The 144179-nt window shown below is 42.8% G+C and overlaps 1 protein-coding gene across 11 annotated transcripts; it reads left to right on the top strand.

Moving 5' to 3' along the window:
* The first annotated feature begins 26393 nt into the window (after positions 1–26393).
* PIGG (phosphatidylinositol glycan anchor biosynthesis class G (EMM blood group)) lies at positions 26394–130018 on the top strand. Of its 11 annotated transcripts, XR_012635492.1 has the most exons (15): positions 26394–26615; positions 30093–30298; positions 31449–31658; positions 34022–34210; positions 37348–37486; positions 39899–40111; positions 49870–50087; positions 52764–53045; positions 61999–62462; positions 71572–71763; positions 76338–76647; positions 78214–78298; positions 87120–87283; positions 122642–122777; positions 127900–127992. XR_012635492.1 is itself a non-coding variant. In XM_074931486.1 (14 exons), exons 1-14 carry the CDS (start codon positions 26456–26458, stop codon positions 128129–128131), a joined length of 2949 nt encoding a protein of 982 aa, XP_074787587.1. In that variant the 5' UTR covers positions 26394–26455; the 3' UTR covers positions 128132–130018. The 11 variants fall into 11 exon arrangements, 9 of the variants coding, with proteins under 9 accessions (XP_074787587.1, XP_074787586.1, XP_074787585.1 ...); XR_012635493.1 differs by lacking the exon at positions 78214–78298; XM_074931486.1 differs by lacking the exons at positions 78214–78298; positions 122642–122777 and adding an exon at positions 87828–87829 and having other exon boundaries at positions 49870–50063; positions 87120–87275; positions 127900–130018.
* Positions 130019–144179: the final 14161 nt, after the last annotated feature.

Raw genomic sequence — 144179 nt, 5'->3', positions numbered from 1 at the left:
AGAGCCATAGCAGAAACAAGAGCATCCGCTCTGGCATTACCTTCCATATAAAACCCTGGTAAAGTAGTATGACTACATATGTGCATGATAAAATAAGGTTCTGTTCATAGTTGAATACTTTTCCAGAGTTCCAAGAGCACAGTGATTGTCTGACATGGTCAAAACCACTTTGTCTAGTCGAGAAACTAAGTTAGCTACATATGCTGAATCAGTTACAATATTTACAGGAGTAGAAAAAATAGAAAACCAATAACTATTGCACATAACTCTACTACTTGTGGAGAACCATTTTAATATACTACTTTGTTGTTCCAGTTGTTGTTTTCATACCATACTACTGCTGCTTTACCTGTTTTCCCTGAACCATCTGTAAAGACAGTGGGGCCTTTCACAGGTTCTGGCTGGCTTAAATTTTTCTGACCAAATGGTATTTCTCGAGTGAATTTCAGTAGCGAGTGCAATGGTAGATGGTACAATACCTGCCCTTGAAAACCCGCCATGGCCACTTGCAGCTCATAATTATTTGCCAGACACAATTCAAAGTACCGGTTTTGAACAGGTAAAACAGTTGTAGCTGGATCACACCCTGTTAGTTCTAAACATAGTTTTCTGTCTTTTATGATTACATCAGCAATAAGTTCAAACAATCCAGGAGCAGTTTTTCATGGCTGAAAAGATAAAAACATCCATTCTAGAATATGCAATGGGTCATCCCACTCAGGATTCCACTGCACCAAAGCACCAAATGGCACAGTTTTGTCAACTAGTACAAAGAATTGTATCAATAGAGACAGATCTATTTGAGAAACAAATTTATTGTGTATAGATTGTTCCATCATGTGAATTACATTTAATGCTTCCTTATTTAATATTCTGGGTTCTGTTGGATCATTGGAATTTTTTAATAATTCCAATAATGGTTGCAACTGCGAATTGGTCTGTCCAAGATAGGTCCTGATCCAATTCAAGGATATGCCCTGGTTCAGCTAGGATAGGGTTAAGTTTCCCCAGCAGAGAGGGGGAGGGATCTCCAGCCAGGTTATTCATACCATGCTGACAACAGGTTCCGGGGCAGGAGCACAGGAACTTTCCTTTGTGGCTTTGGTTGCAGGGAGCATGGGGCTGTCTGTAATCATTGCGGTATTTCTCTGTATATATTTTGTCTTTTTCACTCTTATTACTGTTTAATGTTTTTATCATTGCTACTGTTGTTGTTCAGATTGCTTATTACACCGTTGTATTAAATTTCTTCTTATTTCAACCTGGGGTTTGTGGGTCACTTCCAGCCTGACCGGCTGAGGGTGGGGGAGGGACAACGTCAACGTGGTCTCCGGTCCCAGCAGGGCTTAAACCAACACAGCCTTTTTGGTGCCCAACGTGGGGCCATGAGAGGGCTGAAATAAGAATCAGAAAGGGACAGACCCTGACCAGAGTGTGTTACAGCCATCTGTTAGGTGTAATTTTTCTGTTTGTATTTGTACTGTTTGATAAGAAATGTTTGCAATGCTGGCGTGTGATGGGGCTGGATTATTCCTTATATCCAGTGTATGATCCCAGTGCTGGTGTTTGTTATTGGTGGGAAATGTGTAAAGGGTCTTATTGTGCTCTACTGGCTATTGACTGCTCATAATGTGTTTGCATCGCTGGGGGGGGGGGGGCGGGCCGGTACCTGTTACTATAGGCGGGCCTATACTGGGCTTTTGTTAGGGGTCTCACCCCCTCTATGGATGAGCCAGGGGAAGAGATCCTCACAGTTTTTGGGAGTTTCAATTATCCTTGGAGCCTGCAGGCCGGTGTGATTGCGGCACAATGCTTTCTGAATGTCTGCCTGATTTCGGTTTTGGGCCATGCGGCATTTCTCTAACAATAGCAGTGCCCGGAAACCTGCCCTGAGGTCAGATAATAGTGAGTGGCAAGGGGTGTGGGAAAAGATGGGCAAAGGCCTGAGTCGGTGGGCACCCCCAATGCTTTGGAATTTCACTCCAGAACAAATGCAGAGCCCTGAGTGCTTAGAAAGGGTGTGTTACCAAGCTGGCAAAACCCAGGAGACACAACTTGCTGCAATGTGTTGGGGACTTGCCCATGCCTACCGTGTCCTCTTTAATACCATTCACTGCCCTCAAGGGGGAGAAAGGAGCTGAGGATCTGAGAATGAATTTACTTGAACTTACTGGTGCAGCAGCTTGGCCGGGGGGACAGGCAGAGCCAGTTTCAGTCACCTCCACCAGCACAGCAGCTGAGCCAGAGCCAGCCAGTGCCAGTGTCAGTCGCCCCGATACAGAAAACAAAATATACCAGAAAGTCAGTTTGCAAAGTGGGGGATGGGGATGAGCCAGGCCCAGCACGGGAACAGGAGGAAGGGCCAGAGGTGATCGTCCGATCTCTATCCCCGACTGAGTTGCGAGATATGCGGAGAGATTTTGGCCGCCTGGGAGGCGAGCAGATTTGCACGTGGCTGCTCCGATGCTGGGACAATGGAGCCAGTGTTACTGAAAACCGGGATAAAAACTTATTGACACCAGTGTGATGTAGATAAGCAGACACTTCTTTATGAACGGCCGGGTGCACACGGGAGTGCTCTCACCAACAACACACACCAGGCACCAGAATCATACACCTCATATAGAACTTTACTCATACATATTCATTAAGTATTCATACATAAACATACCATCTCCAAGAAATCATTAACATATTCTCCTCCTAGTTCCAATTCTGAGCAGTAGAGGTTAGAAATGTCTAGAAATGGGTCTGGGGTGTAATGTGAGTAGGTGGTCCATGAGCCGGTGGTCGCGATCTGCCCCTGCCAGAATTACCTTTTGCTTAAGGACACAGTTTTCTTGGCAGGTACTTGCAAGCTGTTACGCTCACTTCCCTCAGTTCCCATTAATCCTGGACCTTGACAACTACTTGCATTCTTCTAGTCCTATGTATGTATTACAAATCAGTTTACAAACCATCTTGTGTTTTGTTACCTAGGTTCTAACTGTTCCTACTAAACAATAATGACCAATCCCTTCGGCCTTGGTATGGGACTGTACAGGGGATTTTAAAGCAGCAGTCAGTTGCTGGTGCAAAATGCAATAAATGTGAACAAATTATTTTACTACACTATTTCTTATGCTTTTATATTTCTATTAAATGACGCACAATTATTTCTACTTATTGGTAAATCAGTAAAACTAGTGCTTTTGAGATGGAGGGGAGAGAGGCCAAGCAACTGGGATCTTTGGCCAAGGATGCTGGCATTGATAGGGAAATAGGGAAACAGACTCAAACCCTCAGCCTTTGGAAGCGACTCCTGATCAGTGTAAGGGAGAGGCACCCCTACAAGGATGATATCCTATGTCAGCTAGGCAAATGGACCAGCATTGAGAAAGGCATCCAGAACCTCAGGGAACTGGCTGCGTTTGATATGATCTGTGGTGATCTGAATGATGAGCAGTCACCCGTGGACCCAGATCAGGCCCCTTGCACACACCTGATGTGGCGAAAATCCCGAAGAGTGCACCAGAAGCACACTCGAAAGCATTGGCAATAGTGTCCTGGTGGACAGACACACAGACCCTAACAGTGGATGGAGTGGTTGGCAAGCTCCGGCAATATGAGGGAAATCTCCCTTCATCTCAACATTCTCTGGTTTCAGCTGTGGAGGAACTGACTCAGAGGGTCCAGAAAATGGAAGAGGACATGTCCTACATTCCACCTGCACGGGCTGATGTCTCAGCCATTAGAAGTAAATGTTTCCCCACCCAAGAGAAAGGCAGCAGAAGGCACACACCACGAGGCACCCTGTGGTTTTTCCTCCGCGAGCACGGAGAAAACATGAGGAGGTGGGATGGACAGCCCACTGCCGCCCTAGCTGCACGAGTAGAGCAGCTGAAAGGGAAGACCATCACAAAAGGGGAGTCTTCCTAGAAAAGCGCAGCTCCAGTGTCCAGTCAGAAATCCCCCAGGCAGAATAGAATGGCCAACGTTATGTCTGACCCTCTTGAGGGGACCAGTAATTCATTCTTACAAGAAGTGAGTGATGATGAGCAGGATTAGAGGGGCCCTGCCTCCAGCCAGGTGGAGGAAAGGGATAATCGGATTTACTGGACAGTGTGGATCCGATGGCCTGGCACATCAGACCCACAAGAATATAAGGCTTTGGTGGGCACTGGCGCACAGTGCACCCTGGTGTCATCTCAGGAGAGGGTACTTCAAAGACCCAAAAGGGTACCGGTGGGCTTTTGGTGTAGCTGCCCTGGAGGAGGTTGAACAGTTGTCCACCTTACCCGGCCTCTCAGAGGATCCCTCAGTGGTGGGGCGGCTTAAGGTTGAGGAGCAGCGAGTGCCGATTGCTACCAGGACGGTGCACCTGCGGCAGTACCGCACCAACCGAGATTCCCTGGTCCCCATCCGTCAGCTGATCCATCAACTAGAAAGCCAGAAGGTGATCAGCAAAACTCACTCACCCTTCAACAGTCCTCTATGGCCAGTGAGAAAGCCTAATGGAGAATGGAGGCTAACTGTGGACTACCGTGGCCTGAATGAAGTTACGCCAGCAATGAGTGCTGCAGTGCCGGACATGCTGGAGCTTCAGTATGTACTGGAGTCGAAGGCAGCCAAGTGGTACGCCACGATTGACATTGCTAACGTGTTCTTCTCCATTCCGATAGCGCCGGAGTGCAGGCCACAGTTTGCGTTCACTTGGAGAGGCATCCAGTACACCTGGAATCGATTGCCCCAGGGGTGGAACCACAGCTCCACCACTTGCCATGGACTGGTCCCTACTGCACTGGAGAAAGGTGGGGCTCCAGAACACCTGCAGTACATTGGTGACATCATTGTATGGGGGAACACAGCCGAGGAAGTCTTTGAGAAAGGGAAGAAGATAATTGAAATCCTCCTGAAGGCCGGCTTTGCCATTAAGCAAAAGAAAGTTAAGGGGCCTGCAAGGGAAATTCAATTCCTAGGAATAAAATGGCAAGATGGGCTTCGCCACGTCCCAAAGGAGGTGATAAACAAGATCACAGCCATGGCCCCACCAACCTCTAAAAAGAGACTCAGTCTTTCCTGGGCGCTGTGGGGTTCTGGAGGATGCACATCCCGAACTACAGCCTGATTGTGAGCCCTCTCTACCACGTAACCCGTAAGAAGAACGATCTTGAATGGTGCCCTGAGCAACAACAATCCTTTGGACAAATTAATCAGAGATTGCCCAAGCAGTAGCTCTCGGGCCAGTCCGGGAAGGGCAGGAGGTTAAGAACATGCTCTACACCGCAGCCGGGGAGAATGGCCCTACCTGGAGCCTCTGGCAGAGAGCACCTGTGGAAACCGAGGCCGACCTCTAGGCCTTTGGAGTCGGGGATACAAAGGCTTTGAAGCTAATTATACACCGACTGAGAAGGAGATACTGGCAGTGTATGAAGGAGTTTGGGCTGCCTCAGAAGTGGTCGGCACTGAAACGCAGCTCCTCCTGGCACCCCAACTGCTGGTGCTGGGGTGGATGTTCAAAGGAAAGGCCTCCTCCACACATCATGCAACAGATGCCACGTGGAGTAAATGGGTTGTGCTGATAACACAATGGGCTTGAATAGGGAACCCCAGCCGCCCAGGGATACTAGAGGTGATTATGAACTGGCCAGAGAGCAAAGATTCCGGGATGTCACCAGAACAGGAGGTGACACGTGCTAAGGAGGCCCCACCATATAACGAGCTGCCGGATGAGGAGAAGCGATATGCCCTGTTCACTGATGGGTCTTGTCGCATTGTGGGAAAACATCGACGATGGAAGGCTGCTGTGTGGAGTCCCACATGACACTGAAGATGCTGAGGGACAGGGTGAGTCAAGCCAGTTCGCAGATGTGAAAGCCATCCAGCTTGTTTTGGATATCGCTGAGCGGGAAAAGTGGTCGAGGCTCTACCTCTACACCGACTCATGGGCAGTGGCGAATACCCTGTGGAAATGGTTGCAGCAATGGAAGCAGAACAACTGGCAACGTAAGGGTAAAACCATCTGGGCTACTGAAGTATGGCAGGACATTGGAGCCCATGTGGAAAACCTCATTGTGAAGGTGCGCCATGTGGATGCCCATGTACCCAAGAGTCGGGCCACTGATGAACATCGACACAACCAGCAGGCAGACCAAGCTGCTAAGATTAGAGTGGCTCAGGTGGACTTGGACTGGCAGCGCAAAGGTGAACTGTTCATAGCCCGGTGGGCCCATGAGACCTCGGGCCACCAAGGTAGAGATGCAACATACAGGTGGGCTCGAGATCGAGGGGTGGACCTCATATTGACACCATTGCAGAGATCATCCACAGATGTGAGACATGTTCTGCAATCAAACATGCCAAGCAGGTGAAGCCCCAGCGAAATGGAGAGCGATGGCTGAAATACAGATATGGAGAGGCCTGGCAGATCGACTACATCACACTGCCACAGACCCGCCACAGGAAGCGCCACATGCTCACAATGGTGGAAGTAACCACTGGATGGCTGGAAGCTTACCCAGCACCCCACGCCACCACCCGGAACTACATCCTGGGCCTTGAAACCCAAGTCCTGTGCCAACATGGCACCCCAGAGAGAATTGAGTCAGACAACGGGACCCACTTCCGTAACAACCTCATAAATGCCTGGGCAGAAGAACACGGCATCGAGTGGGTCTACCATATCCCCTACCACGCACCAGCCTCTGGGAAGATCGAGCGCTGCAATGGACTGTTAAAAACCACATTGAAAGCACTGGGAGGTGGGACCTTCAAAGACTGGGACATGCATCTAGCAAAGGTCACCTGGCTAGTCAACACAAGAGGATCTGCCTGTCGAGCTGGCACGGCTCAGTCAAAACCTCCACGTGCTGTAGATGGGGATAAAGTCCCTGTGGTGTGCATGAGGAATATATTGGGAAAAATGGTCTGGTTTAGTCCTGCGCCAGGCAAAGGTAAAGGCAAGCCCATCCACGGGATTGCTTTTGCCCAAGGACCTGGGTGTACCTGGTGGGTGATGCAGGACAATGGAGAGGTCCGATGTGTACCACAGGGGGACTTGATTCTGGGTGAGAACATGCCGTGAATTATGCTGTGCCTTTGTAAATTGTTATTTTGTTATTGTTAACTGCTAAATGGCAGCTGGACATGACACAGATGGTATAGAATAAAGGGGTGGGTTATGTCCTGGTTCAGCTAGGATAGGGTTAAGTTTCCCCAGCAGAGAGGGGGAAGGGATCTCCAGCCGGGTTATTCATACCATGCTGATGTCAGGTCCGGCGCGGCAGCTCGGGAACTTTCCTTTGTGGCTTTGGTCATGGGGAGCACAGGGCTGGCTGTAACCATTGTGGTATTTTTCTGTATATCTTTTGTCTTGTTCACTGTTATTACTGTTTACTGTTGTTATCATTGCTACTGTTGCTGTTCAGATTGTTTATTACACTGTTGTATTAAATTTCTTCTTATTTCAACCCGAGGTTTGTGCCCTACATGTGTCCGAGGGTGGGGGAGGGACAACGGCAACATGGTCTCCAGTCCTGGCAGGGCTTAAACCAACACAGGATCCCATCAGTTTCTGTACATTGTTGAGTGTTTTAACCTCAGGGTTGAGTTTCACAGGTTGGGGCACAACCTGCTTGCTTGTGACTGTCATTCCCAAGTATTTCCAGGGTTCTGTCTTTTGTACCTTTTCAGGGGCAATAATTAATCCATATTGTTGTAATGAGTCTCTGGCCAAATTCTCCATGTCATTCAATTGCTCCTTGCAGTTTGATGCTAACAGGTTATTATCCATGTAATGGTAACAATAACTAGTAGGAATTTTTTCCCTTACAGGTGACAAAGGTTGTACTACAAACCACTGACAAATTGCTGGCAAATTTTTCATGCCTTGTGGTAAAATCTTCCATTGATACCTGTTTGAAGGTTCTGCATGATTTAAAGAAGGCACAGAAAACGCAAATTTTTCTTTATCTTGAGAGGCCAGTGGGATAGTAAAAAACCAGTCTTTTAAATCCATCACAATGATTTCCCAATCTACAGGGCTCATGGCAGGTGAGGGTAGGCCCGGTTGTAGGGCTCCCATCGTAGCCATGACAGCATTAATTTGCCATGGGTCATGTAAAAATCGCCATTTTCCTGATTTCTTTTTGATTACAAACACGGGGGTATTCCATGGGCTATGAGAAGGTTCAATATGTCCAGCAGCCAGCTGTTCTGCCACCAATTCCTGTAGGGCCTTTAATTTTTCAATTGGCAGGGGCCACTGATCCATCCACACAGGGTCATTTGTTAACCAGGCCAATGCAAGTGTGGTTGTTTAACACCCTGCAGCACAGTGGCCCTCATCAAAAATCAGTAGTGATTTTCATTCCCCACTGTGGTAAACAGTCCCTCCCCCACAGATTCAGGGGGGCCGTCATCACATAGGGTTTGACGGTCGCCTGTTGACCCTCAGGGTTGGTGATCAGAATTGGCACAGCTGCTACTCCTGCTTGCGCTGACCCTCCCAGTCCTATCACTCCCATTTCCATATTTTCTCTTGGCCAGGTGGATGGCCAGGAATAATGAGCTATAACAGTTACATCAGCTCCTGTGTCCAGAAGTCCGGTAAGTGTTACTGTTGCTGGCGATTGTCCTCTGTTGGATAGTGTACAGGTCATCTGCGGTCGTGATGATGAAACAGTCTGTGACCAGAACACTTGTGGAGGTCCTGTAGAGCTGAATTCTCCATTATGCCACAACCTTTATTCTGTCTTAGAAACACAACTCAAAAAAGGTACAAGCTGAGCAATGCAAGTGCCTTTTGGAATGGTTACTGGTGGGTAAGGAGTAAAAATCATAGCACAAATTTGTCCAGTAAAATCAGCATCAATAATTCTCACATGCACAATTAATCCATTCAAAGTGCTGCTAGATCTTCTGATTAGTAGCGTGCTCAATCCTCATCCTGTAGGTCCTTTTGCATCAAGTGGGACCTTAACAATGTCTTTTTATTTATACTTGTGCTTGGAGGTCCCCTTATCTTCTTCCAGTGTGCTAAAATACAGCCTAGGGGACTCTTTTTGACTATTCTCCCACTCTGGCTGCTTCCTATTTCATCTACTTTACCTTAAAACACTACTTAAGTAAGTTGACAATATTCAGATAGTACAAAGGTGCACTCTCCCCACAGAGTATGCACCGAAATTCAAGACAACAATTAACACAGAATTACTGCCTCCTGCTTAGAGGAGATACTTCACTTGTGACACTTAAAACACTGAGCCTGAACAAACAGGCAGCACCAGTGACCCAGCAGGCAGACACTAGGGCTCTGCACTAAGGAATGTTCACTCGAACTCCGCAGCTGGTCTGCGTCTCACACACACAAAACAATCACACACCCACACGAAGAGGCCTCTTACACTTGTTACTCACACAACATAAAATGACTACTACAAACAGCAAAACCCCATTCAGAATATATAAAGCCATTGCCAGTTGACGATGTGGTGCTGACAGACAAGGGACAGTGCATCACAGTGTCAGCACCTGCTGTACAAACTGCCACTTTACGTGTTCAGGGGGGCAGGCATGGGCCGAGAGCGTGGTGCCAGAGGCCGCAGACGGCCGCCCTGCGGTGGAGGGGGCTGGGGAGGCCCTGGGCTGCTGCTGCCAACTCCGTGCCTGCAGGTGGGAGGTCGCGAACGCTAAGCACAGCCGTGAGCTATCACCTCCAGTATACCTGTTTTAAATCAGTTTTTAAGTCCATCCTCATTAATGCTTTTCTGTAGTTCTTTAATAACAGAAAAATGCAGTCCTTATCAGCAGGTAGTGGACATGTGGAAGGGGCTGGCGGCTTTTCTAGAGGTGTTTCAGCCACAACTGTAGGATCCGTCAGAGAATCAGATCCACTAGGTGACTTGGCATTGGCTGCAGCTGCCGTGGCAGTCCCATCATTTTTTAACTCTTTCATGGGTTGATGTACCAGTTGCCATGCAGTTGAAGATGATGCAGCGATGGCATTCTTCCTTATGACCGCCTCAGATAAGGCGCTCCCTGCTTCTTTCCATGTTTCGAGATCAAAATCAGACAGTGCATCAGCAGGGACCCCATTCCTTTTACACCAAATAAGCAAAGTGCGCAGGGCTTTTTCCTCATCAGAGGGAGGTGGTGGAGCAGAGGGCTCCACAACGGGAGGTGAAGGGGAGGCTGCCTGAGGGAGTTTCTGCTCATTTGGTCTTTGTGGAGGAAACAACTCATCTTGTGCTTCTTCATCAGAGTCCTCATACAATCCCCTCACCCTCAACCGCAGTCTGTGTTTAGGATGGGCTCCCTCGGCTAGGTCTATACATTGACTTGTCGCTGCTGAGACCCGGACCGTGGACTCCCAAGGGGTTTCCCCTGAGCTTTCTTTCTTTGCCTTAAAGTCCTTTAAAGTCTCTTTTAACAACCTCCAGGTTGTAAGGAGGTCGGTTGCCTTCTTATTACCCTGAGAGGCACACTTAAGCAATTTCTTTCCTAATTCTTCCCATTTGTTCACACTAAATGCAGTAACAGTGCTAGCTTCATATCCTTGCATCTTACTCCATATAAGCATTCTCTTTAAACCTTAGTTGGTGTTTTTTAAACCTTTTCTTTTTAATAGGGCCTTCCAAGTAGACAATATTGTTTCTTCCTCTTTCATTATTTGTTGGCCCATAACTAAAATTTTGCTCCCGGTGGCTCACCTTATTAGGTGTCGAAGTTCAGGTCCAGACCAGGCAGATTCCCACTGCTCTCAGCTTCACCAGGCTCCATCTCTGCTGCAGTCATCATGAAGCCCACAAAGAATTTCTCGAATTCTGTGTCAAAATTACATTGGATTCTTATTACAGCCCCTTTGTTGCAATTATGTTGCCTTCAAATTATCACATCGGGGTCACCATTTGTCACGGTAGAGACGGACACGACAAACGAATGTTGCAGTCAGAATATCTAATAATCTTTATTTTTCAAACTCTTCTTTTATATCTGCTTTACAAAACCGTGTGCTCATTTGATTAGTTACATAGTTGTCTTTTAACAATAGCATTGCTATTGGTTAATCTGTACTCTTCTAATCTGCTCCTCAATAGGTGTGAGACTGCAGCTCTTACATTCTGCTTTCTTTTTCATTGTACCTCTTATGTTGTTTATTCAGCAGACATTCCTCCTTTTCAAGGGTACAGGGAATCTTACCAAGGCGAAACTCTTCTTCAATCAGGCTGGTGGCAGACTGCTGCCTCCCCCAACACCTGGTGAAGACAAGGCTTGGTTGGCTTTCTGTCTGATGATTTCTCAGGTGGTTTGGGGCAATGTTTCTAGTGAGGGCTGGGCAAAAAGCCTTAAGTTTGTCATTCTTCCTCAAGACATAGAGGTAAGTTTGCTTGACATTTCCTGTCACTCTGATATGTATGTAAAAGCTATTTAAGTTAGTCTGTGCTCCTTGGCATAAATTGGAGTGCACAGCACTGGCTGTGTGCTTACAAACTGGGGAGCACACAAACTTTTCCTCTGAATTCTTATTAAATGACCAGCACTCACAAGGCACAAGTCTGTAATGCACAACAGAAAAGGCTACGCTCACGAACTTGTAAAATGGCCACAGAAATGCACAGTGGTGACTGCGTATTATAATATACTTTTAAACTCATAGACAGTTAATGTCGGGAAATAATGGAAGATTGGTGAGGAGGATTGTAAATGCTCAAGTGACTTGCAGCTGGGGTTTTGAAAAACACATGTATCACATGTATCACACTAAATGTTGTTTGGCCTTGTGTGTTGGACAAGTAGAACATCTGTGTTTAGGTAACACAGGCCTGTGATAGACTTAAGAGACACTATATTGAACATGCTTGAGATTCTTGCCCTGCTTTGGGAAAGGTAGTGGTAAATTACACCTGTGCAAATCCCTGAAATACAGGCAAAAACAGAAGTTTCAGAGATCCTCTAGCCAGGACCAAGCTCCATGTGCCTGTGTTCCTGCTTGTGTGCCTCTGCCTGGGTGCTGCTTCAGGGATCCTCCACTTCGCACGGTAATGAAAATAAATCTACTCTTTGCATTTTGTCTGTGGTTTTGTGGTTGTTCTTGCATCCTGCCTGTGTCAGCTCAAACAGTCAGATCTAAAGACTTGTGCAGCACTCAGATTTTTTCCTAGATATTTGATGCCTACAGCTAAATGAAATAATAAACTTGAAAGCATGTGGCTGCAAGAACTTGTCAAACGGTGACGGGGGTGGAATGATGATGCTACTCAGTGATGCCCAGAGATAGATCCTGGAGAGCATGAAACCCATGCCAGCTAGTGTATTTATGTCTGTTGAGAAATCCTTTTGCCCAAATACAGAAATTATGATCTTATGAGCCTATTTGAAGGTGTGAGCCATGGGGAAAGATGCAATGCTTGGGGAATTTCCAACTTTTTCCTGAAAGGAAAAATGCTGTAATATTTGCCCAGGAAACAGAAAGAAGACACATTTCTTAGTTGCTGTTTTGCGGTTTATAAGCACTGCCTGTGTTAGTTCGGTGGTGTAGAGCATGTTCTTAACCTCCTGCCCTTCCCGGACTGGCCTGAGGGCTACTGCTTGGGCAATCTCATGCTTAATCTGTTCAAAGGATTGTTGTTGCTCAGGGCCCCATTCAAAATCGTTCTTCTTACGGGTTATGTGGTAGAGAGGGCTCACAATCAGGCTGTAGTTCGGGATGTGCATCCTCCAGAACCCCACAGCGCCCAGGAAAGACTGAGTCTCCTTTTTAGAGGTTAATGGGGCCATGGCTGTTATCTTGTTTATCACCTCCACTGGGATGTGGCGACGCCCATCTTGCCACTTTATTCCTAGGAATTGAATTTCCCTTGCAGGCCCCTTAACTTTCTTTTGCTTAATGGCAAAGCCGGCCTTCAGGAGGATTTCAATTATCTTCTTCCCTTTCTCAAAGACTTCCTTGGCTGTGTCCCCCCATACAATGATGTCATCAATGTACTGCAGGTGTTCTGGAGCCCCACCTTTCTCCAGTGCAGTAGGGACCAGTCCATGGCAAGTGGTGGAGCTGTGGTTCCACCCCTGGGGCAATCGATTCCAGGTGTACTGGATGCCTCTCCAAGTGAACGCAAACTGTGGCCTGCACTCTGGCGCTATCGGAATGGAGAAGAATGCGTTAGCAATGTCAGTCATGGTGTACCACTCGGCTGCCTTCGACTCCAGTTCATACTGGAGCTCGAGCATGTCCGGCACTGCAGCACTCATTGCTGGCGTAACTTCATTCAGGCCACGGCAGTCCACAGTTAGCCTCCATTCACCATTAGGCTTTCTCACTGGCCATAGAGGACTGTTGAAGGGTGAGTGAGTTTTGCTGATCACCTTCTGGCTTTCTAGTTGACGGATCAGCTGACGGATGGGGACCAGGGAACCTCGGTTGGTGCGGTACTGCTGCCGGTGCACCGTCCCGGTAGCAATCGGCACTCGCTGCTCCTCAACCTTAAGCTGCCCCACCACTGAGGGATCCTCTGAGAGGCCGGGTGAGGTGGACAACTGTTCAACCTCCTCCAGGGCAGCTACACCAAAAGCCCACCGGTACCCTTTTGGGTCTTTGAAGTACCCTCTCCTGAGATGACACCAGGGTGCACTGTGCGCCAGTGCCCACCAAAGCCTTATATTCTTGTGGGTCTGACGTGCCAGGCCATCGGAACCACACTGTCCAGTAAATCCGATTATCCCTTTCCTCCACCTGGCTGGAGGCAGGGCCCCTCTAATCCTGCTCATCATCACTCACTTCTTGTAAGAATGAATTACTGGTCCCCTCAAGAGGGTCAGACATAACGTTGGCCATTCTATTCTGCCTGGGGGATTTCTGACTGGACACTGGAGCTGCGCTTTTCTAGGAAGACTCCCCTTTTGTGATGGTCTTCCCTTTCAGCTGCTCTACTCGTGCAGCTAGGGCGGCAGTGGGCTGTCCATCCCACCTCCTCATGTTTTCTCCGTGCTCGCGGAGGAAAAACCACAGGGTGCCTCGTGGTGTGTGCCTTCTGCTGCCTTTCTCTTGGGTGGGGAAACATTTACTTCTAATGGCTGAGACATCAGCCCGTGCAGGTGGAATGTAGGACATGTCCTCTTCCATTTTCTGGACCCTCTGAGTCAGTTCCTTCACAGCTGAAACCAGAGAATGTTGAGATGAGGGGAGATTTCCCTCATATTGCCGGAGCTTGCCAACCACTCCATCCACTGTTAGAGTGTGTGTGTCTGTCCACAAGGACACTATTGCCAATGCTTTCGAGTGTGCTTCTGGTGCACTTTTCAGGAACTTTCGCCACATCAGGTGTGTGCAAGGGGCCTGATCTGGGTGCATGAGTGACTGCTCATCATTCAGATCACCACAGATCATATCAAACGCAGCCAGTTCCCTGAGATTCTGGATGCCTTTCTCAATGCTGGTCCATTTGCTTAGCTGACATAGGATATCACCCTTGTAGGGGTGCCTCTCCCTTACACTGAGCAGGAGTCGCCTCCAAAGGCTGAGGGTTTGAGTCTGTTTCCCTATTTCCCTATCAATGCCAGCCTCCTTGGCCAAAGATCCCAGTTGCTTGGCCTCTCTCCCCTCCATCTCAAAAGCACTAGTTTTACTGATTTACCAATAAGTAGAAATAATTGTGCGTCATTTAATAGAAATATAAAAGCATAAGAAATAGTGTAGTAAAATAATTTGTTCACATTTATTGCATTTTGCACCAGCAACTGACTGCTGCTTTAAAATCCCCTGTACAGTCCCATACCAAGGCCGAAGGGATTGGTCATTATTGTTTAGTAGGAACAGTTAGAACCTAGGTAACAAAACACAAGATGGTTTGTAAACTGATTTGTAATACATACATAGGACTAGAAGAATGCAAGTAGTTGTCAAGGTCCAGGATTAATGGGAACTGAGGGAAGTGAGCGTAACAGCTTGCAAGTACCTGCCAAGAAAACTGTGTCCTTAAGCAAAAGGTAATTCTGGCAGGGGCAGATCGCGACCACCGGCTCATGGACCACCTACTCACATTACACCCCAGACCCATTTCTAGACATTTCTAACCTCTACTGCTCAGAATTGGAACTAGGAGGAGAATATGTTAATGATTTCTTGGAGATGGTATGTTTATGTATGAATACTTAATGAATATGTATGAGTAAAGTTCTATATGAGGTGTATGATTCTGGTGCCTGGTGTGTGTTGTTGGTGAGAGCACTCCCGTGTGCACCCGGCTGTTCATAAAGAAGTGTCTGCTTATCTACATCACATTGGTGTCAATAAGTTTTTATCCCGGTTTTCAGTAACACTGGCTCCATTGTCCCAGCATCGGAGCAGCCACGTGCAAATCTGCTCGCCTCCCAGGCGGCCAAAATCTCTCCGCATATCTCGCAACTCAGTCAGGGATAGAGATTGGATGATCACCTCTGGACCTTCCTCCTGTTCCCGTGCTGGGCCTGGCTCATCCCCATCCCCCACTTTGCAAACTGACTTTCTGGTATATTTTGTTTTCTGTATTGGGGCGACTGACACTGGCACTGGCTGGCTCTCTGGCTCAGCTGCTGTGCTGGTGGAGGCGACTGAAACTGGCTCTGCCTGTCCCCCCGGCCAAGCTGCTGCACCTGTAAGTTCAAGTAAATTCATTCTCAGATCCTGCAGCTCCTTTCTCCCCCTTGAGGGCAGTGAATGGTATTAAAGAGGACACGGTAGGCATGGGCAAGTCCCCAACACATTGCAGTGTTTTGCAGAGAAATCACTCTATAACTGTGGAGTTATAAAGTGGGTATGTTTATTCAGCGCTGGGCGCATGGGGGATCGCTCCACCACAAGCATGTGCATCGTTTGCAGCTCCCGTCCGGCTTATATGTTACAGAATAGTGCATATTCATAAAACGCCTATACATATACATAGTCTACCCCCGCCTCCCCTCGCTTCTCATGGTAATCAGGTCTCCTCCCTTTGCGCCTGCCTATTGAGCTCCTTTGGCCTTGTTCGGTGGTCGCAGATTTATGGGCGAGGGTCGCATAGATGAAGTATCTCCTCTTCCTCGCTGATGAACTTTTCACCTCGTCGTTCTGTGCAGTCTCAGTTGTTTCCCTGGGCCCTGGCCAAACCACCAGGTCAGTGTGTGCTAGAATCTAGGATGATTTGTTGCTGGAACATACAGCTTCAAGGACCACAAGAAACTTCTCTTGGGGCTAGGAGATAGTCACCTAGCAACATTATCAGCACCTGGTATGTCTTTTTTGAACAGTCCCATACGCCTCCCCTTGTTTTTGTGCAGGCCTTGCACCATCAATTTAAAATTGTTTAGACTCCCCGTCTCATTCCCCCCTTTTCTTCTTAGTAAATTCTTTTACTACTTATTTATCTACTTCTTAATCTATTTCCCTTGCCCTATAATATGTTAGTACTATCCTACAAATTAGTTAATTGCTTAAAGCTCGGATTGTGATATAAAGCGTCATATATGGCTTGCAAGCGTTTTGTAAGTCTCCAGATCCATACATATATACCTACAGTAAGGATCACCAAAATTGCTACAGATATTAATAAAGCAACCCCTGGGTGAAGGGCTGTGTTTAAGATGCCAGTAGTTTTCGGCGACCATCCAAAGAGTGTATCCCAGCAATTATGTTTCCCTTTCTGCTCAACCATCTTTAAGACCTTTTTATCCTTTCCCCATCATGAGAGGTTGTGAGTAAAGTTTCTTGCCCTTTTTCCTTAACTTCTTCCAGTATCCGGTGTAAGTCTGGGTGTTTTAATAGGCTTTCTATATGACTGACATTTAACCCTATGGGGACAGGAAGTACCTTTACCATGAGGCTGCTTTTCAAGAGGGAATGTGTAACCACCGGGGCAGAATAAGTGAAATCACACCCCAGGATGATGGTGAAATTACAAATACAATAATTTAGATGCTGTATCAATTTCTTCTCTCGCCCATCTATGATTATTGTGTCACACAGTGTCCTTAAACATGCACATCCCTTTCCGGTATAGACAATAATGGTCCTCAAATCTACGTTGGGGCATGCTTCAAAGTGGCAAATCTTTTGGTCAGTATCTAAGCAGGTATCCTGGGTTATTAAGGTATTACTTTCACATATAAATCCCTGTTGTTCTTTCATGATACAGGGTTCGAGATCTACTGCTTGCCATTTATTATCAGTATTCATAGCCCAGGTCTTATGTTCAAAGGGGTACAGTAGAGTCCCGTTGTAATTGACTCCAAGACTTACAATGGGGTGTATGGTGATTAATTTTGCATCATATATTGTTAACATGAAAGTTGTTACTGTATGTGTGTCAGGCCTATAGGTGAAGTTGACCATATTCCACCATGATTGTAACTTTGTCTCTGTGGCACTATCCCAAACTATTTTTCGAATTTCAGTGGGAAGTGCACCCTCCTCTTCTTTCCTTATTACAGATTCTGCTACTGTTTGCATCCATAACTGGGCCTGTATGCAACTTAGAGCTATGGCGATATTACCTTGTAACGCTCACGGGGTTTCAGCAATAAGTGTGTGGTCTTTTGTTTCTTTTTGCTCCCAATCTGGCATTACTTTTGACATTGCCCATTGATGTACCCCTAATGCTGATAGTGAAGACCTCAATGGCTGTTGTAATTTTGATATATCCCTTGTAGTAGCTGCTAATTTGTTCATGATTACTTCTGAATCTATTGAATTTAACACCAAATTCGGTTCCTAATACTCCAGTTAGGTCCCTCTGTGGTCTTTTCCGGTAGGTATTTCCCTTTTTCCTTAGCCCAGTTGTCCATCCTTCGTCTGAGGTTTGTAAGAAGGGGGAACAACGTGGGTCTATATTAGAAATATTAACTTGCATCTGTAGTTCTACCTTTTTAGAGACCATTTTGGATTGATCAGCACTTGCTGTTGGTCTATGTGTCTGATCACATACGGGCCGACCTCGTATATGTTGGGTGTAAGATTTACAGTGATTGGTGTGGTTGTCACTGGGGTAGTCACCATGTTAAACTTAAAGGATCGCCCTAGTTTATCCTTGGCCCAGAGACATGTCACAGAAACAGCAGGTTGAGTCAAAGTAAAATTATACCAGCATTCTAATCTTTTGGATCACATATATGACCAATACTTGACACGATATATTTGGGATTTAATACCTTGATCTCAGACACTGTAATCTGACTCACTGACCAATGGGTGATTTCATTCATTACTCGACACCCTACTCTAATCTTTTGCCCTACTGTTCCCCATAATTGCGGTACTCCATTGACGTCTTTCCATTCAGTTTTTATATACAGCTCTGTTCCCTGCATCACTACAGTAGCTAAAGTCAAGGTTGAGTTAATATTGGTTATACCCATGCTTCCAGTATACCTAATGTACACTTGGGACCATGGCCATTCAATGAACCTTTGATCGGGTATCTGGGGAAAGAAGATTATTAGACTTATCGTGAGAAGCGCAGTCTTCCCAGCTGAGTTTGTGTAACCTTCTATGGGGATTTGTGGGCCCTCTTTACTCGGGTGTGATGAATCCAGGCTGAGTATTCTTTAATCTTGACGGCCGTAAACGTTGTGAGTAGCACTTGAAACGGCCCTTCCCATTGTGGTTCCAACGTCTTTTCTGTAAGAGACTTAATATACACATAGTCTCCAGGCTGAATGTTATGTACAGGCCCATCTAACCCTCTACCCCGAGTTCAAAATACACGTTTCCTAATTTTATTGACTTGTTTACTTAATGCTGTTATGTATGAAGTCATAGTTTCCTCCCCAATTTGCATCGATGTTCCCTTCTGTACCACGTAAGGTCTGCTATATAACATTTCAAAAGGGCTCAACCCTTCCCTGGCCCTCGGTTTTGCTCATATGTGCAAAAGTGCCAGAGGGAGAGCCTGGAGCCAGGTCAGGTTTGACTTCTGCCCAAGCTTCACTATTTGCTGCTTAATCAAATGGTTCATCTTTTTTACTTGGCCACTAGATTGGGGACGATAAGGAGTGTGAAGTTGCCAGTCTATACCCAGACGGCAACTGATTTGCTGAACTACTTTTGAGATAAAGTGCGGTCCTCTATCTGAGGATATAGTCGCTGGGACCCCAAAGTGTGGAATTATTTTTTGTACTAATATTTTTGTCACTTCCCGGGCTTTGGCAGATCTAATGGGGAATGTTTCTGGCCAACCTGAAAAGGTATCCGTTAATACCAGTAAATATTGATACCCCCCTTTTCTTGGAAGTTCTGAAAAATCAATTTGCCATTGTTGTCCCAGTCCATTTCTTTTCCAATCTGGCCTACTTCTAGAATGGGGGTATTCTTAGGATTAGTCTGGAGGTAAAGGTCACACTGTTGAGTCACCTGTCTTACTATGGTATACAGATTTCTAGCTCTAATACTCTTGACTAAATATCAGTATAGGGCCTCCGCTCCCCAGTGCCCTTTCCTGTGTTCCTCTCGCACCAGGTGTCTAGCTAAACAAGAGGGAATTACTGCCTTCCCTTGGGGAGTGATGGCCCAACCTTCTTCATTATATGATCCTTCCAGGTCTGTAATTAACTTTTGATCCTCTTTAGTATAATTAGGCTTACCTTCTGGCATGATTTGCCCATCAGGAACTATAACTCCCTCTATTCTTACCTCTCTTTTGGCTGCTTGTTTTGCCTCTCTGTCTGCCAGTTCATTTCCTTTTTCCAAATCCGAGTTCACCTTTTGGTGGGCCTTAACATGCATGATTGCCACTTTTCTTGGAAGTTGTACAGCTTCTAGCAGCTCCAGAATTTCCTTTCCATGTTTGATGTGTTTCGCTTGTGAGTTCAACAGTCCTCTTTCCTTCCAGATTGCTCCATGAGCGTGGACTACCCCAAAGGCATACTTCGAATCTGTGTAAATATTCACTGTCTTGCCTTGGGCTAGTCCTAAAGCACGAGTCAGTGCGATTATCTCTGCCTTTTGTGCAGAGGTATTCGCAGACAGTGGTCCTGATTCCAGTATTTCTTGGGTGGTAGTAACAGCATACCCAGTCTACCTCCTGCCGTTCAAAACATAGCCTCTCCCATCTGTAAACCAGTTCTCAGCATTTTCCAGAGGGGCATCCTTCAGATCTGTGCGGCTTGAGTATGTTGCCTCGATGGTCTCCAGGCAGTCATGTTGCACTGGTTCTCCTGTATTTCCACTTACGAAAGAAGCTGGGTTAATAATGTTAGTTACTACAATCTCCACATCACCTTGTTCTACTAATTCCGTCTGATATTTTAAGAACCTTTGGGGCGAAAGCCAATGTCCCCCTTTAATTTCCAATACTGCAGACACTGTGTGAGATACAAATACAGTCATTTTCTGGCCTAAAGTGAATTTTCGTGCCTCTTGTATGTTTAAGATCACTGCTGCAACCGCTTGTAGGCATCTAGTTGCTTGGAGAAATAGGTGACTGCCCGACAATACGGGCCTAAGTCTTGTGCCAGTATTCCCAATGCAATTCACTGTTTCTCGTGTGAAAAGAGAAAGAATGGCTTACTTACATCTGGGAGTCCCAAGGCCGGAGCTGACATCAGAGCCTTTTTAACAGGTCAAAGGCTGGTATAGCCTCCTTATTCCATTGGAGATTTTTCTGTTGAGTGGCGGTTAGTGCATATAAAGGTTTAACAAGCAATCCATAATTATAAATCTGTAGTCTGCACCACCCAGTCATTCCCAGGAACGTTTGCAGTTCTTTCACTGTCTGTGGCCTCGGAGTCTGGCAGATCGCCTCCTTCCGGGCTTGTCCTAAAGTTCTTTTTCCAGCACTGATTTCATAGCCCAGATAAATCACTTCGCGTTGCATCACCTGGGCCTTTTTCTTGGATACTCGGTAGCCCTGAAGTCCCCCAAAATTTTAAAAGGCTTACTGTCTAGGTCACACAGGCCTCTTTTGTCTTGGTGGCAATTAGGATGTCGTCTACATGCTGCAGCAGCTTTCCCTCTTCAGGTGGAGTTGGGGTTTCAAGGTCTTTTGCTAGCTGGTTACCGAATATAGTGGGTCTGTTCTTAAATCCTTGTGACAGCACCGTCCAGGTTAACTGGGTCTTCCGCCCACTCCTAGGATTTTCCCATTCAAATGGAAATATTTTCTGACTGGCTTCGAGGAGACAGAGGCAAAAGAAAGCATCCTTGAGGTCTAAAACAGTAAATCAGATTAGCTCAGGAGTTAATTGTGTTTACAAAGTGCATGAGTTTGCCACCACTGGGTGGAGATCTATTTATTAATCCTATTTGTAAAAATTTTTCTATAACTGGCTGGATCCCTTCCCAATCTTCCTTTTAAAGGGTATTGGTTAATTCTTACCAGTTGTTGTCCTTCCTTAAGTTTTACCTCTACGGGTGAGGCATTCTTTGCCCTTCCAGGCGTGTCAGTGGCCCACACTCCGGGATACACTTGATTGATAATTTCCTCACTGATTTCTCCTCCTGTGGGGATACTAGTTAGGGACAAACTCATGATTTGTATAAGTTCTTGGTTATTTGCCTCCAGAGTAATCTCTCCATTGTTAAAGGTAATGGTTGCTCCTAATTGTTCTAGTAAGTGTCTTCCTAGGAGCGCTTTTGTGGAGTAAGGCATACACAGAAATTTGTGTATGCCTAACTGCTTTCCCAGTTTATATTTCAAAGGTTTGCAAAAATAAGCCTTTTCACTTTGGCTAGTAGCTCCCTTATAATCTTTTCCAGGGCAAGCACTAAAGGATCTTACGGTGGAACTAGTCCACAGTCCCTCTGCCACCCCGGGTGATTTCAGAGGGGAAAGAACCTGTCTGCGTTATAAGACACCTCATCCTACTTCCCTTCCCTCTGTAAAAATAACAATTGCAAAAGCGTGTTATAGTCTAAGGTCCCATTTAGTGGCCATTTAGCTTCTTCTTCTAGTTTGTAAAGTGGCCACCACTGATTACAATATTTAATCAGGATTTTCTTGCTTTCCGTGCTTCCTCTCCCCGCTATATCTTTCCAGTTCGTGAGTATGCAATCCAATGGGCTTTTCTTTACAATTTTTCCCTGCTTATTTCCCATTATTATCCCTTCTTCCCAAAATCCTTTCTCTCCACTTATAGCAGTTTCTACACTGTCTTTTAACCTTCTCCCACTCTTCCTCCTTCACTTCCCAAAGTTCCGGTATCTTATGACTTCTTCCACACAATAATTATTGACTCCCGTCTTTTGACCGAGAGGTCTAACGACACCGCTTCTTCCCAGCACTCTGCACACCTCGACCTCCTCTTATCAAATGCATAATACCACTTACATCGACAATCTACGCACTCTGCTAATACCCAAGCTTGATGAAATTACTAAAGGTAGGAGCATAGGAGCACAGAGAAAGCAGGGGATTCTCCCACGAACCCATTCTGGTACTACCAGTTGCCCAGAAGGAGCTGTGTACAATCCTTCTAGCAGGTATAAATCTTTTTCCTGTGCTGACCATTCATTCCTTTTACCCAAATAATTCGACCAAATCTAACTCAAGCCGACAGAGAAGGGGTTCACTTTCCCATCTCCGATTCATACAATGTTTTCACAAGACATACAAGGACAGTGTATTATTTAAACAGACATAAACTTATTTGTCTTGCAGCAGCTGCCTCTCACTCACACCCTGCCCCCGCAGGCACACAGGCACACAGCAGAGGCTGCTCTCACTCACACCACACAGGCACACAGACACTTAAAGGGCCCATCACACTTTTCACTCATACCACGAAATATACCGAGTTTAAACAATCACCAAATCCGTTTGTAACATATATCATAAACCATTAACTATTAGCAGTCAGTTCAAAGCCAGTATATCCACAATTAGTGCACTATACAATGACCTGAAGCAAGATCCTGCAGGTGACGGGAATTACCAGTACACTGCCCAAAATGCAAACTGCCTCTTATATACCAGTCATCGGTAGTTTGCACCAAAAGATCTTACTTCTTCCCCGCGGATTTCCAAAACCAAAACCAAATGGGTATACCCCCTCCTCAGGACTGAGCCGTGTGCCAGACATCTCTGCGCGTCTTACCAGCAGCCCGTTACCCTTAAACATACCTCTGTCCGCGAACCAGATGGTCCCTGTCTGCTCCCGCAGTGGACAGCTGGGAGCGGAGTTCCTCCGAGAAGAGCTCGGGGTGCACCTAGGATGTCCACCCTCCAGCAGTGTCCCGGCAGCCGAGCAGAGATAGAGTCCCATCTGGGTCGCCAAGATGTTTTGCGGAGAAATCACTCTATAACTTTTGGAGTTATAAAGTGGGTATGTTTATTCAGTGCTGGGCGCATGGGGGATCACTCCACCACAAGCATGTGCATCGTTTGCAGCTCCCGTCCGGCTTATATGTTACAGAATAGTGCATATTCATAGAACGCCTATACATATACATAGTCTACCCCCGCCTCCCCTCGCTTCTCATGGTAATCAGGTCTCCTCCCTTTGCGCCTGCCTATTGAGCTCCTTTGGCCTTGTTCGGTGGTCGCAGATTTATGGGCGAGGGTCGCATAGATGAAGTATCTCCTCTTCCTCGCTGATGAACTTTTCACCTCGTCATTCTGCGCAGTCTCAGTTGTTTCCCTGGGCCCTGGCCAAATCACCAGGCCAGTGTGTGCTAGAATCTAGGATGATTTGTTGCTGGAACATACAGCTTCAAGGACCACAAGAAACTTCTCTTGGGGCTAGGAGATAGTCACCTAGCAACATTATCAGCACCTGGTATGTCTTTTTTGAACAGTCCCATACGCCTCCCCTTGTTTTTGCGCAGGCCTTGCACCATCAATTTAAAATTGTTTAGTCTCCCCGTCTCATTAGCAAGTTGTGTCTCCTGGGTTTTGCCAGCTTGGTAACACACTCTTTCTAAGCACTCAGGGCTCTGCATTTGTTCTGGAGTGAAATTCCAAAGCATTGGAGGTGACCACTGACTCAGGCCTTTGCCCATCTTTTCCCACACCCCTTGCCACTCACTATTATCTGACCTCAGGGCAGGTTTCCAGGTACCGCTATTGTTAGAGAAATGCCGCATGGCCAAAACCAAAATCAGGCAGGCATTCAGAAAGAATTGTGCCGCAATCACACTGGCCTGCAGGCTCCAAGGATAATTGAAACTCCCAAAAACCGAGAGCATCTCTTCCCCTGGCTCATCCATAGAGGGGGTGAGACCCCTAACAAAAGCCCAGGCAGTAAATAGGTACTGGCCCGCCCCCCCCCCCCCCCAGCGATGCAAACACATTATGAGCAGTCAATAGCCAGTAGAGTACAATAAGATCCTTTACACATTTCCCACCGATAACAAACATCAGCACTGGGACCATACACTGGATATAAGGATTAATCCAGCCCCCACCACGCAAGTGGGCCAGCATTGCAAACATTTTTTATCAAACAGTACAAATACAAACAGAAAAATTACACCTAACAGATGGCTGTAACACACTCTGGTCAGGGTCTGTCCCTTTTTGATTCTTATTTCAGCCCTCTCATGGCCCCATGCTGGGCGCCAAAAAAGGCTGTGTTGGTTTAAGCCCTGCCGGGACCAGAGACCACGTTACCGTTGTCCCTCGCCCACCCTCAGCCGGTCAGGCTGGAAGTGACCCACAAACCCCAGGTTAAAATAAGAAGAAATTTAATACAGCAATGTAATAAAACAATCTGAACAACAACAGTAGCAATGATAACAACAATAAACAGTAATAAGAGTAAACAAGACAGAAGATATACAGAGAAATACCGCAATGGTTACAGACAGCCCCATGCTCCCCACGACCAAATCCACAAAGTAAAGCTTCCCGGGCTCCTGTGTGGGACCTGACATCAGCATGGTATGAATAACCCGGCTGGAGATCCCTTCCCCCTCTCTGCTGGGGAAACTTAACCCTATCCAAGCTGAACCAGGACAATTTTATACAAAGCTTCTATCCCAAAACCAATCCCACATGCTTTTCACATCAAGGCAGTCTTGCTCAGCAACAGCTGTTACAAAGCCCAGTATGAACAGCTGGCCAGTAAAAGCTCCAGTAAAAGCACAAACTTACCACAAAAGTGGGAAAACACTCTTAAAAGCGTGGTACAATGCATTTGTCCTGTCTTTACACATAACAGATCTTACTTTAAGGGAAATGGTCAGCAGGAAAACTGTATGGAGGCCAGTTATATGGTGGTGTAGAGTTGCATCAATATATACATAGCTATGGGATGATGACTGTAAACAGGAGAAGTGTCACACTGGCATCAAGCTGTGCAGTGCCACTTTGTGTAGTAACAGACCACAAGCAGCTCAGCCCAGGATGGTGACTGCCAGATAAGCAGTCTGTGGGGTGGTGTACTTGTCAGATCTGGGAAGATGTGCCGCTCACAGGTAAAGGTAAGGAGTTGTTACATGTGCTATAAAAAAATGTACCGCATCTTTCTAGTAAAGAGGTCGGACATACAGAAGCTGCTTGGGCAGACATGAGAAGCAGTTTTGTTTGGAGGAATGATACTTTTGAGTTTTGAAGATATTTTCCTGTATCAATGAGCACAGTGAGACCAGGATCAACTCTGCTTCACTTTGCAGAATGTCTTTGGTTTCCTTTTTTTTAAAAATTAAAGCCTTTTAAGAACTTACTTCTCCTATCTGCCATGACCCACCTACTACAGCCTGTGTCCTTTTTGGTGGAAAGGCTAAAAGGTTACTACTATTCAGTCTTACTAAAAACCGGAAAGAAGATTCTGCTTGTCACACACCTGCAATAGCCACTGAGTTCTGTTGCATTCCTCACCTGCCATGCACCCTTCACTACAACTTTACAGAAAATCTCCCTGCTCAGGCTTCAAACCTGTGTTGCAGAGGACGCAGCTCACAGCACTGCTGGTTTCTGGAGCAAACATCAGCTCTCAGCACGGGCCGAACAAGCAAGTGGCCACAGCACAGGTTATTCTAGGGAAACCAAGGCCCTGACAACTCAGTACTTTCTCCCTCCTTCAGCGTTGCATCTCCGAGGGACGGCCCCAACCCGCTGTCGCAGGCCTGTGACGGCCGCACGGCAGGGCAGCTCGCTAAAGCCTCGCGTCTTGAGGCCCTTTGGGCGTCGGACTCCGAACACTCGCCAGCCGCCGGCCCAGCGCGGCCTACTGACGCCCTCCACCCCTCACCGCCACGGCCCTTCCACACCGCTCCCGCGCGCCGCAGCCGGGAGAGGGCGGGGGCAGCGGGAGCCCCGCCCCTACCAGGCCGCGCCCTGCGGCAGAGGAGACTGCTGGGAAGCGCAGCCACGCCCCTTCCGCTAGCTGCGAAGGGGGGCCTACTTCCGGGTTGAGGTCACGCCTCTAGCGGAGGGGTTGGCTGGCCGTTCGCCAATAGCATGGCTCGATGGATACGTACTACGTGCGGTGGCCGCTGGTTGGTCGGCGGCGGGGGAGGGGCGGAGCGCCGCGGGTGCTGCTCCGGAGGTCCTGAGCGAGAGGTGCCCGGCGGCGGCCGGCGCTGTGCGGGAAGATGCGGTTGCGCTCGGGTGTGTTTGCTTCCGCCTGCCTCCTGGTGGAGGCCCTGGGCGTCGCGCTGTTCCTTCGCGGCTTCTTCCCGGTGCCCGTCAGATCCCTGCCTCGCAGAGAGGCCCGCGGGGATCCTCCCGCCGAACCGGCCCCGCCCGGCCCAGGTAACCAGAGCAACCTGCCCCTCCCCTAGTCGTCGAGGCAACCCTCCAGCTCCGCGGCCCATCACAGGCGGCTTCTGGTCACTAGGGCAACCGCAGCGGTCGCCGCGGTAACGCTCCGCCCCTGCCCGGCCTCGCTGGCGCCGTCTCTTCGGCCAGAGCCTGGCCGGGTGAGGGACTGGGCGTCGCAGCCCCTGCGGGGCTGAGTGTCCTGCCGCTCACCATCGCGTCTGCTGCTGTCGGCTTGTGTTGGGTGTGTTGAGTTGTGAGATGACAGAGACAGGAGCAACCGGTGCGAGCCTTCTGCCGTGAGGCGCCTCGGTGCTGCAGGACATACTTCTGTAGCGCCATCGTGTTTCCAGACCTGCTTACGAAACAGTTTAGAACTTAACTAATTTTGCACGTAGTTACTGATCTCTGCCAGCAGTTTCTGCTCACGGTCGCAAAAAGCTTTAAGCATCAGCTGTCACATTTTTGGAGGGTGTGCTTTTCTGTCGTGTTACTCCACTTTTTATTCTCTGATGCAGCCGTCATACTCATAGTCTTTAATGGTAAGTTCTTTGCATTAAGGAATGCCATTTCAGTTGTAACGCTTCACGTGCTTGCTCTTTTAGCTTACTGGTTGTGTTGTGCTTGATAATCATTTTTCTGTGATGCTCACTGTGGTGTGTGAGTGTCTTAATGCCACTTTAGTGAGACTTTAACGCTTCACTAGTGAGGAAGATAACTTTAGTAATACGAGTTTCCTTCATAGTGTAGACAGATTGCAAAATACACAATTTTGCTGTCCGTTACTATGTCTCTACAGATCCTGCTGTATTCCTTAGCTGAAATTGCAGAACCAAAGTTTTCAGGCATCTTTTTAATGAAGAGTCTGTAGAGGATGTGTTGATACGTAGCTGTCTTATATGTCCAGTCACAAGCTGTATTAAAAGAACATGAAGAAGAGGAACGTGTACTTGAGGGACTGTCCTTCACCAGTGTTTGCAGCTTGTGGGGTGAAACTTCAGGTTCAGTGGACAGCTGAATTGAGAGTAGTGTTTTACTCATACAGATCTCTTGCTTGGGATGCCTGCTTACGGTTACCTTGGTGGAACAGGACTGTAACTGCCAAACTGGGTCTTTAGCTGCTTGTTGTCATAAATTCTTCTAAAGTATATGACATTGTGCATGTTGGGACAGTCTGTCTTAAATAGTGAGAAGGTTGTATAATTTAGCTCATGCTGTGCTGCTATCAGTTAAGCAGGAACACTGAAAAAAACCTAATAACAGATCTGAGTGAATGCTGCCAAATGCTTTTTAGGTGGAGATTACCAAAACTGTCAGAGATGCTTGATAGGCTGCTGTGAGTGAAGTGTTGCTTCCCATGTGATTATTAGCAGGAGACTTAACATGGAGTGAAACTGGGTGGGAGGGAAGTGTCAGACAATTGGATTTTGAGAAGACTGATTTGATTTGAATAGTATAAATGTGTGCCACAGGGCTTTACAGAGTTTAAATTTACGCATATCACTAGTAATCCTAGGTATAGATAGGCAAAAATGGAGTGACAGTGAAATACTTCCTTTCTGTAATTCTTGGGTTACAGTTTGCTTGCAGAGTGATCTCTTTGTCTGGATGATAAGCTCTGAAGACAGAGGACTGCTTATTAAACCATCACACAGAAGGCTTTCAGCCTACTTTAGATCTGTTCAGAAAAGAATGTTTCTTCAGTGCTTCTGTATTTCCTTAATGTTTCACTTTGTGAGCCCTGACTACCATTGAATTCATCCTGTCTGTGGGATGACTGTATAGTAGTGAATCCTTACAGCACATCATTGTAGTTAGTTTTTGGTAGAACTTGTGGTTTTCTTCACTGCTTAAGTAACTTTTCTAAATAACCATAGTCAAGATAAATAAACATGCCACATTCAAGGAGTTGCACGATGTGTGGCTTTAGCTATCTTAATGAGTATTTTCAGATGGCTTTTAATCAGCTCCTATTTCATTTGCACTTCTTAATACTTTGATATACTGATGAATAACACAGTAGGAAGGAGTTGTGAGTAGCATATATGTGTTTGCGATCTGAAAATTTTCGGTGTCCAGCAGATTTTGTTTCCCTAAGCAAGTGGATAGGAGTGAATTATGAGAAAGATTTAACTAACAGTACAGTACATGCAGCTGTGCCTTCTTGTTTTTCATTGAGAGCCAAAGCATGCCTGATAAATAGATAATTAAAGTCCTGGAAAAACAACATTATCATTTTAATCAGGGTTGCTGGAAGTTAGCATTTTGTGTTTCCTTCTTCTTCCTGCTGTGCCCCTCTCCCTGGTTTCCTTATCTGGAAAAAATCACTATGAGTCTGTGACTGTCAATTTATTGATGCTTATCTGTATACCCAAAAATACAGTTTCTAAGGGGTTTTTTTAAGGTTCTCTTGTTAGACATGACATTATCTGTGACCTTTCCAAATTGTCAACCACTTATTCAGAAACACATTTTATTCTAACGGAATGTGAAAATCCTAACTTTATTTCATGCATGTACTGAGAAGCTGTTTCACCACAATGTTGTCTGAGTAGAGATTTGTGGGTATGATCCAGTCTGCTTTCATTTTGTCCTTCTGTGTCTTTTCCTGGTAGAGATATGGGATCTGTAGAGGTTGGGCCAAAACCTGCTGCTGTAAAAGCTAAATGTCACCTTATGGACCAAGCTGAATGCAAATAAATAGTTGCCGAAGCCAGCATTAAGCCCATACAAGAGAAGGAGGTGGGTTGAAGGCATGACACTGCCCACTACCTGAGTCACAGCAGCATTTTTCTGTGCTCGTCCACATAGCATGGTCAGGGGATTCTAGAACTGGATTTTGGCCCAGAAGCTGCTATCACTGAACTATTGTGGCATACACCTTGAAGGGTGCAAGTGTGCACAAATCTTTTCCCTCCAAATTTCAGTGAAACTGCCTATTTCTTTGTAATTTTCCTGTTCTTTTATGGTGAGATTTGGTTGAGAAGCATTATTTGAGATATGTTCTGATGTCGAAAACTGGGTATTAGCATAGGTGAATGCTACATCTTTTTTCTAACAAAAGTTGTCTGTGGAATATACGTAGTTCAGCTTTACTAAATTAATCAGAGAGAAGGTAGCAGCAATCCTTTCTTATTTGTTTGAACATTCTCTGTTTTGTAGCTTTTCCTTCATTCTCCCAATTTCACATCATGCGTTCCATTCACATTTTGTTTTCCTTCCTAGGCACTGTATTGGATTTTTTGTTGTTGCTCTCTGACATTGCTGTGCTCGATGGTCTGAAAACACAGCTTACTCTGGCTACTTCTCATGTATGCTATTGTTTGCAGCTTCTCATGTCTGAATGTAAAGTTAATAAAGAAGTTGGAAGCACTTATTTCTGTGGTGAAGTTGTCCTTTAACTTTTGTCTAGCCATTGTTAAAATTTGTTGATGACTTTTATATACCCTTTTTTTTGTTGTTGTTGTTTAGGAATGGTTTCTAACTGGACTAAAATTCCACCACCACTTTTCAAAAAAGTTGTCATTGTGCTGATAGATGCTTTGAGAGATGACTTTGTCTTTGGATCCAAAGGTAAACAGTTCATGCCATATACTACACAGCTTGTTGAAAAAGGGACATCCTATAGTTTCATTGCTGAAGCAAAGCCACCCACTGTGACTATGCCTCGAATTAAGGTAAGTGGTTTTTTTCAACTTACGTTGTTTCCTTTAAGAAAGCTTTGGAGGCTGAGTTGTTACATATGTTCAGAGTTGGCATAAAGGGCAGGTTTGCTGTGTTACTGCAATTTTTGGCTGAAACTTGCTTTGCTGTAGTAGTGCATGTGATCAAGACCTGATTTACCATGGCCCAGAGGTGCTGTCTGTGGGAAAGGTCAGGTCAGTGATTGAAGCAAAGTAGAGAGCTAAGAAGTGGCAGCTTCCACTTAGGTCACTTTGTCTTGTTTTGTTCCTTTATTTGGCATCTATGTGATGGGTAGGTATGTGAGAATCAGTTATGGGCAGTTAAGGCCCTAATGCAGGCTCAAATAATTGACATAATCTTTTTGTTTGTAATCATGGGAAGGCAGTATCTTCTCAGTTGTCCAAGTTTCCAGCTGTCTTCTATCCAAGACCACTCTGTGTTCTTGTGACTTCTGATAGGAAGTCCAGTTTAGTGTAAATTTCTTTTGTCATAGGGATGTTTTTGCAGAGCTTAAAAAGAAAATTGTCTCAAGTTCCTGGTAACTATAATATGGTTTGTGGTTGTGTCATCAAAATAATTGATCATCCAGTCTTCTCAGTGATGCATCTGAGTGACATTTCTTGCATTGAAGAAGTTGAGGTAGTGAGCTTTGGTAGGTCAGCTAGAAGGCCAGTAAGAGAGAATCTGGTAACTCTTGATAGGTGGACTTAATTGCATTTTTCAGCAGATTCTTAGTGACTGTTTTGAATGTTTACCATTGCTATTGTTGTGTTAAGTCAGTTTACTTAGGCCTTCTAAACTGTCTTTTTGGTGATTTAATGACCAGTAAATGAAGCAAATTTTAACTGGCATACAAAGTTGTTTTGCTGTCTACTAATTAAGAAAATATTATTTTCACCTTTCTGTAAAGCAATTATTATCTCTGACATCAGCCAGCACTGTGTTGCAGCAGGTGAGGTGACATGGCAGCTTATGTTCTTTTACTTTATTATGTTTCTTTATTGAAAATGTAATTTCTCTGCATTTATTGCTGGTTCTTACACTAATACTGTCTTCATTGCTTCCTCTTACTCTAATTTTGTCTTCTGAGAACTGGAAACTCTTTGGTTTCTGTTAGTATGTCTCTTTTCTTGTTCTATGTAGGCTTTGATGACGGGTAGCATACCTGGTTTCATTGATGTTATTGTGAACCTGAATTCTCCAGCTCTGTTGGATGACAATCTGATATGGCAGGCAAAAACAGCGGGGAAAAGAATAATCTTTTACGGTGATGATACTTGGGTTAAATTGTTTCCACAACATTTCATGGAATATGATGGAACAACATCCTTTTTTGTGTCAGACTTTACAGAGGTGAGAGGCTTTTCATAATTGCAAGTTAAATTATATTAGTACAAATACATAGCGGTAACTTCTCAGAATGAATGAGTAAAACTGTCCTTGTTCTGAAGTATGAACCTGGCAATTAAATAAAAATTCGATTTATTTGTATTTTCAGTATTGGCTGTGTGGAGCTAAGCACTTCAGTCCATCATGCATATGCTGTGGGAAGTGTTTGGATGATACAGTAACAAAAAGGGTGTTTCTGTATAACTTTCCTAAATATAAGTTAATGTCACAAAACTTGCTGTCATAGGAAGTAGACTTGCTTTGTTGAAAAATTCCAGCATTCATGTTTCCAGTTTGCTATCACATTTATATTTGTATGTGCCATCTAGAAAAGGCCTGCTAATAAATAATCTTGGTCTCTTAGAGGCATACTTTCTGTAGTATTGTATTGCTTTTGTAGTTGCAATATGAGTGGTGTTTCAGTATGTTATCAAAGAGGGAACGTAGAAAGTAAATGAAACAAATTGTGAAAAATCTTATTCTGGGCACTCTAAAAGAGTAAATGATTTGGCAATTTTAGTTCATATTTTGAACCTTTATGATTTGTACAACCTCAGGCCATTGACCTGTGTGGTGGTGCAATTCTTACCCCTCCCTGCCTTCCTTGTTGGGCTGCTTGGTGCCAGGTGTGATTCCATCCACATTCCCCCAAGCCATACACCAATCTGTGGAGATAAGGACTGATAACCTTGAGGAGCCTGGCTCCTGCCCCTCCCAGTTGCTTGGAAAAGGTTATAATGGCCCATCATCTCCTGATGGCCTGACATACCTATGCCTGGGATGTGATCAGATGGAACAATAACAGGGTTGCGTGTTATTCAAATTCTTGTGCAACTGCCCGAAGGCACCAGATAGTATTTGACAAAAGTCAATTATCTTGGATCCTATGAACTGCGACCACCAGAGAGACCCTTTGAGCTCTCCTGGATCGCAGCGGGCCTGTGACCAGCATCTCCCCTGAGCTGGGACGCCTCTCAGGTGTCGTCTGCTCCAGACGGAAGGCCAGGGCGAAGTCCATCCGCTGGAGTCTCAATTATCGCCCGTTGAGGAATGCCAAGGCATTGTGAGTATTTACTCTAAACTCGAGAGGGAAATTTTCTTTGAGCTAGCTTCTATTTCACCTGTTTATCGGGGTGTGTGTGTGGGTACGTACCCTTACCTTTGTTTCTGTGTGTTTGTCCCTTTTGTGTTCATTTTACCGGATCCAAACCCCTTTGTTTCTGTATGTATATGTCTGGTTTGTGTATGCGCATGTACATATGTGTGTAAATTAAGGTACTGTTAAATAAGTTAGAGTGAATATTGACATTTTAGAACCTGAATAAGTTGCTTTTCTTTCTGAGTTATTTTTTATTGACAAATAGTTGTTAGTTATTAATAAATCTAGATTATTTTTCTAAATCATTACCGTGTCAGTACTTTCATCCGCGACAACGTGTTGCTACTGATGTAAGAATTATCATGTTTAAGGCAGTTAGATAGGTCTAAAGTGAATTGGAAGGCACTTTTAATTGGTTACTCTAATAAGACTTACTGAATCTTCTACACGGAGTGGAAAAATGCAAACATGCTGCTGGTCCTGTGATTATATGGCTCTCAGGCTCTTTATGCAGTCATTACGCTTTCTGAATATAGTCCATTGAACAGAAAGTTTTTTACAGTTTTTTAGTTAGTTATATCCAGAGTCAACAAAGCGGTGTTGCATGTTAAATTTTTTAAAGATTTTTAATATCCAGGGAGAGATATATATGCAACTAAATAGAGGTTGTCAACCTAAGCAGGAGAACATGTGAGCTAGGCTCCAAATAGAACTTTTCAAATAATTTTTCTTTCTTGCTATGTCATCAGTTCTTTTTCTCACAGCCAGTACAGTCTTCTGTTTGCATGGTGGCAAGAATTGAGTTGAAAGAGCATGAGTGAATTTTTTCCACTGTGCTTCCAGGCGCCAGAGACTTTTCCCTGTACCTACTTGTTGTGAAGCGATACATCAGGAGAGTAAAAGATGAAAGTGACTGAAAATTTCTTGAAACAGTTTTTAAGCTTATCTATGGAAGCATGAAAATCCATTTTCTCTGTTTGTCCGTAATCTGATAATTCCCTAAAATAGTGAAATGGGGTGAAAAATCTGTTTTGTAAGACAGATTTTTTGACTGTGTGGCATTGAACTAATCCATCTGTTGTGTTTTTTTTTTTTTTTTCCTTGTTAAGACTGTGGCTGTAATTCTTATTGGCTTCTACAGAATTTTCATGGGTTGTGTGATCTAATTTTTCTATGCTTTTTATGAGAGGAAAATGATTTCTACCTTTTAACTGCTTTTATTTTTGAGGTTGATGATAATGTTACCAGGCATTTGGATAGAGTGTTAAAGAGAGAAGACTGGGATCTCCTAATACTGCATTACCTGGGGTTGGACCACATTGGACATATGACAGGGCCAAACAGCCCATTAGTGGGACCAAAACTTAATGAAATGGATAACATCCTGAAGAAGATTCATACTTCTCTTCTTTCAAAGGTAATATAGCTCATTCTTGGACCAATGTCTTGTTAGGTGTGGACTAACTTTAAAGTGTTTGCTTGTTTGTGGGTGGTAGCTTGTTTATTCCTAGACCAAAACGGGTATTCTGTTCTTTTCCTTCCCTGGCCATTCTCCAGTTAATAGTGTAGTGTAACATTTTTAAGGATTTACTGGCTGACCTGTGGGAAATAACTCACCCTTGGTGTGCAGGAAGAGGAGAGGAATGCATGCCAAAATTCTCTTACCACTCATGAATTAAAATGGTGGTTGGTGCTTTCTAGTAAAGAAATTCAGCAGAAGGAATAATGGGTAGGTATAGCTAATAGCTCTGATTTCTACAGTTGTGAAGGGTGTACCTAATTCTTAGATATTGAAAAGATTCAAATGGAAATGGTAGTTGTAAACAGCATTTGTCTTATGGTAAATGTAGCACATGAATTACCAAGTCTGAATCTGGTTTTAGATTTGGAAATATAGGAAGTCGCTTATCTGAATAGTCTGGATGGTGAAATACTAAATCCTAATTCAAAGTGACCTGAAGCTTCTTTCTGGTTGGTTTTTGGCAACTGCAGTTCAGAATAACTGTTCATAAAATTTCAATAATATTTTAGACAAATGGATGCTATTGTATGAAAACAAGATTAGTTGTACTGAGGGAATCCAGCCTCCTCAGCCAGAAGACTGAGGCTGGGAGAATGACCCTCTGCAATCCAGGAGGAGACAGTCAGTGACCTGCTACATCACACAGACACACACCAGTCTGTGGGACCAGATGGGATACACCCGAGGGTGCTGAAGGAGCCGGCTGGGGTGCTCACCAGGCCACTTTCTATCATTTACCAGCAGTCCTGGCTGACCGGGGAGGTCCTGACTGATTGGAAATTGGCCAGTGTGACGCCCATCTATAAGAAGGGTCGGAAGGATGATCTGGGAAATTACAGGCCTGTCAGCTTGACTTTGGTGCCCGGGAAGCTGATGGAGCAGCTCATCCTAAACACCATCACGCAACACATGAGGGACAACCAGATGCTCAGGCCCAGTCAGCATGGGTTTATGAAAGGCAGGTCCTGCTTGACAAACCTGATCTCCTTCTACGACAGAACGACCTGCTTATTGGATGAAGGAAAGGCTGTGGATGTTGTCTACCTTGACTTTAGCAAGGCTTTTGACACCGTTTCCCACAGCATTCTCCTGGAAAAATGACTGCTCGAGGTTTGGACAATCGCACACTTCGCTGGGTAAAAAACTGTCTGGACGACCGGGCCCAGAGAGTTGTGGTGAACGGAGTTAAATCCAGTTGGCGGCCGGTCACGAGTGGTGTCCCCCAGGGCTGGGTTTTGGGGCCACTCCTGTTTAACATCTTTATTGATGATCTAGATAAGGGGATCGAGTGCACCCTCAGTCAGTTTGCAGCTGACACCAAGTTGGGTGGGAGTGTTGATGTGCTCGAGGGTAGGGAGGCTCTGCAGAGAGACCTGGACAGGCTGGAGCCACGGGCTGAGGCCAACTGGAGGAGTTTCCATAAGGCCAAATGCCGGGGGCTGCCCTTGGGCCACAACAACCCCCAGCAGCGCTACAGGCTTGGGGAGGAGTGGCTGGAGAGCTGCCAGTCAGAGAGGGACCTGGGGGTGTTGATTGACAGCCGGCTGAACAGGAGCCAGCAGTGTGCCCAGGTGGCCAAGAAGGCCAATGGCATCCTGGCTTGTGTCAGCACTAGCGTGGCCAGCAGGGACAGGGAAGGGATCTTACCCCTGTACTCGGCACTGGTGATAATCAAGGCACCTTGATTACTGTGTTCAGTTTTGGTCCTCTCACTACAAAAAGGACATATGGTTACTCAAACACGTCCAGAGAAGGGCTACAAAGCTGTTCAAGGGCCTGGAACACATGTCCTATGAGGAGCAACTGAGGGAACTGGGGGTGTTTAGTCTGGAGAAGAGGAGGCTGAGGGGAGACCTCATCGCCCTCTACAGCTACCTGAAAGGAAGCTGCAGAGAGCTGGGTTTGAGCCTCTTTAGCCTAGTAGAAAGCAACAGGACAAGAGGGAATGGCCTCAAGCTGTGCCACGGAAAGTTCAGACTAGATATTAGGAAGCATTTCTTTACAGAACGGTTTGTTGGGCGTTGGAATGGGCTGCCCAGGGAGGTGGTGGAGTCCCCATCCCTGGAGGTGTTCAAGAGTAGAGTTGATTAGGAGCTTAAGGATATGCTATAGGTGGGAACTGTGCTAGGTGAACAGTTGGACTAGATGATCTCCAGGGTCCTTTCCAACCTAGATGATTCTGTGATTGTGTGAAAAGAGAGGTTAAATCCTGCTTGTGGAAGTTATAATCTCAGGAACGTTGCAGTGGTTTTGCTGTATTTGTTTAATATGTTTTGCTTTTGCCAACTATATGCAAGCCTTTATCTCAATCCTAGGATACAGAAGTAATAAAAGCACTTTACTTTTGGATACAACAGGTACTGGTAATAAGTAGAGATGACAAAAAGTTGCTTTGTTAGAGAATAACATTTTTATTTTCTGCCATCTTTGATTTGTTAGCTCAGAATTGTTGCAACAGGCCTCATTTATGCTTATGTTTCTCTTCAGAAAAAGAAACATAATTTGACATCAGTCATGTCAGATTTCTACCCCAAAAGCACTTGAGAGACTAGAGACTATTAGAAATAAGATTTTTTTATATTATATTTCTATTACATTAATATTTACAATATCAGTAATTTAGCACTTATATTAAAAATTCAATGAAGCTGAAGAAATAGAAGTGGGGAATACTTCTCTGTTAGTGCTCCTGGGGTCCTGATTTTCTTCCCACAGTACGATGACGTTTATTTAAATCTTTAGACATTTACTTTTGACTCTGTAAATAAGGAGTTTTTTAAAAGCTTTTTTGTGGTTTTTGTAACATACTGACAAGTATGTTAGATATGTATGCATGCTTTAACTGTTAAAAATAGATATTGCTACATAACACCTTGTTGCAGACATGTTTTGTAATCTGCCTCAGGTGTTGTGAGTAAATTTAAAAAATGGAATTTGACAAATATTATGTGTTAAAATGATAAAGATAGCAAAGCATTATACGTACGCAGCTTGTTTGTACAGTGACTTAAATTTATTTCTCTGACTTGCAGGAAGAAGCTTCTCTGCCCAATTTGCTAGTTGTTTGTGGGGATCATGGGATGTCTGAAACAGGTAGTCATGGTGGTTCTTCAGAAGGAGAAGTGTACACACCACTGCTGTTTGTCAGCTCCGCTTTTGAAAAGAGAAGTGGTAAGGATCAAAGAAGCTTGAGCTTTATTAGAACACATTGCCATCTCTAATTTATATTAGCTCTAGAATTCTTCCTGAAAAGTACTTTGGTTTGTTGTATAGGTATCTGTCAAGGCCCATTTTGTGTGACCTAAAATTCTGGTTTTAGCTGGAGTTTGCATCTGTGTCGTGGTGAAACCATGACTTAAGTTTTGTAACCACCGAGATAATGGGTATTTCTCAGATGATAACCTTGTGAAGCACTGTCCTTCTTGAGTGTTGAGAGCTAATGAAATCTGTTGTCAGGATCCTGGAATACTGGTAAATGGATAGCATTAGAAGTAACATCCTATTTGAAGTGAGTTTTGTCTTTCTTGGCCAGAATATTTCTCTGACCTCCATTCTCTCTCAGACAACCAGGATGACAATTTCTCATGCTGAGAGTAACAGGAAAGAGGAAGAATTGCTCTTGTGAAAGGTGGAGAGATGACAACTGTGAAAATGTGACTATTGATTGCTAAGCATTAAGGAAAGAAAATGGAGTATGAGTGCATTTACTGTACTGGCCAGGCAGTTAATTTTAAATCATTGGTGTGAGTTTATCTGCTTCTGAAACTCATTTTCTGTGTAGGTTAATGTAAGAGGAAAGAAGGGAAAGGTGTGGTAGAGAATCTTTAGTCTAATTTGTAGAGTCTTGCTTAAATAAACTACTTGACTGAGTGAATTGATGAAAGGTAGTGATACCAGGAGTGAATATTTTTTTCATAATAATACTTCCCTCTGCCTTTCATTCTGCCTCTTGCTCATTTCCATCTGATTTCCTTGCTTTTAAAGCCTGTTTGCAGAACCTTGCCTTGTTTACCTTGCTGAAGGTTCCTGCAGCACAGTGGAAGTACATTTATCTGTCTGTCATTTATAAAGCTATTATCCAGCTGCAATAGAAAGCATTCTTGAGGAGTCATTGAACTCTTTTCAGATATAAACCAGAACAAAGTCAAGAGCTGACCAAAGCTCTCAGGTAAGTTTTTGCTTTATAAATTTCACTGGTATGTGTTGACAGTCAGGCCATATGAATGTAGATTCTGTAAATGCAATCCCTTTTTCTTTGGGATTAGATTCTGTTAGGTTTAAACTGGATGTGCAGTTTTTACAATACACCTGTCTTTTGGGATCAAGTTTGTGATTTCTAATGATGCCCATGTAAATATCCAGCAGCTTGCTTCTCATTGCTACAGTAATCAGAATTCTAGTGACTGCTTCTTATGATCCTACTGTAGACAAAACGTACTGTGGTTAATTTGGTAGAGCTCAAAATAGAAGTCCTGTGGGCTTTTGCATTTAGTGTGCTGTCAGAATATTAACTCGTGTAGCCTTCTACAATTATGTGTCACCCATGACTGGCTAAATGCATTTGATAGTTCGGCTTTTTTTAACCAGTTAAGAACTTGCTTTTAAAGATGAAATCTGAAAACTGCTGGCATACAGGCACTCATGCAAAGAGGCTTTAGGGATTACAGATGGCATTCTGTATGGCATTAATCAGAGCTAGATGAGAAATGAGAGAAGTTCTAATGCACTTAAAGGGATCCTTGATAGTAATAAAGACTGTATATAGAATTCTTTCTGTACTGTATGTCAGTCAAAACCCACTCAATGCCTGGAGTTACAAAGAGAACAAGGTAAAAGCATAATAAAAGAACGCCGTTATGTAACTAGTAAAGCACACAAAGAAACAATTGGCAAGACAATTTTAAACAAAAGGGTACTTCTGTAGTGAAATCATTGATGCATGTAGATATCTGTAGGACTGAAGGCTAATCCTGATTAACTGCAGTAAGGTAATGGACTCCTGCACAAAACCCTTTAAAAATCACTGTGTTTGCTTTCATGGAGCCATGGATTTGTTCCTCATCATTCTTTACCTGACCTCTGTGCTGCTTGCCTAGCAACCTGTTATTAATTGAATCTTGAGCTGTTGTCATTATATCAAGAAGCTTCTAGAATGCTGTCAGCATTAGATTCTCATTCTTCATTCATGCATTAAATTAGTCTACAGTAGTGCTTTATATTCTTTCTAATGTAGAAGTTATCAAACTGTCTTAAGATGTAGGATGCAACTTGATATTAAAGTAATCTCGTAGACCATCTCTTCTCTTACTTGTTCAGTATTCATGTTGTGTTTACAGTAGTTCCTAGCATTGAAGAGTAATGCTTGCTAAGAATTGAATAAATTTTGAGCTTACAACAGCAGAGGACGCAGCTGAAAAAGATCACTCGGCTCTCTAGATCACTTGAAATAGCTGATCTAATGCCAGTGAAAAAATTTTGGAACTAACAAGATGCCAGCTGTCTCTGGACAGAATGGGCCTGTTATTGAAATACGTTTTTCCTCTCTCTTTTTTTTTTTTTTCCTCCTTTTTTTGTTTATTCTAGGTCCTCTAACGCAACCTGAACTTGTGCAACAAACTGATATAGCTAGCACACTGGCAGTAGGTCTTGGTCTACCAATTTCAAGAAACAATGTTGGGAACCTTATATTGCCAGTTCTGGGAGGCACAACAATGAGAGAACAACTACGTTTTGTGCACTTGAATGGGTTCCAGCTTAGCAGACTGCTGCAAGAGAATACAGCTGCGTATGAAAAAGGTAAATCAGCTAAAAAAGAAGGTTATGTATACAAAAAAGAGATTATTTATAACACAGTTCGGGTAGTTTTTTAGGTTCAAATGTATAGCCTGGCACTGCATATTAGCCATTCAGTTGAGAGCAGTGTTCAGAGAAATGATACTGAGATTAGTCTTTACTGTAACCTACTCTGGCACAGAGTTTTTAATGATCAGTACTACTTCTAATAGGCAAAAGAGCAGAAATAATATGGAAGAGTAAGCTTAAAGTAGAACTGCCAGTGTAGTTAAATCTGGGTGGTTTCATATCTGTTATTTGTGAGGTATCCTACATATGACACTGTTTCTGAGCTATTTGGAAGAATAGCACATTGGAGTGAATTTTCTAGTTTAAATAAAAATATGCTTCAAGTCAAGTTGGGAAATAATTTAGGGTAAATTGCTTATTAAAAATACACATATGTGTGTGTGTATTTGGAGGAAAGAATAAAAAACAAGTGGAAAAAATAAACCTAGCTTTTATTAGGAAGCATGATACAAAGTGCAGTATAAGTAAGCAAGTTAATATGATAATTATGTGAAAAAATTTGAGTCAGAAGATGAGGGAAAATATTTTATCTTGGACATTAGAAATTGTTGTCTTAAAGTGACTGTGAAGCTTGAAGTCCTTGTCACTTGATTTATAATTATTGAATCATTAACTGGATGAGGATGCACATTAAAGTGGGTAACAATATAAAGTTTAGCAAGATGATCACTGTAGGTCAAAAATTAATTAACTTTCAACATCACAGCTTCTAGCATAACTAAACCATGTCCAGGAGTCCAGCAAAATAAATGTCATTTATGGTAGCAACATGTCAATAGCGGGACCTATGGTCCATCTACTCCAAAATTTTTTTTCTGGAAAGATTTCCTTACTTAACGCATTTGTATTGAGGAAACTTGCCTTGTTGGTGGAGTTCAGGATATGGCAATGTTACTGAAAATTTCAACAGAAAGCTCCATCTGACAATATTTGTGCAAGCACTGGTGAAACAGACTGAAGTTTCTACCAGCTTCTGGTTTATATGTTCACTTTGATTATATTTTTGTCCGGTAGCAGCTTAATTTCAATTTGGATCTTTCTTCCGAGAAATTAAAACAAAATTGTTGAGGGTGGAAATGTGAGAAGTTTTTATGCTACTTGCTTGTGACTGCAAACTGCTATTAGAGATGCTACCCTACTGGAAAGGGGTTGGGGTGCAAAGCATCCGTGATGAGCTTCTCTCCTTTTGCTAATAGCGAGTCTCAGTAACATGGAACTGGATCCAAGTCATCGCAGCTTTCTTTGCAGAGTCTTAGGGTGAATTCTCCCTGTTGCTGTAAACTTCTTAGAGGGTCTTTTTTTTTCTTTGAGTGTCCTAGATGTGCAGGGCTGTAGCTTAACACTTTGGTCAGAAAAATTAAGATTGGCAAGGAAAAGAGATAGGCTGTTTGTTTAGTGTTAGTTGATTGATGTGGATACTTTTGGCCCTAGAAATACTAAAGAAAATGTCACTAATTTAGTGACTAGTGCTGCTTGTAGTTTAAAAGTGTGCATGAATGGCCCTTTAGTTTGGATGGCTTCTAAGTAAAGATTATTGCCATCCCACCTGTCCCACTACATGCACATACACATTTATGCATATCTGTTGTGATTCCTATAGGAAAGGGATTATCTTGCAAAGAAGTCTTAATGTTCAGTAGTCAGATTCATCTTCAAGAAGGATGCCCATTTTTAAAAAGGGTGAAAAGGAACGCCCTGGGAACTACTGACTAGTCAGCCTCACCTCTATGCCAGATAAGGTCATGGAACAGATCCTCGTGGAAGAAATGTCACAACATATGGAAAACAGGAAGGTGACCAGAGGTGGCCAGCATTGCTTCACCAAGAGCAAATTGTGCCTGACTAATCTGGTGGCCTTCTATGATGGAGTAACTGCATCAGTGGACAAGAGAAAAGCTACAGATGTCATCTAGCTAGACTTCTGTAAGGCCTTTGATATGGCCTCCCCCAACATTTTTGCTGCTGTGTTAGAGAGATATGGGTTTGACGAATGGGCTCTTAGATGAATAAGAAATTGGCTGGATGGCCACATCCAAAAGGTTATAGTCAATGGCTCAATGTCCAAGTGGAAAACAGTAACTGGTGGTAATCTAGTGAAAAATGTCCCTGCCCATGGTTGTGGGGCTGGACTAGATGATCTTTAAAGGTGCCTTGCCTTCCAACCCAAACCGTTCCATGATTCTATGATTGTGAGTTTGGAAGATGAGGAGGGAGAGTTGCCCTTTGTGTGAGAGAGCAGTGGCAGCACATGGAGCTCTGCCCCGGAGGTGGATAATGAAACAGTTGAGAACTTCTGGGTCAGGATTAGTCAACAGGCCAACATGGGCAATGTTGTTATGGGTGTCTGCTACAGACAGTCTGATTGACAAGAATTAATAGGTCTTCAGGCAACTTGAGGAAGCCCCATATTCACCATCCATGGTGCTTTTAGCTGCTTCAACTAACTAACCTCTTTCAGTTCAGGCTAGATAACTGGACAGGGAGGTAGACTGAAAAGTGGCTCATATGCTGGTCTCACAGGGTTGTGATCAGCAGCACAAAGTCCACCTGGAGGCCAGTCATTAGTGATCAATCCCTACTGACACAGGCCAATACTGTTTAACATCTTCATTAATGACCTGGGTGATGGGACAGTGTGCCCCCTCAGTAAGTCTGCAGACAATACAAAACTTGGAGGGAGGAGTGATTGATAGAGTAGGTGGGTGTGCTGCCATTCAGAGGCACCTTGACAGGCTGCAGAATGGGCTGACAGGAACTTCTTAAGATTCAGCAAAGGGAAATACTGAATCCTATACCTGAGAAGAAGTAATCCCATGCACCATTTGGTGGAGAAGGACAAGGGATCCTTGGGAACACCATGTTAAACAGCCAGCCATAGACCCTTGCAGAAGGAAGGCAAACAGCATCCAAGGCTGCATTAGGAGGATAGTTAGTAGCAGATCAATCCTTCCTTTTTCCTCAGCTATGGTGAGACCACATCTGGACTCCTGGGTCCAGTTCTGGGCTCCCCAGTACAAGAAAGGCATGGATATAATGTAGTCAGTACAGCGAATGGCCATGAAGGTCATGAAGGGATTTGAACATCTGTCATACAGGGAGAGTCTGAGGGTGTTAGTACTGTTTAGCTTGGATAGGAGAAGATTTGGCAGGGATCTTACCAGTGTAGGTAATATGTGATGGGAGGGAATAAAGAAGATTGAACCAAGCCTTACTTGGTGGCGCCCAGTGAATGGATGAAGCAGTGGGCGTAAATTGATATACAAGAAATTTTGTTTAAATTAAAGAAAACTTTTTTTATGTAAGGGTTGTCAGGACTGGAATGAGTTGCCCAGAGGGGTTATGGAGTCTCCATATCTGGAGACATTCAAGACCTGACTGGACACAGTTCTGAGCAATCTGCTCTAGCTCACCCTGCTCTGAGTCTTTGGTTTTTATTTGTGGACCATCTAGTCACTCATCAAAATTGTGCTGACAAGTCTTGGGCAATTCCATTTTGGAATTCCACAGACAAGGTGTGCTGACAGGTTTTTTGAGAGAAAGAAACACCAGAAGATAACCCAATTAGACATCTCTGCTAATTAGACAACATTTGCTGCTGCAGGTTCAAGCTTTCCAATGCAGATTCTTGGCTAGTAACAACTGGTGGATCGTAACATTTCAGTTGAAAACTAAGAGAAATGCCTATGACTAGAGCTTCAGTTTAAAGTGAAAGATACTTGAAGGTATACCCTAAGCTTTGCTGCTTTTTAAAATTATTACTATTTTCAACTCTTCAGCTCAATCTAAAGGGGAAATTATGAAATTTCTGCAGACTGTATTGTAATTTGCAGCAGAGAGATAGGGCACCAGCTATTAATACCTTGAATATGATGACTGAGTCATGGTAAGAAAAGATTCAGGCATTGTAAGCATAATGTATACATTCATTGTTTGGTGCAATGTTAATTTCCTTTTTTACGCAAAAAGATGGAAGCATGATGTTAATGAGATGAATCAGAGTCAGATGGGAAGGTGGAATAACCTTTATATGCTGTTTCATGAAGAAGCCATGGAGTTCCTGGGATTCAGCCACTCCAATGTTAAGAACAAACCAGAACAGTACACAAAGATATCTTTGTCTTCAAGTGTGTTTTAAGTATATCAGTTAATAAAGAACAGAATGAAGACAACTCAGTAACTTCTTTTGTTTTGTTTTGTTTTGTTTCATTCCCCAGTGTTTGCTCATACAAACATGCATTTTCAAACCAAGAGGTCGTACAGCATTTCAGGGGACTTGGCTTTTGATTTATTGGGATACAAAGGTATCTTCCCAGTTAAATGTATCTTCAGGTAAATTAAATTTTAAAATAGGAACTTGAAGCTCAAATATGGGCTTGATTATTTTCAGAAATACTAATGAATGCAAACGGTGAGGCATTAGGTTCTGGAAAAGGCCACTAAAACCAACTGGCATAACAACAACAACAACAACAGGTTCTGGAAAAGGCCACTAAAAACAACTGGCAAAAATTAAGCTGAAAGGAGAAGTATCTAGAAACACACTCTGGGACTTTGAGTTTCTGAGCAAGTTAAATACCTCAGTGTAAGGTAAGCAGCTGTAGGTATCTAGTAATGCTTCCCTCATGTTCTGAACTTCTGGAAATGCATCTGAATGATGAATTAGGTTTGTTTCTTTGAAAGGGACTTCACAGTGGAAAGAAAAGTCACACTTGAGAGCAAGTTGGATGTTGTTATTGAAATGACTCTCCACTTTTCACTTTGGAACTAATCCTGAACTTGTATTAGGTGAATGTGTTGACTGAAATAATTTGATTGTTACTGGGAGGTTTATATAATTATGAAACTGGAGAAGTCACTTTTACATTATCCATTGTTCTATTTATATATTTTTTTTCAAAATGATTGCTGCCTGTGCCTGGAACTAAGTGAAATTGTTATTAAATGCTTGGGAAGCGTAGCCATCTGCTTTTGATAACACTGAAAGGAGGCTGAAGCAGAAATTGCTAATGTAATACTATGCAAATAAACCATTGCCAGTGCTTTGGGAAACCTGTAACTGGGCAAGCTTTCTTTGGATTTTGCCTCAAGTTTGATTTGTCTTGCGAGTATCCCATACAGGAGTGACTTGCAAATGTTACCCACCAGTTACCAAAATGCTTCTCCAGCAATCCAGAGTCTGTGACCCTTCTCAGTTTATACTTACTACATACAAATATGCCACTGAACAGATATCGTTGGAGTTGTCAAAGGAAATTTGTTAACCGTGGTCCTTTATTCCTTTCTGCAGGCTCTTTACATCATTCACAATATATAACAAAGATATGAATGTGGGTTTGACTAAAAACAGTCATCTTTCATAATGTGGACAGAATGGGTTTGGTGGGCAGTAGCATGGAAAGAGGTATAATAAAGATGCTAAAAGGAATTAAGAGGGAGGCTGCACAAAAAGCATGATAAGGGAGCAGAACAGGACCAGATGATGTGGAGAGACTTTATTTAGATTTCAAAATATAACTTGAACTCATTTCAGTGTTCTGTTTAATGAAGTAGTGTCATGTCAAATCTCAGTTTGATTAAAGCTCATTTTAAATGATCCTTTCTGGATTTTTGGATTTCCTCAGAAGTATGAATATTTAACTCTTATTTCAAATATATGGAAGAGGAACTTTATAGAGAATCCACTGTTCAAGGAACTATGGTAGGGAAATTAAAGTCTTCATGAGCACTGGCAGCTGTCTTGATATGCAAGTGTTTTCTGCTGGCTGAATTGTACTTTCTAGCAGATACCTGCAAGCCTCCTGCATAGCAGAATCATCATGCTTTGGAGTCTGTTAGACCAAACTGGACTAAACATTACTTTCTAAAATTCTTACTTTGAATTCAGCTTGTAGTATATCACAAAATGTCTTGTAGTGATAAAAGACTTACAAGTAGTAAGCACAATTCTTTCATAGCTGTACAAGAACTGTGAATAGAAATACTTCATTCACTTGAAATAAAATGTGAAATGTTTCTGGATTTAATAATGTACATTTACTGAAAAGGTTTAACAAAGAACATAGTGGGTTTTTTTCCCAAGTCTAGTACACTGTACACTGTTGATCTACCAAGGAGGAAAAAATCAGCTGTAACTTTGGTCTTTGTGACACCAAATTTACTTCAGTCATTGCTTAAAACCTGGTCATCTGAAACTGTACAGCAAATGTTTCACTGTTCTTTTAGATAAGAAGATAAGGATTGCAGGATGGGAAGATAATGATAGAATCATTATATAAAAATTTCCAAATTGGCCGGTTTGCCTTTAAGTTATCATTAAGTTATAAGTTAATGCAGGGAAGTAGCTAGGATTATTAATGTGAAGTGAAACTAAAGATACTGGTTTCTGAACTTGACATTGGTGCCCTGATGGAGCAGCTCACCCTGAGTACCATCACACAACACATGAGGGACAACCAGATGCTCAGGCCCAGTCAGCATGGGTTTATGAAAGGCAGGTCCTGCTTGACAAACCTGATGTCCTTCTACAACAGGGTGACCTGCTTATTGCATGAGGGAAAGGCAGTGGATGTTGTCTACCTTGACTTTAGTAAGGCCTTTGACACTGTTTCCCACAGCATTCTCCTGGTAAAACTGGCTGCTCATGGCTTGGATGGGCACAGGCTTTGCTGGGTAAAAAACTGTCTGGATGGCCGGGCCCAGAGAGTTGTGGTGAACGGAGTTAAATCCAGTTGGCGGCCGGTCACGAGTGGTGTCCCCCAGGGCTCGGTGTTGGGGCCACTCCTGTTTAACATCTTTATTGATGATCTGGACAAGGGGATTGAGTGCACCCTCAGTCAGTTTGCAGCTGACACCAGGTCGGGTGGGAGTGTTGATGTGCTCGAGGGTAGGGAGGCTCTGCAGAGAGACCTGGACAGGCTGGAGCGATGGGCTGAGGCCAACTGGAGGAGTTTCCATAAGGCCAAATGCCGGGGGCTGCCCTTGGGCCACAACAACCCCCAGCAGCGCTACAGGCTTGGGGAGGAGTGGCTGGAGAGCTGCCAGTCAGAGAGGGACCTGAGGGTGCTGATTGACAGCTGGCTGAACAGGAGCCAGCGGTGTGCCCAGGTGGCCAAGAAGGCCAATGGCATCCTGGCTTGTGTCAGCAATAGCGTGGCCAGCAGGGACAGGGAAGGGATGTTACCCCTGTACTCGGCACTGGTGAGGCCGCACCTCGATTCCTGTGTTCAGTGTTGGGCCCCTCACTACAAAAAGGACATTGACTTGAGCGTGTCCAGAGAAGGGCAACGAAGCTGGTGCAGGGTCTGGAGCACAGGTCATACAGGGAGCGGCTGAGGGAACTGGGGGTGTTTAGTCTGGAGAAGAGGAGGCTGAGGGGAGACCTCATCGCCCTCTACAACTGCCTGGAAGGAGGGTGCAGAGAGCTGGGGATGAGTCTCTTTAACCAAGTAACAAACGACAGGACAAGAGGGAATGGCCTCAAGTTGTACCAGGGAAGGTTTAGACTGGATATTAGGAAGCATTTCTTTCCAGAAGGGGTTGTTGGGTGTTGGAATGGGCTGCCCAGGGAGGTGGTGGAGTCCCCATCCCTGGAGGTGTTTAAGAGTCGGGCTGACATAGTGCTGAGGGATCTGGTGTAGTTGGGAACGGTCAGTGTTAGGTTAATGGTTGGACTGGATGATCTTTAAGGTCTTTTCCAACCTAGACAATTCTGTGATTCTGGGATTCCGTGAAAGTTATGCTCTTGCTTTCCTTGTGTTTTCAACTGAATTTATGTTGGGCTGGTATCCTATACACATTGACCAATATTTTAAGTATCATGTGGTGTGTTGGAGTATGGGATGATGCACCTGTAAAATAAAGAGGGAAAACATGTCTTAAGTGCTTTTAGGAACAACACCTTTTCCCACGTTTACAATAAACACAGAAACTGACCTTAATGTTCCATTTTAAATAAATGCTTTTGAAATTAAACTTACATGAAGTGAATAGAATGCTCTTCAGGTGTATGTAGGATCCACAAAATGATTTTGGCAGAAATTGGTTTAATCCTTTTTTATCTTTATGTTTGTTGTGAGTGTTCACATTTTTTTCCATGTGTGAACAAAATGATGGTCTTCTGTTTTCACCTGCAGAATCTAGTTATTGTCACTGCTGAATATGTCTTTTGAGAAGTAAAAAGGCTATCCAGGCACCTTTTTGTGCTGCAGCTTTTTGTGTAAATATTTAGTGGTGGGAAAGTTGATGATGAAAATCAAGAGTAATTGGTGGGAGAGTAAAATTGTAGAGTACTTTTATGTGTCCTTTGAATCATCATGAATCATTGTCTCTCCATACCTATCCTTTGGCATGTATGAGCCAGAACTGTTGGTATAAAGATTTTGTGGATTCAGTGAGGGGAAATACATGTAAGAGAAAAGCTACTGCTGCTGTACTTGCAAAGGACTTCCAAAAATATGTGATCTGACTGTTTGCTTCTTTCCTGTGTCTCCTGTTGTCCTCATTCAAGCTTTTAAAATAAATTTAGGGAAAGTAATGCAGACACGTTTCTACAGTATAAGAGAGAAAAGAAACTGTAATGTCTCTGTACCTATATTTAAAAGCATACTTAAATTAAAACCTGAACCCACAGAATTCAGTGGTTGATTTAAGATAACTTCCTTCAGGGACATAGTCTAGTGCTAGTCTTGTCCTCGTCCCCGGTTCTGAAAGCAGACCAGTCTTTATATGTGTTTTAAGTGTTCACCCACAGTCCTGTTTTTGCATATTTTTATCAGAAAACTTAATCAAAACTACATTTCTGCAAGAATACATTACCTAGGTATAGACAACAGGTATATGTCCTGGAGGTTGGTTTTTTTTTTCCTTTTTTTCTGCGATTTTCTTAAACGTTATTTGCTTGGTTTTGTTTTGGATTTTGTTTATTTTTCTTCAGATCAGAATTTTTAAAAATGTAGATAGGCCATCATGAAATCACCTTCTGCCACAAGAATCTTGCTTCCATAGGTTGGTGGCAGCATCAATCAAGTTAGACTGCAAGCCGTCTTTACACTATAGTAGAATAATATAGTAGAATACGTTTCCCTGCAAAGGTTTGCTTTGTACCAGCTTCATAGTCCAAATGCCTGAAGCCAAACTGCACTTCAGCTACTAAGTTTTCTATTACTCCTTCAAAGTCTCATATCCTGTGTGTGTAACTTTGTATTACCAACTGACTCTCACTAGCTTTGCAGCAAAATCAAGGTGCCTAATGTGGTGTGTGTGTCCTTTGGTGTTTCCTCTAGAGATCAGCTATTTTATTGTTTCCTTCTTGGCTTGTACAATATGGCCTGGATGATGAGTGGCTCCAGTGGAAAACATTACTTTTTTCAGCCTTTAAAGCATTTGAATGTTTGTCCTGGAAACCTTTTGTAACAGTAAATGGATATTTTAATACATTTGGCACTTTCAGAAGTCATGACATTTTATCAGATTAGGGATTAATTGTTTTTATTCTGAATAAGTGGCTCATTATGGTCTTGCTGCAGGAATATAATGTAACTTTCTAGGTATGAAAAAAGTTTCAACCTCCATAGCAATTTATTTTAATACTATACAAGCAAATATAAAAATATGATCACATCTCTAATTAATCATTCTTTGTTCATGGATCCTCTTACCTCATTTTTTTTTTTTCTTTCTTTCCCCTTCCTTAGATCCTGGATATGAACATTTTAAGATAGCAGAAAAGTCCCATGGTAATTGGATCAGACTGTATTTAGAGGGAAATAATTCAGAAATACTCTTAAATCTTGGCAAAAAGGTCCTGAAGCAATATTTGGAGGCACTGAAGATTCTGAGTTCTTCACTAAGCAAACAAGTGGCACAATATGATATGTATTCGATGATGGTGGGGACTGTGATCATTATAGAGGTATAAAAATTTTTTCTGTGAAAAAGCTAAGTACACAAACATAAAAGTTTCTGTTTTTTGACTACTTAGTATATACTCTTACTGGCCTTTAGAATTACCAAGTATGAACTCTTTAGAGTTGGTTGACTTTTCACTTGAATGAGATTAATACTCCTTTTACAGTGTAACTTGACTTTGAAATTATTCAAGAGAGCTTTTGATATAAGCTACATATGTTTTTGTGTAACTAGTTACTGTAAATATGCACATGTGCTACAACTTTAATTACTCCCGTGTTAACCTTCTACTTTTTAAGTAGCCTTACTGCATTAAAAAAAAAAAAAAGTCTGGCAATCAAGTTCCTACCTGCTCCCCTTTATCTAACAGTAAGCGTAACTGCTGAGAACAGGCAATATCTTGTGTGGGCAGTTTTCACAATTCCAAGAACTGTTATTTGAACAGTTGATTGATAGGTGTAGAACTCTGAAATAAATACTTGCTGTAAGGTGCAGCGTTGCCACTCATGTCTCATGTAGCAATAAAGGTAAGATATCCCATATCTGAAATTTTAAGTAGTTCACTGCAATTGTAATTTTGGGCAAATCCCAAATGCTGGAAATAGCCTCTGTGGTAATGCTTTGAGAACCATGCTGAAGGGATATCATGCCTGGACACTAAACTTTCATGTGCAGAAGCTTGCACTGACATTTTAGATGACACAAGCATCAACTTTTGTAAAAATAAGTGTTGTTCCCGAGGATGGAAATACCTACTACAAGCTTAATTTAGTCCTTGCATGTGTGTGGTCCTGTACAAGACTTTGTAATCACTGTAGTACTGGTCCTGTTCAGGGCCTGGAGTGGATAACAGTACATGAGCAGCTATTCAGTATTTGAGTCTCCTTTGTCCTGTCAGGACAAAATGCTTTATTTTATATGCACTGTTCCCTATGTACAGAATACATCTGAAATGGCTTTATGGTAGACTGCTCAGTGGGGTTTATCACTCTGCCTATCACTTTGCAGGAATTAGTTCCACAATGCCCTTGGAAGTTGAGAGGTAGGTTCTGTTCCCGCTCTACAGATGGCAAATCTGGAGGTGGACAAAACTCAGCACAAAGCTGAGGTGCTTGAATTTCTTTTTTATTCCTTTGTTTTGTGAACCTATGTTTCAGGCTCTTGACAGTTACTTTGGACCCAAAGGATTGGATTTTTTTTTTTTTTCTGGAATGTGCTTGCATTTTACTCAGTAGGCCTTCATCAGAAGAAACATGTAGCTACTGACCATGAAAATTTTGGTTGAGAAGAGCTTGCTCAGCATCACTGTAAGACTTGGTGCAAAATTGCTGAAGTTTTTTCTTTTGTCTGGTGCAGTATTCAAGAAACTGCATTGCTTTCCAAAACCTTTTGGTCTTGATACAGATTTTCCACCCTCACTGAATAAATAAGGGTGGGGAATCTCACAGGTGACTTCAAACTACACCATGCTATAAATGCTATTTTTTGTGTATTTCAGATGAGGAGAAAACCTCTAGGACATGAATTGGTAATAATGCATTTGCTCAAAATTTAGATTTTTAGATAAATTCAATTTGAGTATTTTCCTATTGTGAGTGTTCTGTTTTAATTGTAAGTGCTCTGTTAAAAGGTAAGACCTAAGCCAGTTTGATACTATGAAACTCATATTTGCATAACCAAGTGAACTGTGTGAAGTAGAATATGAAGAAGAAGGAAGACTGCTGCAATGCACTGGATTATTTTTGGTTTACTTTACTATATCTCACTGTATTGGAAGAATTTTCATCAGAGGTCTTCACAAGAGGCAGTGAAAGATCACAGCAGCTGTCTGATACAGTTGTTTTTATCTTGATCTGTTTTAATCTTCCCCTAGCACAGGCTGATTAAGCTCAGTCTAGTAGTAGCTCCATCTGTGCCCCTTGCAAAGCACTTAAGCATGTGGCTGAATTTTCCCTTTACTTGTAAAGGTTTGTACATGGGTAGCAGAGATTATTAACGGTATTATTCATCTCCTCTGCTACAGTTACCTGAGAGGAAATGTGGGATTCTGCATCTGTGTGCAGGTTAGAGCAAAGCAAAAGTAAAAGCAAGCAATAAATCAAATTAAGATGAGGAGAGGTACAAATAATAAGTATCAGGAGAATTCATAACCTTGAAATGCATCACACCACTTGTGTGATACTGTGAGAATTTTCCCTGGTCTGGGAAGCTATTTAACTCAGCGGAATCTCTGTGTATGTGTATTTCACACATTGTGAGATGAATTGCCTTTGGCAGAGTGTGTATGTAACTTCAGGCATTTACAGGTGACAAATGATGGGTTGAATTTGTTTGCTTAGGAACTATTTTGATATTGGGGGTTAAAGCTCTTATTTTGCAGAGAATGAAGATCATGCATGTGATCATTACCACAGGTGAGGAGGCACATTAAACTCTGGTAACTTTTGTGCCCAAGCCCATAATAAATGAAAACACAATCTCTGGTTCTCCCATTTGTATAGTAATATCTTACTGAGGGCAAAAGATACAGCTTAGTTCTTCACAGGTTTTTTTTGATGAAGTATATATGCTTCAGCAGCATGACATGGATGACAAGAGTATGATTTTTTTGTGTGAATTCTCAGTGTATGTTATAGCTAACCCCAATACTTTAAGTATTAACTCTCTATTCTTTTTCTAGGTTCTGCTGCTGCTTTTGATCAGTGTTCCAAAAGCCCTGAGCAGCCAGGCAGAATTTGAAGTGCCCCTCTCCCCTCCACTGTTCTCTCTGCTGTTTTACTTGATGTGTCTAATGCTATGTGCAGTACACGTCATTGTATGCACATCAGCAGAAAGTTTATGCTATTTCTGCAGTATGTCCTGGTTAACAGCAGTTGGAGTGATGATGCTGATTTCTGCACTCATGTGCGGTATTTTATCTGCCATTGCAAAGGTCTCCGAGAATTCCACACTTTCACTGAAGGTGAGACCATGTGTTAATTACAGTTCAAAATGTTTTGTTCTTCATGGCATACTTTCAGGTAAAGTTTTATAGAAGTTTTCTCTGTGTGTACTTAGATAAATTGTTATTTGTAATATAATTTGAATAATTTAAAATTGTAAATGAAATGTGGTATGTTCACTGTGGCATGATACCAATTGCTATAATAGAGATCATAGAAATGCTTATTTACATTAAGAAGTGTTCTAATTAGTGTAAATTATTTGCAGTGGATTTTAGGAGATCAGAAACACTTGCTTTGTGTACATATTTTTTTGTTGGTACAGAGTGATGTTTCACAATTGCAATTAAAGCAAGATGTATGGTATTTTGCAGCAACGTGCACTGGTGAGGATCTGTCCTTCCCCAGATACTGCAGATGCCAGTGCTCTAAGACTGATAAGAAAACACTTTACCAGTAACCTTTCTTATATTGGTATTCTTAATGCTCTTTTAAAAATGGTTTTGAAACTGTAACAGAGGGAGCAAAATGAATCTGACTTCTAATTTTGAAATCAAACTTTTAAAATTTTTTAAGAAATGGTGTTTGTTACAATCTTTGGAGTGCTCAGAAGTGTTCTCGGTTGTGCAAGTAGTTACCTTATGACTAACATCAAGTAGTTACTTGATGAGTTTTATTGGTGTATCGAACTGAGACAATTCCAGGGAAGCAGAATTTGCAATGTTTTCTTCCACGATGAAACTTAGTATGCCAAGAACCATCAGTCACACCATAAAATCATCTTCTAGCTATTTTTTCTGATGCTTGTTAGTCACATCTTTCAAAAGTCTCTGAAATTCAGTAACTTTAATGCTCATAGCTCTCTGTTCAATGGTGCAACCTCTGTGGTACAGTCCTTTGTCTATCTCGGTTTCTTTGAATTGGGGTTTTAGTACCTTTTTTTTTTAAGTGTGTGGCAACGTGTGGCAAGTATATTGCTTTAATGATATGATGACATATTCCTTCAAGCTAAAAAGCAAACTTTCTGACTTAGAGAAACATTTAATAACTGCTATATTTCATATAATTCAGAAACTTCACTACTCCTGAGTGGAGATTAATATTGCACTCTGCAGCTGTATGCTGTAATTCACAATCTTAATTATAAATTTAAATTCTTACAAGTAAGACGGCTGATTTTTATTATTCAAACCACACCAGTTTATAATTTTGTTTCTGTAATTTCTGAATTTATGTGATGCTGTCTTGGAAATGCTGCTTTTAGGAGAGAATCCTTGGGCTAAAACTAATGCCCTTTTCTCCGAAAGACAGCTTCCCCTTGTGCACAGGGCCCCCCCCCCCAGTTTTCTTCAGTGCAATTCATTTTGGTGTACTGAAAGTGATTAAAAAGGGAGGTTTTGGTAGAACGTGGTGTTTCATTCTTATGTTTATCAGCCACAAAATATTTAGGTGTGTCTGTTGATCATTTAGGTAGACTAAAATAGAGTAACAAGTCAGCTAACAATGTCTGCTCGATGAAATCAGGGAGAGAAGTTTCATCTTGGGTCTAGCAGCTATCAGAACAATCTTTGTAAGCATAAATCACAGTTTGCTAACTATTGTGTTGAAGTAGTGTTGTTTTGCTGCTAAAGCTAGTGATGCTTGTGTGGGGGTTTTTTTAAAGGCAGATAAGAAGGTAAATCAATGTGAATGGAGAAATCTGCTGAATGACATGTCTAGCTGTACAGTTTGCTAACGCTGTTGGTACTTAGGGGTGTGTTTGTCTTTAAATGGGCTCAGGTCACTTATGCCATTTCTGAGTTGTTCTACTTATGGCCTTTATTAGTTTTCTGTATTTTACTGTAAATGAGGTAGAAATTATTCTTACAAAAAGTAAAATAATATGGTCTTGAAATAATTATTTATGATCCAGTGTATTCTGTAGAAACTTCATGTTTACCTGCTGTGCAATGATAAACAAACACAGCAGTGGAAGACACCTATTTTTTCATCCTAGTTGTTACCATTTTTTCTAATTTTAGCAAACAGTAAGAACCTAAAAATGATGACTGTCTAGATCTGTGTAAAATTTGCAGATGTTCCACTTCAGTAGAGTTGAGAGCAATGACAACAAATTATAGCTTTCTCCTCCAGGTTGGTAGTCTCAAAGCAATTCAGTTTGTGATCAGAAATCTTTCTTATGTGGCTAGAGATAATTCCTTGTGACACCCACTGCTGTAGGAGTAAGTTTAAAGTAACTTTATACGACACAGGAAAAATGCTCTCCTAATAGGTCAAAGACAAATCTAGGAGGATGCTGCTATTCTCTGTCTATTACTAAACTTAGAATAGGCGGTTATCAAGTATTGGTTGACAGGTACTAACTCTGCCTTTTTCAGTTTGGCCTGAGTCTTAGGGTTTCATTCCCATCTGTTCTTGTCATGTTTTCGTCCTTTTTGGTGAGAGACAGCTGCTGGTGTGAACAACTTCCTTCAGGTGGCTTATATATTGCTAATAGAGCTGCACTGTCAATGATCACAGCAGCAATTGCAAAATGTCTCCTGGTATTCAAAACCTGAGTTGGGTGGAAGGGCTTTACTTATAAAAGGAGTTAATTATTAGCTCCCCGAAAGAGGCAAATAATTTCTCAAGGAATACCTAAAAAGAAGCACCCATATAATCCATGCTGTTCCACTTTTAGAATGAACCCTTCTGAGGAACTTTAGAGGAGGAAGTGCCATTTCCATACCCATAATCTGTTGGCCATTTCTGATGATTGCATCTATAATAGTCAGCAATGCCTAGGGAGCATGGACAGCAGTATGTGTGAGAAGTCTTTATCCCTTCTATTTAATTTGTCTTCCTTCCCTACTCCTCATTTGTCTGTACCTCTGCTTTTGAGGACAAACTGAGCAAAACAGATAAACTGCTTAGAAATTATATCCAGGACACTGTATACAGTTTCCTATCTTTGCCTCTAGCACGCTACATTCCACATATGAGAGACCACTGCAACTGGAGATTTCTCCCTGGTTGATGGAGCTTCAGATCCAATCCCTTGTTGCTTGAAGAAGGATTTTACAGCAGCAGCTTGTCTCCTTTTCCTCTTTGGTACCAATTATGAGACCATCTGGAATTCAAGAAGTATAAAAAACCCCTTTTATTCACAAGTGAAATTTGGTATCACTGGCAATTACACTTCTGTCATTTTAGGAGAGGGATTAGTAAGTGTCTGTTGGACATGAAGGTACTTACTTTCATGTCACCTTTGAAAGTATCTCCATGTGGCCATAATGGAACTGTTATTGATTCAAGCATTTCCTGTTTGAAGTAGAAATTTGGGGGAATATCCAAAATCGGTGCATACATGTTTTCTGGAGTTTTACATAGCTGGCACCTCAGGATGTACTGGCAGATGATCAGATCATCTACTTCAAGTTGATAATACATGAATGAGGAGGTTTTCAGCAATGTTTTCCAGAAGGTTTGTGTGTTTGTTTTTCTGAGGTTGGGGCAGATAGAAATAAAAAAATTCTCCATCCCAGGTCTGTCTGTGATCATACTCCTACCTGAAACATATCTGAAAATGTGGGAAGCTGAAGTATATCTTAGGAAGTGTAGGCAATAGTACTTCTGGTTGAGGCAGACATGACTTTGTATCCAGACCTGTAGAAATCAATTTTTGTCATCACATCTTCAATCCTATTCCCTAGGTGACTAGATTGCTGGATGTCTATGCCATCTCATCAGTCAGATAGGCTTCGCCGTTTCTGTTCAAGTTACAAAGCAAGCTTGAAATATTTGTAGGTTTAGTTATTAAGTTCCTCCATTCCAGGCATGTATAAATAAAAGCAGTGACCTGGATTTGATTTACGTTTTCACCAGTCTCAGGGATGTTTCAGAATGATACGGTGTTTTTTTTGCAGCTGGCTGCTTATAAAAAGATAGAGCCTAGAGAATATGAAAGGAGAAGCGGATAATCTAGTGCCGCTCACAGTGTGGATGTGAGAGGTTATTTACTGGCAACTGAATCACAAACACTGTAATTCACAAACATTTATATCCCACCTTCCATCTCCCTTTCCAATAGAATGGCTAGACTTCGGTGGGGAAAGTGGTTGTATGCTGTGTATATATGCTGTGGGTTGATCTTGAAGGCCTTGTATGTGACTTAGGAGTATTACTTCTGCTAAAATATGTCTTGAATCAAAGTGTGTGTGTCCTGTGCATCCCTGCAGTGCAAATCTGTGTGTGGCCTCCACTTTTGAAAGACCTCTGAAGCCCTGCTTTTCTGAATAAAATCCTGAATCAAGGTCTTGCCAGTTAAAAAAGCTAAAAGCCTTTTCTCATCTCATACTATATAATAAAATGTAGGTATTTTTAAATTAATTAAGATAAACTCTCCTGTTAATGGCTTCAGAGTGATTTTTTCTTCAAATTGTTTCTGTTCACATCTAAAGATTTCTCTGAAGCGCTTCTCATTTGTAATGCTTTTTTTCCACTGTGGCTCAATATAGAAACTGATTACCAAGTTCATGAATTTTCTGAAGACCAGTGCAGGCAATGTTAGCATCTGCTTCCTGTTATTTATAGGTTTTGATTACTCTGTTTCTAGCAGCACCAGTCTCTTCTTTTAAATGACACTTCAGGTTTTAAATAGGTATGCAGCCCTTTACAAATTCCAGAAAATCATAAAAAATTTTAACTTCTTGTTCATAGCTTTTCTCCAGTTGCTTGGTATTTGACTTAAGTATAGTATTTACTGCTACTACTAGTTGTATTTTTCCCCTATTTTGGACAGAAATCAAAGCCAACAGTTTTTTGAAAATAGAACGTGAAAGTTAAAACTTGTCAAATACAGCTTTTGAGAATTTTCATTATGCAGAATTAGTGGTTTTTTCATTACATAAACAAAATGTCTCTCTTTCTGGTTTTTGTGTTTTGTTTTGTTTTGTTTTTTAAATACCCTGTTCATTTAAAAATATTTTTCTTTTTTCTCCTGTGTGTGATATTCTAATTGAATTGAATGATGAAACATTTTTCTGCAATTGTAGCTAAAAGGTTTTTGAATTTTTTGACTTGGTGAAAAAAAAAAAAAAAAGGTGATGGGATGGTGCCTTTTAGCTTTCAAAAATTATCCCAAACTGCTGTGAAAATGTAGGAGCAAGTGTGGTCTATAGTATTCTGTCATAAGAAAGTTATCATCTTTGGGAGTCAAGACTGACTGCAGGGAGCTCAAATATCAGAAGGGAACAGAATTATAAGCATTTAAATTTTGAGTGATGGTGAGCATGAAAAATAAAACATTTCTCATCTGAAGTGTGATTGTGAAATTCCTCAGGCATTAACATATGGATGCTTAATTTTTGTGAGAAAGAGCTTTACTCTCAACCATACAGAAGCCACATAACAAATTGGACCCAGATGATATACTACTGGAGGTTTTATTTCAAAGTGAAGAAAATTTAAGTTTTCTGGGCAGAGATACGTATATATCATTGTTTATATACTGGCACTTCTGCAAGTTAGCAACATACATCAAAGATAAGGCAAAGAGATCAGTTTCTGTGTTACTTAATTACTAATGCTGATGTATCAAATGTTAAAGCAACCTGGGCTTCAGACATTGTAGGCTTGAATTGAAAGCCTGGCTTTTATAAATTTCTAACCCAAAGATTCTGTATTAAGTTTGTTTGCCAAGATACCGGTGCGAGTCATATGAGTCTTTTAGTATCTGAAGTGTCTGCTGAGTTCCTGAGGGTAGGAGATGTTCAGCAGCTAGAAAGAGTGAGCTGTGAATATCAGAGTAGGACCTGCATTTCTGTGTCTGTAAACCAGATGTAAAAACTAAGTACAATATAAGTAATCTAAGGTCAGGCTGTATAAAAAACCTGTAATGATAACATTGCTAATAAGACACAGTTCATATAAGAGGGATTACCAGCAAATTTAGAAAAACTCGGTGAAGCTATTTTCAGTATTTCTCGGATCATGAAGGCTCAGGAGATTATAATCTCCTGATTATATTTGAAGGATAATTTTTCTTTTTTGCATAGTGGCTAACTCTGATCTGAAATGTGGTTTATCAGTAAATGCCATTGGACTTTGATGTGAATATAGCAGTAAATTTCTTCTCTTTTCACTGGAGTTGTGAGAGTCAGACAAGTAGGCAAGAAGTGATGGTTTTCTGACACTGGGACATTTCACACTAACACCATAATTTTGCATGTTCCCTATTAATAATATATCACTTCTCAGTTTTCATATCAGTGCTGACAGCAACCAGCTAAAAGAGAGCAATCCTTCCATAGATTTTATGTTATGTCTTATAAAGAAGACAAATGAATTGTATTGAAGACTGGTTCATCTGCATTTGTTGAGGATCTCAGATTCCTCTGTCTCTGCAAGCAGATGGTGTTTATGTGCTCACTCATTTAGTTAGCCAAGATCTTTAAGGTCAGCGTAATGGAATTATTAGAGTTTAAACTCTCTGTAGTTTACTGTTCTAGTTTGTGACTTCCGTGGTGTTTGGTCTCTGCACAGACTGCATCTCTACCTTGTCCTTTTGTTCCAAATACCAGGTTATGGTATTTGATTTTTCAGATTAGAATACTAAACAAAAAGGAGTAGCCTTTAGAGCAACAAAGAAATTTCAAAGCTAGTAAACGTATATTGGGCCTGGGCAGTTTTTCAGATTATGACTCTTCTAAATTTCAGATTGTGACTGTGCTAATTTTTTTAGTGGTTTTTTTTTTTTTTTTCCCCTGTTATTGTTGTATGTAAATTTATGGGGACTTTTTTGTTGGTTTTGTTTTTAAATGAAGTGACTTTGGTGTAATATATTTCTTTAATAACAGAAGAAATGGAGGTGATGTGAATAAGTGGTAACTTTAACTATGCCTTCTTCAATCTTTTACACGTTTTATAAAATCTTGATTTTGAAAAATGTGTTTTACTCAAAGCAAAATTCCAGATAGTGTTAACTAGCTTCTTGCATCGTGTGTTTGTTTTCCTCTCCATGTTACATCATCTTGCTTATTGAACAAAAATGCAATGCATATGCTGCTGTCAATAAATCTTAAGCATAAGTGAGACTTGTGTCTAAGATACTCAGGGATATTTGTATCATTTACACCCACTTGTTACCCGCTCTAATATTAGTGAGTTTCTACATTCTATATTCTCTATTCTTCTAATAAATGGTTCAAACAGTTCAGGAGTTGTAGTGTACTATGCATCTTTGAATGTATGTTGTCTGTAAGATTTATCTGTATTAATATTCAAGGCATTTTTAAAGTTTGTTCATAAGGTCAAATGTAGGAGGATGATGTGGCTGAAAGGTGCAGTTGAAGAAATTAACATGAATGTAGGTTCAGAGATCTTTGTTCTGAAGTAAAAATTGCATGCAGTAGTTAAATTGTTAATCAGGTGTTTAAAATACCAGTTTAAGAGATACTCTGTGGTATTCTCTAATAGAGGAAAAATTAATGAGAAAACAAAATGGTAAAGGTCAAACAAATTTGACAGTGTCTTTCCAAAAATGCTTCACAAGTATGTTTGTTAAGGTATGTTAGGAAGTCCCTGCTGATTCTGATGGCCTTGAGGGCTGGGGCACTTGTCCTGCCTTGCTGCTGGAGCCCAGCTGTGCATGCCTAGCCAGGGCCCCTGTCCCCATCTTTGGCATAGACTTTGAGAAGATAAACAGACAGAGGTCCCTACAGTCAGTGGCTCTGTGACCTCTCACACATAGATGTGCATTCTGGGACCTCCAGTTATTGATGCAGACTTACTAGCTTGGTGATCCATCGTTGCTTTTCCTGTTGCTGACAACATGGTCTCTCGTGCACTCACAGCTGCTGGCACATCGGGCACACAGTCCTGATGGCCTGTGGTCCCCACTCTGGTCTCTGGCACATGGATCCTCACATGCTGAAGTCACTCTGGCCTTTTTATCCCTCCTCCTCTCCCTTTGTCCCCAGCCTTCAGCCTGTTCCTTACCACCCCATCTCCCCCACCTTTGACACTTTCCTGAAGCATTGCTTTATGTTTGTATAGATCCACAGGCACCATCAGATATCCATAATATTCATGTTCTGTCACTTCCCCCTTTATCTGTTACAAAGTCAGAGCTATACCTGGGGTTTCTTAATGGCCTATTGATAAGTGGCTGAAGAGTTTTGGTCATCTTTAGGATCTCCCTTAGTGCTTACTTACCAGATTTGTGTCTCCATGTGATCTTTTTATGCCTTTCTATTCTACTTTGTATTCCCTGTGAGATGAAAAGGTCTTCTACCTGATAACATCAATGAACCCCCCACATGCCCTTATGCTCTCTTTTTAGCTGTATCATCAAGGGCAGTGATGATAATGCAATTCCAAGCAGCTGCTGTGAATGGGAAATCAAACTAATGGAGGCATTATACAAGAACATTACAGTTTTAGATAGGCACAGCATTTGAAGTAAGTAATAGATGGGTAAGGTTTAAAGTAGATTTTACAATGAAAGACACATTTCAAGCTAAGCAAGGTTAAGGGGTGCAACCAGGCTGTCTGCAAGTAACTTTTGTTAATTTGAGTAGTGAAGGCTGTCACTGTACTGAGTTGAGGGTAGCACAGATTTAAACTATTAGAAAATTACATATTATCTGTATCTCGAGTTTAATTTTTGCAGGATTTCTATTTTTACTTCTACAGTTGTGCATCAGGGAGAGCGCTTGTTTCAAACTTTGTGTCACAGGGTGGTAGGGAATCTTAATCTGTATGACTGTGATGATTGTTCATAGATAAGTTTTTTTCCTTTAAGTATGATTATGTTGCAATGGTAGCTAAATAGACTACACTAAAATGATTATTTTATAAAATTGGGGGATTTTTCAAGAGAGAAATAATTTGTCTCACTTGTTTTCTTAGAGGAAATTGCTGTAAGCACACTTTGCTTAAACAAGTTAAATTTTTATACACTTTCACCACTGTTGTATTTTATTTTGTTTCCAGAATCCAGTTGTGTTCAGTTCCAGCTGGTCAGAAATAGATATGGTGATTCTGGCTGGAACAATTGGCCATGTTTTGAGTTTGGGGGCAAGCAGTTTTATAGAAGAGGAACATCAAACCTGGTATTTTCTTATCAATACTCTTTGTTTGATGCTGTGTCAGGAACTTTGTAGAAATAATTTTCTTCTGAAACAATGTGACCCTCAACATAGCACCACTGTGAAACACACTTTTGATAGTATCGGGGAAGCCTCTGAGTACAAGAATATAGACATTCCAGCAGCAGGAATTGGGCATTCAGAATTGGGCAAGACCACTTCTTCAGCTGAATTCCTAAGAGGGTCTGATAAGTGGATAAGCTTAGCAAGTCCATGGATCATCCTTATTTGCTGTCGGCTACTTCGATCCTTGAATCAGACAGGCATCCAGTGGGCTCATCGACCAGACTTTGGACATTGGCTGACAAGGTAGGTATCTGATTTATTGTCATACTTTCTGTCTTACTTTAAAATCACTGTGGGGTTTTTTTGTGAAATATGTATACATTTCTATACAGTCTCTGTTTAGAAAGTGCTGCAAACATGCGAAGTGGGTAAACAGTGACATAACAAGGAATTTTTCTTGATATTTCATGCAGGAGTAATTCCTTGGATACTATCAATAATTTATAATTCTTTTCCTGCACTATGACTTATCTAATTAATGCCAGTTATATATAATAGGTTTATCAGAGGCAGAAAGTAAATATTTTCCTTGTGTAAGTCAACAGTGTCTGGTTTGGGAAGTAAAAAAATGCTTGATAGAGTTAAGCCCTTGAAATAAGGCAGAAGGCTCTGCTCAGTTCCAGACTTTATGAAGTTGCAGGAGAAGATGCTGCATATAGAATTCTTTCTTGTCTGTCACAGATATTTTAACATGTGGGTGGAAAACTCAAGGAATTTTTCAAGTGTAGTATGATAAACAAGAAGGGGAACTTTTTATAACTTGAAGTACACTGGAGAAGGGCTTCTACTTTTTCTGCTATCTTTTAGTATTGTGAAGAACTACAGTAAGTACTCAGTGATAAAAAGTACTTGATATTTGAACCATCTTCTGTACTTCAGCTGATGGATGGAGAAGCAGTACCTTGTGACTGACTAGTAAAGGTTTTTTCATACAGCTGATGGAGAGGCTGTGCTATGTAAGATGGAAATTGTTTGCCAATATCTTACAACATGTGGATGAAATGCCATTCATAATTCATTAAAAGCGACATGAGCAAATGAACTAATATAAGACTTCTTACTTATTGGCAGCCTCAAAGATAACATGTTAATTGCTGTGACAGGCAGGAGTGCTGAAAGACAGGAGTTGTAAGGGAATTTATGACATTGTAGCAGTTGTTCTATACCAAACTTTCACCATGCATTCCTCCTCTTGAGATGAGTTGAGGGATTGAGGAAAGAATGTCATATTCTCAATGTTAAGTCCACATGACAGGGAACTCCTTCATTGTGAGTGAAGCCAGTGTGTGAGCGGGATTAGGTGTGATCTGGTGCGACTGGGAGAATTTTTATAATTAATTCTTAGCATATTCCAGAGATTTATTTGTCTAATAACTTCCTGAGTCAGATGTTTTCTTCAGACTGTCAGCCCTTTTCTTTGGAGTGTACTAGTTCCACAATGCCATGAAGTTCTTGCAGACTTGATGTTCTTGCAGCTGAAAAATTGTGTTAGTTTCAGAGATATGCTTTTGCTCAAATGGTCCCTCAGGAATATTTACTGACACTTGGGAATGTTACCAACCTTCTAAGAATTGTGTGTGCGTGCCTGGACTTAAGGTCCGAAGATCCTGTATTGGTTAAGCGTGCTCCCACATCTGATTTCCTGGTGCTAGGTATGTCCGTAGAGCAACAAAACCTGTTATAGCCTTGGGCTGTGGGGAATGAGGGAGATAGCACAGGTAGAACGTGGCCTGCAGGTAGAGCAGGTGCTTCTAGGGCTTCCTGATTTATAATAAAAGCTAGGAAATCCTGTGTGGAGGTTTGAACTCAGACAGCAGCCAGACGCCGTTCACCTCCCCCTCCCCCTCTGGTAAGTTAGGGGAGAGACAAAGAAGAGAATTCGTGGATTGAGTAAAAAGAAAAAAAAATACTAAATATAACAAGAGAACAACAGTAACAATAGTGAGTCCAAAAGAAAACGGGTAAAATGCAACAGTGGCTTACGGACCGCAGTGACCACCCCCCCAGCAACAACATGGCCGAGGAGCAGCCGCGTGCAGTGCGGCACCGAGAGAAGGAGACCACCCACCTGGGCATGACCTCACAAGGTATGAAATACCCAGTGAAAATTAACTCCACCCTGGTTGAAACAAGGACATCCTGTATGTCCAGGAGCCTGTCAGGAGCTTCTAATCAATTTGCTCAGGTAAACCAAGGTTCTTTACATCTGTTCTTAGTCTTTCTTTTTTTTTTTTTTTTTTTATTGAGGAGGGAGGAGGCTATTTTTTTTTTTTTTTTCTCATATTAATTTGAATTGGCATGCTTTGCAAAACTCCTGTCCATCTTTGAAAACAACAGAACCACAGGATGGTTGAGGTTGGAGGGTACCTCTGAAAATTACTTGGTTCAGTCCCCCTACTCAGAGCAGAGTGATCTGGAATAGATTGTTCAGATCCTTGTCCAACTGGGTCTTTGATATCTCCAAGCATGGAGACTCCACAACTTTCATGGGAAACTTATTTTCTTTTTCCAAAAATATTGTTCCTTGTGTTTAAACAGAATTTCCTATATTTCAATTTGTGTCCATTGTCTCTTGTCCTTTTGCTGGGCACCACTGAGAAGAACATGGCTTCATCTTTTTTTAACACCATCCATCTCCAATCAGGCTGGTAAGATCCATACTGATCTTTTTCTTCTTGAGGCTAAATAGTCTCAGTGCTTTGAGCTTCTTCTTGTATGACAGGTGTTTGAACCTCATTATCATTTTTATAGTCCTTCACTGCAGTTGCTGCATTATGCCTATATCTTTTTCTGTACTGGATAACCCATAACTGGAGCCAGGGCTGAGCACAGGGAAAGAAACACATTCCTCAGCCTTCTGGTAACATTATTCGTAATGCAGCCCCAAATGCTGTTGGTCGTCTTTGCTGCAAGGGGACATTGCTGTCTCATGATCAAGTCAGGGTCCACCAGGATGCTCAGAGACATCTTTGGAAAGATGGTCAGCCCCCAGTCTGTCCTGATGTGTGTAGCTATTTGTTCAAGGTTCAGAACTTGTCTCTTCTCTTTCTTGAACTTCATCAGGTTGGGCCATTTCTCCAGTCTGTTGAGGTGCCTCTGAGTGGCAGCACACCCATTTACTGTATCAACCACTCCTCCCATTTTTCTGTTGTGTGCAGACTTGCTGAGGGGGCACTCTGTCCCATTGCCCAGATCATTAATGAAGATATCAAATAGTGCTGGCTCCAGTACGGAGCCCTGGGGTTAATCCTTTGTGACTGACATTCAGGTGGACTTTGTGCTGTGAATCGCAACCCTATGAGCCCAGCAGCTGAGCCAGTTTGCTGTCCACCTCGCTGTCCACCTTTCCTAGCCTGGACTGCATCAGTTTGCCTGGGAGGATGTTATGGGAGGTGGTGTTAAAAGCCTTGTTAGAGCTAAGATAAAGAACATTGCCTACTCTCTGCTCTTCTACCGAGCTAGTCATCTCATCACAGAAGTCTTGTCAGGCTGATTAAGTATTATTTCCTCTTCATAAAGTCATCACAACTGCAAGCTGTCTGCCTCCCCCTTCAGTAAGGCTGAAATACAGCAGCTAAGTATCAAAACCGAAACTTCAGGTTTTTAGAGGTGAATTGCTCCCAGTGCCTCCCCACCAAATTATAGCCTCACATTGGGTATGTTTCCTTGGGTCTTGAAGCAAGTAGAAGAGAACAGGCCCTACGGCTATAGTCTTAGACTATGACTGCTTGTTTGGCTGTAGTAGTATATTAAAGGACCTTGTCTTACACGGCAAGGTAGTTACTGTCTTGCTCCTCCCCTCACTGGACCTGCACTTTACCAGCACAGCTGTTGTTTTGTCAGTATGGTGAACTAAATCATTGAATAGATGTGGCTGGAAAAATAACCCAGGATGGTGTGGGAAGCTCGTGGCTTTCAGATGGATCACTTCCCACTCTCATTTACCTTCCAGCTTCACAGGCAAATGGACTGATTAAGTAACAGGAATGCAGGAAGGGAGGAAGAGTGTGCAAGCCAAGCACTGCTGCTGTTGAAATTTCTGTAGAAACAAAATGTGGAAGTATCTGCATCTTTTGAAGTTCTGCAGCCTTTAACAGTTTTTTCTTTCTGCCATTGTCTAGCATTCCTTACAAAAACCCACTTGCCTTTTAAATCTAATTAGAAAGAAGCAATGATTCACAAACTTCTGCTTTTGGGAGCTTTAGAAAGATTGTTCAGAGTACTGTGCCATGGCAGGGTAAGAGAGGCTGCCACAGGTCTGCCTTCTTGCTTTCACTGGTGTAATTACTTCTGCCGTGTTTAGGGAGCAATTGAAAGAGCAGAACCCTGGCAGCCCTGTCACAGTTTGGCTCGGACTACTGTGGAGCTACAACCTGATGTAAATGAATGGACCAGTTTTTAGTCTAACAGGAGAGTAGAATATATGTCACCATGCCAACATACACTTTAATTGCTTTATAACATTAAAAGATTACCCAAATAGCAGTATTTGAAGTGCACAGGTTTTGGACTTGAGTGGGGGATTTAGGTGAGTTCTTGGGTCTGAAATGGACAAGCTTCAGAAAGATCAGTCAACAATGCAACTAAATATTTGTACATCCTATGGTTTGTAGAGTGTCTGTGAATTCCTATTTGTCAAGCATTCTTGCATTTTCTTTGGTTGGAGTTTTTAATGTCTTTGTTGCTTCTCCTTCACAAGAGAACAGGGTGGTAGAGATATCTGTTTCCCTAGTGTTTTAATCAGGATTAAGATGATGTTTTTTTCTTATAGCATATATTAAAAATTGGTGATAAGCTGAGTTGCATAAAACACTCATTCCTCTTCCCAAAATGCATTGCTAGTCTGTAAGGTTGATTGTTATTCTATTTTTAGTGTGTGTTTAATTTGCATATTTATGTCTTAATAGAACATTTTTTAGTAATAAGAAATTAGAACCTTAGATCACATGTGCCCTTGTTAGTTTGAGTTAAAGCTACTCAGGCTTTTCCTAGCCGGCCTTCAATTTTTCTCTAATGTAAACTAATGTAGAACTAACCTCTTTTTCACCCTGTATTGGCATTTTAGATATCTGTGCTCATGCTCGGACTAATATTTTGCGTATCTTGACAGTGCTTAAGAGGCTCAGAGACTATTGTGCATGTTTGTGCATGGAAAAATGTAAGCAGCAAAACATGGATCAATCTACCTGCAGTGTGTTCAGTTTGGCTACTAGGGCTGCATTCAACAGTGCTGAAGTAAGGAAAATGTGCTTTTTTATTTGCAGAGACTTGCAAAACCTTCCACAAAGGAGAGAAAAAAAGGCTTTAGTAGGAAAAAGGGTAAAACTGGCTGCTTGTGACTTGGATGGGCACAGGCTTCACTGGGTAAAAAACTGGCTGGATGGCCGGGCCCAAAAAGTTGTGGTGAACGGAGTTAAATCCAGCTGGCAGCCAGTCACGAGTGGTGTCCCCCAGGGCTCGGTTTTGGGGCCACTCCTGTTTAACATCTTTATTGATGATCTAGATAAGGGGAGGGGATCAAGTGCACCCTCAGTCAGTTTGCAGATGACACTAAGTTGGGTGGGAGTGTTGATCTGCTCGAGGGTAGGGAGGGTCTGCAGAGAGACCTGGACAGGCTGGAGCGATGGGCTGAGGCCAACTGGAGGAGTTTCCATAAGGCCAAATGCCAGGGGCTGCCCTTGGGCCACAACAACCCCCAGCAGCGCTACAGGCTTGGGGAGGAGTGGCTGGAGAGCTGCCAGTCAGAGAGGGACCTGGGGGTGCTGATTGACAGCCGGCTGAACAGGAGCCAGCAGTGCGCCCAGGTGGCCAAGAAGGCCAATGGCATCCTGGCTTGTGTCAGCAATAGCGTGGCCAGCAGGGACAGGGAAGGGATCTTACCCCTGTACTCGGCACTGGTGAGGCCGCACCTCGATTCCTGTGTTCAGTTTTGGGCCCCTCACTACAAAAAGGACATTGAATGACTCGAGCATGTCCAGAGAAGGGCAACGAAGCTGGTGGAGGCTCTGGAGCACAGGTCGTACGGGGAGCGGCTGAGGGAACTGGGGGTGTTTAGTCTGGAGAAGAGGAGGCTGAGGGGAGACCTCATCGCCCTCTACAGCTACCTGAAAGGAGGGTGCAGAGAGCTGGGGATGAGCCTCTTTAACCAAGTAACAAACAACAGGACAAGAGGGAATGGCCCCAAGTTGTACCAGGGAAGGTTTAGACTGGATATTAGGAAGCATTTCTTTCCAGAAGGGGTTGTTGGGTGTTGGAATGGGCTGCCCGGGGAGGTGGTGGAGTCCCCATCCATGGAGGGGTTTAAGAGTCGGGTTGACATAGCGCTGAGGGATATGGTGTAGTTGGGAACTATCAGTGTTAGGTTAATGGTTGGACTGGATGATCTTCAAGGTCTTTTCCAATCTGGATGATTCTAGGATTCTGTGATAAGAAAATCAGACGGTACATGAAGCAGAAAAGAACATGGAATCCTTAAATTTTCCTGAAAGTTGACTTTTCTTTTTAATTAGTTAGTATTCACTTATCTTCATTTGGCTGTTAATCTTGGTCAGAGCTGATACTTGGAATGTGTCAGAGCTGCTATGTGGCTCACTGTAGGAGGAGTGAAGCTGTCAATGACAGTGCCAGCTTGCAAAAATTGACGAGGAGAAGCAACAGCAGCACCACGGGAAGATGATAATATTTTCTGGTAATAATATACTTGACCTTCCCCATATGCCCTTTCCCCCAAAGCTAGCATACCATGTGACTCCTATGTATTCTATTGCAGAGAGCAGCATGAAAGTAAACAATTAAAAAAGGCTTTATCCACATAAAATATCAATCGTGTACATTTATAGTTCCTTTCACTCTCCTTGTATTTGCAGTAGTGAGGTGAGGTCAAAGCAGTGGAAGGAGAGGTCTTTAATCTTCATTCTGATACCAGGAATATGAAAGTGTAGACCACAAGCTGTTACTGTAAGAACATATAGCCATAGCTCTCTCTTTTTTATTTTTTTTTTTATTTTCCTTCCTCTCTCCCCAGGTTCTCTCTCAGGAAACTATGGGTTCTTCACTTCCAATTTTATGGTTTGGGCAAAACCCATTACATTTCAGCTGAGATCAGAGTAGCATGCTCATGCTTGCATTTCTGAGTAGAATATCAAAATCATTTAGAGCTTTGCTAAGTGGCTGGACTCTGTGTTGAGGAACAACAGTCTCCTTCCACAATACATTCTAACTTAATATAGACTAGCTGTAAGAACTTCAGCTGGAAAAATCTTGGAACTGTAGATGATTTATGCTGACCAGAGTTCACTTGCTGTAAATCCTTTCATTGTTTCTTCAGCAAACTCTGTGAAACACTGGAGTAGGGTTTTTGCAAAAAATTTACATGGTCCAAAAAAATCCAAAGTGGAAATCACAGAAGACTGTTACCAGAAAACCTGGACACGAGCTGGATATAAACCCCTGTTCTAGCAGTCAAGAATGCACCATTAGTGACTGATGTGCACATGAGTTTGAACATCCCCTTCCTGTCTACTGGGCCTTCTCTGAGAATTTTCTTTCTTTTTTTGTGGAATTAGAATATGATTTCAAATGTTCATTGTAGAAAACTACAGCTGTTAGTGTCTTGTTTGATATAGCACCAGCAATTACTTCTTACAGGTAGGAATATTTTTTTTAAATTTTTATGTGTTGATATGTTAGATTTGCTGGCAGGAGTCTCTTAATAGAAGTACATTGACTTTTTTAGATGAAGTGACAAAGACGATGATGATGTGTGGTTACTTATCTCTGTTTTATCTTGCTCTCATACAAGGATCAGCCAAGGAGAATATAGCCTGAAAGCTTTTAAAATTTTCCACAAAGGTTCATTTGAAAGATGCAGTGGCTACTAAATTAGTTCTTTCTGTGCTGATCGTCAGAGATGGTGCATGCACTATCTTCACAGGTTGCTGCAGCTGTCCATTCACTGCTTCTACTCCTGTAGAGGAAGAACAATAGTGAGGAGAACATCAAGACTACGTTTTCTTTCCCATAGTCTTCAAGTTCTTTCCTCTACTGGCCTGCAGAGACCAGTGCATCTCTTGAGAGTCTTGTGAAGTTGTATGAAGCTGGGTCCTGCAGGGAGGACTGACAATTTTTCTGCCACATATCCTTTCCTCTGTGACTTTGCAAGCACAACAGCTGAAATAGCTATTGGTCAAACTCCTGATAAAGCATTTACTAGGGAATAGGAAAATAAATCTGTTTGAAGCAATATTTTGATTAAATCAAAGATAATACTGGAGTTTCATAAGTGCGATTTGAGTTAATGAAGGTAACAGCCCAGGCTTACTGTCAGTTTTCTGAAGTTAGTGATCTTTTATCCTGGCATTTTGAAGTGTGGGAGACTGAAGATGGAGCCCTTGGCTTTCACACTCTGTGTGATATTCTTAACAGAAAGTAAATCTAACAGAATTAGTGGTTCTAGGCCATTTGGGGTACTGGGAATATTTGCAGTAAGCATGGGTCAGCAATTCTGGATTACAGTGGGCTTTCTGAAATTGCATAGCTAGGTATAGTAGGGGTTGAGTGCAGATCTTTGCTTTACCCCATTACATTTTGCAGTTCTAATTGATATTGCTATAGATTTAAATACATTGGCAGCATGCTCAATGAAATGCTCTTGATTCTGTAATGAGTGTTATCTATTTAGGGTGTGTGGGAACAAACAAACTGTATCTGTAACTGTCTTGGCCATGATGCAAATTTTTTGTCTTTGTCTCTTGGACGTATTGATCCAAGTACAAGGTGTTGTAGTGGCGTAAGGGAATCATATTGTGCTAACATATTTGTGTGTGTATGTTTTAAACTATTTCTGGTGATTTTGGCTAGGTAATGTTTTGTATGGCTAAAATTAAACAAATTTAATACATATACAGTTATTTAAAAAGGGGGAATAATTCTAATTCTGTAGTGCAAAAACCTTTTCTGCCTTATGCTAGAAAATGAAATGCTGTAGTATAAGCAAAATGCACTCTTCAAAACACATAAATAACAAAACTCCAGTTTAAAAGCATTAGACCATTTTCCATTATGCAATATGCAGCTCAGTTTTTATATAACAGAGTAACTAGCATATGGTGGAACACAATAATTACACTTTTAAACATGCATGCTTAAATAGAAAACCTCATTAATAAAACCACTTTTAAAAAAATACTAAAGCATTTTATCAAACCTCTTGGAAAGCTCGTAACAGATGTCAGTGCAGGGATTCATTTGGAAATATAGTGCTGTAGCTGAGGCTCTGTCAAATGTGTTTAACAGTAATTGCAGTGGCTTGAAAGTGATTTTTGTCTATTTGTTTCACTGTTTTTTTTCCTAGCTCTGAACATAAAGCTGAACTCTCCTTCTTGGCTGCAGTCTCCCTATTTATGATCTTCTTTCTGGTTCAAAGAAGATGCTCCCTGGTTTCAAAAATTGCTATGGCACTTGGGCTTCTGGGAGTCTACAGTTACCGTGCAGCTATTGGGAATGTCGTGTTTCCATGGCAACATGACAGCAAAGATATTTCAAAGTAAGTTAACCGATATGTAACTCTATTTCTAGAGAGGTATTAACCATTTGGATATCAGGGAATAGGTGGAAGGGGCCATTATGTCTAGGCCTGAGTCCCATTCTTATGAGTAAAACTTATTTTGTAGGTGGCCAGCACTCAGTTTTTTGTAGTTTTGAGCTCTATGAAGTGTCTTTCAACACAGACAGATCAGAAGCCAGTCAGATAAGAATTAATGTGAGGAAAATCAATAGTCACGCCCGGTATTTTTTCTGCAAAGAAACTCCAAATGCATCATATCCTCTTGTTTTAAATAGATTTGCCGCATTTAGCAGAGCGCATGCCAAGCTCATTTAGCTACTTCCTAGTTTTGAAAAATGCCTAGGCAGTAATTGGGAGAGTTACTTTTCCATATCTTTTTTTTGCATGTGAGTGTTCTGTAATGTGTATGTATGTAATGTCCTTTCACGTTGTAACAAAATCCTCCCTGATGTCTAGGCTGTGCTGCACAGTGCATGCTAAGGGTTTTTATGCGGATGTTAAGTTTCTTGTAGAACTATTCTTTAACTGTAAGGAAGCTATTAGTTTTTTCACAGATCGCTACTTTTGGAATGTAACTAAGTGGCTTTTGTTTTGTTATGATACTTTTTACTGTTAGGTTATACCTAGCTCTGCAGACTCTCGTTTTTCTAAATGTCAGACAGCTGTGAAAAACTTCATAGTGTTAGTAGGATGGGATCATGGAAAAGAAGTTGTAAAAAAATTGTCTTCTGGATGTAATAAACTTTCTCTCGCACTCATTTTGAATTTGGTATGGATACAAATGGTTTCTGTTAGAGCTTCTTAATCAGTGGCCAGCGAGTCACAAGATGTGCAGAGATGGAAAAATCCTTGCAGGAGGTGGTCTTAAGACCTATCATAGATCAGATTTGCTAATGAGGCATGTTTTCTAACAAATATTTATATGTATGTGTATCTAGATATAATTACACCCAGTCTCTCCAAATATTGACGATAATTCTAATTGTATGCTAGTAGTAAGTTAATATTGTGTGCTAGTTCTGCTGGTTGTGAAAGTAATCTTTACTTAGTCTGAAGGATTTGGCTCTGTGTTTGAAACATACTTGATTTGCTTTGTGTTTGAGTAAAATCCTTGGAGAAGAATAGTGTCCTTGCAATAAGGAGAAAAATATTGCAATGTTGGACAGAACATTAAATACAGCAATTGAGCCACCAGTAAAATGCTATTAGAGAAATAAGTGGAATACTTAAACACTAAAGGCAAGCGTTTACTGGGAAATTGTTCATTCTATAGTCAGCATGTTGATCGCAATTGTATCAAGAAAGATACAGGCTTTTTGTGTTATTTCACCTTAAATAAATACTGAACTTGGTGATTTGCTTAAACTACGCCCAAGCTTCCAAGCTTTATATACGTCTGATTATATACTGGTTTAAAAGTTACTGTTGTGTTTCAAAGCTTTATAGCCTTTATATCCTCTATTACCTATTACATAGGTAAGTTGTTCAGTGAAAGCTGGTAGGGTAGCAAATGCAGGTTCTGTCCTTTGTGTCAGCATGTGTTCTGTGCCTAGGGCAGAAGTGGGGTGCAAGGCTCTTCCTGGATCTCAATAAAAAGGACCAACAACAAATGTGTAACAAGATAGCTGTTTTAATAAGACAGAGTAAAAATAGAAGTTTGAGTGCCTTCAAAGGCTGGGCACCTTGCTTTCATGCAGCTTCAAACAAACCCTAAGTGGATCTTCCCATGGCATGCTGTGGCATATGGGTCCCATCTGTGGAGAGGTTCTGCCTCCCTCCCATACCTTGGTGCCTTTTATTTGGTGTAAAAAGCCCGCAACCAACCAAACCAAAACAAACGCATGTACCTACTCTTGCCAGGTCAGAACATTACCTCTGTCATAACACCCACCAGCACACAACACATGCCAGCACAGGAGTTCCATCATGGTTCCTGGCAGCAGCTACTCATGCTAGCATGTGGATTTGTCAAGCCTAAAGTACAGGGCCTAGTAGAACAGACATGGTTTGCTCAAGATCACTAACTCCTCAAACACATTATCTTCGGCAAGGCTCCCAATACAGCATGTCAAAAAAGATGGTAGACACATGTTACTAGATTTCAGATGTTAGCTGATGTGTTGACATAGTGATTCTAGCTTACCTTTATTAGATGGCTGGTGTGATAAATGGTAAAAGCCTATATAAAGTGCCACCAGGAACAAAACTAGAACTTTCTTTTAAATATGTCTAGAGGTATTTTAGTGTATTCATAATATGGAATAGCTCTCGACCCAGGTTGCAATGTAGAGGTAGTTTTGTGTAATATGAAAAAAACCTGTAGGCAGCCACTGCATTTTTCATGCATAATGCTTTCTTCTTTAAGAGGGATAATCTTTGCTCTAAAATGCCCCCTCTCTGTACCCTTTACTGAAGATAATTTTTTTCTCTGAATATGACAACACTCTGGGAGGTGGATGAGGAAGAAGAGGCAGTTGAAGTGTGTCCTGTCTTCTGTGGCTTACACTAGGATAACCTTTAAATCAAAAAATGCAAAGAAGTAATTTGGCCTTCTGTTTTCCTTAGAGCTCTTTTTAAAAATTATAGTCTGTGCGATGAAAAAGATGAGCATATACCATAACAGCACAATAAAAAAAAAAAATAGTAGTGCATTTGCATAGAAATTGTTTTTTTAGTTTGAATTTCCATCAACTGGTTAATTTCAGTTTTCACTTAACTCATTTAATAGTGACAAATACCCAAAAATATTTCATAAAGTTTTACTTCTAAGTCAGACAAAGAAATTTGAATATTTAATGGTACTAGTTACATCAGAATTACCAGACATACTGAAAGGGGGCACTGAATTGCTTCATTAACCAGAAACACAGGAACTCTCTAAACTTTATAATTTTTTTCCTCCTAAAGGAAAAAGCCCATGGGCCTTACAGGGGTTTTACAAAGGCTTGCTATTTAAGGGAATAAAATAGTAAAACCCTTTACATATACCTTTAGGTATGATTTTGAACCTTTGATAGCTAAACCTCAGAACAGAGCACTGTATTCAGGTTCAGGAAGGCCTCATCATTATCGTGTGGTGGTTTTGCCTTTTTTCTTGGTTCTGTGGGTGCAAAAAGAGAACGGAACATGTATATACTTGTTTTTTCGTTCTATTTCCTGTTTGTGGAAAGGAAAGATTGAATTCAAGTTCATTTGTTAGTAATTGTTGAGAAGGAAGGTGACCTTCCAAAGACTGAAAAAATATCTACTTTAAAAGGAGACATTTATTTTTAGAAATTTCGACTAGTGGTGTTTTCTGTGGTAGGCTAGTTACACCAAGTATAACTGTGCTTTTACTATTTTTAGTGTCATGGTTTAATCCTCCGTATATTATTAAGTCTGGATGACTCAAGAATCCTCACTTTTGAGTGAATCATATTAACTTTGTAGGAGACCAGGTTCATTCACTACTTACATATAAAATGACTGGTAATCCTTAGGATAGCATATATTAAATTATGGAAAAAATGTGTAGATAATGTGTATTCTTATCTTTTGCAAGATAAAAAGTAGAGTTAAAACCACAAAATTTTTAATATGCTCATTTGGTGAACTCACCAAATATATATTGGATTACTATAGCTTTGCTCACACTAATATGATCTGTGACTTTTTTTTCCCCAGTAAACATAAGTGCATTCTGGTGGATGTCTGCTTTCAGTTTGTTCCTTGGGCCTTGCACTTCTAGAATAGCAGGTCACAGTTTTTAAGCTTACTGGTCCTTGTTCTTGTCAGCTTTTTGGACAAGATGCTGTGTTTCTTCAGAAGCCAACTTTCACTGGAAATGAAGAGGCCAGTGAATTTATATGTTCATTTCAGTGAACATAGGAGTAGATGCTAATTATGCTTACTACTTAAAACATTCAGGGTTTTTTTTTAGTGGATTGCTTAGGGATTTGAAAAATGTGTGAAGTTCCAAGGAACATGTGTAGCTGTGTAAGGTGAGAAAGTATCTGCAGTGTACAAAAATTTCAGATTGAAATAAAGATAATCAAATACTAACACTGTCTTTTTGGTCGGCTAAAAAGAAACATACATTTGTGTGAATGAGTTGTAAAAAGCACTGAACAGCATAAAGGGAATAGTCATTTTTATGTCAATTTAATTCCTGGAATAAAGTTTCCATATCACTCTAGGAGTATTTTGGGGGTAATTATTATTCATATTTATGTGAATATATTTATGGATCTAGATCTTGAATACTAATAACATAAATTTATTTTGGTTACATTAATTGACATACAATTTTATTTTTATATTTTAGGTTTTAGCAGAAGTTGTTTTCTTTGGTAAAGAAGATGAACCATTTTTAGAGTTTTTGTATTTAAGAAAGCTCTCTCATGAAATTGCCCAGTACTAGCCATAGGATTTAACCTTATCTGGCAGAGCTGCATTGGGTTTACACTCTCTTGAAAGACTTTTTGAACCTGTGAAGCAGATATTAGTAAATAGCTCATCTTTCTGTTTTATGTATTTATTATTTTTACCTTTTCTTTTTTTCATTTTCTCTTTAGGGGGATTACTGAAGCTCGTTTTGTTTATGTCTTTGTTCTTGGCATAGTCTTCACTGGCACTAAAGATTTACTAAAGTCACAGGTTGTTTCTGCAGAGTCCAGCCTGAAGAGTACAGGATTATGTGAAGTGTATAGTGGATTGGTTCTATTAGCAGCACTTCTATTTAGACCTCACAATTTACCAGTCTTGGTGTTTTGTCTGCTGATTCAGACAATGATGACGAAATATATCTGGAGACCTTTGAAATTTGATGCAGCACAGATTACTATCATGCACTACTGGTTTGGCCAAGCTTTCTTCTATTTTCAGGTAAGCTGAATACTCTCCCTGCTACAGGGGTGGGAGGGGGGATAGTTTTTGAAAGAAATATTGTCCATTGTGAGTAAAATGTCAACTAAATCTCAGAGTGGAAGAGTTTACTGAGCTCTCAGAAGGGTTCAGTTTCTAACTATTATTAATGTTTTGTTTTCAGAATCAGGGAAAGTTGCACACCTGCATAACTTATCCTCAATATAGATTTCCAAAAGTGTTAGAAATATCAGATACCTATGCCAGGGGCAATTTTGGTCTGCTAGTGGTCCTCCTAAGTACTGTTCTGATGATAATAAATTTTAAAATTTCAGCTGATAAAACACAGATGACTTTTTGTCCCTGATTCTTGAGGCTTACAAAACCTGTGTAGCACCACAATAGGTCTACATACAGTTTAATACTGAAGGTAAGTTCTGTGACAAGGTAATGTCTCTAAAAGAATCAAAACTAATTGCCATTCTTATATTCTTTTCTGAGGAGCCTTATTAATTTCAGTAATATAGTTCTCTGCATTGAATATAAGGTTGCAATTCACAAAAACTTTCCTTAGCATTGAAGCTGGACAACAGCTTCTTTCAGATTCTAATAATGTTGGAAACTTAGTGTAACAGACTGTCGTAAGAGGACCTTTGTTAAGTTGGGAGTCAGGTTGTTTATGGTTTAATTTCAAGGTGAGACCTGTGTTGGCATTACTTTTGAGGCATAACTGAGGATGTTAGAACTGTGGTCAGGCTTAGGGTATTTCCTACTCTGTTTCTGATCCTGTTAGTACTGACTGAGGATTGGTTTGACTTTGCTCTGAGAGTACATGTCAGTATAGGGAATTGCTGATGGGGATAAGCTCATCATGATTCATCCCTTCCTACCCAGTTTTCCTGCTCAGAGGATGTAACATTTCTTAGTTGAATGGCTTTTGCACGTCTTGAATGTTACTGCACATGCGGTCAGCACTCATTATGGCTTTCTGAGAGCAGCCCTTAGTGGGGTTGTCAAGAGCCTGAAGGCAGAGTACTCTCAGTACTGAGCTACCAAGCAAAAGCAGCTGCCATAAATTTAATGGTGGGTAGGCTGGCAAGAAAATTCTAGTTATGGAAAAGAGACATTTCCTCTACAAGTTTTTCCTTTGGAAGTAATAACTTACAGCATCATACAGATTTCAGAAAACTTAAGGATATTTTAAAAATTAGCTCTGACAAGGGACTGTCTTGCATATAGACATGCTCCTGAGTCATAGTATCTAAAGCTCAGAAAGGAGAAATTCTCCACTGCTTCGTTGTGAACCAGATTGCTTGATTGGTCTTTGTGCATCTCCTGTCATTCTTTAAGATCTGGACAATAAACGGTGATAGTTACGTATCAAAACTTCTGGTAGAAGCAGACCAAAGCTTTTTTCCTGGTGTTGTTTATCATGCTGGTTTATTATTAACTCCAAGATATGAAATAGAGCAGATCCAGATAAGGAGCTTAACATCAAATGTGTATAAACTCTAGCTTTGAAGAGACTCTTCTGAATTTAAGAATGGCTTAGCAAAAATTTGACAAATTCTTACTCTCTTTACACAGGGCCCTTTAAAAAATGTATCAATTTCTGAAGAACTTGCCAACAGTCTTTTGCAGATTTGTTTGACTGTCGGCTTGAAAAACCAAGGTGTGTGCCTGTTCAGCATGTGCAAGACAGAATAGAATGACAAATTAATTGAATTTTAGAAAGAACAGTTTTGATTGTGGCCTATTTCTCTATTTTCACTTTTCTCCTCTCTGTTTATCTCCATTTCTTTTTTAAAAAAAAATTATTTCAAAACATCCTAGACATGTTTCAAAAATAGAGAAATCAATTCTGCTAAGAGGGAAGGTGCTTTTAAGAGTCAAGACAGATGGAATTTTCTTCCACCCCCCACTCCTTGGAGAACAAGTTTTCAGTTCTGTTTAAGTACAGTCACATTAGATGCCCTTTCTAGTATGGAGATTGTTTGACCAAAATACTCTCCAGATGTTAGCTTTGTTCTTTTATTCTCTGATGAAAAAGCTGTTCTGCCAGGGTGGAAAGGAACAAACTGAATCTTACAAGGCTAAGAGGAGGGTTTTCTTGCCCTTCACAATTGAAAACAACTATCTGATGTGCAAAATAATAATGTAGAAAAGTAGAATGGTCAAGCTGGTGTTATGATCCAGACTGGGGGCCTAGGGAGTTGTAAAGGTTTTGTGATCCCCCCGGGTTATGACACTGTAAAAGAAAAGAAGAAAAGGAAATTAAAAGAAGGGGAGAGGGAGGGGAAGAGGGAGGAAGGGAAGAGGGAGGAAGGGAAGAGGGAGGAAGAGAAGGGGGAAGGGAAGGGAAGGGAAGGGAAGGGAAGGGAAGGGAAGGGAAGGGAAGGGAAGGGAAGGGAAGGGAAGGGAAGGGAAGGGAAGAACAAAGGAAGGGAGAGAGAGGGGGAGTCAGAGAATCCAGATTACCACCTAGGTTCCAGCATTGTCTCACATCTGGTAATCTTGGGTGGTGTGTGCACACCCAGCAAAGTTTTGTGTGCCTTTTTGAGTACATCTTAACAGCTCATTTGCATACTAGACAAAGAGAGGCAGGTATTCCACAAACTCATTTGCATGAGAGAGAAGCAAAAGGCGGAGCATGGGTTCTGTGCACGTTTTGAGGGGGAATTGGGTGCATTGACCTTTTTGTCCAGTTGAGTCGGTGGTCATCATATCCCTGTACCACCTTTACCTCTTCTTCAGTGTTTGTTTCTTGAATAATTTCCCAGCCTTTAGCTCCATCTGGTGTTGAGTGTTTTCTCTGTTATCAATCTTCTACCTCTTCTTCAAGGCTACAGTCATAAATTAAAGTATAGGTATTAGCGTGAACATATGGTTTTACTCAGTCTGTGTCTCCCCCCTTCGAGGCTTATCTAGAGAGTTTGGCTATACAACTGCAAGGGAGTGGAGCCATGCCCCCTTTGATACACTCTTTGCTTCGCTAGGCAGATAATTCATTCCTTGGACTAACCACAAAGGCCACAGTTTGTCCTTGGGGCATTTTCTGTTGATGAATGTTTGAGTCATTAACTACATCAATTCCTCACAGCTAGTAGCTCATGAAATTACAAAGGCTACAGGGATCCCTAAAAATCTAATTAACGCTATCTCTTTCAATTGGTAAATTCCTCCCAGTTTGTTCTGAAAATAGGTTTTCCTTCTGGGACTGTAGATCAAGGATGGAAGAAACTTCTTCCAGAATTTATGTTTAATTTCATGCTCTTGGTATGTAGGTTTGCTCAGTATGTAGCATTCTGATGGGTAGTGACTGAGGGAACTGGGGGGGTTTGGTCTGGAGGAGGCTGAGGGGAGACCTCATGGCCCTTTACAACTACCTGAAAGGAGGTTGCAGAGAGCTGGGGATGAGTCTCTTTAACCAAGTAACAAGTGACAGGCCAAGAGGGAATGTCCTCAAGCTGCACCAGGGCAGGGTTAGACTGGATATTAGGAAGTATGTCTTTCAAGAGGTCGTTGTTGGGCGTTGCAATGGGCTGCCCAGGGCAGTGGTGGAGTCCCCATCCCTGGAGGTGTTTAAGAGTCGGATTGACACAGCGCTGAGGGATCTGGTGGAGTTGAGAACTGTCATTGTGAGGTTAATGGTTGGACTTGATGATCTTCAAGATCTCTTCCAGCTGAGATGATTCTGTGAATGGCACTACCAGAGAAAATTAAAAACCTGGCAACCTGCAAAACCCACTTCTCATTAATTTTCTTGAATGTATTTAGGTTTCTCCTTCTTTTTCCTTCGAGTTCAGAGTCTAGAGCATGAATGACTTGCTGCAAGGAAAAAAACCTGCTTGGTTTGTGTACCTTAAAATCAGGATTGAAGTGTTTTATTGATTTATTAGTGACATATAATTAACTGTCAATCATATATTAATGGCACTTGATTAACTGGCAGTCACTGAACTATAGATATGGGATCCATGCCAGATATGCAGCAGATGAACACTCACCAATTACTTTGCCATTTAGTATACCTGATTTGAAAAAGATCTAGCCCTCTAGCCCCCACCCCTGCACTGGGACACCCCCCGCCTCGCTCTCAGTCACACAGAAGTAACCTCCCCTTCAGCTGTGTTACAAACTCTCTCTTCTTAGCGCAGTTCAGGTTTCCCTGTTTGCTCACATGTCTTGTGACAGATGCAGGCACTCAGACTTTAAGTGTTCATGGGTATCTCAAGAGTACCATAGATGAGTGACCTCAGGAGAAGCCATAGATGATTTTGTGTGTTTATGTACACTTTCCAACTCTTCCATACTCTGAAAGTACCTATACTTCTTATGATGTAGCTTTCTGGCTTAGTAACAGACTTTAATTGTTTGAATAAACCATTAATTTTTTTTCCTTTACCTTGTGGGAAAAACAAGAAGATCTTTGTTTGGTGATGACTTTCAGATCCTGTCCTTACTTCTATGCCTTCCAGTGAAGATACACCATTCTTACTGAGTAAACTGCAGGTGTCCCAGATTTAGCAACTAATTGTCTTGGCCATGACTGAGGTCTTACTTCAGACAGAGTGTTACCATTTGTTCTCAAATACTGAATAATCATTAAGGAAGTACATCTGGGCTGTTTCTGCTGGAGAAGTCCATCAAATTCTCAACTTCAGTATTGACCTCTGTTCAGCCTGCCTTGGTACCAGATAGTCATTTACTACTTCTGGAGCGAGCGGTATCTATGCTTGAATGCTAGAGGGAAGGTGTGAAGGAAGCACAACTGTATTACTAGGCACAGTGTGCACTGCTGGCATAGATTTAAATGTCTTCCCTGACTTCCCTCAAATTTTGTAGTTACTAGAGCTACCACTATTAAACTGTATGGATTCAGAATGGTGCTAGGTTTTTAATTTCCAGAGAGGAATGCAAAAATAATAGTGGGTTTATGATTGAAATACAGAAATTGAAAAAGACTGAAATTTGTTGTTGATCAGATTAGATCGTAAATTTAAACTGTGCTAGCTAAATGAGGAAGGAGAAGATAAATGTAAACGTAAGTATAAAACACTTCCATCTGGAAATAGGAGAGAGATTTTGAGAACTACTTTTTGCATGTCCTGGTGTGATTATGAGGTGAACAAGACTTACCCATGTTGCTGAGCCTTTAATAAATCTTGGTAGTCAAGAGGGTATGTAATGACAAAAGCAGGGACTCTGTCTAGCTAAGTGTGGAATGTAAGTGATAGCCTTGTTCAGGGTAGCATATTGAATGAGGCAGTGTTTTTTTTAAAAAAAATACTGTAGGGTCCTTTAAGACTTTATGAAAGTATAGCTGTGAAAATCCTAAGTGTACACAGTAAGCCAGGTTCATAGGAACAGATGCTATTTTTCATTAATCAATTGGTATAGTTGATGAAAAAAAAATGAGGTGCCTAAGTATGGAAGCTAATGTTTTGATCTTAAGAAAACAGCCCAAATTAAGTACAGGTTGAAAACAAATGCCTTGAGCTTACACTTGGTTTTGCGTTCCATCTTCACCTGTGTCAGGGACCTGAGTGCATCTCCTGTCTAGGCATTTAGTTTAGCAGAGTTCAAGGTTATCTCCTTCACTGAGAGGAACTGTTGAGAGAAAAGCTAGAAGGAAGGGCCTGGCCCACTTTTCCTTTGGGACCCACTTTTAATCTGATGCTTTACTGCCTGTGCTGTGTCACAGCTGTGTAAGCAGGTATGTCTGTGCCTGCCCCATACCTTCTTGATCCTGACCTGGACCTGGTGGCTGGGCTTCCTGGCCTAATCTTGGACCTTGAACACCAAGTCTAATGACTTGCTGTGTGATCCCTGGACTGCATCTGGCCCTGAACACTGTCTCTGGATCTGTTCTTGCCCTGGACGTGCCCCTGAGCATTCCCAGTCCTCCTGATCTACTGCTCTAACCTGCCTTGTTTTCACACTTCCCAGCTTACCTTCCCCCTGCAGAACAAGATGGCTCTTGACAATGTGAACCTAAAAGGTAAATTCACTCAACAGTTGTAACTTACATGGGAAGAGTAGACATTAACTTGTTTTTCCATCCATTTTAGCAAGATTTTTGTGAATAGTAAGCAGTGGAAAAGGTTGCCTACACAGGTTGTGCTGTGTTCATGCTTGGAGGTTTTCAGAGCTTGGCTGAATAAAGTCCTGTGTTATTTATATGAAGCTAGGTAAAAACAATTCAATTTTTAGTCTTGTTTTACTAATTAGGATCTTTGCTTTATTTATTGCTTTGTGTAAATTGATGAAGATAAGCAAAATTGAAAATATTCCAGTACTGTTAAACAGATAGGAAATGAATACATTTAGTCAGAACACTACTTACTTGTCAAGCTTGAGAACCTCTTGATGAATTTTTCAACAAGCTCGAATGATTGATTGTTTTCTCCTAAGGTCTGAGTTGTCCACATCTCATAACGCATCAGTCACTTCCCAGAAGGATAATATATATTTATCATTGCTACTTGGTCTGCAAATGTGGTGAGAATAGAAATAAATGTAGTGGTTGTTTCTCTTAACTATAGCAGCTCCTAAAAAATTTATGTTGCTGTAAGTATTTCTTAAAATATTTTAGTTATCTTGGATGAAAACTCATAAATGAACAAAAATCCCATGTATTTATTAGTCTTGTAGTTTTTTATTCCCATCCTTAGAGCAGTATACATAAGAGGAGAAAGAGAATACAGTCTCAAAGCCTTTAAAACTTGTTTATACTTTCTGGTATTTTTTATCACTGGAGGAGAGTAAAATAGGTTTGTACATTTTCAGAATCATATCTAATTCATCTTGTCTCTAGGTAGAGAGATGGACAGAGTGACAAGTGGCTTATAGCTTCCTTCTGCTGTGACTTCAAAGCACTGTAGGATAATTCACGTTGGAGAGGACCTCAGAAGGCCCACAGTTCAACCCCATTCTCAGAGCAGCATCAGCTGTGAGGTCAGCCCAGGTTACTCAGGGTCATGAAATCTCCAAGGATGGACATAGCAGAACTTTTCTAGCTAACCTTTTCCAATTACTTCATTTTTTCACCTTAAATTATTTGCTTCAAATAATTAAAAGAAATTCCTCATTCTAATTTTGTTTATAGAATTCCAGTTACTAGAAAGGCATAAAGTTATGTGAAGGGCTCAGCGGAAGTGCAGTAACAGTCTGTTGTGTTAAATTAGTTGTTAAACAAGCCAGAAGCACATCAGTTTTGTCTTGCACCTCTGTACTTCTCTGTTCAGTAAGAGTCATTGAAATACTGCAGGTAATAGCTCATATTCACTGAATGATGTGGTATCTGAAAAGTTTTCAGAAAAATCATTGCAGCTTTGAAGAGAGTTTTAGATTGTTTTCATTACTGTCTATGGAAGGATTCTCCTCTGTTACTGTAGCAAATATGCTGGGTAGTTTCTCTAGACAATGTTCTTATATTTGTGCTTCGTTGACCTACATTGTGATGGATTATCATGGAATGCTTTTATGCAATAGCGCGTTGTCTCCTGTCACTTTCTGCCCTTGACCACAATAAGTTATTGCAGTGTGTGAAATATTTAAGTTAAAAAAGCAGACACTCTGAATTGTCAGTTATTTATGTATTATGTGGAGTATTAGAAGTTATAAGCTATGAAAATTCAGTTAAAATATATGAATTACTGTTGTGGTTTGAACTCAGCCAGCAGCCAGATGCCACATGGCCAGCCCTATGAAATAGGGGAGGGACAAAAAGAAGAAAATTCGTAGGTTGAATAAAAAGAATTTACTAAATATAACAAGAGAATGACAGGAACAATAGTGAGTCCAAAAGAAATGGGTAAAATGCAGCAGTGGCTTATGGAGTGCAATGACCCACAGCAACACATGACTGGACTGGACCCCAAAAACGGCCATGCCAGAGCAAGCCCGCATCCACCTCTATGTTCGGGCATGACATCACATGGGATGAAATACTCCAGTGATTGATTGGGACCTGGCCCTCCAGCTGTGCTCCCTCTCAGCCCAGGGAAAGTTAACTCTATCCTGGTCAAAACCAGGACAATTAGTCTTGGAAAAAGATATCTCGTGAAGAAAAAATGCTTACTACTGCTCAGCAGGGCTCTTCCAATAGCAGCTGTGGCCATCTATGAGGCTCAGCAGATTCCTGGTGAGAGTAGGGTGTTTGGACACTTAACATCCAGTGTGGTTGGAATTGTGTGTGGACCCAAGTGTGCGTCCTTTGCTCTCCTTGTTCTACAGCTACATCACTTTAAACAAATTCAATGATAGGTGGAGTGAGCCCTGTGTGAATGGAACCAGAGCGAGTTGGGGAGAAAGTGGAAATCACTGTTCCTTCCTCCTGGTTCCTTCCTCTGCCCTCACTACTTTCCAGAGAAAAGTACATCTTTTTGCCCTTTGTGCAAGACCAGGGACATGTACTTGCAGGTGCTGCATTTGTTCTTGCTTATTCTCACATGCAGTGGGAGGGGCAGTTGCCCCATGGTGCCAGGGTTTAACCATGTGTATGTGCAGGTGGAGCAAAGGTCAAGAGACCTTTCAGCTCTTCATGAGATGAGCATGATTGCCTGATGTCTCAGCTTTCCTACTTGGCATGCATCATGCAGAGGAGAAGCAGAGGAGAGAAAATAAGTAGATGAGATGGGGACCTGTTGCTGTGGACAGGGATTTGAGGAAAAGAGAACAGGTTCTCTCCCTACCTGACCCTGTCAAACTTTTGTTTGTTGAAGAGCAGCACCCTGCCGTGTGCCCAGAGTGCTGCACCTGACCTTCCTGCTGTTGCCATGTCCTCAGTCTATATTACTTAAACCTGAGGAGGAGCCTTGTTTTACAGCTTGCTTTTCTAGTCTCATCTTACAGGTTCTGGGGTACAGATATGCTTTTTCTTTAGCTGCTTGTCATTGGTTATGTTTTGCACTGCTCCTGTCATTGCTGAACATTATACTCAATGCATAACAATGATTTATTACACTGGGACAGTGTAACAATACTACAGCGGTGCATGGTGAGGGGCAAAATGAGAAAGACTGACAGTCATAAGTCAAGATGTTTCTGCTATACGGTATCTTGGTAAAATCCATACTTTACTGCCCCCTTACAGCTTCAGGCTCCCCTTGCATTCTGGGGCTATCTTCACGGGGACAGTGACTACTGATAAGAAGCTCTGAATAGTTCTGTCAACATGGATGGCTTTTTCCTCCTCAGATTTTAAAGCTGTTTCACAAGCAGGATTTTTGCCATCCCTGGTGCCTACCTGAAAAAAACTACCCATTTTTTGTGCTTCCCTGTGTGCTCTGGATTTCATGGGCAGCCCAATCATGATAGCACTTCCACACTGGGTTAACTTGCAGTTCAAGAAGACTGCAATCCCTAAGGTGGGAGGAAGTCAGGTTGGAGAGAAAATAGAGCCACCACTGCTCATAGGTCTGCTGGAACTGGGCCTGAGGCTATCAGTGCTGGCTGACAAGCTTTACATTTGTGTTGTTCTGGAATTCTGTAGGGCAGAAAGGAGAATTTGATGGCTGTAAGATACCAGTGCTGTAGAAACTGATCTGCTTTTCCAGTTATGGTAAGAATATCTGAGAGTTTTTGCAGTGGTCTGAGGTAACGTATCTGTGACCTGTTAAACTAAGAAATATTCTGTCTTAATAAGGGGGTATGTTTGCTGCTTTATGTATTTGAGTAAAATTAAATACTTGGGCATTTTCAGTTGAAAATACTTCCTTAAGTTTTATATTATCCCTTGTAAATAACATCCCTAAATATTATTTAGTGGTCTTAGTCACTGAAAAAGAAAACTAGGTAAAACATACAAGTCTTGGGCAGGTCTTGGTACTTTCATTGCTCTATGTTCCTTGAGGTTTTCTAGGTTTTAAATGTCTTCTATTGACGATTCAGGCTATCTAAGGCTGACTTCTGGCCTATTTGAATGCAGTCTGTTGTGGTGTAGAGACTTGTGAAGCAGAAACCTCTGAATTTTTCTGTCTCAGTTTGGTTACATTGCAGCAACTTAAGTCCTGGGGCAGGCAGGTGGGTAGTGTAGTGTTCCACTACCGCTCTAAATTAGAGCCCTGTTGTCTCTAAGGGCAAGAAATATTTATTTCCTGGTGTAATTTTAGGCAGCAGGCCTTAAGTCTTGGGTTTGAACCATGTGTGCTGAAAAACACTTTTTTTCATTATTGTGGCTGAAATCAGCAAGTGTAGCTGCTTGCTCTTTTTTGGATGTAATTTATTTAACAACAGACATGTTAATTTGCAGACAAAATAAGACAAGCGAAAGATCATGCTGTTTATACCTTCATTAGTCTGTAAATCCTAAATAGAAGCTCTTGTTTGGTAAGCTGCTTTATTGAAATTCCCATGTAAAGAATATGGCTGTACTGTAAAGTGGCTTAAAGAGCAAGTCTTTAACTGCTGCAATAATTAAATGTGTTCAAATGTATTCTAAATGTTCTCTGGAGATACTTGAATCTCTACTTTTTCATTCCTATTTTCAGGGAAATTCAAATGGCATTGCTACTGTGGATGTTTCAGCCGGTTTTGTGGGACTAGAAAGCTATGTGGAGATACCAGCTATTTTCCTTACAGCGTTTGCAACGTATGCAGGACCTTTGCTTTGGGCCATTCATCTGCTGTGCTACTTGAGTTCTGAAGTTAGAAGGTAATTATGCTTTGAACTAAAGTAATGCTCCTCTACATACTGCAGCTATAAATACCATCCATATAGAGTGTACTTTTTCAAACAAATGGTTTTGTTCACATATTTTTTTTCCATGAAAGTTATTTTTCTATTAAGAAAATGCATGTTCTTTTTTTGTTATGTTTGTATCAGCTCACTCTTCTAGTTTGATTTTCTCTGCAGAAGTTTTGCACTGGGTATATATGTGCATGTTTTACTAATTTTGTTTCTTAATGAGTTGTCATTTACTGTCCTAAATTACTTAAAATTTTATTGTGTTTTGTTGTAACAGCATGTGCTGCCTAAAAACACTCTTCTTGGAAATTACTAAGTAGGAGACCTGAGAAAGACTTTTTAAAGTAATAGAACAGAACTCAACTAGCGTGCTGTTCTTTGAATGTCTCTCCTTGTTTGACATAGTGACATACAAAGTTTTATAAATAAAACAGATTTATTGTATGTTACTGATTATTGCAGTCATCTGTAGCTAAAATATTTGTACGTTTGGGTATCTTGTGTAGCAGAGGGGTTAATGTAAAGTGAATTAATGCATTTGGAATTTTAAGAAGACGTAGTTGGAAGATGCTTATATAACTTAGAGCATGCATGTAAAATCCAGTTGGACTCTCTAGTATTGCATGTAACTAATCCAGGGCATTCAAACTGAGGTACAGTATGATACAGCATGTTAAAATAGAAAGAGGAGTTCTAAATTCCATATTATATAATATTAGTGCAGAAAATCAAAAACTTCATATATTTTTGCAGAAATAACATTTGATAGTGATTAAATACTTATCATCCCAGAATCTTTTCTGTTACCTGTGAAATTTAAATGTACTTTAAAAAACAAAACAAAGCAAAAAAAAAAAAAGTGGGGGGTGCTACAAAATATTGCAGCAGGCTTGGCAGGTGGGATTTTAGATTATCACAACTCTTTGCTTTATGCATTGTCATCCTCTACATTGCATTATGCATTATCATTTGCAGGGTGTCATCTGGTCTAATCCAATTGGTGCTTTTTGTTTTCTGGCTTCTCTCTTCTCCTTTTGCTTGTTTGTTTTGGGCTATACCTACACTGTGAACTTGTGTTGGTATGTGTGTGTTCATCAGAGGTGTAAGGAGATGAGATCACCAGCTGATGAACCTATGTAGACTAGTGGAGGCTTCTGAACCAGGAAGGGCCTGTTCTGACAGACTAAATTCCTGCACAGTCTTTATGTCTATTGCTCCATATTAACAGGCACTTTTAACAGGTAGAGTTATTATTCATCTTATTCACTGATTTGCCTGTCTGCTATATTGCTCTCTAAAGTTATCTAGCACTCTCTACTTATTGGAGTGGAATTATGCATCCCAGTGCTGGGCCACTGTATTGCTCCAGTGATGCAATCCTTAGTGTATATTGAGACTCACTGTAGAACATGACCTCTTAGTCTGAGGCCAGCTGCCTTAAAGTCATCTTTGGTCTTATGTAGACTGATACCGTCTAAGTACTGGTCTTTATGTATCATGCCTCTGAAAACCAGCCTTTTCTCTGTTCATTCGGGTATTTTTTTGCTTCAGGAGATGTGGAATACAGTAATTATTGATGTCTGGATTTGTATAAGCACACAAACCACTTTGCTGAATTTTCCTTACTACCTGGTGTCAAACTCAGTTTTGTTTCTAATGCTTCTCAGTTTAGCTTTAGTTACTGCTTTCCTCCATCAGTACATTTTCCCAGTATCCAAGCTCTTCAAGTTTTCTCCATTCTTTTAACTCTTTAAAAAAAGTTACCATGTACTTATAAAAAGCCCCATTTCTTGTCTTCTAGTAAATATGTGACCCATGACCCTGAGTATTACTTAGATTCTATTAATCTACTGTATTTCCTAATTCCTTTATATCTCTCCCATGCTTTGTTTAAAATAGCGTTAGATAGTTTCACTGCTCACATCCATGTTCCTGTGCTGTTGGGTTTTTTTTAGCAGTCCCACTTTCCATTCTTCATTAGCACATTGTAGGTGCTTTGGAGCTGGAGCTTTTTGCTCGTGCTTGGAGGACGCCAAGCACAGTGGAGTAAACTGTCTCAGTGCCATTGTCTGGGGAGGGAGAGGCAAAGACTAAGAGCTCCCATAATGTTTTTAAAGAGCTGAAGTTTTAATGCTGTTTAAACCCTAGACTGAAGACTGTGATAAACACTAACATACAGTGAAGAGAAAATGATACCATATAGCATGTTTTTTGAAAGTTCTTCCAGTAAAATAATTAAAAAACTTTCTGTAACAAAATCTTTGAGGATTGGTACTTGTTTAGTATTGTTTCAAATAATGTGCCTCTGTAATAGTGTTGGTTGTTCTGATGTTTTCTTGGTTGACTTTTTGCAGATTAAAAGCTCAGCAGTAGTGTTGCCAGGTACAGTGCTGGTTTAAACCGCTCTCAAGTGGGTAGCTGTGACCTGTAATACACACATCACTTATGTAAGTAGATGCCATCAAGCAGCTTGTGGCAATAGCTATTTTAAGGTTCATTTGGGTCAACTGGTGTCGTGGTTTGAGCCCAGAGAGCAACAGAGTGCCATGCAGCTGCTTCACTCACCACTTCCCCCCAGGAGAATATGAAGCAAAAGGCTTGGGAATCAAGATAAGGACAGGAAGGAGGTGGCTTACCCGTTACCATCACGGGAAAAAGACAGACTTATTAGGAGAAGAAAAAAAAGAACACCACTTTAATTCAAACATTAAGACAACACTTGACAGAGTGGGATAGTGAGAAACACTGCCACGTCTTAAAAACACCTCCCCCCATCCCTTCCTTCTTCACAGGCTCAGTTTTATTCCTGATATCTCTACCTCCTTTTCCCAGCAGCATGGGGGCAGGAAATAGGAGATTTTTGGTCAGCCTGCCGCTCCTGAGGGGAGGAAAGCACTCCTCTGCATTTTCTTCCCCTGCTCCACATGGCTCCCCTCTCACAGGAGACAATCCTCGTCAAACTGTCTCCAGCATGAGTCTTTGCCCCAGGATGCTCTGGCATGGGTCACCTCTGTGTGCAGTCCTCAGCACTGAACTACAACAGCAGGGGTGGCTTCTCCCCTCAGAGTCCTGGCCTCTAAGTGCAGCCATCTGCCCTGGTGTGGGGTTCTCCACAGGCTGCAGGTCAGCCTCTGCTCCACTGTGGACCTCCATGGATGGCAGGGGGTTCGCTCTGCCATCTTGCTATAGGATACAGGAGGGCTCTCTGCTCTGGTGCACCTCCTCCCACTTACCTCGTGTTCACATAGGTGTCCTTCTCATAACACCTCCTCATCTAAGTCCTAACCCCATCTCAGGTTCCCCTTCTGAAATACATTATTGCAGAGGTGCCACCACCATCACTAATTGGCTGAGCCTTGGCCAGAGGTGTGTCAGACCTGGAGCCAGGGGAGCTTTCAAGAAGCTTCTCATAGGGGGGCACTGCTGTAGCCCCCTCCCCTGATACCAAAAAACCTGCTACACAAACCTGCCACACTGGTAGGGTCGTTTCCTCTACAGAACACTGCATGACTCTGGACTGGAATCTCTGTAGCTGTTGGGACTTGTTTAAATTGGTATGTTAGGGTGCTCAGAACTTGGTCTGTATGATGTTTTTTTTACTCTTGTGTTTTGCTGTTGCTAGGCAAATTTCATTGTGCTGTTGTCAGTCCTTGGAGCCAAAGCTGAAACTGCAGAAGACAGGTTCAGTTTCGTCATGTGTTTTCTTAAGTGTATGGGAGACTGAGCTTTTCAAAAAAGTGCTGGATGCTTTAGAATGGTCTTTATGAATGCTTCTTATTAACTGTTTTATAGGCAATATGCCTTGCTCAGTGAAATTCAGATCCTTTCCTTTTTTTTATATGCGTGCACGATGAATATCCTTTCCTCTGTAAGATAGAAAGGTCTAAAAGGATCCAGCTGCTCTGTTTCTTTGTAGTATGCTGAGTAGGTCCTGTTAAATTGCCACAGGCTGTCGATTCCTGACCCATCCTGGTACATTCTTAGCTGAGTGGATATGCCCTGAACTGCTCAGCAGTGCCATTTTCAGCAAAGTCCTTAACATCCTGCTGCCTTAGAGCTGTTGCATCTGAAGAAGTTGACCTGGACAGGGAAGCCTGACTTCAGTGCTAATTATCTTTTTTTATAACAGCCACTTAGCAGAGCCCATGTAATTTATAGTTGCATCAGTTGGGTTGACTTACCAGAGCTTCTTGCTGGAGCTCTTAGAAGCTGAGCTCCACTGGGGCATCACTTTCTAGGGGAAAGTACAAATGCATATCCTTCCCTCTCTCTGCACTTTGCATTTACGAAATCACAGAATACTTGGAGTCTGGAATCCAACTCTCCAGGAGGCTCAATCAGAGCAGGTTCCTCAGGCCTATGTCTAGTTGTTTTTTGAGTATCTCCAAGGATGGACATTCCAGCATCTGCTTGGGTAACCTGTTCCAGTGTATGGCAATGCTTGCAGTAAAACAGTTGTTTTCTGATGTTTAAGGAGAATTTGTTGTATTTCAGTCTGTGTCCATTGTCTTTCATGCTTTCACTGAGCACCACTGAGAAGAGTCTGGGTACATCTTTACTTCTGCCTAGATATTTATGAACATTGGTGAGATCCCTGCTTTCTTGAGGCTAAATAATCCCTGCTTTCTCAGCCTCTCATTTTATATCAGATGTTCCAATCCCTTCATTATCTTTGTGACCTTTCAGTGGACTTGCTCCAGTACACCCATGCCTGTCTTGTCCAGAACTGGATCCCGAACCCCAGATGTGATCTCACCACTGCTCAGCAGAGAAAATGATCACCTTCCTCAACCTACTGATTCTACTTTCCTTCCTACAGGCCTGGATTCGCTCAGAGGAACGTTGCTCGCTCATGTTCAAGTTGTTGTTCACCAGGAACAGCCTGTGTCCTTCTTTGCCAAGTTGTTTTCCACATGGTCAGCCCCCAGCCTGCCCTGGTACATGGGTGTATTCTTTCCCAGGTGCAGGATTTGGCCTCTCCCTTTGTCAAATTTCTAGAGTTTCTTGTCAGCCCACTTCTCTAGACTGTGAGGTGCAGCAGACCCATCTACTGTATGAGCCACTTCTCCCAGCTCTATATGGTGTGCAGGCTTGCCAACGGGCACTGTCCCATTCTCCAGGTCATTAATGAAGGTGTTAAACACTGTTGGCCCCAGTGTCAAGCCCTGGAGCTGATTGCTAGTTACTGGCCTCCACCTGGATTTTGTGCTGCTGATCACAAACAACCCTGTGAGCCTGGCATTTCAGCAGTTTTCAGTCTACCTTACACTCTACTTTCCTAGCTTTGATTGAATCAGTTTGTCTGGGAGGATGTTATAGGAGATGGCATTAAAAGCCTCCTTGTGGGGTGAAAGTGCATTAGATACATGTAGCCCATGTATCTCTGGCCAATATGGTTAAATGGAGTAGAAGATAAGGAGGTTTTGAAATCATACATTTTCTGTGGAAAAGTAGTTGGAACTCCTTAAACAATTTGCTTCCATCTGGTTAAACACATGCAACTATAAAATTTTCTCCTCATATAGAAAGGTGAATATGTTTCTAAAATAATTAAGTGGCATGTGGTAGACAGTAAAATGGATATTACTGCCACTTTTAGTTCTTCAGGCTTTCCCAAGAAACTTGGCAGCTTAGATGTAAAATTGTAAGAACTCTTTGGCTTCAGCCTCCATGGAAACTGCAATAACTCTTGAAACTATTTCTGAGCAGGGAGTACTGATTAAACTGATAACTGAATTTAAGCAAGTATTCTGTGTGTGACCTGCATAAATTCCAGAGAGCACCTGATTCTTGTAAAGGGTAGTTTTTGCAGTGACTGTTGTATTGATCTGAAGTAGAACTTTGGATTTTGGGATCCTTGTGACAGGGAAAAGGGCCATGTTATTGGGTAATATGACCTATATTATATGACCTCATTGTGCAGTACACTCAGATTCAGTTTTCAAGCTCCTACCAAAACAAATTGTCATGTGGGTGACATTCACAATATTGTGTAATTACCACTCTGTAGCTAGGCATCGTGATAATTTTCAGATTACTTGCACATTGGAATCTGTATTTTAGTTGGTTTAGTGGGTGAACTGGTGGACATTTCCTAGCATTAGAAAGCTGCATACTTATTGGCTTGTCTTCCTTAGTGCTCAAAACTTCTAATGGTGCTTTCATGTTAAATTACTTTCATGTATTGAAAATGGAAGTTATGCCAAACAGGAGTGTTAATAATTGCAAAACATTTTGGTTTGTGACTTTGTTAATGCAGAATGCCAGCACAACAAACTGAAGTTTTGCTGGGAATTCTTTTATAATGCTGATCTAAAAAGAATTAGGAAGGCATGCTAGCTAAAGGAATTTCAGCAGTTAACATCAGCTTTTGCCATCTTCAACCTTATGTGTTTGGTTCATTGAGTCCCCTGTTCACAATCCATGTTAATACATTAATCCTTCTTTCTGACTTAAGCTGGACATGCAGTGAGTGTTTCAATATACTTTTTCTATTTTTTTCTTTGAGTCTCAGGTAGAAAGTCAGCCCTCCTTAAAGAAAAAGGAACAATCCAAACATTTTTCCATGAAACCTTCATTGTTTTACATAAGTAGTTCTTAATTCTTCTGGTTTTACTCCATTCTCTCTTCCTTAGGTTAATTAAAGCTAAAAAAATGTTTGCAACTAAGAATATACTACTTCTGCATTCTCTAGAGTGGTAATACCTCTCATCTTTTATGTTTGCCAGCAGTCTCATTCTCTAAATATAAAAAACTAAAGCTATTGAAGAAGGTATCTACTTGTTGATTGATGTGCATGGAAATCTGGAAGTGACTTGATAAAACTGGAATGGGGTTTTATGGCCACAAGCTGGAAGAGTGTTTTACTCACTTAGGTATCTCCTGACATGCTGCCCTTGCAGTGATGGCTGGAGATTTCTCTTAGACATCATTACTACTCTGTGATGGATACCTCTTAATTACTTTGTTATGCTGGTGAGATGCTGACTTTTCCTATGAGGTTTCCTTTAGGCAGCCATGGGTCTTAGTATTGAAAAGTATTTTCTTGGTAGTGATCCAGCAAAGCAGGGTTGCCTGCAGTTGCCTCTATGTTGTAAACATGTTGCTTCAAAGTAATTTGCAAAATAAATGTCATCCTCTTGCTCCAGGGACCAGCTATACAGTTGTATTTTACACGTTGAAACACTTACTATGTAAATGTGAAGGAAGTCTCTGTGCACAGAATTTATAAACACACAGATTTGGGGTGCGTTAGGTTATTTCTGCTTTGTGCAGATAGAAGTAAGCATCTGAACATATTTGGAACTTTAAAATCAACTAATTTTTGGTACAGTTGGCATATCCAACATGAGGTTTGTTTTCTAGTAATGACTAATTGAGAACTTGTGCTCCAATGTGTTTGCTACTGCCCAAACACATTGTAGAGTTGGCCACACACCTTTTAAATGGTCTTATTGATGCTGTGTACTGCCATTGCTATGAGATTCTTCTCATTGAGGGGACTGCTGGCTTAGGTAGAGGCTGCTTTAAGTATGTCACACATGCTTTTCAGTTTTTAAGTAGGCTATCGCTTTGTGGGTTGTCTTGAATTGAAAGGAAAGGGTTCTGAAAATGTTTTTTATTTCTGCCCAAGCTTTAATATGAGATTTTTTTTCATGGTTACATTGTCTTCTTCCTCTTGCTCTTCTGGTGTTCATCTGATTTACAGAGGTATGCTCAAAAGCACATAGCAAAAGACTGTACAGCCTGTACAGTTACCAGTGTATCTGAGCTGATTCTTAATCTGCCCAGAGTGCAGGTATGCAGTATCACTTTGCTGAACTAAAGGGTGCAGTATTTTACCTTTACTCTTGTTTGGAACCTCTGCATTGTGAGACAGTGTTTTTCTGCAATCCTGTATGACTAGATTTACAAATGCTGCTTACACAAAAGAATTAATTAAATTTAATACACACATAAACTTATTGAATATATTAGGAGAATTGACATTAATGTCATTGGGCATGAGTAGCCTAGGGGACATCAATTTCAGGCAGAAATTTTGTGATCCACTGGTAAGTAACCAGAGTTTCTTCAAAGAATAATGACAATTTAGACAGGATGTGTTAACAGGACTCTAGAAAGACTTGAAAAGCCTCTGAAAATATTAAAAAAAAAAAAAAAAAAAGAAAGGAAATTGGTTAAATTGGTTAAATCTGTAGATAAACTTCTGGTAGTCCTTCCTGTTAGTGAACCACGGCTCTTGGAACTTAACACAAGAAAGCTAACTTACATCAGAGTTGCAAGGTCTCATGGCATGGTTTTTTCAAAAATTATAGGTACTAGGGTGCAATAAAAGGAATTTTATTAAATTCTGATGAAGGGATTAGGTTTGTCTGTATTGATATCTGAGAAAATTCTTCGATTAGTCCACACAGCTGTTAGTAGAGGAAAGACCCTGAAGCTTGGTGCTGCTATAAAATGAAGTTACACTTTTCTGTGTGCTTCCTCTCTGTCTCTGACTCACTGTCCCTCATTCTCTCTTGGTTGCTATCCCTCTCTCTCACTCGCTTGGTATTCCTCTCTTTACTTTGCTTGGTATCCTCCCCAGCCCTCTCTTTCTCTTGCTATCCCCTCACCATCCACCCACAATCCCCAAGCTTCCCTTCTCTTTTGGATACACTTTATACCTCTTCGACGTGCTTTGCCTCTTCCTTGCATGCACTTTGCCTCTCTCTTTCTCACACTTGCCTTCCCTCTTGTGCATTTTCTGTCTTTCCACAGAAATTTGCAACTGGCTTGTGTCAGCTGAGGAGAGGCAAGGATGCAAAGTATAGAATTACAAAAGTAAGTATTTATTCCTGCACATGAGATGTCCCAGGCAAACTGGGGCACCCCTAATGTGGTTTTTACACAGGGTTCTTATGCCTGTGATCATGCTTCTCTCTTGCTATCCCTGTCTCTGTCTCTTTCTGTCTTGCTATACACCTGTCTTCCCCCATGCCCCCAGACTATTGGTCTTTTTCTTTCTTTCTCTCCCTCTCACAGGTGTTTCCTCTCCTTGTGCACTTTCCCTGTCTCCTATGCCTGGGCTTTCATCATCTCTCATGCATGGATATTCCCCATCTCTTCTGTGTACAGGCTTTTCCCACCGCTCACGTGTGTGCTTTCCATCTCTCCTGCATGTACTTCCCCTCCTTGCATGTGCTTACCTGTTTCTCAAGGGCTTCCTCACTCTTGCACTTTCCTCCTCCATGTGCTTCTGTCCTTCTCGTGCTTCTGCCCTCTTGCAAGCATGTTTTCCCCATCTCATGCTTCCCCATGCGTTTTCTCCTCACTCACTTCCTCCCTCACACTTCCCCCCTCACGATCCCCATCATGCTTTTTCCCTCTCATACACTTTCTCCCTCCCCCTGTTGTGCTTTCTCCTTCTCATGCTTGTATTCTACCTGCCTTGTGTGCACTTTCTCCCTGTCTCACATGCACTTCCATGTTCTCTCATATGCTTCTCCCCCTCTCATACATGCTTCCACCTTCTCTCATGCACTTCTCCTCTTCTCACATACTCTTTCACCTTCTCTCACATGCCTCTCTCCCAGTCTCTTGCCTGTTTCCTTCTCCTTTGTGCTCTTTCCCTGGCTGGCACCTTTCCGTCTCTTTTGTGTGCTCCCCTCTTGCAGTCTTTCCCCTCACTCTTCCACATCCTCTCTCGCATGCATGCATGCACTCACTTCCTTGTGCATGCACTTTCCCCCCTCTCACATGTGTGTGCTCTTCCTTCTCATGCATGCTCTCACTTGAATGTGCTTTGTCTCTCCCTTGCTTTCTTTCTCTCTTGTGCACTTTGGCTCTCTTGTGTGTCACTGTCTTTTGCATCCTTCTGTCTCTTGCTTTTCCTTTTTCTGTCTTCCTTTTTCTTCTGTAGATTTTTGCCTTTTGTGCATGCTTTCCCATGTTTCACACTTTTTCAGTCTCTCACATGCACACTCAGATTCTTAGAAATTCAAATTACTTGCACTTTCCCTCCCTGTCACATATTCAATGTTTTACCTGGGTCCTCCTTCTCTCTCCCACCTTCCCTTTCTCACATGTCCTTTCTTTATCTTGCACTTCCCTCCCTCATTCTGTCTTTGCCTCTTACTTTCTCTCTCCTTGTATGCTTCCCAGTCTCTGACGGACTTTTCCTTTAATGAATGCACTTTGCCTTTCTTAAGCTTGCAGTGTCTCACTCATGCTTACTCCTTCTCACTCTCTGTCCCTTCTATCTGCATATTTTTTCCTCTCAATCTGTAGATGTTCCCCCAACCATACCCTGCTTTCTGCTTGCCTCAGACCTTCTTTCCTCCCTTCTTAGATTTGCATTTCCCCTGTCTTTGATGCACTTTAGCTCTGTCTTTCAATCTTTACTGAGTACCTCCTCCACTGGCTTCTCCCCCCTTCCTCCCACCCCTGTTTCTCTTCCCTCTTTCTATTGTCCCTTTTCCCCCTCTCTTCCCCTGTCACATTCCCTGTCACACAGAGGCTTCCCCTCTCCTTCTCTCTGCACCCATATTTTCCTTTCTCAGACACCCTTTTCCTGTGTGTCGTTCATCCTTCTCTCTGATGTGCTTTGCCTGTCCCTCATGCATATCCTTATCAGTGATCTGGATAAGTGGATCAAGTGCACCCTCAGTCAGTTTGCAGATGACAGCAAATTGGGCGGGAGTGTTGATCTGCTCAAGGGTAGGGAGGCTCTGCAGAGGACTTGGAACAATCTGGATTGATGGACCAGGGCCAACTATATGAGGTTCAACAAGGCTAAGTACTGGGTCCTGCATTTGGGTCATAACAATCCCGTGCGATGCTACAGGCTTGGGGAAGAGTGGCTGGAGAGCTGCCAGTCAGAGAGGGACCTGGGGATGTTGGTCAACAGCTGGGTGAATGAGCTGGCAGTGTGCCCAGGTGGCCAAGAAGGCCAATGGCATCCTGGCTTGTGTCAGCAATAGCGTGGCCAGCAGGGACAGGGAAGGGATCTTACCCCTGTACTTGGCACTGGTGAGGCCACACCTCGATGACTGTGTTATGTTTTAGGCTCCTCACTACAAGAAAGTCATTGACATGCTGCAGAATGTCCAAAGAGCAACAAAGGTGGTGAAAGGTCTATATCCCAAGTCTTTCGAGGAGCAGCTGCGGATACTGGAGTTGTTTAGTCTGGAGAAAAGGAGGCTGAGGGGAGACCTTGCCACCCTCTACAACTGCCTGAAAGGAGGTTGTGGTGTGGTGGGTGTCAGTCTCTTTTCTCAAGTAACAAGTGACAAGATGAGAGGAAACAGCCCCAAGTTGTGCAGGGGAGGTTTAGGTTGGATATTAGGAAAAATTTTAGGAAAAATTTCTTCACCAAAAGGGTAATCAAGCACTGGAAGAGGCTGCCCAGGGAAGTACTTGAGTTAACATCCCTGGAGGTATATAAAAGAAATGTAGACATGGCACTTAGGGACATTGTTTAGTGGTGGACTTGTAGTGTTAGATTAATGGTTGCACTCAATGACCTTAAGGGTCTTTTCCAGCCGAAATGATTCTCTGTGCCTCTTGCATGTATGCTCTCTCTCTTGCACTTTCTTTGCCCCGTGATGCTTTCTCCTGCATGCTTTGCCTCTCCTGCACTTCACCTGTCTTACAAAGCAGTGCCTCTCTCATTTTTCTTCTACTTCTCTACTTTCCTGTCTCATTCTGTCACTTTGACCTTTGAATGTGATCTGACACTTGTGTGTGCTTCCCTCCATTCACGTGCTTCCCCTTGCAGGCACTTTACCCCTCTTGCATACTTTCCCCCTCACATCTCTTCCTCTCCCTTGTGCATGTTGTCTTTCTTACAATTCATATTCCCTCTCTCACTTTGCTTCTTGTGAGTGCTTTACCTTTCATGTGCTTTCTTGCCTCTCCCTCATTTGTGCTTTGCCTCTCTCTCATGCATGCACTTTGCCTCTCTTTCTTGCATGCATGTATGCTTCCCCTCTGTCTCTCTGTCTCGCTTTTCTCAGTCTCTTGTGCGCATGCTTTACCTCTCATGCATTCAAGCTTTGCCACTCCTCCTCTCTCATATGCACTTTGCTGCTTTGTCTTATATGCTTTGCTGCTTTTTGTGTCAATTTAGGCACTTTGCTCTCTCATTCTTTTGCTTTCCTGTCTAATATTCTTTACTGCCCTCTCATTCATTTTCACCTCTTTATTTACACTTTGTTTCACTCAAGCTTTCAGTCTTTCACTGTTCCATCTTGCTTTGCTATCCTGCTGTCTTGCTATCAATCTCTCTCTATATATATCCCTCCCTCTCAATTGCAGCCGCAATCATTCCTCTCTTGAACTTTCCATCTCACTCTCCATCTCTTTCTTCCTACCTCCCCCCACCCCTGTCTCTGTCTCCAGCTCTCTGTCTTCTCTCCTTTGCTTCCTCAGTCTGTTTTGCTGCCTCTCATCTTTCCCTTTCCCTCAGGTGTGCTTTTCCTCTCTCAGCTGTGTCCCTGAACCCCTGCTTTCCTTCTCTTTCAGACGTTTTCCTTCTCTCCCTCACACATTTTGCTTCTCACATGATTTTTCTCTTGCGCTTGCCTTGTTCTCCCTTGCTTTGCCACTCTTACTTTCTCCATCCCTCACGTGCTTTTCGGACTTCTCCATTGTCCTGCATCACCCACCAGGTGCACCCAGGTTCTTGGGCAAAAGCAATCCCACGGATGGGTAACTTTGCCTGGCACAGGACTAAACCAGACCATTTTTCCCAATATATTCCTCATGCGCACCACAGGGACTTTATCCCCATCTACAGCACGTGGAGGTTTTGACTGAGCCGGGCCAGCTTGACTGGCAGATCCTCTTGTGTTGACTAGGCAGGTGACCTTTGCTAGATGTATGTCCCAGTCTTTGAAGGTCCCACCTCCCAGTGCTTTCAATGTGGTTTTTAACAGTCCATTGTAGCGCTCGATCTTCCTAGAGGCTGGTGCGTGGTAGGGGATATGGTAGACCCACTAGATGCCATGTTCTTCTGCCCAGACATTTATGAGGTTGTTTTGGAAGTGGGTCCCGTTGTCTGACTCAATTCCCTCTGGGGTGCCATGTCGCCAGAGGACTTGGGTTTCAAGGCCCAGGATGTAGTTCCGGGCGGTGGCATGGGGTGCTGGGTAGGCTTCCAGCCATCCAGTGGTTACTTCCACCATTGTGAGCACGTGGTGCTTCCTGTGGCGGGTCTGTGGCAGTGTGATGTAGTCGATCTGCCAGGCCTCTCCATATCTATATTTCAGCCATCGCTCTCCATTTCACTGGGGCTTCACCCGCTTGGCATGTTTGATTGCAGCACACGTCTCCCATCCATGGATGATCTCTGCAATGGTGTCAATGGTGAGGTGCACCCCTCGATCTCGAGCCCACCTGTATGTTGCATCTCTACCTTGGTGGCCCGAGGTCTCATGGGCCCACCGGGCTATGAACAGTTCATCTTTGCGCTGCCAGTCCAAGTCCACTTGAGCCTCTCTAATCTTACCAGTTTGGTCTGCCTGCTGGTTGTGTCGGTGTTCATCAGTGGCCCGACTCTTGGGTACATGGGCATCCACATGGCGCACCTTCACAACGAGGTTTTCCACATGGGCTCCAATGTCCTGCCATACTTCAGCAGCCCAGATGGTTTTACCCTTACATTGTCAGTTGTTCTGCTTCCATTGCTGCAACCATTTCCACAGGGTATTCGCCACTGCCCATGAGTCAGTGTAGAGGTAGAGCCTTGGCCACTTTTCCCGCTCAGCAATATCCAAAGCAAGCTGAATGGCTTTCACATCTGCAAACTGACTCGATTCACCCTGTCCCTCAGCAGCTTCAGTGACCCGTCGTGTGGGACTCCACACAGCAGCCTTCCACCGTCGATGTTTTCCCACAATGTGACAAGGCCCATCAGTGAACAGGGCATATCGCTTCTCCTCATCCGGCAGCTCGTTATATGGTGGGGCCTCCTTAGCACGTGTCACCTCCTGTTCTGGTGACATCCCGGAATCTTTTCTCTCTGGCCAGTTCGTAATCACCTCTAGTATCCCTGGGCGTCTGGGATTCCTTGTTCGAGCCCGTTGTGTTATCAACGCAACCCATTTACTTCACATGGCATCGGTTGCATGATGTGTGGAGGAGGCCTTTCCTTTGAACATCCACCCCAGCACTGGCAGTCAGGGTGCCAGGAGGAGCTGTGTTTCAGTGCCGACCACTTCTGAGGCAGCCCAAACTCCTTCGTACGCTGCCAGTATCTCCTTCTCAGTCGGTGTATAATTAGCGTCAGAGCCTTTGTATCCCCGACTCCAAAGGCCTAGAGGTCAGCCTTGGGTTTCCCCAGGTGCTTTCCGCCAGAGGCTCCAGGTAGGGCCATTCTCCCCGGCTGCGGTGTAGAGCATGTTCTTAACCTCCTGCCCTTCCCGGACTGGCCCGAGGGCTACTGCTTGGGCAATCTCCCGTTTAATCTGTTCAAAGGATTGTTGTTGCTCAGGGCCCCATTCAAGATCGTTCTTCTTACAGGTTACACGGTAGAGAGGGCTCACAATCAGGCTGTAGTTCGGGATGTGCATCCTCCAGAACCCCACAGCGCCCAGGAAAGACTGAGTCTCCTTTTTAGAGGTTGGTGGGGCCATGGCTGTTATCTTGTTTATCACCTCCACTGGGATGTGGCGACGCCCATCTTGCCATTTTATTCCTAGGAATTGAATTTCCCTTCCAGGCCCCTTAACTTTCTTTTGCTTAATCGCAAAGCTGGCCTTCAGGAGGATTTCAATTACCTTCTTCCCTTTCTCAAAGACTTCCTTGGCTGTGTCCCCCCATACAATGATGTCACCAATGTACTGCAGGTGTTCTGGAGCCCCACCTTTCTCCAGTGCAGTAGGGACCAGTCCATGGCAAATGGTGGAGCTGTGGTTCCACCCCTGGGGCAATCGATTCCAGGTGTACTGGATGCCTCTCCAAGTGAACGCAAACTGTGGCCTGCACTCTGGCGCTATCGGAATGGAGAAGAACACGTTAGCAATGTCAATCCTGGCATACCACTTGGCTGCCTTCGACTCCAGTTCATACTGGAGCTCCAGCATGTCCGGCACTGCAGCACTCATTGCTGGCGTAACTTCATTCAGGCCACGGTAGTCCACAGTTAGCCTCCATTTGCCATCAGGCTTTCTCACGGGCCATATAGGACTGTTGAAGGGTGAGTGAGTTTTGCTGATCACCTTCTGGCTTTCTAGTTGACGGATCAGCTGACGGATGGGGACCAGGGAATCTGGGTTGGTGCGGTACTGCCGCCGGTGTACCGTCCTGGTAGCAATCGGCACTCGCTGCTCCTCAACCTTAAGCCGCCCCACCACTGAGGGATCCTCTGAGAGGCCGGGTAAGGTGGACAACTGTTCAACCTCCTCCAGGGCAGCTACACCAAAAGCCCACTGGTAACCTTTTGGGTCTTTGAAATACCCTCTCCTGAGATAGTCTATGCCCAGGATGCACGGGGCATCTGGGCCAGTCACAATGGGGTGCTTATGCCAGTCCTTCCCAGTCAGGCTCACTTCAGCTTCCAGTAGGGTCAGCTGTTGGGATCCCCCTGTCACTCCGGAGATGCAGATGGATTCAACCCCCTGTAGCTCGATGGCATCAGGGTGCACTGTGCGCCAGTGTCCACCAAAGCCTTATACTCTTGTGGGTCTGACGTGCCAGGCCATCGGATACACACTGTCCAGTAAATCCCATTATCCCTTTCCTCCACCTGGCTGGAGGCAGGGCCCCTCTAATCCTGCTCATCATCACTCACTGCTTGTAAGAATGAATTACTGGTCCCCTCAAGAGGGTCAGACATAACGTTAGCCATTCTATTCTGCCTGGGGGATTTCTGACTGGACACTGGAGCTGTGCTTTTCTTGGAGGACTCCCCTTTTGTGATAGTCTTCCATTTCAGCTGCTCTACTCATGCAGCCAGGGCGGCAGTGGGCTGTCCATCCCACCTCCTCATGTTTTCTCCATGGTCGTGGAGGAAAAACCACAGGGTGCCTCGTGGTGTGTGCCTTCTGCTGCCTTTCTCTTGGGTGAGGAAACGTTTACTTCTAAACATCAGACATCAGCCCGTGCAGGTGAAACGTAGGACATGTCCTCTTCCGTTTTTTGGATCCTCTGAGACAGTTCCTCCACAGCTGAAACCAGAGAATGCTGAGATGAAGGGAGATTTCCCTCATATTGCCAGAGCTTGCCAACCACTCCATCCGCTGTTAGAGTGTGGGTGTCTGTCCACCAGGACACTATTGCCAATGCTTTCGAGTGTGCTTCTGGTGCGCTCTCCAGGAACTTTCACCACATCAGGTGTGTGCAAGGGGCCTGATCTGGGTCCATGGGTGACTGCTCATCATTCAGATCACCATAGATCATATCAAACACAGCCAGTTCCCTGAGATTCTGAATTCCCTTCTCAACTTTGGTCCATTTGCCTAGCTGACATAGGATATCATCCTTGTAGGGGTGCCTCTCCCTTACACTGAGCAGGAGTCACTTCCAAAGGCTGAGGGTTTGAGTCTGTTTCCCTATTTCCCTATCAGTGCCAGCATCCTTGGCCAAAGATCCCCGTTGCTTGGCCTCTCTCCCCTCTATCTCAAAAGCACTGGCTCCATTGTCCCAGCATGTGAGCAGCCAGGTGCAAATCTGCTCACCTCCCAGGTGGCCGAAATCTCTCCGCATATCTTGCAGCTCAGTCGGGGATAGAGATCGGACGGTCACCTCTGGCCCTTCCTCCTGTTCCCCTGATGGGCCTGGCTCATCCCCATCCCCCACTCTGCGAGCTGACTTTCTGGTATATTTTTTTTTCTGTATCGGGGCGACTGATACCGGCACTGGCTGGCTCTCTGGCTCAGTCGCTGTGCTGGTGGAGGCGACTGAGACTGGCTCTGCCTGTGCCCCTGGTTCAGATATTGTTTCAGCTTCTGTGGCCTTTTCTCCTCCTTGAGGGCAGTGAATGGTATTAAAGAGGACACGGTAGGCATGGGCAAGTCCCCAACACATTGCAGTGATCTGTGTCTCCTGGGTTTTGCCAGCTTGGTAACACACCCTTTCTAAGCACTCCGTCAGCTTCTCAGGGCTCTGCATTTGCTCAGGAGTGAAATTCCAAAGCATTGGAGGTGCCCACCGACTCAGGCCTTTGCCCATCTTTTCCCACACCCCTTGCCACTCACTATTATCTGACCTCAGGGCAGGTTTCCGGGCACTGCTGTTGTTAGAGAAATACCACTTGGCCAAAACCAAAATCAGGCAGACATTCAGAAAGCATTGTGCCGCAATCACGCTGGCCTGCAGGCTCCAAGAATAATTGAAATTCCCCAAATCGGAGAGGATCTCTTCGCCTGGCTCACCCATAGAGGGGTTGAGACCCCTAACAAAAGCCCAAACAGCAAACAGGTACCGGCCCGCCCCCCCCCCCCCCCCCCCCAGCGATACAAAGGCATTATAAGCAGTCAATAGCCCGTATAACAACATAAGACCCTTTACACATTTTCCACCGATAACAAACGCCACCACAGGGATCATACACTGGATATAAGGAGTAATCCAGCCCCACCACGCAAGCAAGTGGGCTAGCATTGCAGACATTTTCTTATCAAATACAAACAGAAAAAATACACCCAACAGATTGCTCTATCACACTCTGGTCAGGGTCTGTCCCTTTTTATTCTTATTTCGTGCCCCATGTTGGTGCGCCAATTAAGGCTGTGCCGGTTTAAGCCCTGCCGGGACCAGAGAGCACGTTGCTGTTGCCCCCCCCCCCCCCCTCCCCCCCCATCCGGTCGGGCTGCGGTCGGGCTGGAAGTTAAGCACAGACCCCGGGCTGAAATAAGAAGAAATTTAATACAACAGTGTGATGAACAATCTGAACAACAACAGTGGCAATGATAACAACAATAAACAACAATAATAGTGAACAAGACAAACGATATACAGAGAAATACCGCTAAATGGTCATGGAACAGGTTCCCGCCATCAAGCCCACCAAAGAGCAAGTAAAAAGGTTCCCCACCTGGACCTGACGCCAGCATGGTATGAATAACCCGGCTGGAGATCCCTTCCCCCTCTCTCTGCTGGTGAAACCTAACCCTATCCTAGCTGAACCAGGACACTTGCGTTTCTTGCTTGTGCTGTCACTCTGTTGTGCACTATTTCACTGTTGATTGCTCACTTCCTCCCTCTCTTGCTTTCCCTCTCCTGAGCTTTCCATTTGTCTCAGACATGTTTTCTGTCCCTTTTGGGCGTGCTTTCCCACTCTCAAGGAAGCTTTTCCTATTGCACGTGCTTCTCCCTCTTGCTTTCCCTGTGTGCACGCACTCATTAGCGCACCCTCTAGCGTGTTTCTCATGGTCTCTCACTTTTTCCCTGTCTTGCATGCTTTCATTCCTCTCTTCCACGCACACTTTCCACCTCACTCACCTATCCTTGTGCTTTTCCTCCCTGTGTCTTGTCCTGTCCCTCTCTTGTGCTGTATGTCTCTCTGACACACTTTTCCTGGTTTGCTTTACCTTGCACGTGGTTTGCCACTGTAAGAGTGTTTTTCCCTCTCTCTCCAATGCACTTTCCTTTCTCTCACACCTCTGTCCCTTGCTTGTCCTTTGGATACACCCCCCTCCCCTCCCCTCCCCTCCCCTCCCCTCCCCTCCCCTCCCCTCCCCTCCCCTCCTCTCCCCTCATCCTCATTTTTGTCTTTTGCACTTCTCTCTTGTCGTGCCTCATTTTCCCTCTCCCTTTTGCATTTTTCCACTCTGCCTTTTTGTTTTCCCCATCCCTTGCATGCTTTTCCATCTCTGAAACATTTTCTTTCTTACATGCACTTTTCCTCATTTATGCTTTCAGTCTCTTTCTTGTGCTTTCTCCTTTCTGTGGCTCATTATCTCTCTCTCTTTCTCTCAGCATGCTCCCCACTATCCCTGTGCCAGTCTGATGCATTTTCACAACCAAGCATGCTTCAACTCTCTCGCATGCTTTCCTTTTGTCTGTCTGCTTTGACTCTTGTTTGTTACTTCTTTCTCTTGTGTTTCCCTCTCTTTTGCTTCCCCTCTTCATCTTGCTTTCTGATTCTCTTTCTCCTTATCTCGCATGCTTTCTGTTGCACAATTTTCACCTTTCTTGCTCACAGTTTTACTTTTGCTCATGCTTTTCTGTACCTTGGTTTTCCTGCCTTTCTTGTGCTAGCCCTTACTAACCCTTGCTGTCTTTCTCTTCCTTCCCCCCCTTCGCTCTCTTACTCTCTCTCCCTCTGTTTCCCCACACCTTTCTCTCTCTCTCCCTCTTAATTTAGTTTTCTTCTGTTTTCCCTCTATCCCTTTTGTTTTCACTTCTCCTTCTCACTACCACCCCTCATTTGCCCCCCATCTCTCTGACACACTTTGTATAATCTTTCCTCTCTGGCATACTTTCTCTGTCACCTGCTTTCTTCTCGCTTGGCCTTCCTTCTCTCTCAGGTGCTCTTTCCCTGTCAAATGCACTTTGTATCTGCCTGTAGTTTCACAGTCTTGCATGAAGACACACAATCCCTTTCTCTTCTGCTTGTACTTTCCCTCCTCATGCTTTGTCTCTTGTGCTTTTCCTCCCCCTTTTGTGTTATCCCTATCTCACCATCCTTCTTTCTCAATTTCCTTCTTTTTCTTATTTTCCCTCTCAATCTCATTTCTCTTCCCCTCCCTTTCCCCTCACTCTGTCCACCCTTCCACCCTCTCATCTCCCCCCTGTGTCTGAAGTTGTGCTTGTCTTCTCTCTCTCATGATTCCCCTCTGTATCTCTTGCCACTCTGCCTTACTCTCTTTCTCTCTCCCCTCTGCTTATCTCCCTTCACTGCCACCCTTACATTCCCTGTCTCTTGCACACTTTCATGTTTCCGTCACTTCATTTGCAATGTCTCTCTCTTTTGCTTTGCATGTCATGTGTTATTCCTCTTTCTCAGATACACTTTACCTCCCTCTTTTTAGTGTTTTCCCTCTTACATTCACTTTGTTTCTATCTCGTTTCCTCTCTCTTACATGCTTTCACTGTCTTGCATGTTTATTCTTTCTCAGGTGCTTTCCTCTCTGTATCTGTTCCTTTCAATGTCTTTTGCATTCTGTGTTTCCTGCCTCTCACACAATTACCCTCTTTTGATTGCACTTTTCCTCTTGCTTGCACGTTTGTTTGTGATTTTCCTCCCTCCATCTCCTGCTATGTCTTGCTTCGCCTTTGTCTTGCTTTGTCTTTCCCTCTTCTCCACCTTTCCTACTTCTCACACACACTCTCTGACTCTCTCAGACATATATTTGCTCCATATTGCTTTCCTCTCCCTTACACACATTCGTACTCCCATGTCTCACATGGTTTTCCTCTTTCTCCTGCTTTGCCTCTTTCACTTGCTTTGTGTCTGTGTCATATGGCTTGCCTCTGTCCGTCACCTACCTTTCCTCAGTCTCTCTCAGTTTACCCCTCTCATGTACTTTATCCCTCCTCCTTGCATTCCCTTCCAGTCTTGCATGCTTCCCTTCTCTCTCATGTGCTCAAATGCTTTCTCACACACTTTCTCTCACAGGCTTCCCATGGCCTTCACTTCTTTCCGTCATGCCCTCTGTCTTTGGCACACCCTGTGCCTGTCTCTCTCAACAGCCTCTCTCTCACAGGCATTCTGTCTCTCGTGCTGTCCCTCTCACTGGAGTTTTGCCTCCCCATGCTTTCCTTATCTCTCATGTTCTTTTCTTTGCTCACTGTTTTAATTCCCTTGCACTGCCCTCCCCCTGTCTTATTACCCCTCTTTTCTGTGTCTTTCTCCCTCTCCTCATGCTTTCTCTCTCTGACAATTTCCCTTCCTGTTTGCACTTCCTATCTCACTCATGTTTTCTGTCTTTCACTAGTGTTCTTCCCTTCTTTTCCTGTTCTTGTTGCTATCTCTCTCACTTCCTCTCTTTTTCTTTCCCTCTCAGCTCATTCCCTTTCTTGTTGTCAGTTTCCCTTTCCATCTCTCTCCTTTCAACTCCCACCCCCCTCATCTGTCACTTCCACTCCCTCACACATGTTTTCACTCTCACATGATTTGCCTCTCTCTCGCCAACCATGCCTGTCTCTGTATAGTGCCTCCTGCCTGTTACGTGGTTTTTGCCTCTCATGCTTCCCCTCCTTGCTCTTTCTCACACACTTTCCACAGCTCTGCCTCATGAACTTCCCCTCTTTCACACACATCTTCCCTCTTCTGTCATGCAGTTTGCATCTCTGTCATGTGTTTTTTGTGTCCGACATGCAATTTGTACTCTCTCACATATGCCATGCTTCCCTTCCCTTGTACTTTACTGTTTCTCTTTTTCTCTTATGTTGCTCTTCCTCTCTTGCTAACTTCCTTTCACATGCTTTCCCACATTTTTCACACTTCTTCTCTGTCTTACATTTTCTTTCCTTCACACTTAGGTCTTCAGTTTCTTCCTAATGCTTTCCTGTTCTAGCTTACTACCTCCCTCTCTTTTGTTCTCTGTCCTTCTCCTACTTGCTATCTCTCACAATTTCTTTAGCTTTCCCTCTCTCTTTGTATGTTTCAGTCTGTCATATGCCCTTTCTCCTGGATGCACTTTGCTCCCTTCTCTTGCTTTCCATATATCTCTTGTGTGCTTTCACTGACCTGGAGAGTAAATCCTATGAGAAGCGATTGAAGGAGCTGGGACTGTTTAGTTTGAGGAAGAGAAGGCTGAGGGGAGACCTCATCACTCCCTACAGCTACCTGAAAGGACATTGTAGAGAGGTTGGTGCTGGTCTCTTTTCACAGGTGATTAGTGACAGAACAAGAGGGAATGGCTTTAAACTGCAACAGGGAGGTTCAGAGTGGACATTAGGAAAAAATGTTTCAGAGAAAGAGTGGTCAGACAGTGGAATAGGCTGCCCAGGGAGGGGGTGGAGTCACCATCCCTGGATATGTTTAAGGGTGGTTTAGATGAGATGTTGGGGGATATGGTGTAGGGGAGAACTTCGTAGAGTAGGGCTGGTGGTTGGACTCAATGATCCCAAGGGTCTTTTCCAACCTGATGTGTGATTCTGTGCGTTTGTGTGTGTCTTCTTTCTTTTGTACGTTGTCACTTTGTTCTTCTGTCCTGATCTCTTGCATACTTTTTCCAGGCACACAATTCTCCTCTCTCGTGCTTGCACTTTCTCTCTCAGTCCCATGGTCAGTTTTTTTGTGCCCTTTTCCTCCCTCTCTCTCTCGGGCTGTCCCTTTTGATCTCTTATTATCCCCACTCTTGCTTTCCCTTCCTTTTGTTTTCCCTCATTTCCTGTTCCTGCTCCTCTTTCTATTTCCTCTTCATGTCATCTCTTCCTGTCTCTACCTTGTTTCCCCCTCTCTCTCCCTGTCCCTTGCTTTCCCAGTCTCAGACACACATTCTCTGTTGCTTTCCCTTTCTCACACATGAGCCTCCTCAGTAACATGCTTTTCATCTCTCTGCTGTCCCCTTTTCCTCTTTCCCTCACAAACTCCACCTGTCACCCACCTTGCCACTCTTGAATGTGGTTCCTCTAGCACTTCCTTTTCTCACTTGATCCATCTTTCTCTTCCCCCCCTAAGTTTTGTGCACTGTCTCAAACCCTGTCCCCCCCCTACACTGGCACTTTTCCTGTCTCTAATGAGCTTTCTCACACCATCCCCTTGGTCCTTTGCCCCATCTCTCTTCCAGTCTCTCCCTGAGCCTTCCACCCCTCTATGCTTTCCACCTCTGTTGCATGTTTTCCAGTTCTCTTATGCACTTCCCTCTGTCATTCTCTCTTGCTTTCCTCTCTTTTGGTTTCCTTCCCCTTCTTGCATGCTTTCCATCCCTTACATGCTTTTTCTCTCTTGCTTGCACTTTCCCTCCTGCACATACTTTCAGTCTCTTGCTCACAACCCCTCTATCCCGTTCCCTCACCGATGCTGTCCCTTGTCTCAGATTCTCTCTCCCCTGCTGTGTTCTTACTGCCCAACAATTCCTCTTGATGTTCCTCCCTGATACCCTCCTTGTCTCTTTCTCTCTCTCTTGTCCTCTAATTCATTCTGCCCTCTCTTCCCTGCCCCCCCCCCCCCCCCCCCTCCCCGCGCCTTGCTTTTACTTTCCCTATCTCTTCCCCGTCTCAGAAGGTGCTTTCCTCTGCTATGGAATGCACTTTCCCCACTCTCTCACATGCTTTCCTGACCTCTTTCACATACTTCCCCCACTCTCCCATCTTCTTCATGCTCTTTCCTCTCTCATTCTACCTTGCTTTGCTCTTTTCAAGTTTTATCCCTCTCTTGCATGCTTTCCTATCTCTCACTTGCACTTGACCATGCACATTCTTTCAGTTTCTTACTTGTGCTTCTCCTGTGTCTCTTGCTCACTACCACTCATCTCACTGTCTTACTTGCTAGTCCTCTCTCTGTCCCTGGCCCTGTCTTTCAGTCCCTCATTTTGTCTTGCTGCCCCCTCACTTTCCCTCTCAAGCACCCCCCTATTTCCTCTCTCTCCAACACTCCCTCCCTCTTGCTTCCCTTCTGTCTCCCACCCTCGCTTCCCCCCGTTTTCCTCCCTCACTGGCAAACTTTACCTTTCTCACATACTTTTGCACTCTCTGTCATACAGTTTCTGTCATTCTCACATACTTCCTATCCTCCCTATCTGTCTGTGGTCCCTCCCTCCCTCTTGTAGTCCTTCCACTCCACACTCCTCCCTCTCGCTGCCTTCTTCCTGCTCTTTGTTCCTCTCTCCCTCTCTCTTTGGCTGTCCCCCCTCTCCTCCTGCTCTGACTGGCCCTCTGGTTCCCCCCATCAGTCCCTACCCACTGCTTCTGTTCTGACCTTCCCTCTCTCTTTGGCTGTCCCCCTCTTGACTGCCCCCGCTTGCTGTCCCCATTTCTCCCCTCCCTCCCTGCATCACTCTGTCACACTGGCAGTCCCTATCAGTCTCACTCACTGCCCTTCCCTCCCACACTGTCCTTCTGTCTCTCTAGTTGTTCCTCTGTCTTTCTTGCTGTCCTTCTGTGTCTGTGTCTTATGGCCCCATCTTTCTTGCTGTTGCCCCTTCCCTGTCCCTTTGTCTTGCCTCTCTCTCTGCCCTTGCTGTTCCTTCCTCTTGTGTGCTGTCTTTTCTCCCTCTCTCCCCTTCCCATCCCATCCCACTCTTGCTGTTTGTCCCACTCACTCTTTCTCTCCCACTGTCCCTCCTGTTCTTTTTCTCCCCGCTCCTGTACCCATCCCTCACTATCTCTCCTGCTGTACCTTTCTCTCTTTCCCTCTCACTGCCCCTACTGCTCTCCCTCTGCTTCACTGTTCCTTTCATTCTCACTGTCTTGCTCCCTGCCCCTCTTTCTGTCTCATTGTTCCTACATCTCCTTATCTTTTTCTCTCACTGCCCCTGCATTTCTTTCATGCTCACTGTCCCTCTCCCTTTCTCATAATTTCCACATAACTACACTTTTATTCTCTTATCTGTCACCCTCCCTTTCTCTGTCTCTCTCATGTTACCTCTTTTGCATATTTCCCTTTCTTGGACACTACTTCTTTCACAAGCACTATCCCTGTCTTGCACGTACTTAGTGTCTCTAGCGTGCTTGTTGCCTCTACTGCATGGTCTTTGCTTCTCTTGCACACTTTTTGCCTCCCTAGAATAAGCTTCCTCTCTGTCTTACAAACTTTTTGACTCATATCCATGCTGTTACATCCATTCTGTCTCGGTTTCTCCATCTTATGCTTTTCTTGTCTGGTGCATGCTGTTATGTGCAACCTGGCATGCACAAGGTTTGCTTCTCTTGCACACTTGCCCTCTCTCACATGTTCTCTGTCTCACTTCTGCAGCCTCTCTGTCACATTTGCCCTGTCTTGTGTGCTTTCACTCGTACACTATTCTCTTTTGTGCATCCCATCTCATGCACTTTCCCTTTCTTCTGCCTTCTCCATCTTTCTCTGGCACTTTCCTACTCCTGTATGTGTGCTTTCCTTCCCTCTTGCATGCATGCAATTTCCCTGTCTTGCATGTGCTTCTCATCCTATGTGCACTTTACCTCTACTGTATATGCTTTCTCTCACTCACTTATATGGTTTACTTCTCATTCCTCACATAAGAATTCCTTCTCTCTGTGCACATGCTTGTCCCTCGGTATCTCTCACACGTTCCCTCTCTCCCTCTTGTGCACTTTCTGTCTCTCCCCCCTACCTCGGACACTTTTCCTCTCACAGATGCTTGTGCTTAGCCTCTCTTGTTCTTGCCTCCCCTTTATCTCTCACACCCTTTCCCTCTCTTTCTCTCACATAACTTCCCTCTCTTGCTTTCCTGCATGATTTCTCATGCTTTCCTCACATGGCGTCCCTTTATAGCATGCTTTTCTTGTCTCCTACCCATCTGCATATGCTCTTCCCTGTCTCTACTGCACCCTTTTCTTCTCTGTGTGCCCTTTCTCTCTCTCAATTTTTTCTTTTCTTGGGGTTGTCTCTCACACATTTGGTTTCTCTTCTATACATCACTACCTTTAATGCTTTTTCTTTACCACATGTAGTTTCTGTTGAACAGTCTCCCAGTCTCTTATGCTTGTACTTTGCTTCCCTCATGCACTGTCTCTCTTTTCCTCCCCCTTTCGCTTGCTTTCACTTCCCCTCTTCTCTCTTGCTCATGTTTTCTGTCCCTCTTTCACCTTTCCCTCCGTCTCCTTTTCTCACACTTTCCTTTTTGTACATGCTCTCAGTTTCTAGCATGCTTTCCCTCTCATGCATGCATTCACTTTTTTGCATGTGGTTTTTCTTTTGTCTTTTGCAATTTCCCTTGCTCTTTCTTGTACACTTTTATTGTGTGTGTGAATATGTTTTCCCTTTCTCTTTCCCTCACACTCTGTTGTTTTTCCCTTCTCTCTCAATTTTTCCCTCATGTGCATGCTTTCCTTCTCGCTCTGTTGTGTTTCCCCTCTTTAGCATGCGCTTTTCCTCTCTCACATGCTTCCCCTCTCTCACTGTCTTGCACTGTCCCTCTCTACTGGTTGTACTTTCCCTGTCTTTCTTGTTTATACTTTCCCTCCCTCATGCAACCGTTTTTCTTCCTCCTTCATGCTGTCTTGCATGCTTTCCCTCTCACCTGTGCACTTTCCTGATCTGTCACAAACAGACATGGGCGAATGCCTTCTCTAATGAACATCTCTTATTTTGTCCATACATTCCCTCTCTCATATCTTTCATCTCTTTTAGCGTGCCTTTTCCCTCTCTGGCACCTTTCCCTTCCTCCTTCTGTTGCACCTTTCCCCTCTCTTGTGCATACTCCCTCTCTCTCTCTCACTTTCCCATATGTGCACTTCCCCCCTGCCCCTTTGCGTTTCCTTCCTGTCTTGGGCATGCTTTCCCTCTCTTTCTCTCATGCTTTCTGTATTTCTCTCAGTCGCAGTTTACTGCTATATCATGCATGCTCCCTCTTTCTTTCATATATCTTTTCACTTTCTCATATTCATTTTCCCAAGCTTTCTTTGCCCCTGCTGTGAATCTTTCTCACTTTCATGCTCTCTTGAGCCCTCTCATTTAAAATGTTTCCCTCTTGTGCCTACCTTCCCTCTCAAATACTCTCCTTCTTGGTTGAACTTGTCACTCTCATGCTCTTTCACTCCCTTTCACATGCTTTCTCTTCCTCCCTATTGTGTAAGGTTTCCTTCCCTCTTTTATAATGCTTTACCACTGTCCCGTGCATCTGTTCGTCTCTCTCTGGGACACTCTTCACACTTTTAAATTTTTCCTGATTTCTCTGTGCTGTTCTCGCTTCTGCAGTACTTCCCTGTCATGCACTGTGCCTTTATTGTGTGTGCTTTCCAGTCTTCCCTGGTATACATCCTCTCTCTCTTTCACCATCCCTCCCTCATGGATGCACTTTTCCTGTCTTTCTTCTTGCTTTCTTAGGCACATTTACCCTTTCTCCATCACATGCTTTCTCACAAGTGCTTTCTGTTTGTCTTGTCATGCTTTCCCTTTCACCCTTGCCTGCTTTCCTGCTTTGCACTTTCCCCTGCACTTCACATATTTTACATATGCTATTGTGTCTTTTAGTTGTGCTTTGTCTGCCTTGCATTTTCTTTTGCTAAACTCTCACTTTCCCCTCCTGTCTTACACACTTACTCTGCCTCAGGCTTTCCCTGTATCTCATGTTTACCTCTTGCAAACAATTTCTGTCTTGCATGCTTTCCCCTTCTCTCATGCATGCTCTGTCTTTACCTCTCTCTCATGTGTCTGCTTTTCTTATAGTTTCTGTGTAGCTTCTTTCTCTTGTGCACTCTTTCCCTTAATCTCAGGCATTTGCTCTCTCATGCACACTGTCCCTTGCTCTTGCATGCACTTCTTCTTTCCCTCCTTCTTGTTCTCCGTCTCTGTTGTGCCTTTTTCCTCATTCTTTCGTGCTTATTCCCCATTTCTTGTCTGTGAGAGCTTTCCCTCTCTCTTGTGCGCATTCTCTCTCTTGCATGCTGTTTCTTGCTGTCCTGGGTTTTTTGTGTGTCTCCTGTGCAATTTCCCTTCTTGTGCTCTCTTCCTCCCCTCTCTGTCACACTTCTTCATGCTTTTTCTTGCATTCTTTCCCTTTCTTACATGCTGTCCCTCCAGTGCATGTTTTTCTTCCATTGTGCATGCCATTTTCATATCTGTTGTGTGCTTTCCTTCTTATCTGCTTATACTTTCTCTTTTGCATGTTCCAGTCTCTGTAATCCTTCTTTTCCTCTCCATTGTATGTAGGCTTTTGCTGTCTCATGCACTTTCCCTCTGTTGTGGGTTAACCCCAGTGTGCAGTCAAGAACCACACAACCATTTGCTCGCTCCCCTCCCAGTGGGATAGAGGAGAGAATCAGAAGGGCAAACATGAGAAAAGTCATGGGAGAACAAGGTCTCTATCCTTGTCTTTCACTCATTCCCTTTGTTCTTGCTCTTGCCCTCTTGCTTACTTTTCCATCTTTCTTTCCATCTTTTGCTTGCTTTCCCCTCTCTTTCTTTTTGTTTTCCCTCTTTCCCTGTTTGCTGTCTTTGCCTCATGCTTTTCTTTGCTTACACTCACTTTCCACCTTCCTCTCCTCCTCACAGTATTTCCATATCACTCTTTCCCTTCTGTGATCTTTGTCTTTTTCCTTCTGCCTCTGTGTCCCTCTCTTTCCTACTCACTCCCTCTTGCATCTCACTTTACACCATCTTTCCTACTGATTTACATCCATTTCTGCCTTCCCACTTCCTTGGCCCCTTTCTCTTATTATCATTTGTCCTCTCAATTGATGTCTTTCTTCCACTCTTTCCCTCTTTCCCTCTGTCGCTTTCTCTCTTTTCTTCCCTGTCCTGATCACTTTTCACCTCTTGCTTGCTTCTTCCTCTGCCTCTCTTCCATTCTTGCTCACTCCTTCCCCCTCTAACTACCTTTTCCTATTCCTGTCTTTCAATCTTGATTGTTCCTTTTGACACCCACTCCCTTTCCCTCTTACTTGTTCCTTCTGCCTTTTTTTCTCTCAGTTGCTTTTTATGCCCTGCCCTCCTGTAATGGCTTAAGCCCTGCCGGGACCGGAGAGCATGTTGCCATTGCCCCTCCCCCACCTGCAGCTGGTCGGGCTGGAAGTGAGGCACAAACCCCGGGTTAAAATAAGAAGAAATTTAATACAACAGTGTGATGAACAATCTGAACAACAACAGTGGCAATGATAGCAACAATAAACAGCAATAACAGTGAACAAGACAAACGATATACAGAGAAATACCGCTAAATGGTCACGGAACAGCTTCCCGCCACCAAGCCCACCAAAGAGCAAGTAAAAAGATTCCACCCCTGGACCTGACGCCAGCATGGTATGAATAACCCGGCTGGAGATCCCTTCCCCCTCTCTCTCTGCTGGGGAAACCTAACCCTATCCTAGCTGAACCAGGACACCTCTTTCCCTCTTGCTCCTTTTCTTTCCTTCTCATACCCACTTCACAGAATCAGAGAATGGCTGAGGTTGGATGGGACCTCTGAAAGTTACCTTGTCTGATCCCCCTGCTCTGGCATGGCCACCTGCAGCCTCTTGCTGAGGACCATATTCAGATGGCTTTGAGTATCTTCAAGGATGGAGACTTCATAGACTCTCTGGGCAACCTGTGCCAATGCACAGCCATCCTTCGGGAAAGATGTATTTCCTGACGTTCAGAGTCCCATGTTTGTTTGTGCCCGTTGCCTCTTGTGCTGTCACTGGGCACCATGAGGCAGCATCCCTTTGCAGGTATTTATTTACTTTGATAAGATCCCCCTCGAGTCTTCTTTTCTCTAGGCTAAACAATCCCAGCTCTCTCAGCCTTTCCTCGTAGGAGAGATGTTCCAGGTCCTTCATCATCTTATGGCCCTTTATGACTCTTTCCAGTATCTCCGTATCTCTCTTGTAGTGGAGAACCCAGAACTGGACCTAGTACTCCAGGTGTGGCCTCACCAGTGCTGGATAGAGGGCAAGGATCCCTCGACTTGCTGGCAACACCCTAATGCAGCCCAGGATACCAGTGGCCTCTGTTGTAAAGGCATGTCACTGGCTCATAACAACTTGGTGTCCACCAGGACCCCCAGGTCCTTTTCTTCAAAGCTGCTTTCTGGCTGGGTTGCCCCCAGTGTGTACAAATGCATAGGGCTGTTCCTCCCCAGGTGCAGGTCTTTGCACTTCCCTTTGTTAAATTTCTCGGGGTTCCTGTTGTCTCATTTCTCTAGCCTGTTGAGGCCCCTCTGAATGGCAGCACAGTCTTCTGGTGTATCAGCCTCTCCTCCTGTTTTATATGATCAGCAAACTTCTTGAGAGCATACTCTGCCCCATCATCCAGGTCATTAACAAAAATGTTGAACAGTATTGGACCCTCTGTTGATCCCTGCAGCACTAGTCATTGGCCTTCAACTAGACTTTGTGCCACTGTTCCACACCCTCTGGGCTTGACCATTAAGACAGTTTTCAGTCCCCCTCACCATCTGCTTTTCCAGCCCACACTTATTAGCTTGTCTGTGAGGATCTGACGGAGGACAGTGTCAAAAACCCTACTACAGTCTAGGTAAGCTATATCCACTGGTCTCCCCTCATCTACCAGGCCAGTCACTTCACTGTAGAAGAGTATCGTGCTGGTCAAGCATGACTTCCCTTTGGTGAAGCCATGCTGACTACTCCTGATTATCTTGTCGTTCATGAGCCTGGAAGTGGTTTCCAGGAGTAGTTGTTCCATCACCTTCCCACAGATCGAGGTGAGGCTGACTGGCCAGTTGTTCCCTGGGTCTTCGTTTTTGAAGATAGGAATGACAGTTGCTTTCTTGCAGTCCTCAGACAACTTTCTTAATTCCCATGATCATTCAAAGACTGAGTGTGCCCTTGCAATGACATCAGGCAGCTTCCTCAGTATTTATGGGTGCATCCCATCAGGGCCCATGAACGTATGTCCAGTTTGCTTAAGTATTCTCTAACCTGATCCTCTTCCATCAGGGGTGGTCCTCCTTGCTGTCTACTTTCTCTGGGTCTGTGAGTGCTTAGATTTCTGAAGAACAGTCTTACTAGCAAAGACTGGGGTGAAGAAGGTATTCAGTACCTCAGCATTTTCCATGTTTTGTATCACCAGGTCCCCTGCTGCCTTTAGCAGCAGGAACATATTTTCCCTGGTATTCTTTTCCCATTCCTGTACTTGTATAGATGCCCTTCTTGTTGCATTTATCAACCCTTGCCAGATTCAATACCAGGTGGGTTTTGTCTTTTCTAACTACATCTCTATATGCTTGGACAGTGTCTCTGTGTTACTTGCAAGTTATCTGTCCCTGCTTCCACCTTATGTATGGTTCCTTTTCATGTTTGACTTTTGGCAGGTGCTCCTTGTTCATCCATGCAGGCCTCCTGGCATTTGTGCCTGAATTCTTGCTCACTGAGATGGACTGCTCTTGAGCTTGGAGGAGATGATCCTCAAATATCAGCCAGTTTTCTTGGACCCCTCTTCCATCCAGGGTCTTTCCTGTAGAATTTTCAAGCAGATCTCTGGAGAGGCCTAAATGTATTTTCCTGAAGTCAAGGGTTGTGATTTTGCTTTTTACTCTCTTCTCTTCTCTTCTCTTCTCTTCTCTTCTCTTCTCTTCTCTTCTCTTCTCTTCTCTTCTCTTCTCTTCTCTTCTCTTCTCTTCTCTTCTCTTCTCTTCTCTTCTCTTCTCTTCTCTTCTCTCTTCTCTTCTCTTCTCTTCTCTTCTCTTCTCTTCTCTTCTCTTCTCTTCTCTTCTCTTCTCTTCTCTTCTCTTCTCTTCTCTTCTCTTCTCTTCTCTTCTCTTCTCTTCTCCCTCTCCCTCTCCCTCTCCCTCTCCCTCTCCCTCTCCCTCTCCCTCTCCCTCTCCCTCTCCCTCTCCCTCTCCCTCTCCCTCTCCCTCTCCCTCTCCCTCTCCCTCTCCCTCTCCCTCTCCCTCTCCCTCTCCCTCTCCCTCTCCCTCTCCCTCTCCTCTCCTTCTCCCCATCTCATGGTCACTGAAGCCAGGGCTGCCTTTGAATTTCAGCAGGTTTTTCCCTGTTTATGAATATGAGATCCAGCAGAGCACATCTTCTCATAGGCTTCTTTATCAGTTGGGTCAGGAAGTTGTCACTGATACTCTCCAGGAACCTTCTGGATTCTTATGACTTTCTGTGTTATCCCTCCAGCAGATGGTGTGGTTGAAGTACGTCATGAGGACCACAGCCTGCAAACATAAGGCCACTCATACCTAGTTGTCTGTAAAAGGTCTCATCTACTTTTTTTTCTGGTCAGACAGCCTAGAGCAGACACCCATTACAATGTGACCTGTACTGGTCTGCTCTTCAATCCTTACCTATAAGCGCTCTCAAAGGCACCACCAGATAATCCTCAGCCTTGAAGACAGTGAACCTGCCTCTAGTTTCTGTAGTTGAAAGCCTTCAGGTGGAGCAGGAGCCTTCCTCTTGATGCAAGAAGTCACCATCTTCCAGCCTTGGCCTTCCACAGAACTTTCACTTACCATTCTGCTAGGGACAGGCTTTTCCTGTGTCTGCACGCAGTTGGCATCCAAGGCCCTTTAAGCTATAGGGTCTCTGAGAAGACCATGGCTCTCTTTCATCCTCTCCAATGCTGCAAAGCCTGCTCACTTCCTCCCATAACTCTCCACTTGATGACACAGCTTTTCAACAACAGTGTATGTGCTACAGGAAAGAAGACCCTCTCTGCAAGCTTTAGGGAGAGGCCCTGTGCAGTCACTGCAGCTGGGGACTTGCAGGCCTGCATCTGCTATCCAAAACTCAATCTGGCACAGCTGTTCCAAGAGCTGCTGGAGAATGTGCTCTGGTGCATCACTGCCATGCATGAGAATGTTTAGGCTAGTCTGAATTGAGATGAGGATTCAGAGGGGGACTTCTGGAAAGAGAGGACTGTATTTGTAGACTTGCTTACATCCTTCTTTGTTGTAGAAATGTTTCTGGATGTAGCCTGTACTTTTTGCTGTCAATAGTCTCACCTTACTATTCTTGCAGGTTTTTTTCTTTGTCACCATTTGTTTTCTGTCCTTCTCTGTTCTGTGACCAACATAACTGACTGCTTCGTTCTGCTTGCAGTAGATAGAATACTGTCCTTGTGCATTTATCCAGGATTTTTCTGTCTTTTTTTCTCACACCTTTTCTTGAAGCATGTAAGTTCTTCTCAAATGTGTGTTATTGGGGTGGCAGGAGTAATTTGAGGAGAGAGCTCTTATTTTAGTTAAGTCACAAGTTTAAAAATAGTTACTGTAATGGAAAAATACAAGAAAGAAGTGACTCTGCCCTCAGTGGAGCAGAGCAAGCATTGCTTCACAGAACCCATAGTGGTTTGACCTTGGCTAAATGCCAGGTAGCCACCAAGTCACTCCATCACTTCCCCCCTTTCCCCCTTTTTTCTCAACAGGGCAAAGAGGGGAAAGAAAATAAGACAGGAGAAAAACAACCCTTGTGGGTAAAACAAAAGCAGATTTAATATTAGCAAAGCAAAGCAAAGGTCTGTGTGCAGAAGCAAAAAAGAAAACAGATTTATTCTCTACTTCCCATGAAGAGGCGATGTCGGGCCTTCTCAGGAAGCAGGGCTCCAATACGCGTAGTGGTTGCCTCGGAGGACCAAGGGTGACCCCACCCCCTTCCTCCTTTCTCCCAGCTTTATACTGAGCAGACGTCATATGGTATGGAATATCCCTTTGGTCGGTTTGGGTCAGCTGTCCTGGCTGTGTCCCCTCCCAAGATCTTGCCCACCCTGTCCATTGCAGGGGGGAAAATGTCAGAAAGAGCCTTGGTGCTGTGTAAGCACTGCTCAGCAGTAGCCAGAACACCAGGGTGCTACCAACACCCTGCCAGCTCCCAACATAAACCACAGCACCATGGGGGCTGGTGTAGGGGAAAACCGATTCTGGCTCAACCAGACCCAGTACAGAACCATAGAACAGTCCAGGTTGGAAGGGACCTCAAAAGATCATCTGGTCCAACCTTTCATGGGAAAGGGAGCCTACATGAGATTATGTAGCATCCTGTCCAATCACATCTTGAAAACTTCCAGTGATGGGGACTCTACCACATTCCTGGGGAGATTGTTTCAGTGATTGATTGTTCTCACTGTAAAAAAGGTATGTCTTATACTGAGTTGAAACCTATCCTGGTGCAGCTTGTACCCATTGCCTCTTGTCTTCTTCATGATGATGAGAGTATCTCCATCCTCTTTGTAACCACCCTTTAAGTACTGGAATACTGTGATGAGGTCTCCCTGAGCCTTCTCCAGGGAGAACAGACCTAACTCCTACAGCTTTACCTTGTATTGCAGGCTCTCCAGCCCTTGGATCATCTCTGGCCCTCCTTTGGACCCTCTCCAGTCTGTCCATGTCTTTTTTGAATTGTGGGGATCAGAACTGAACACAGTACTCCAGGTGTGGCCTAACAAGCACTGAGTAGAGCGGGATGTTCACATCTCTATCTCTGCTAGTAATGTCACTGTGGATGCAGCCCAGGACCTGATTTACCTTTGTTGCTGCAGTGGTGCTCTACTGACTCATGTTCAGTTTGTTGTCCACCAGCACCCCCAGGTCCCTTTCAGCAAGGCTGTTTGCGAGCCACACAGATCCTGGCCTGTACTGGGCCCTTTGGTTATTCTGTTCCAGGCGCGGGAATTTGCACTTGTCTCCATTAAACATCAGACAGTTCTTGGTAGCCCACTCTTCCAGCCTGTCCAGGTCTCTCTATAAGATGGCATTCCCTTTGATGTGTCCACCTTACAACCCAGTTTAGTGTCATCAGCAAACTTGGTGAAGGTGCTTTCAATCCTACCATCCAGATCATCTATGAAGATGTTGAACAGCCTGGGGCTCAGTATCAATCCCTAGGAGACCCTACTTGTGACAGGCTGCCAGCCTGAGTAAAAAACGTTGATCACCACCCCGAGTATGGCCTTGCTGGCCAGTTTCCTGCCCATACTTAAATAATTTCCTACATATTACTTAAGTAATTTGTGCTTTGTCTCTAGAAGTGCCTTGTGACACTGTTCGTGTCCTGTTAGACTAGTATATTCTAAACTGGTTAAGTTTGAATTTCATTAAATAACATGGTAACAGTCTGTAAAGTCTCTTCATGGCCTGCCTGTCCAGAACAACTGTTGAATGCAATTTTCCCTTACACCTTAAGCTAAGATGATGAAAAAGAGATGTTTGTTTACAAAGGTGGGTGGGAAAGCCAGTAGATGCACCTTAACAGGAAATCAAACTATAAGTTTCCTTGTTATTACCTGCATGTATGTTGCTGTTGTAAAATGCTTCAGGCTTTTTTCTACTGTAAGTCTTCAGAAATGCTAAGTGGATTTTGGAAGAATACTTGTAGAATACTGACTAATGCTGGGCTTTGAAATAACTATAATTTTTGTTTTGCTGGTTAGGAATTTTAATGATTTAGTTATATCTTCTTGCCTTAAAGTCTGGGCCAGTGTCAACAGGAATAGACTTGGTTTTCTTGGAGCTGAACAGAGTAACACATGCTGAGGATTAACCTGAACAAAGCCTTGTGGGAAAGCTTGAGGCAGTGATAACAGGCAGGAACAGTCACTGCATATATACCAATATGGCCCACCACAGAAGTAGTGAGGAAAAACATATCGAGCAGAGCACTCAGGATTTCATGTAAATCGTGTCTTGGAAGAATGGCTTGAGCTCATCAATATCAATCGTAGCTTGCATGGAGAAAGCAGGTTTCCTGAGCCAGAGGTACCTACTGAAAAGGAGTAGCTTCTTTGTGGTGAAGAAATCGAGAGATTACATGGCCATATTGCCTACAGTGCAATTTAGCTATCTTTTTGCATGCAATCCTGAAATAGTCACGGATGTTTGAGCTTGTGAAGTGTTTTCTCTTTTCTATAAGGGAATGTGAGGACTGATCAGGTGAAGCTGAAAAGCAGAGAGTTTCCAGTCTTTTGTAAGTTGATTGCCACAGGATTAGTATTTGGGGAAATGAGCACATGCAGAGGACAAATTGGATCTAGCGGACATCTTTCCAGGTAGGTTGCCAAGATTTGTAAAAGCCTTTATTAAAGGTACAGCTGATTTCTTGCCCTAGCAGTTACATGATGGTAGTAGCCATTCAAAGTGGCTGTTGAGACCTTCTGGCCTACTGCCACCATAACTGGATTCCTACTTGCAATCCAATATAAATCTTATTTAGATTTCCAGTTTAAGGAGTTCCTCTGGAACTATTTTCAGAGCCCAAGCCTGACTGAAGAAGAGAAGAAGGAATCTGAAACTTAATATAGTATGCCCTGTGTTTTATATAAAGCTCTGTTCTAAGCAGGTTAGCCAGCAGTGGATGCCAGTGAGAAGAGTTACCTCTGCTAGATGACTGAGACTACTTCTCTTTCTGACAGGAAGCTCCCAGCACAACTGATTATACTAACAGGCAAAACCATTGATATGATCCTGTTTTTCCTGCTCTTGATGCTGAAATGCAGAGAATTGAAGTTTCAGTTCAGATCTTAATAGCTTTTTACAGCTAAGTCTGCATGAGAACCTGCTGAACCCTATACTACAGTCCACACATACTACAGTCCACTGTAACTTAACTACCACAGACACTTGCCTTGCTCAGGTAGTTGGGCTTCTCTGCCTTTGTTACTGGGAAGGAGAATGCACAGGAATATCAATGGTTATCTCCCTTTTAGCTTGCTGGCAACTGCCCTTTTTGCCATCTGTCCATTTGATAGCATCTGGTGTAAAAACCCATGACTCTATAGAATTAATGTTGTTCTGATTGATAGGCTATACCAGAGCTGATCATATAAATTTCCGAAGAACTCTTGGTTCCCTTGGATCTGCTAAAAATATAAAGTGTTCTTCCATGACAATGCAGATGCTATGTAAGAGTATGACATGTGAAAGAGACATAAGACATTCGTTCTTGCTGCTAAACTAATTGATATTTACTTAGGTCAGAGGAATTTCTTATAGATTGCAGATACTCTATCGCAGGTTTGTTTCTGACTTCAACCCTTTATTAATATATACAGGGCAGATTAACAAAGTGCCAATTATTTTCAGAGAGCAATAAACAGGGAGATCTTGCAAACTTGAAACTGCAGAAAGCCTGGAAAGAAAAGTGCCACTAATACAGTAAAAAATACTAATACAGTAAAAAATGTTAATACCATAAAAATTGCCATTGGATATGCAAATTTAGTATCCCAAATAAGAGGTAATCTAGGCAGTGATATTCAGCTGGAAAAGAGGAGCTGGAAGGGCAGAAATGCTTGAGAATAACTTTCATTGAAAGGATTCAGCACATTTCATACTGAAACCCTCAGACATGACTCCCCCCAATCCCAGAAAAATGACAATACTGGGGTATTCCTCACTCATATGCTTGCATATTTCTAAACTGTTCATTTAGTTTGGTGGCTTAGAACAAAGGTTGAAACAATGTAAGACGGTATTTTAAAATTCCTTGTGGAGGCATTTGTAGGGCTGTCTGTGGAGGGGTTTTTTTGCTTGATTTTTAAACTACAAAATTTGTGCCACCATCTGCCAGATATTCTATATAAATGGGAGACATGCTGTCACAAGAAAAGAGTTATTTTTCTTTCATGTTTTTGGCATCATAATTTTTTTCATTTTATAAACCTTGTATTATGCATTTTAATAGCACCTTAGTGACAGATTGAAAGGTAAAAGATTTGTTGACAAAACATTGGCAGTAAGGATTTAGGAGAGCCAAAGAAGCAGAAAGTCTATCAATAGCACAATTTCTTGGCCATATTTTTCTGCATATTAAATATTCAATTAAAAGGGATTATTTTTGTTGAAAGCCAGTATGTGCTCTAGACTATACTTAAGGTTTTCAGTCTAAATATGGTGTGTTCAGTGCTGGGAATCTTTAATGTTCTTTGCTTCAGAAGTGGCCGAAGGCATTGTTTCTTCTGGATCTAGCAATCTTCAGCACCAATCTTGCATGAAGTTTGGATATGCTTTGTCTCTTTAACACATTTGGATTTCTCATTCACATTTGGATTTCTTCTCCCCAGAAGCTAACTTGCTAAATGACCTCAGTGTTAGAGGCTGGCTACTAATTTTTTTACTCCTGCATTATGCAGAGGCCTTAATATTGTGCTGATTCTGTTAGAACATGGAGGTAATGTGTACAGTTTACATCCCTCTATGCTGTTCTCCTTTAAATAAGAAAAAGCATTAACTGCTGCAGAGACAGTTCAGCGTGGAGTAGTTAGAGGTTGATGCTTTAGACGTGTCCTGTAATCTTCTGTTGTTTCCACTGAAACAGCACTGAGAGGTTGCAAGGTTATTCATTACTGACTCATCCAGCTCATAAACGCTAGAATACATGAGTGGCATGCCACAGCCAGCTTTCTGTGCTCTCATTGTGACTTCTTTTGGAGTAACTCAAGCACTAGCTCAACTACCTGGACTGTGTTGGTCATGTTATCAGCAGCAGCCTGATCCCTGGCCACTGTGTTCCTTGTGGCCTGGCAAAGTCCTGTACCCTGAGGTCACTCTGTGTGTGTAAAATGAGCAGAAGGATCACACAAAGTCATTATTCTTAGCTATTCAGCAAATTAGTTGCCTGACAGAGGCAAGAAGAAAGAATGGTGCTGTGCTCAAGGAACTAAGCTGCTGCCTTAGTGTCAGAATAACTGACTAGGTCTAACTGCTCGTGCTCAGTCATTCCAGTACTGTTTTCTGCAACAACAGAGATGTGAACTCTGATATCAGCTCCAAAATAAACTGTATTATCCTGTTATTGAACCCCACCAACAGTTTAACTTTGAAGATACAGGGTGCTTCTGTTGCCTTATGTAAATTGTGCCACTGCGTTATACTGTGAAACTGTCCAAGATTTCCCTCTGCAGGTAGGTGTCTATGTTTTGTTGAGAGATGAAGCGAGTGCTGAGACCTTTAGAAGTAAAGGTATTATGTAAGCAGAAAACAGTTCATTATTTTTACTATATCAGAATCCAGAAAGAATTGTACCATTTAATTGTTGACTTGGCGATTCTTTGCTAGTAATCATAATGTGAAACTGCAGAATTTGAATGTTACTAGTAAAGATGACTGTGTGCTCTCATTCCAGTATAAAATGTATCTAAAATACTACGTCTACCTATTTTTGAACGAAGAAGTGAACACACAGAGATTCAAAATAATCTTCCAGCCAGTTTCTTCATAATTAAAATGTAGACATTTTTAAAAAAATTAACACCATTGATTTACAGTTAGAAGTTTTTTCACAAGAGGGTACTAAATGTGTTGTTAGGTGAGCACAAACTAGGGAAAAAGATATGGACTGAAATTTAAATTTAAAATGTGGGGCTCTTGAAAGACCTGGATGTGCTCGTTTGTGGACAATTTCAGGATTTCCTTGAAAATCCCATCACTGAGCTTAATAAATGTGATAGCCACAACCACTGATAGCCTTCATCTAGCTAGTCTATCAAGTGCATTTTTTTACTCTAGAAAATGGTTTAAAAATTGCCTGTTTGCCTATCTGACTCAAAACCCCATATCCTCTGTTTATTCAGTTTTATCATCTACTACAAATACTGGTTTTAGTCATATCAGCATGAAAATAGCCAAGACTGAGTGAACTGCAATTTGTTTAATCCTTGTCAACAATATCAGTTATTAAACATAAAGCTGGTTATTTACACAAGCTCACTGAAGACGAAGATAGTTATGCAGAAGCAGGGAGCCGCCTATTTCACTCCCAGGTCACAGTTTCCTTGGCTAAGCAGCAAGGGAAATAGTTTCCTGTGAACTGAATGTGTATCTTGCAATCATTCACACCTGCTGTTCTTAGCTGATTTTTCAATGCTGTTTTCATGCCTATTCTTCCTTCCACTGAAAGCCTTGGGAATTTTGCTTTCGACTTTGCTGGAAAACAGGACTGTATCTTAATTATTTTTATTTAAGGAATAATAGTGGTTTAAGGAATAAAAGTTTAGTGCTTTATGTAAAATACTGCATTCTGCAGCTTATTTAGTCAGAAGTGAGTAATTTACATCTCACAGAAGCACTAGTCATCTTAAATTTTTATTAGTTGGAACAAGATCAGAATTAAAAACTGGAGGAGCAGAACAGATTCTCAGATCAGGATTTCAGTGTAAATCATTTCCACTTTTTGCCTATGTGTTCTTTTGGGAACTGATGATGTAAAATATTTTGATGGGGAGAGCAAAATGTTCTGCTTATTATTCCAGTGAAATAGGTTTATTCCTTCCTTTTGTCTGAACAGGTAAGCATCTGAATTTGGTGTGAATTAGTCTCTGCACATGAGGTTTGGGGATAATGGACACGTGTCAACCCAGCATCACTGCTGCAAGTTGGCACCTCAGAGGAGGGAGAACAATCGAACTGCAGAAAACCCTTTCACTTCCATTTTCATCTGACTCCTGTCACCTACCAGAATACATCAGGGTGGCAGATTTGGACCACGTAGGGACCACATGGAGCAGACATTTATTGCAATGCAGTGGGCCAAGCTGAGCTAAGCTGCTGTGACAGGAATGCAATGTATTGCTCCTGTAAGCCTGAGAACATGTTATTCTCTGGAGAATGTTACATTAGCTAGCTTTGCAAAGTTTTTTTAATAGCACAATTTTCATTTTGCTTTGCACAGTGTTACTGGCTATGGGCAGCAGTATACCCTGACAAGTTTTATGCAATTCACAAGGGGAGCAGACTCCACCTGATTATCTGTTGTACAGGTTAGGCAGCTTTGTGAAGCGTACTGAAGTCATTCTTACCATCCAGATTCTGTGGAAAGGCACTGGAAGGCCAACAAGAGATGAAGTTATCTTGAAACTGCTTAGTGGAGAATTTAACAATTAGCACAAAGTACATTAAAGCATAGAACCTTCTAAGGATGAGGTGAACCACTGGTTGCCGTTATTGCAGTGACAGTTGCTATGCTTACATTTAACATGCTTACACGTTACAGGATATATAGTGGTGATAAGGACAAGCTTTATTAGCTACATTGTTGTAGCAATAGTCAATTTTCTAATACAAACTGGAGATCTGTGAGTATTCTTTGTGTTGTGAAATAATGCTAAAATGGAGGAACTTGGATGTATTTACTAAGTTTGCCTGAGAATGAACTCCTCTTGTTTTTGTCACCAGGAATTCAGCGGCAGTGGGCCATGGCTGTTTCTGCTACGTTCTAATGCGTTCAATTCCAGTTGCCATCTACATTGTTTTGATAACAGGTCTGCGTTACCACCTGTTCATATGGAGTGTCTTCTCTCCAAAACTGCTTTATGAGGGTGTTCATGTGTTCATCACAGCTGCTATCTGCCTCTTCTTCACAGCCATGGATCAGAACCACTCTCATAAAGTGAAAAATAGAAAATAAGTGTGTGGTGGGTAGTTCTGCATTGCTGTGGCCACTGTGTCACTAGAATGGAAGAAGGAAAAAAGTAGCTTTAAACTGTTGTGCAGTATTTGAAGAGTAACCTCTTTTATTTTAGTCAACATCAGGATTTGAAGGGCCTGTCGTGTTTTAAAAACTGAGTTTGCTTTAAAAATGTTAAATTGAAATAAACTGGTTTTTTAATGGATAACTTTGTTCTATAGTTGTCATTATAGCACTCTCCAAATAACAGAATGGCAATGTTAGGTGATTTGAATTTAAAAATTTACATGTTATTATAAACAAAGACCAGTGCCTCATGGGCACTGAAAAGATATTTTGCACAATTTTTTTGACCTTCTTAGAAAGAATCCTAAAAATATGCATGATTTCTTGGTGCTGTTCACAAGATCTTAAATTCATTAGCCTTGGGTTTGGTTTTTTTTTTTTTGTTTGATTCTAGTGTGTGCACTGAAATTATTAAATTACCGAATTATTGTACAAATATCCCAGGTAAGAGATTTTTAAAAATTTCTTTTGCATAGGCAGCATTTCTATTTAGAGGCAGTATTTTCTTTGTAAAATGAACGCAATCATTATCTGTAATGGATTTTGATCTGCACTTCGGGTACTGAATAAGAAACGCTAATGGGCTAACAAAGTAGTGAATCTTCTATGGAGTCTGTTCACTGCAGAAATAATGTTGTTTCTTTTTATTAATGTATAAATGTTAAATAAAGTTGATGGCCACTGCGCTGAACATTTGATCATGTTTTCCACACTAGGGTAAAGAGTTATGAACCATGAGCAGGAAAATAGTTTAATGGGCTAAGTTATCCACAGAATAAAAGTTGTGCTTGCATCACCTTTCCCCTAGTGACCTGTCTAGCCACTTCACTTGAATGTGCTATAATTAGTTTCTAACAATGTTGTTTTCCTTGCTTCTGTCAAGAAGTTACATGTTGATGGGTATCCAGAGTATCAGTATTCTTTATGTGGGATTTTTTGCCTCATATTTTTGTTGATGTTAGCAGCCAACAGAATTTAATCTAAATGTATTAGAGATGTAGCAGAAGAGAAGCATACAGGGAACTTTAACTTTTGTTATAAATCTGAAAATAAAAAGCTTTTAAGTGCTATGTAGCTGACAGCACATTTGTTAGGATACACTTTTCATCTCATGTTTCAGATAGAGCAAATCTCAAAAAGTAGGCCTTTAGTTTTTATACTTTAATAGTAGGCCATCTTGATCACTAATAATGAAATTTTTTTCAGCTGTAAAAACAACTAAATTTTCAGTACCCTGGCTACATATTGTTCATCTGGAGAAGAGTACTGGATCTTAATGTCATTCACTGTGACCTGTTGGAAGTTTGCAAATTAAATACTTCTAATAAATTTTCTTTCACTGCAAATTATGTAATATTAAAAATAGTTTGTATTTGTGAATGTTGCACACATTTCCCATTTTCATCATTCTTGGTATTTTTCTGGTTACCTGTTACCTAGCAACCATATGGAGATTATCGACATCTTCTCCATTTGCTTACTTGGTTAATTCTTAAGCAATCCTCCCTAACATTCATACAGAATATAAGAGATTTGACTCAGAGAGAAAGGGTGTTAATAAAGAGATAGAAGGGGTGGAGGGGAAGTTGCTTCTGGGGCACAGAATCCTAAAGAAGTGTGGGGTGACATTGACAAGGTATTTTATTCCTTCCTTCTGATATTTTTCTGCTTCTGGTTCTCTCTTGGACATTTTGTCAAATAGTAGATACTAAACTACTGTGTGTCTATTAAAGTTGCATTTCTTCAGATTACTTAGTTAAATAATCATATTGTCCCCTTTCTCCTTTGAATTTGAAAGATGTCCAGATTGAATCCAGGAGAAAATAAATGGTTTGGACAAACTCTGTTATTATGTCTTCAGGACCAGGAAATAAAGGAAGAAGGAACACTGCATCTCTGTCACAGGTTAAACACATGAGTTTGAGTGATACCTCAAGTAAACATGGTGCTTTCAACTTCAGAATTGCCATTTTTATTCTTTTTCATCCTTTCTCTTTGGGTATAGATAAATGAAATTCTATTTTAACTTTATCAGCTTTTGGGCTATGGAAATGCAAAGCTGAAGCAGTGAAGAAATGAGTTGGTTCTTGCTGTAGGCAAACAAACTTGAACTAGGGAATTATGTAAAAATAATTTTATTTTAAATCAACACAAAGTTTTGGCAATTCATCTGAATGTACAGAGAAAGCAAATGCCTGAACTCACATTCCCATCTCACTAGTTAGCTGCTTCCCTTTCTTCCTCATCCCAACTCCCCTTGTCATGTTCAGCATGTCCTAAACCCTCAGACAAGGAGATAAGCAATGTGGGAAGCAGGAATGGCACATGGGATGGTTTCTGATGGTCTGAGCATGCCAGTTTCTTCTGTCCAAGTCCTGTGTCATCACTACCGTGACACGGTAACAGCCTGGGCTGCAGCTTTCTCAGGAGTACCCTGTGCACAGGCACAAACTCCTTAAATATGTTCTGAGCAGGAATGTTTTGTACTTCTCTGTTTGGATAAAATTTTGACACATGGTACATTCTTCCACGCAACATCTTTGCTGCTGGTCAGAGCCAGGTTCAGCCAGTTACAGTGGTCTATAGCTTTCTCTACCAGATTTCACTAGATCATCATTGGTCATTGTGGCTCACTGCCACTCAAAGGGTGTAATACAGGGCCAGTATGGTCCTAAAGATCCAGAGTGTGATGAATCTTGAGCTAAGAGACTCTTGTAAATAAATTCAGGTTGAAGAAGAAAATTACAAACCTATTCATATTTAAGAAACTATATGCCTGTGTTTCTGCTCCGTAGGAAAAAACAAAACAAAACACAACAAAAAAAAAAAACCAAACAACAGTGTTTTCCTTGGCTTTATGTAAGCCAGCAGAGCATCCACACCATGCACCACAGACTTTGCAGCAGGTGTGGAATGTGTGCTAAGCCACTGCTCCTGTGGTGCTGTCTGTAAAGGTCAGGGCAACTTCTGGAATTCCTCATGTAAAGCATTTGCAAATTAAACAGGATTTATCTCCACAACTGCACAGTTACAGGACAAGGGGCCAAAGATACAGGTTGCCATGGAGGGCTTCCTCTGAAAAACCAAGGCTTCCCTGTGTGCTTCAGCAGCACAGGGAGGGGAAGGAATCTATGGTCCCACTGATGAGTGGGGCAGGAAAGGGAGCTGGCTGATCTTACATACTGTGAAAGGCTGTGATTGGCTGATGTTCATGAGGCTAGCATTGCACCATCTTTCAGAAGTGTAAGGAGAGTCTGGGGAATGACTCGCCATCAGCCTCTCCTCAGTCCCCAGGCAAATGATGGAGAGGGAGACTATTTCCCAAGAACTGGAGGGGAAATGACCAAGAGGGATTTACCAGAACAACTTGTGCTTGGCCCATTGGTGCCTGATTGCCTTTTCTGAAGAGATGACAGACTCTGGTAAAGGGAAGAGCACTGGATGTTGGACAACTTGACTTTAGCAAGGGCTTTAGCATGGTGTACTTGGTGTACAAGGAATGAGATCAGTGGGCTTGAAAGTGAACTGGATCACTGGGCTCTGAGGGTTAACCTCAGTGGTGTGAGGTCTCATGGTTGGTGAGCAGTGGTGTCCCTGTGGGCAATGCTAAGGCAAGGCAATTTAAGATCTTTCTTAAGCTGAATGAAGGGATACCAAGACCAGGACATGTCTGGAGATGGTACCAAACTTGGGGGAGCGGTGAGTATGCTGAAGGAGAGGATCACCCTTTGGAGGAACCTTTGTAGGCTGGAGAAGTGAGCTACATGGAGTACAGCTTGAGCAAAGGCCAAGTTCTACTCCTGTCTGGGAGGACTCTGATTGTGGTGCAGGATGGGGTCCATGGGCTGGGGAACAGCTCTGGAGCCCCAGTGCACAGCAAGGGGGACTGTGAGCAGAACTGACAGCCTGATACTGTTTCCCAGATGATAAGTAATCAATGAAAAAAACCACACACACACACGTTTGCATAGGTAGTTTATCCATCCCAGTGGCCTACTGTGCTGCTGGCACCCAGACAGGGAAACACCAGAGGTTTGCAGCCATGCTCCTGTTGCTGGTATCTAGATCTTTTCTTGGTGAGCCCAGCTTGAAGTTTGCTGGTGTTCACCCATATGTACTAGGAATAGAGACTGCACTCACAATGAAGAAGTAGGATTTAACGAGAGGATGGGGCACACAGTGGTGATGAAGTGAAGCGCTCCATCAGAGGAGTACACTAACTAGCAACCTGTTTATACTCAATCAACCCTTTTAAGACACGTTTTCCTCTGCTTTCCCATGTATGTTCTTTCCTAATCCATCTTGATCCTTCTTTTTTCCCTCCATTGGTCCTTTTCCTAAGCATTACATAATGTCTTACATGTTCCATCAATTGCCTTGAAAACGTCCCGTGTTTTACAGAATACCCAAGTGCTTTTCCCTGTGCATCCCATAATGAGTCATGTGCTCCTTCAGACAGTAAGCTCCTTCAGTCTGCAAGGTCTTTGAGGAGGGGAGTTTCTTTGGTTGACTAATCCTGGTGGGCTTCACACCAAGGATAATTGGTTTTTGTAATTGCTTAGTAAGTGATTAGATTATCATCTAAATAAATTACTATAAATCACTGATTTAGCATTTAGGTTAGTAGAGATCCTCAGCATGTCCTTGTTCATCTGACCCTCTCCAGACCTTTTGTGTTAACCACAAATAATCTTTTAATCACTTAAATTCACAGAGATTAGTGCCTTGTTTCAGCCTGGGGGTGTGAAAGCATAGGGGAGCCCTTTTGGCTGCAGTCAGCTCCCGGGAGGGAAGGCATGGGGATGATGGAGGTGACTCTTCTCAGGAGGGCACAGGGACAGACCCAGAGTCAACAGGCACAAATTGCAGTACAGGACATTGCCAGGTCAGAAGAGTCTTTTCTGTTCTGGGTGTTGACTGTCTGGGATGGGTCCCAGGCCTCCACCCTTGAAGATCTTCCCACCTTGGAGCAACCTCATTTAGCTGGCCCTGCTGTGGGCTGGAGGTTTTATTGGGCTAGCTCCACAGGTCACTTTCAGCCAACATTTTTAAAGGATTCTGTGGTTTTGTTATGTTTAAAGTTGGCTCAGCATTTTTTACTGGCCATTCCACAGGCTATTTCCTGAAGTCAAAGAGCTTTTGTCATTGATTTCATAACAAAAATTTAAAAATTTAACTGAAAGGAAATAAAACATCCATGTCACTGTTATTTTTAAAAGATAAATATTGTAGCTGAAAACAGTTGATAATTTTGGTTTTATTTTAAATAGCATTTATTTATATGTTTGATACAAGAAGGAAGAATCACTGGAAGTAAAGTTTTAATGCCATCTGCCCTTAGCCATGCCAGCTTCAGTGCCTCCATAGCTTGAGGACTCCCAGAGTTGATGATGAAGGGTCATATTATGCCATTGCTTCTGTTACGATTAGAAGATTCCCCAAAATGTTCAGCTTGCCTATCAGGCCTGAAGTGAATGTTGTGGCCTTGCTGTGATCTCTGTGGGCCTATGTCAGGTATATTTAGTAGGGGACACACACACACACAGAGGTGACTTAGCTTTTGAAGCTGTTTTTCTGGCTTCACACTGAGAACTAGGCCTGTGAACATTAATTCCTGCATTTTGCCTGATGTGGGATATATAGATATATATATATATATATATATATTTGATAAAAAGCTTGGGGTACTTTGTTGAGTAGCCCTGTTCCTTCCACAACTGTCTCATCCACTTCTCATCCACTTAGTGTAACCTTCCCACTGGTAGGGTGTTGAGGACACATTTTCAGCATGATAATAACTTAACGTGTAGCTCAAGTTCAATCAATAGCTCAAAGCACATCCTTTATGGCTGATGTTATCCTTATGAGCATGCAAGCCACTAGAGATGGGCTTCAGTGTAACTCTTAGTTTCAAGATAGACTATACATGGTAAAACTTTCATCATCTATGCCTTTTTTATGTCTCTGATTTTACCATTGCAGAGTGTTATATTTGGTGATGTCTACTGCAAAGACCAGTGGTGATGCAGAACATGACACAGCACAGCTCACACAGTAAATGCGCACCCAATACTGCATGGTTGGTGTGTTGGTCACCAACAGGAAGACATGAGGTCCAAAACAAAAGCCCCTGCAGTTGTTTATATCTGGTGAGATAGGAAGATTTGAGATTAACTTTTCCTCATACAAAAAATGAAAGCTGCTTAAACAGCATTGCTGTTGGAGGCTCTAGGACTTCCTAGTGGGTCAAAAAGGCCCTTACCTGCTCCTAGGCTTTTGTCAAGCTGCAAAAGCTCTTTTTATGGGGTGGTCCCCTGACAAAGCTGTGTCTGTGGTCCCAGAGATGGCACTGGAGAGCAGCATAGTATCTGCAGTTTAGGCTTCCTTGTTTGGCACAAGTTAGTGTGTCACCGTTTGTGTGCAGCAGTTACTGAGCAGATTTAGTCTGTGGATCCTTTGGGTGGCTGGGCACAAGATGAAATTAAAGAAAATGTGCCACTGAATCATACCTAGAGCCACGTAAATCAACATCTTATTCTCTAAAAGTGGAGTTTAAATGGGAAAGTGACAGATCTACTGGCCCCAATTCTGCCTTGGTCCCTTCGTGTAGTACTTCACACAGTTGGCTGTAGACTCCTTGAGGTACTTGACTGATGAGAAATGCAAGGCATGGGAACAGAAGGGAGGTTCTGGGGCAACATTTGCATGTATTGTGGGTGGCTTTTTGTTTTGAAGAAAAGCTTAAAAAGAGACTAACATGACTGGTGCAGCTCTTTTGGCTGGACTCAACAGCCCAGAGCAGAAGTTCAGGAGTGGGTGAGCAGCCTCTTGCATTTTGGCTGCACATGAATTTACCCTGCATGTCACTGCTCATGACTTTTGGCAGTGGCACGAAAAGCCTAGTTCCTTCAGAAAAGCTATGGTGGAGGTGCCTTGTCAATGGAGGAAGTTTCCCTTTCACAAGTGGAACACAGAAGACAGCTGCTGAGAAAAGACAGAACTGCCACATCTGGAGATGCAGTTATGATTGGTTTTTTGTTGTGACTGTTTTTTTTTGTTGTCTGCAGCTTTGCCTGTGACCTGTTTGTGGGGATGTGAACACCTCCTTTCTGCTGTGGATGTGGCTAGAAAGCGTTGCCTGTTTAATCTCACTAGGCAGTATGCTGTAGCCCTGAAATCCTAGGCTTCCCTCCTGCTTTCCCATAAACTGACTGGGTTAGCCTGTGGAGGTACACCACAAGAGGTGTGTACCACCAAGGAGACTACAGCACAGCACTAGGTGTAGGCACTTGCACTGAGGTGCCTGCATGTGATAAATTCTTCGGTGAACAGAAGCCTGGGACACAGCTTTGGTTTACAAAGCATAGCCTGATGTGTGAAGCATGTAAAGATTAATATGAGGAGAACCACTCTTCTCTCACTTGCGTATTTGGCCTCCTAGAAGCAGGTCCCTGTGGGGTGGTTAGGAGCTCCACACTTTTCAGGTCTGGGTGCATGGGGAGGGGAGTCTGGGAAAGTCCTGTGAGGGCACTGGGGCTCATTCCCAAGGCTTTCAGTAGAGGACTGCAATGATCCCCAGATGGGATGGGAAGAGCACTTCAGGGAAGGTAGGGCTGTGGTGTGGGAGGTGCAGAGCCAAAACAAAATAGGAATTACTGGAGGCAGCTGGGAGGAATTTTCCTGTTGTGGGGTAGTTTCTGCAGGGCCAGGGGAGAGTAAACCCCTTCTGCCCTTTTAACACATGCAACTTCTCTGAGTGAGCCAAAATAAGACCAATTTATGAAAACCCCAGGGGGAAAAAAAAAAAAAAAACAAGCCCCAAACAAACAACAAAACACCACAAAATCAAAGCAGTTGCCTGACCAGGAGCGATTGTTCACCTACACGTAAGCTCATGACAGCTGACTTTCAGTATGCTTTCATCTCAGCATCCCACTCAGAGAAACAATTTTACTGCTGAGGAAGAAATGGGACATAAGGAATCAAAATGTGTGTGACCTTATTCATACTGCTGACCTGTAACAATCAAACCTAGAGCAAAGCAGGGGTCTTAGGATATCCTGAGTTCCTGTATTTCTCTGCTAAGCATCAGCAATGTGTCATGGACAAAGAGCTCAAGGCATGCCCCTGCTAAAGACTGGGCAGTCAAGACTTTGCTAGTGTCCAGTCCACATAGTCTGACTAGTCTGTGCAGGTATGCTTTAGGCAAAGGATGGATGTTGAAAACAGGCTTTGCTAGTTCCCCTGGTCCTGGAACTGCTTTCTTTAAATATATACTGAAGAAGCTCCTACAGGTTCCTTCTTACTCACTTCAGAGTAGTGGTTGCAGTCACCAAGCAAATTTGCCTTGCTAGCAGAATTTTACATGGCCTTTGGATGTAGGCTTCTTAGTTCAGACCATGGTCAACACCTACAGCTCAGCCTTAACATCCTTTTGTTGAAGTCCAGACAGCTGTTTCCTGTTTTGGCTACTGAGTACAAGGGCAGAGTAAAAATGAGACACCCTTTCCATCCTTCCCCACACTGCTACATCTGTCAGTGTATGGCACTATCTGCACTGGACTCCCACATCAATGGAAACGGAGCCACAAGTGCCACGCAGCCTGACGGGGACTTAGACTGTAAGTTGAAGATGAAAGCCTTCTTCCCTTCACAAGGTGTTGTGGGGACATGCCTGGGGGCTATATGCTGCCAGAAGAGACACACAGTACTCTCCTAGCTTGCAGATCAGCAGAGACACACAGTTAAAGAAAGGGCAGTCTTTCCTTCTGCCTTCCCTGGAAAACTCTTGTTTAGATCCAGCTCACTTGCCCTAGGGTGAATTTTGCAGAGCCAACGTGATGATACCAAAAGTATACCATGTGCTATACCATGGCTAGCAGTCAGGTATAGCACAAAAAATGCTATTTAAAGCCTGAAATTCTGACGATAAAATACTAGATGATTAGCAAAGTAATTTTACTCCATTTGCAACAAATGTGCTCATTTGCATGAAGAGTGCTGTGAACGTAGATTAGCTGAAACAAAAGCACAGAGATTGAGCAGTTTTTCTCTTTGATGCAAAGATTATAATTAGTTAGTATTTTTGTATGTGATGGTTTGAAAATGTCTTAGCTGAATACAGAACAAGTGTTAACTTCTCCAGAAGTGTTTCACCTGCTGCTGGATGCTTAAATTGCTGGATTATTTTCATCAGATCAATTAGGTTTTCTTACATTCTTACATGTGAGATGCCCCTCCCCCCCTCCCCGCCCGAAACCTCTAAAGGTACTGTTATTGTTTAATGGCCTTGTTCCATTTCTGCTGATATTGGTGGAGTTTTGCTCATACTGCCATGAAAGCCCTAAATTGCAAATCATTTCCAGTTCCCATTATTGAAATCTTTTGCTTGCCTGATGCTATATTGTTTAAAATGTCTTAAGTACTCTTATAAAATAAAGGCCAAATCAGTTTAATTCTGCATTTGAAATGTCAGTGTCATGCTGCTTTTATGTAGGCATATGCATATTGAGTATTATTTTCTGAGTGTAATTGCCGTAAGTGCTCTTGATCATGCAAAGAGAATGATGCATTCTCTGACTCAAGGGTCTGAGAATCAAAGATCCAAATCCTGCAAATACTTAAGCATGTGGAGAAAGCCCTCTCAAGGGATGACACAGACATCCAGCTACTCTTGTGTTCAAGGCTGAGGTCCTCATTTAGCAGACTGAAAACAGCAGAAACACACAGCATCTCATCCCTGAGCAGTACTAGCCATTGGAGGGGTAGGCTTGGCAGGAAAGAAGGACTGGTGAGGACAGGTGCAAGTAGGAGAAAAGCGGTGCAGACGGAGTGTTTGGAATCAGATGGAATTAGCCAGATGGGGTATAGAAAACCCCAGGAAGACAAATGCACAGAGGAAAAAGAAATGAAGACTGGGAAATGTGTGGATCCAGGTAGTGATCCTTCAGCTTACTGGTTGTAACATGGAAAAGTTAGGTCAAAATCTCTCTTCAAGATGTTTGTAGAGGGTTTGTTGTGACTAGCTTTACTCTATTCCTGAATTGAAATGCAAAGAACATCAAGGGGGTGTTGGAAAGATAGTCTGGACAAAATGAGCAGTGCTGGAAAATTAGACCAGTTTGAAGACCAGTATCATTTATGAGAGTTGCCATCTCAAACTGCCTGCTTTTACTGAGCACCTTTCCTCTCGATTTTGAGGAATATTGATTCTGTTCTACATTCTATGATTTCTCATGAGCAGCATCCCACATTACAAACTTAGGGTGGTGAGATCTCATAATCTATAGCATTCTGTGTTGGCTATTAATCTTTCACCTAGTTTGCTGACTAGCCAGCACTTCATGGAATCCTGTCGTGGTCACTCTCCCAGCTACAGGTGTGTTCAGAGCACAGTGTCTTGCCTATATTGACGCACTTGTGGAGGTAGGAAAACAGTACAAGAAAGACATGGACCTGTTGGATGGTGTCCAGATGAGGGCCACAAAGATGATCGGGGGGCTGGAGCATCTCCCTTATGAGGACAGGCTGAAAGATTTGGAATTGTTCAGCCTGGAGAAGAGAAAGCTACAGGGAGAGCTTATTGCAGTCTTTCAATATTTAAAGGGAGCTTATAAGAAAGATGTGGACAAGCTTTTTAGTAGAGCCTGAAGCAATAGGACAAGGGGAAGTGATTTTGAACTAAAGGAGGGTAGATTCAGACTAGATATAAGGAAGAAATATTTTATGTTGAGGGTGGTGAAACACTGGAGCAGGTTGCCCACAGAGGTTGTAGGTGCCCCATCCCTGGAAACATTCAAGGTCAGGTTGGACAGGACTCTGAGCAACCTGATCTAGTTGAAGATGTCTCTGCTCATTGCAGGGGGGTTGAACTAGATGATTTTTAAAGGTTTTATGGTTCAGTGAAAAACAGGAAGGGGTTGGGAAATCTTTAAATGTACAATATTCATAGATATCACACCCTGAGCAATGCTAGAGTTTATAGTACAGAATAATTTCCTTTTTCGGGCATAAATGTTTTACTTATTGATGGCGCTTACCTCACTGAGTTGCTTCCTCCCCGAAGGCAACATCTGAGGAAAGGCCTCCTACAGCTTGTGAATGAAGGAGGGAAGATTGTTTAAAGAAGGACCAAGCCAAAAATCTTGAAAGTGGCTGGGAATTTCTTTGCTTTAAAGAGAGACGGTTTTGCTGGTGAAGGAAAAACCACAGCAATCTGTGAAGAGCTATTATATCTGGGAAATCTTTTCTGGACATGCCCTCTTACAGGAACATGCAAGATCACTGCAAGTGGAAGACAGTATGTGTATTTGCTTGTTTTGCCTATTTCTTTGACATCCCTTTTACTTCTCAGGCAACTTCTACTCTCTCTTGCTATATCTACTGCAGCTGCTGAGTTCTTGCACTATTCAGCTAGACACAAGCCAGCTATGATGAATCTCTTTCAGGGTGCATCTCACTACTTTATCCTATCATGTACCTCCTTCAGAACTCAGATGAGTTGTGAGCTCATCTCACAAATTTGTCCATACCTTCCTGTGGATGTGTTTGTCCATCTGCACTTCACATAACTATGTTGAAAGAAACCTAGCTATGTTTGAAGTGGGAAAAAACTCTTTTAGATAGTAGTCTTGTGCCTCTACATCCACAGGGCAATTACTGCCTTGTTGGTATGTACACACATGGGGTGTGGGGGCAGTGTTCTGAGCAGAGTAACTGTTCTCTGTTGTTGTGTGAGACAACACTTAGGAAAACCTGAGTATTTGAGTCTGGTAACTGATGAGGCTGGTGGCATGCTACTGCCTGGCAACTGTAGCTGGTCCAGGTTATGTTCTTGAAGGAGGAGGCATGAGAAGGCCAGATAGGGAAGAGTTAGCCTATCCTTTCTTCTACTGTGTCTAAGTAATGTATCTGCAGGAAAACGAGCTTCTAGCTATGCTCGGCTTCCCCAGTTCAGGCTAAATTCACCACATTTTACGGGGGGGGGGGGGGGGGGGGGAGGGGGGAAGTAGAGAACTTGGAGATCAGTCACAAAAAGGGCTGAAAAGTGGCAGCGGCAGCTCTTTCTCCAGAGCCCTCTGATTAGAACACTCAACAAAGGGAAGAGGAGGGGAGAGTTGTCTGAATCCCTCCAGCTCCCAGGCAGTCTCAGGTGCACTTCCCTCTGTATCACTGGTATGTATTTTTACTCTCTTCTCTTGAATCTGTTTTCCTTTGTATGAAGTAGTTGAGTGGACCATTGGAGCTCAGATCCCTCCCCACCAGTTAGTGACTGGTCTTCTGAATGTTGTGAATATGTACATGTCTTAATCAAGCTGAAGAGCTTCATGGGAAATCAAGGGGAGCTGTCCACAGCATAGTTCACAGTGTGACCTGCCGGGATCCAAGTGTGCACAAGGACAGTCTTTGCAGGTTAGATCTGGAAAAGGGATGGCTTGTAATGTGGCTGAGAGAAATAAGTCAAGGCTTGCAGGGGAAGAAAACAAATTTTACTAGCTATGGTAAAATCAGTTAAGTTTTTCCTGTATGCATGTATACACAAAAGACATGCATATGAGGGAAATACCAGTGGTGAAAGGCAAGGGGAAAAGCCAAAGGAAAACATGTGCAACCTTCCAAAAAACTCTCCTGATTTATTCTGATGTGTGACCTTCTGCAAAGGCTTGTAGTAGAAGTCAGCTTGCTTTACTGCAGATGGGCTGGACAAAGCCCTGGAAACATCTCCCTCCCATTTGATGTGCATGTCTGTGGGGAGCTTCTGATTGGTGTCCTTTGAGATAGGCCTCCACTGTTCCCTCCAGACTTGTGAATGTCCATGTTCATGTAAGTGTCTAGGCAGAAGTGATTTCTCTGGTGTGCCTGCTCCTCTGGTGTGTGAGAGGTGACATTTCAATGGTTCCTTCCACCTGCTGAAGACTTCTGACCTCAAGACCAAGTGTTTTTATAACCTCAAACAGAATTTGTGAAGAAAAGACAGAAATTTTTCTCTGTGTGGAGTGAGCAGGGTTATGTCTGGTCCAGAGGGAAAGTCTGAAGGAAAAGCAACACAGAGTTACAACAGGCTTGTGGCATGTTAAGAACAGAGTTATCTGAAGGTATGCACAGATCTCTGGTGTCTAATCTAGCAGGGAGGGTGCTGCTGGGCATGCTGCTCTCTGGAGTGCAGTCAATGAGAGTAAAGTCAGTTGGTGAAGTACTTTCAGGCAAGCATACAACTCCCTGGGGACATTGTCTGGAGGACCCCAGGAGTGCCAGAAGATAACACTTCCCAACTGAAATGGCACATGGGGAGCTCTTAATTTCTGCAGCTGGCTTCTGCTGTACAGAAAGCCACTACTGCTGTCCCAGCTGTGTAAGTGCTGCTTTGGGAGATTTTATTTTTCAGAGTGTGTTTTGACACAGGTGGGTTGTGAGGGAAGACAGAAACTTCATATCTGTGACTCTGGGCACTAGCACTATCTGTAGGTCACTGTTGCTTCTGTCTCACAACGATCTATACTGGGGGCCTCACATAGTGCTGTGCAATTCTGCTTGAACATGGCAGGCAAGTCATGGGAACTTCTGAGATCTTGGTGAGAAGGCCAGCCTCTACAGACGTGGATGGCTGAGGTCAGGTTTCAGTGCTTATGCCAAGGCAGCTGCACTGCAACCATGTGAGGGTGAGCAGCTGCAGTGTCTGCTGGAGCAGAGTGTAAAATTCAGCTCTGGGTCAGTGAGGTCTCTCCCTAGGCTGATTTCAGAGGGTTTTCATCATGTTCTTGAAAGCAGGTGCTGGATCAAGGTCCCAGCCCCTGGCCTCTTGTCTTACAAAGGCTGCTTCAGGATCTGAACAGCTGGAGCTCCCTGCATGGAGCCTGTGCTGAGGTGTCTTCTGGTGAACTGAACAACAAATCAAAAATCAGCCTTTCTGTTTGGTTGTCTGCTGCTCTTATTCCACTTGAGATAATTTGACAGCAGCAATCAGAATGAATGAATTTGGGATTTATAGGCTGTTGAATGTTTTTTCCTTGAGCAGTTTTTTGCTGAGTTTGTGGACTTTGGGGATTAGCTACTATTTAAGGCAGCAGTGTATGAACTTCCATGATGGCTTGTGCTTTGTTCAGCTGAGCTAGAGGAAGAAGTGATGCATGAGTGTAAGCCTGCAGTTTGGTGCTCTGCTTCTCTGTCTTGGTTCCTCCATAGAAAGAATGAGCTATGAAAAAGGGGCAGAGGAGTTTGGGGAATAGTGAAGGGACATGGCGTGCTGCTGTGTCAGGGGAGCTATTCCCCAAGCTGTTCAGAGCAGAAGCAAATGCCTGTGACCAGGGACCTGGACACGCTGTGCTGGGGCTGCTGTGTCCCTGGCCCAGCCCAGCAGCAGCATGGGTAGGAGAGCCCATGGCAGCAGCACATCTGAAGAGGATGTGCCACATTTCCCTGCTTGCCTGAGCATTTAAGCATGATTCATACTTTTCATACCTGGTTCATACTTTTCATACCTGGATGTCCATAGCTTTTTTTAACAGACTCTTGACTTGGGTGGACACAGTGAGGGCAACTGGAGTCACAGAAGGCTGTGGCAAGAGTCTGCTGTCTGAAAACCATTTGCTGAAATGCATGTGCTTAAAAACTCATGTAGAGCCTGAGATCTGCAGCACGACTTTCAAATGGGCAGAGAATACGGCATTTCCCACAGGTTTTAGTAGGAACCATTTGGAAACAAAGCAACACAACAGATTTGTCATCTGTGTGCCTGTCGTCAAGTTTTCACCTTCTTTTTATGTCCAGGTTCACATTTTCCTCTTTTTTAACTATGAAGAATCTGTTGTGTGCTTTGCAGTGGTAATTTAAAGGGGGATCCAGGATGAAAAAGAGAGTAAATTCCTTGGGTCTTCCGATCTTGATCTTGCAAATGCACTTGTCTGGGATGCTGCAACCTGATACAAGGTCTGAGATCCATGGAGAAGGCTGTATTTGACTGCAAGAGGTCAGAACTTCCCTTAGCAGGAGCCTGAACAGCAATCCTGTGTTTAGAAGCTATAGCTCCATTTCCCCTGGCAGCTGCTGGAGCAAGCCTTGTACTAACTCTTGGATTGACCAATCCTTTGACCTTATTTGTAAGCTGTGGTTTAAAAACATGAATATGGTTTTTAAATGTTTGGATAAAAATCAGCACTCAGCCCACACCTTCCTATTTTTAACTGGACGGAAGTATAGGTCTGTGACAAGAGGAGATGGCAGCTAGAACTGTCATGGTGACTGCTTTTGCATTTGCAAGTTACTATAGAAAACTTTTCAACCCAGAAATATTTTAGCTGGCACTTGTTTAAACTGGATCCTCTTAAAATAGCATGAGTTATTTTAGAAGCCTTTTCTGCCTTGAGTTTCCTAGTACCTATTAGGAAATATTAAGAGTGCATTCACTATGCTAAAAAGAATAATGGAGATCTCAGAGCAATCAGTTCTATGTGGGATGCTTAAAGTGTGAACATATGAAGTGATTATTTCCAAATTAAGATACCTAGAGTTGGAAGTGATCATAATGTGACTTCTGCATTTGAAAGACATAGAGTAGGAAATATAGAGAGCTGGCAGCATGTATGTGTTCTGAGTCAGTGTTCATGTGTGCACTCGCTCAGCCCATTGCTACAGCATTATTAATATCCTTCCATACCTAACTGATTTAAAAGCTATTCACTCTAAGAGTCAGTTTCTGTGATCTGAGAACTTCACATGTAGCTACTAATCTCAGCCAATTTAAAGCAAATAATGTTGTTATTTGTTATTGTACAGCTGGTTTTATTGTTTCCCTTTTTGTACATAGGAAGAAATTTTATTTTCAGTGGGAAAATAACCACTGCTGTCACAGCAGAGAGAACACCCTTTTGCTCACATCTTAATTTTGGATGAACAGGCATATGTCAGAGAAGGCCATGTGGCACCAGACTGGCATGCGCAGGGGTGAGTTTCTGTGAGGTCCAGCTTTGGTCATCCTGCTGCCCCT

This window comes from Athene noctua, chromosome Z (assembly GCF_965140245.1).
Source record: "Athene noctua chromosome Z, bAthNoc1.hap1.1, whole genome shotgun sequence".
In the NCBI taxonomy this organism is placed as follows: domain Eukaryota; kingdom Metazoa; phylum Chordata; class Aves; order Strigiformes; family Strigidae; genus Athene; species Athene noctua.
The sequence above is the reverse complement of the archived record's forward strand: the minus strand, read 5'-3'. Positions and strand labels throughout refer to the sequence as shown.

Coding starts and splice junctions, on each gene's coding strand:
- PIGG (XM_074931483.1), top strand. CDS start 26,456: ATGCGGTTGCGCTCGGGTGTGTTTGCTTCCGCCTGCCTCCTGGTGGAG. Junction 40,112..49,869: donor TACAGCTGCGTATGAAAAAG/GTAAATCAGCTA, acceptor CCCCTTCCTTAG/ATCCTGGATATGAACATTTT. Junction 76,648..87,119: donor AAGCTTTCTTCTATTTTCAG/GTAAGCTGAATA, acceptor TCCTATTTTCAG/GGAAATTCAAATGGCATTGC.